Source organism: Balaenoptera acutorostrata, chromosome 5 (assembly GCF_949987535.1).
Source record: "Balaenoptera acutorostrata chromosome 5, mBalAcu1.1, whole genome shotgun sequence".
Classification (NCBI taxonomy): Eukaryota; Metazoa; Chordata; class Mammalia; order Artiodactyla; family Balaenopteridae; genus Balaenoptera; species Balaenoptera acutorostrata.
This window is the reverse complement of record NC_080068.1, coordinates 56,369,498-56,513,676: the sequence shown is the minus strand read 5'-3', so window position 1 is coordinate 56,513,676 and position 144,179 is coordinate 56,369,498. Positions and strand designations below refer to the sequence as shown.

The following is a 144,179-nucleotide window of genomic DNA, read 5'->3' as shown; positions in this document are numbered from 1 at the left end:
AAGCCTCCTTTCTCCTGATGCTAGGCTAGTACTGCAGAGCTGGAAGACTTCTTCCTGGGTCTTTGGTATGGAGATGCAGAAGGCCTGCTGCCCACATTCAGACTACAGGATTTAAGAATAGCTCATGCTCTATCTTGTAGGATTGTCTCCAGTAACAAGACAGTGGCCCGAATAAACCAACAAGGAAAAATGATAATACAAATAAAGAAACCCAGCAGCCCGAGAAAGGAAATAACAGATTAGGTGCTCATCAAAAGAGAACTTCTGGAGAACACAGCAACCTAACAACAATGGCAAAAAAGCACACATAAGAACATTCAGGTACATCAAAAAAAGACTATGTGGTACTAAAAAGCACAATTTTCAAGTTAAAAAATTTAGTGGGTCAATTAAAAAAGATGAGTGTCATTCTTGAGATCCAAATTTGTGACCTGTAAGGCCAAAAAGAATAAATACTTTAAATAGTAAAATTTAAAAAGAAGAAAACAATGAGGGAAGAGAAACAAAACACTTAGATCATGATTCCAGAAGTGGCTGTAAATAATAGGATCTTGAAGAGAGAAAGAGATAGAGGGAAAAAATAATAATAATAGTAAAATAAGTAGTAGGAGGAGGTGGTTCTGAATTAAATAAAGATCAAAATCTACAGATTCAAAGGGATAGACTGAGTTTCAGGCAGATTTGATGCATCAGGGGGAATATTTTCGAATTTTAGCTACAAACTTTAATACTGAAGTAAAAATATTTTGACAGAAGAAATAGAATCATTTCATATGTAACATTTGAAGGTGGAAGCTGGTGGAATAATATCCTCATACTCTGAGAGAAAAAGCTGACAATTTAACAATCCTATCCTCAGTCAAGATATAATTTCTCGTTAGAGTAAAATAAAGTTATTTATGGATATTCAAGAATTCAGTAATCTAGCATTCACATATCACAACTGAGGAGAATACATGACTAAGGATTCTAGGAAAGCAAGATATAAAATAATTGAGGTGTCAATAGAGGGGGAGGTGAAGAGGAGAGGGAACAAACGTTGAGCAATGAAACCTGAGGGGTGTGTGTACAATACAATGAATGTATAATGGAAATGCTTGCAGCAGAAGCAACAAACTTTAAGAAACAGCCTAACAATAGAACTTGAGGTGCTATTTCACCTATTAGGAATAGGAAAGGAGGGCAGGAGAGGGAGGGGAAACAAGTGCTAAAAAGCCTTATCAGGAGTGGGGAATGGGAATGTGAGGAGAGGATACAAATGAAAGTATGTTAAAGGCCTCCCGTTCTTGGGTTGGGGTTTAGGTAAGGAAAATAATGTTTTGATAGGGCTAATAATTTTTTTAATAAAGAAAAATATTCATCTAACTTTGAGTTTCAGGATGGATGTTAACTATTAACTAAGTACATTGAAATTTTCAAAAGGAAAAAAATAGAATGAAAAACAGTGAAAATCAGGAAGAATAAGGATAAGAAAGTAAAAAAATAAAATGTTATTTACTTAAAGCAAGATGGAGAAATAAAATCAAGTATATTACCTGCTACAATTAATGAGAATAGATAAAACTTTATCATTAAAGAATCTATGAAATTGCATTCAAAAACCAAAACCTAGTTATCTATTATTTAAAAGAATCGTACTTGTAAATAAAGGGATGAAAGACTGTTGACTATTTTGCTCCTGACTGCAGTGCGCATGTATTTTTCCCCCCTCTTCCATGTTTTCTAAACTTACACTAAAAGGATTCATCAAATCATCTTGTTCAGATAGCTCAGGATTGTTTTTCTTTTACTTACCCTGTGCTCTTGGGTTCTATGGTATTTCTGTAATTACGTAACAATGGTGTTGCACAGTAATCTATCATATAGAGCTATATGTATGGAAAATTTTGATCAGTTTTTTAAAGAAAATTATCCTGTTTGCAAAGGCACAATAAAGTTGCATCTTATAGACTATAGGCAATAAAGCTAACAATAAACTTTATTTAGCACAAACCATATTCACATTCCCTGTTCATTTGATCTTGAGAAAAGTATATCCAGTAGTTTCACGGATATCATTTTAACTTAAAAGTTTCTGATATATTTAATTTATAAATCTCAGACTGATATAGTTTTGGAAAACGATAAGAAATGCTTTGTTAATGTGTGTATTCTTATATAAAACCCATGGCTTCTCCTGTGTATATTTTTAAAAATTAAAGGAATGCACATTTGACAAAAAAAAAGACCGTTGATTATGAAGTTATGAGAAAGAAATGCTATACAATTAATGTGGAACACAATATAGAATCAAAAAATAGATCCTAGATTATACACGGACTTAGAATACAACAAGGATGGCATTTTATTTTATCTATTTTTCAAATTAACATTAAAATTTTATTTGGAAAAATGTAGTTTAGGGAAGATCTAGGCTTATTTCATGTATGAACATGTGTACTAACTGTTTAAGTACCATAGGTTTGAGTCCTAAAACACAGAAATTCTGATATATTTTAGTTTGTATGATTTCCATTATAAGAGAAAAAAATGTAATGGTATATTTATGATTTTACATACTGCCTTATCAAATATGTTCCTAGTACAAGGGAACTTCCATTTGACCATGTACTGAAATAATGTGTACTGATGGATGTTAACCAGACCTATTGTGGTCATTTCACAATATACATGTAGACGGAATCATTATGTTGTATACCTGGAACCAACACAATGTTGACAATGTTAATGTCAATTATACCTAAAAAAACAAAAACAAAAACTGAAGCCTTTAAAAAATTTTACATGTCTGATGACTGGATTCTAGCTCCTTAATACCAAGATTCATTTATCCCCCTCTACCACATACTTCCACTGTTGATGCTCATGATGCATTCATCATCATTCTAGGGCCCCAACCCTCTTCCTCATATAACAATGCTAATTTTCTTGTGAGATGCATAAGTTCTAGAAGCTATCTGTGCAGTAAAGAGTTAACTCAGTAGGCTTAGGGTGTTCAATCCCTGTACATTCCAAAGGAAGGAGTGACCCTTGACCAGCTTCTGAGGGATAACCTTTAAGCCCTTGGAATGTCCTGCCTGAGAAGAGTGTGTTTGTATACCTGGGGCTTTGGGGGCCCTGGGTCATGGTATAACAGTTTCACCTCTGGAGGGGCTGCAGACTAAGTAGTTAAGGACAGTCATGTGAATACTCCATGTTTATGTGACTGCCTCCCAGAAATTACCCTGGATGCCCTAATGCTTGGATGAGATTCACTGGTTGGCAATATTTCATATGTGTTGTCAAACCTTTTGTGAAGGGGGACAGTAATTATATGCTGCTTATGAGCTGTTATGATGATTAAGTGAGATAATATGTCATATGCTTAGAACAGTGACAGACACTGTTCTAATAAATAAAAGCTATCTAAGCGCTTGTTAAATAATTCTAAAGGGTGAGTACAGGAAAGCCAGAGTTTAGAATCGAAAACATAGATCAAGCAATAGATTTGGGATGATGAAGTTTGAGCAAGCAACCAAAGGGTCAAAAGGCAAAGAAACCTGGAGCAAAAAATAAATACACACATACACACACACACACACACACACACACACACACACACACACACAAAGTATGAAGTAGAGGGAGTACAGATAGAGAAGAGAGGAGAAGATAAAAGGAGGGAGAAAGATGGAGAAGGAAGGGAAACTCTGGACAATGCAGAGGGGACCACCTATATTTAGAGATCTACAGATGATAAGGAACCAGCAAAGGCAGCTGGGAAAAGCAGTTAGTGAAGAAGAAAATATGGAGAAGGAGGTATCTTGTAAACCAAAAAGAGAAAAGTTTCAGGAAGGAACATCAGTAATGGTGAGAAGTTCAAGTAAGAAGTGACCATCGGATTTGGCAACAGTGAGGTACTTGGTGACCTCTATAAGAGTAGTTGAATGGGTGGGGGAGAGAAAGAAATTCCAGTTAGATTGGGTTAAAGTGAGAACAGGTGACAAAGGAGGTGGAAACAACAAGCATATCTAACTTTTTCAACAAAACTTTACTGAGAAGGAGAGCAGGAAAATGATGCTGGAGGAGAACATAGAGTCAAGAGCAACATTTTTAGATGAGAGTGTGTGAGCTAGCTACTGATATCTCTGAAGAAAAGACCATGAAATACTGTACTGCACTCTAGAAGAGCAATAGTATTACAGTATCTTGTTTCCTGTGGAAGAGAAAATCCTATGAAAAGAGAGAAAAATATAGCTACTTATATGATCAGAATAATTCAACTGTTGTCAACTCTCTTAGGCTGCAGAAATTTTCTGCTGATCCGTAAATCTACCTTTTCCTCTTTAAACTGTTTCATCATTTTTCTTTCTCACTCCTTCCTAACTCCCTTCCCCCTGACTTTTTCTTCTCCTTTTTTTCATATATTATTTGAATATGAGGAGATGACTGGGGCAAGAGGTACAGGGAGCATACCTGTAGCTACAAAGAGAAGACACAGTAAGTGACAAAATTAGTACCATAGATTGTGTTTTCTGTAGGTATTCAGAGATGGGAGACAACATTTTGAGTTGGAGTGGTTAGATAATAGCATCCTAGAATTGATAGTAATAAATCCACAGATTCATGGAATTTAAATCTATAAGCCACCTTATAAATAATCTTAACCAGTCCTATTCTTCAGATAAGTAAACAGAATCTTGCACAAGCTACTTATGTAATTGAGTGATTACACCAGAAACACAAATAATATCACTTCCTATATTTTCCAGATGGCTAGCTGATTGGCCCAACACTATTGAATTTGAAATTGCATCTTTATCATAAACTAAAGGATTGTACTGGATTTATTATTAATTTGAACAGGATTGATATAATTAAAATAATGAGTCTTCTGTACAATTTATGTTAGTTTTATTCATGTATATCTTATAGTTTTTGTTGCTATTAAATGGAATTTAAAAATGTTTAAATTTTGTTATTTTTGCTGATTAAGAAAACTATTACTTTTTGTGTGTTGGTCTGGTATTTGGCCACCTTGCAAAACTCTGTTACTATTTCTAGTAATTTTTCAACTAAGTCTTTTGAATATTTTAAGTATCTAGTAATATTGTCAGTATATAATGACCTTTTCCCCTCATTATTTTCAATGTACACATATTACTTCCTTTTCTTTTTGTAATTGCATTGGTATAGACTTCCAGTAGAATGTTTGATTCAGTCCGTTAATTAATTTACAATATATTACTTCCTGTTGGAATAATTAATACCTTATGTTAATTAATTAGTTACCCACTATGACTTCCTTTCAACCTTTGGTTTCTCTGATCTTGTGTTTATTTGAAGCTTCTCTTGGGAAGACTCACTTTCTTGGAGGCTGGTATTTTACCTCAGGGCTCTGGAGTTTGTCAGCAACTGTGCTGCTGAGATTTTACTCTTAGTGGAGCTCTAGTTTTTATCTTCCAGGAACTCCTCACTCTTTTAGTCTTTTGGGTGGCAACATTTCCACCATTGTAAGACACATTGTGTTGTTTTTATTTGTCTTCTGTCATTTCAGTGAGATTTGAAGAGAGAGAGAGGGATAAATGCTTGCTTTTAATCAGCAATCTTTCTTTGGAAGTCAGGCTAGAATACTTTGAAGAAATAATTAATAAAATTTGGTGAATGGTTAGATAATGGAGATAATGGTTAGATAATGGAGAAGGAGGGGTCAAAATTGACTTTAAGATATGGTGACTAGGTGAGTGGGAGAATGGGAATATTATGAACCAAAACCAGGGAAAGAGACTAGACTGAAGACCAAAAATGATGCCTGCTAAATGATACTTGAAAAAAATAAACTTCAGAATGAACTCAGACACCCAGCTTTAGCATATAATATTTGTTTAATAAGGTGTGGATATATGGAAGATGTAGAACCATCCTTAGAGTGAACAGTAACTTCAGGCTTAGGGTGTTCCAAGAAGCTGTAAGGTGGATTTATAGAAGTTTCCACAGAAGCACTCATGCAACCCCTGTTTTTAAGAAGCTCGGTCTCTTGGTACACCCTGTAGGTAAAGGGTTGTTAGATATTTGACCTGAAACTAAGTGCCAAGTTTCAGAAACTCACTTAGAATTATGTTAGTGTTCATTATTACCATTCCCACCCTCCATAACCATGTCTGCAGACATCCTGTCCTGAGCATCTAATATTTATTTCTTCTCTCCTTATTTTCCAATTGTAGAAAACTAGTGCATCAGTAATTTTTGTAAGTTTTCTTCATACCATTTGAAATATGAATAATATCTTCATAATGTTGGTTGTGTTTTTTTGATAAACCTGGGATATTCTCAATTCCTTCATGGTTAAAAATTTAACACACAATGATTTTCATTTAATATGTCAGATCAGCATTTTTTCAATAGCCTATATTGGAGAGTACAGTATTCTTGAATTTAGTTTTATTATAAGTTTTGAAGGGCATGAAACTGAATGAACACTGGCATAATATTTACTCATATTAGATAGGACAGGAATCCTGCATAGTATCCTTCACTTTGTTACCTTTTAAAAATTACATACTTCTAATCCTGATGAATTCCATAGATAATGTGTCATTTGGTAGGCTGCACAGAGAGACATAAGTATAAAGGTGCATATGCCCGTACCAGGTTTAGGTTGGCTCAGCAGAAAATTTGTTATTTGATGAATACCCTGGTTATATAATGACCAAAGATGCCCCCTGCTCTTGGATACTCTGGTAAGTAGTTTGATGTATAAGCTTGGCTGACCTGTTTCTTATGGGTAATCTTAGATATCTTAAACATATCAGGTATTGTTTTGGTCATCTATAATCCACTGCATTTATATGTGAAAACCACATAGTATTTGGTTAAACATTTTGGAATATTTGACCTGTCATGTGAAAATTGATGTAATTGGAAATGTGCTTGAGATTTTATAATGTTTGCATGCTCATTAATTATAGGACAATAAATCATAAAGTAGAAGGAAGCATATTTGCATTATGACTTTGGGTAAATTAACCTTTTCATGCCTCAGTTTCCTCATATGGAAAATGGGGATATCAGGAGAATCAAATAAGTTAATATATAAAGTGCTTAGAACAGTACTGACAATTAGTAAAGCTAATTTTTGTTGTTAAGGTACTACCTCACTCCTAAATTTTAGAATTTATATTCACTGTAATTGGACATCATATCTGCTGGAGAGCTACAAAAAAAAAAAGAAATAACAGAGATTTCTTTTTGAGTTTCTCACTAGAAAACCATATATCTAAAACATGAAAATGTTCCCTATGAAGGCTTATTCTCTGTAGTGAAAAAAAAAACTATGATTCATAGTAAAGCAGCATCTCTCTTTATTTAATTCCTTTTCTCCTTTTAGAGTGAATCATCACAAGAATTATTTAATGGAAATCAGAAGAAAAACAGGCTGTGTGCATTATAATAATGACTAATAGGTAAGTTTGATGAATGATTCACAAGTCCATTTGGTACATGCTATCATCACCAGTGTTGTACTTTTGAATGTTGTGCATATGGTAATAATTATAATACAAGGAGCATTGAATTAAATGAAAATAGAAGGAAAGGCATGTAAAAGCAGGCATTCTGACCCATGTAAATGAAAACGTATGAGAAATATTTGGTGCTTGTTTTAATACAGGTGACTTACAAATTGGGAATGAGGACTGCCAAAGGAGCCTGAAGCAAGATGTCAGGATTGGTGGTTGATTGACCAAGATGATATGATAATAGATCAGACTGATAGTTTTGGAATATTCATTTGTGAAGTAAACATAGGTTAATTGGTTTGAACATGTTGATTTGAATTTATAGCAGAAAAGGTGAATTTCTTAGTGTGGCATATTTGGAGTTATTTTAAATTTACATACTAGCTTTCTTATATACTTAAAATTTATTAAGTCTATTGGCACTCATTTTAGGTAATTGTTTTAGACCATCCTTATTTTAAGGGTTTACAGAATAATAAGACTTCTGCTAAGATTATGACATATTTAACCTTATGCCATGCCAAGAACATTTCCATGGTATAGGTATTTGTCATCTCATTTTTAGTTGAAGAAACTGAGGTGTGGGACGATTAAATAACTTGTCTGAAGTCATACAGGTAGTAAATGGCTACACATAGAATTGAACAAGGACTCTGAGTTCAAAGTCTACTATTTATTAATCAGTGTGTTATACTGCTTCCTTGTCATTTCCTTCTTTATCATAAAGGTAAACTAAAAGTGGGAATTTTCTTTCTTCATTTTCTATATGCTAACTCTTAGTCTAATGGTAAAAGCACACCAAAACTTTTAAAGTCTTTAGATTTATTAGAAACTGGAGGTAGTGGAATGCTGTGGGAAAACTACAAGCTTTACTCAGAGACAGTTAGGTCTGAAAATGTCCTGTCAGGAATCTGCTCAGGGAAACGGGAGATGAATGATGACACCATTGCTCTTGGCAGAATTTGGTTTGATTGATAGAATTATTTGAGTTAGTTAGATTGGTATCTATGATAAAGGAAGCTTATGTCCAACGGGCAGTCAAGACTTTTCATTAGGTCTTTAGTCAAGTAAAGTTTAACTTATAACAAGCATATTCTTAAGTAGACATTTAAAAATTTTTACATACACTGAGGCTCAACAAGAAGATTTTTATTTTGGGCTGTATGTTCTCTTCTACACTGGCCATTTCTCTTCCTTGAAGGACTGTTTAAGTTAGGAGCAGAAACAGCATAGCCTTGGTCAGGTATCTTGGAGGTAGAGTAAGTTTTATTCATTTAATTTATTAATACGTTAGAAATATTCTTTGACTGTCTATCACATGTCAGGCATTTCTTAGATGTTTCAAAATGTGTCCCTCTTACATTTTTCCTCCCATACATGTATTCTAACTAACTTTCTGAAAAGGCTCACTATCCTCATCTAGAACTGAGGTAGTGGTAAGAAATAATATCAAATTATCAATCATTTCCAACTTGGAAGGTGAGTGCTAGGATTCTGGCATTTTAAGGAGCATAGCATTAAAAAAAAATGCTAAGAAAAGGATTTCATCTTACCAAAGATACTATCTTTTTAGTTAGGTCCATATATTCTTGTGAATATGGTTTTTTGAACTTGCTGTCATAGTCAATATTACTGACTTTAAAGCTCATGTGATAGTAAAAAGGTGTTTTTCCTGAGAAGGAGAAAAAAGAAAAAATAGTTCTGACTTTGCTTATTGTGTAACTGCTTTCATTCTTAAGGAATCATGTGAAATAGAATACTCTGATGAAATTTCAAGTAACTTAACATTTAAATAGTCTTAATTCCTAGCGATTGTGGAAATAACTTTGACATGCCTATTAAATTATAACCTTGCCCAAGAATGTAAACCATTTTGTAACATTCTGATAAAATTCTTCATGTGAGTGGCTGCAGTTAATTATTTAAAAAAATCTTTCCTGGGCTTCCCTGGTGGCGCAGTGGTTGAGAGTCTGCCTGCCGGTGCAGGGGACACGGGTTCAAGCCCTGGTCTGGGAGGATCCCACATGCCGTGGAGCAACTGGGCCCGTGAGCCACAACTACTGAGCCTGCGCGTCTGAAGCCTGTGCTCCGCAACAGGAGAGGCCGCGATAGTGAGAGACCCGCGCACCACGATGCGGAGTGGCCCCCGCTTGCCGCAGCTAGAGAGAGCCCTCGCACAGAAACGAAGACCCAATACAGCCAAAAATAAATATAAAATAAATAAATAAATTAATTAGTTAAAAAAAATCTTTCCTATACAGTCACAAATAATTTAAAAAAACAAACAAAAAAATGACATAGCATTTTTCTTGGATTGTATTGGCAAAGACGACAAAAATAATAATACTCAGACTGGAGTAGCTATACATATATCAGACAAAATAGACTTTAAGCTAAAAATAGTATTAAGAGACAAAGAAGTTCATTATATAATATTATATATACATTAAATAATATAATATGACTTATTATTATGCAATGATAAAGGGGTCAATTCATCAAGAACACATAACAATCATAAATATATATGCACCCAACATCAGAGCATCTAAATATATTAAGCAAATACTAACAGATCTGAAGGGAGAAATAGACAAGAATGCAGTAATTGTAGGGGACTTCAATATCTCATTTTCAATAATGGATAGATCATCCAGAGAGAAAGTCAACAAAGAAACGTTGAACTTGAATCATACTTTAGAGAAATTGACTTAACAGACTTATGTAGAACATTCTATCCAACAGCAGCAGAATACACATTTTCTCAAGTTTACACAGAATATTCTCCAGGATAGAGCATATGACAGGTCACAAAACAAGTCTTAGAAAATTTAAGAAGATTGAAATCAACTAACTATCTTTTCTTACCATAATGGTATGAAAGTAGAAATCAATAACAGAAATAAAGCTGGAAAATTCACAAATATGTGGGAATTAAACAACACACCCCTGGACAACCAATGGATCAAAGAAGAAATTGAAAAGGAAATTGAAAAATATCTTGAAACAAATTAAAATGGAAACACAACATACCAAAACCTATGGGTTGCTTCAAAATCAGTTCTAGGAGGGAATTTTACAGTGATAAACACTGACATGAAGACAAAAGAAAGGTCTCAAATAAAAACTCTAAATTTACACCTCAAGGAACTAGGAAAAGAAGAACTAAGCCCAAAGTTACCAGAAGGAAGGAAATAACCAAATCAGAGAAATAAATGAAACAGAGACCAGAAAAACAATAATGAAGATCAAGGTTTTTTGAAAAGATAAACAAGATTAACAAAACTTTAGCTAGACTGAGAAAAAAAGAGAGAAGACTCAAAATCAGAAATGAAAGAGGAGACTTTACAACTGATACCACAGGCATGCAAAGGATCATAAGAGATTACTATGAACAATTATACACCAAATAATTGAATAACCTAGAAGAAACGGATAAGTTCCTAGAAACATACAACCTGCCAAGACTAATTCATGAAGAAACAGGAAATCTGAACAGACCAACAATGAGTTAGGAGTCTGAACCAATAATCAAAAACCTCCCCAAACAGAAAAGCCCAGGACCAGATGGTTTGCCTGGTGAATTCTACCAAACACTTAAGGAATTAATGTTAATCCTTCTCAAAATCATCTAAAAAATAGAAGTGAAGGGAACACTTTTTTTAAAAAGAAAATTTTATTGGGGTATAGTTGATTTACAATGTTGTGTTAGTTTCAGGTGTAGAGCAAAGTGAATCTGTTATATATATATATATATATATATATATATATATATATATATATATATATATGTATCTCCACTCTTTTTTAGATTCTTTTCCCATATAAGCCATTACAGAGTATTGAGCAGAGTTCCCTGTGCTAAACAGTTGGTGCTTATTAGTTATCTATTCTATATATAGTAGTGTGTATGTGTCAATCCCAATCTTCCAATTTATCCCTCCCCCCGCCCTCACCCCCAGGTAACCATAAGTTTATCTTCTACATCTGTAACTTTATTTTTGTTTTGTAGATAAGTTCATTTGTAGCCTTTTTTAATATTCCACATATAAGAAATATCATATGATATTTGTCTTTCTCTGTCTGACTTACTTCGCTCAGTATGACAACCTCTAGGTCCATCTGTGTTGCTGCAAATGTCATTATTTTGTTCTTTTTTATGGCTGAGTAATATTCCATTGTATATATGTACCACATCTTCTTTATCCATTCCTCTGTTGATGGACATTTAGGTTGCTTCCATGTCTTGGCTATTGTAAATAGCGCTGCAATGAACATTGGAGTGCATGTATCTTTTCGAATTATGTTTTTTTCTGGATATATGTCCAGGAGTGGGATTGCTGGATCATATGGTTGCTCTATTTTTAGTTTTTTAAGGAACCTTGATACTGTTTTCCATAGTGGCTGTACCAATTCGCACTCCCACCAATAGTGTAGGAGGAGAAGGGAACACTCTAAACTCATTTTACAAGGCCAGTATTACCCTGACCAAAACCAGATAAGGACACTACAGTAAAACTAGAGATCAATATCCTTGATGAATATGGTACAAAAATCCTCAACAAAATGCTAGCAAACTGAATTTAACAACACATTAAAAGAATCATACAATCGAGATTTATCCCTGGAATTCAAGGATGGGTCAATATATACAAATCAATAAATTTGATATACCATTTTAATAGAATGACAGATAAAAATCATATGATCATCTCAATAGATCAGTAAAACTTTTGACAAAATACAAAACCTTTCATGTTGTAAAAACCCGTTGGGTCTAAAGGGAACAAACTTCAACATAATAAAGACCATATATGACAAACCCACAGCCAACATGATAATCAAGGGTGAAAGGTTGAAAGCTTTTCCTCCAAGGTCAGCAACAAGATAAGGGTGCCCACTCTCACCACTTCTACTCAATATAGTGCTGGAAATCCTAGCTGGAGCAAAGGCAAGAGAAAGAATTAAAAGACATCCAACCTAGGAAGAAAGAAGGAAAGTTGTTATTTGCACATGGATGACCTTATGTATAGAAAATCTTATAGACTCTGCCAAAAAACTGTTATAATTAACTGAGTCAGTAAAGCTGCTGGACACAGAATCAGTTGTGTTTCTATATACTAACAATGAAACATCTGAAATAATATATAAGCATAGTAGTGGGATTGCTGGGTCATATGGTAGTTCTATTTTTAGTTTTGTAAGGAACCTCCATACTGTTTTCCATAGTGGTTGTATCAATTTACATTCCCACCAACAATGCGGGAGGGTTCCCTTTTCACCACACTCTTTCCAGCATTTATTGTTTCTAGATTTTTTGATAATGACCATTCTGACCGGCGTGAGGTGATACCTCGAAAACCATAATTCAAAAAGAGACATGTACCACAATGTTCATTGCAGCACTATTTACAATAGCCAGGACATGAAACCGACCTAAATGTCCATTGACAGATGAATGGATAAAGAAGATGTGGCACATACATACAATGGCATATTACTCAGCCATAAAAAGAAATGAAATTGAGTTATTTGTAGTGAGGTGGATGGACCTAGAGTCTGTCATACAGAGTGAAGTAAGTCAGAAAGAGAAAAACAAATACTGTATGCTAATGCATGTATATGGAATCTAAAAAAAAAAAAAAAAGGTACTGATGAACCTAGTTGCAGGGCAGGAATAAAGAGGTAGACATAGAGAATGGACTTGAGGACATGGGGTGGGAGGGCAAAGCTGGGGCAAAGTAAGAGCAGCATAGACATATATACACTACCGAATGTAAAATAGTTGGCAGGTGGGAAGCAGCAGCATAGTACAGGGAGATCGGCTTGGTGTTTTGCAATGACCTAGAGGGGTGGGATAGGGAGGATGGGAGGGAGGTTCAAGAGGAAGGGGATATGGGGACATGTGTTTGCATATGGCTGATTCACTTTGTTGTGCAACAGAAACTAACACAGTATTGTGAAGCAATTATACTCCAAAAAAGATCTATTAAAAAAATATACACATAAGCATATTATGATAATCATTTTGTAATATACAAGTGTATGGTGGTAACAATTTTGCAATATATATCAAATCGACTCATTGTATATCTTCAACTTACACAATGTTATATGTTAATTATATCTCAATAAAGCTGGAAGAAGAAAATTCCAAAGGAACATAATATTTTTGTTATTATATATTTTTATTCATAAATACTATATGACCTTAATTTTCTATTAGGATATCAGGGTTGAAAATCTAGGGCATTAAGACAGTATTAGACTTTATTAACTTGTTGGACTACTAAACAAATTTTAAACACTAGAAAGGAAAGCCATTCCTTAGCTCTGTTATCCTGTTAGAGCACCGAGTCCTGAATTGGAAGGTGTAGTGATAAATTAGGTGCTACTGTTGGTATTCAGAGGAACTATCAGACTATTATACTAAAGGATTAGTTTCTCTCCTTCAAATGTAACCTGGACCTTGAGCAGAGAAAAGAAAAAAATATGATCTAGGATCTCTTCTGAGTGTTATTTTGATTGGTTTTTCCTCCCTAGAAGAGTCATGTTTTTCAAATAATCCAGGTCACATTCTGGGCTAGGGCTAAGAGCTCCAGGGAGGACTAGATCCTGACCAATTCTCTTTGTATCTTTATTTATTTATTTTTATTTGCTTTCCAAGTGGTTTTTACAATTGAGATACAATTGACATATAACATTATATTAGTTTCAGGTGTACAACATAATGATTCAATATATGTACATATTGCAAAATGATCACCACAATAAGTCTAGTTAACATCCATCCAAGATTTTTATGCACATTAAAGCTTGAGAAGCAAGGTTTACATAAGTGGCTCTCAGCCTGGGCTTTCAACAAAGATCACATGTGGATTTTTGCAAACTATCAAATCTTGGGTCCTCTCCCACAGATTCTGTTCATTGGTCTGGGTGGGAACATCAATGTTGCTTTAATTAAGTGCTCCAGGTGATTCTAAGTGAGGCCAGGGTTAAGTATGTGGGCTCCCAAGTATATTTATGAGAGTTGAGTCCAGGCTTTTGTCCAAGGGGAGGTAACAAGGTCTGTTCTACATGGGTTTGGTAGAGGCAGGGCGGTGGAGCCCACATTAGCTATTGTGTAGCAAAATTTAGGGGCATCTGTGGAAAGGCAGGGTCCTTGAAGACAAGAAAGGAGAAGCTCAAAGTCTGTTCTCCAGGTAGGAGCTCATTGTTCCTGAATCTCTCCTGAAACAAGGAAGGGTTGACTTTCCTGAGTTTCAAGGCCCTTCTGCCCACGGCCACATTGGTAGCAGGTAAAGGATCTGTGCCGAAGCCTTTAAAGGCATATTCTCAAGATGCTGATGTGATTTCTCCACATAATCTCACCTGAGGAAGAAACCTAGAGGAGGAAGTGGAAGAGGAAGAAATGGTAGGTTCTCAGGTAAATGTCCTGTCTTGCATCAGGGGCTATGTTCTCCTTACTTCTTGAAATGCCATGGTTTTAGAACATGCAAAATTTTACTTCTGTACTTCTGGTGTTTCTGCCTAACAAGTTTTTTTTCAACTACCTTTTTTTTCTTCTTTCTTGTGACAGTCAAGGTTAACTCTTAAGAACATTTCTCCCCTGTATCCCAGATCCTTCTTTGTTTTCTCCATTCAGATTTCTGATGTGCCTTGAGCACTTGCCACCATCAATTAATGACCTGCAACTACAGATAATGTTCTTGTGACAGATCACTTTGGAAAGTTATTGATAGCTAAGATTCATATGTAGGAAGAAGTGGGGACCTGGAATATCAGTGAAGAAGGGAAGTGTAGTGTTTAGTTCCCATATGGATGGTTCATCAGCTCTATGTAGACCAGGATTAAGAAAATGCACATCTAGGGCTTCCCTGGTGGCACAGTGGTTAAGAATCACCTGCCAATGCAGGGGACATGGGTTTGAGCCCTGGTCGGGGAAGATCCCACATGCCATGGAGGAGCTAAGCCACTGTGCCACAACTACTGAGCCTGCGTTCTAGAGCTTCTGAGCCACAACTACTAAAGCCCACGTGCCTAGAGTCCATGCTCCGCAACAAGAGAAGCCACCTCAATGAGAAGCCTGTGCACTGTAACGAAGAGTAGCCCCCACTTGCCGCAACTAGAGAAAGCCCGTGCACAGCAACAAAGACCCAAAACAGCCAAAAAATAAAAATAAAAAATAAAAAATAAATAAATAAATAAGAAAATGCACATCTAAACAGGATGGCATTTATGACCCAGAATAATGCAGAAATTTCTAGAAATATAAGAGTAATTAGGAGACACTGCCTCTCTATAATGCTAAAGAAAGATTGTTTAAATACACTACTGTATTAGAGATTGCAGAATATGGGCACTCTATGTGGCTTGACATTTGAATAAGACTGATGTTTTTCATGACTAGATTTAGATTATGATTTGCTTATTTTTCTGGCCAGTAAATATCACAGCAGTTATATGTCCTTCAGCAAACATTAGGCACCTGATATCAGTTTGTCCCATTACAGCTGATGTTAACTTCATTCACTTGGTTCATGTGGCAGATTCCCTCCCCTACTCTTTGTATCTTTTCAAAACTACTGAAAAGTAATCTAAAAATGATGTTCAAGGAAATGGATTTATGTTGAATTTTCTTTTACAGTACCACTTGTCCTGTGAGAATTCTTGCCCCATAGAATTCTTTCTGTGGTCAGGACCATACATATATTGTGGGCTTATAATTAACTGATAACAGTATCAGTACACTTGTCCCTAGATGTTTCCACACCTAGATCTTTCTCACACATGGTGACTTACTTGCTCAAAACTGCATTCTGGTGCTCTCATTTTTGTCTGCTATTATCTTAGAAGGTGAATCACCTTAAATACCCTCAGCTTGGTCCCTGGCTTCTGTTCTCAATATTTAAGACTTGTTGAAAGTAGTTCTCCAGGCCAGGATCTCCCAAATGTGCATCTAGAGAGTCAAAGAGATGCCTTTTACAAAATCTATTAGTTAACATTAAACTTGGCCCTAAAGAGACAGTCTAGAAAAAGTACCTCACATATTTATCATTTTGGCCTTTGGCTAAGAAGCAAGAAAAAAAAGAAAATAAATTTGAATTTGAGAAGAAATTATTTTTGCCTTGACTCTGATGCTTTCCCTTTCATTTCCTATTCCTTGAAAGTGAAGTTGCTATTTTGGGATTAACAATTTCCATTTACAGTTGGCACAGGAATATTTGAAATATCCTGAACTAGTGGTAGTGAGAAAATCAGCAAGATAGATTAGCTTTCTCCATGCATATCCAGAAACTCCCCTGGGAATCTCATCTGTTCATTTCCTCATCAATTACTCACAGCCTAACCTACTGCAAGAGAATTTTAACCTCCTGAGGATGAAATTATGTGCTACTTCTTGATATTCTTTCTTCTCTTTTCCTATAGTGATACAGTTTGTGATTTTTAACTGAGCAGATTCTATCCAAAACCAAAAACTATGTTTTCCTGTCTCTGTTTGTTCCATCTAGGAGTGATGGAGTACATTTAAGTTCTGACAAATGGAATGAAATGGAAAGTGGTATGTGCAATTTATGACATGTTTTCTTAATAGAAGCCATGCTCTTCTTCCTATTCTGCCTTCTGTCTGGCTGGAATGTGAACATGATGATCAGAACTGGCATAGTCACTTTGAATATTGAGATGATCTGGGCAATATAGGTCATGGTAGCATAGCAAGATTGAAGGAGGCTGGGTCTCTGACATCTTGAAGTGACATACTGAACCTGAGTCACTGACTTCTGAAAATATTTGTGTCTGAATCTTATAAATATGTGTATCTGTTTCCCCCTAGATCAGTGGTTCCCAAATCTTGGCTGAACATTAGAACCACCTGGGGAGCTTTTAAAGTTAAAATTTCCACTCCAGACAGCATCTTTGAGTGGGGCTTTTGTACTAGTATTTTTTGAAAAAAGCTTTCCAGGTGATTCTAAGGTGCAGTCAGGGTTAAATTTTATTAATCTAGATCAGGGATCAGCAAACTGTGTAATCTAGCTTGCTGCCTAGTTTCGTATGGCCTGTGCCTAAGAAGGTTTCTACATTTTTTAAAAGTTGAAAAAAAGTCCAAATAATAATATTCTGTGACGTGAAAATTACATGAAGTTCAAATTTCAGTGTCCATGAATAGAGTTTTATTGGAAATTAACTACATTCACTTATTTACATATTGGCTACTTTAGCATTACAACATTAGACTCAAGTTGTGATAGAGACTATTATGGCCCACAGAGAGGAAAATGTATACTGTCTGATCCTTTACAGGAAAAGTGTGCTGACCCTGCTCTAGATGCTGAGCACTCTAAGGCAAGAACTAGTGTGATGTTCTAGAAACTCTCCTTCATTACTCCATTACTTCCGTTATAGCACCTAGCCTACTAGGTGCCATTAAGTACACAGTAGTCACCCAATGAATGGCTTGTTGGGTCGAATCTGTATCCAGTTTCAGATAGAATGGGAGAAAGAGGAAGGCTATCTATCTATCTACTCTTAAAAAGTTAACCAAATAGATAACACAACATTATTATTACATAGACTCATGTGAAGTAGAAAAAGGTAGGTTTTGTGGAGTGAATATTTGTGCTGTGCTTTGGTTGTCCAGCTGTCTTTGTTTAACTAGTTATTGGCCCAAGTGAAAGAGTAGTTATTTTGAGGATATGGCTAGTAGCTTACAGGTTTGGTGTCTAGAATAGTGAACAAGAAAATCTTAAAATGGTAATGGGCAGAACGGAGCCCGCAGATCCGCAGAGCTGGAACTCCTGGCTCGGGGTCTCTTCCCTCCACCGTCACGGAATTGCCCCGGAGCCCGACAGGAGGGCGGCCTCACTGAGGCTGCCGTCTCTGGAGGGGCCCCGGCGGCCGAAGCCACGACAGTCATGGGGACAGCGGGCCAAGAGAAGATGGCGGAAGAGTAAGACACGGAGATCAACTTCCTCCCCACAGATACATCAGAAATACATCTACACGTGGAACTGCTCCTACAGAACACCTACTGAACGCTGGCAGAAGACGTCAGACCTCCCAAAAGGCAAGAAACTCCCCACGTACCTGGGTAGGGCAAAAGAAAAAAAGAAAAAACAGAGACAAAGAATAGGGACGGGACCTGCACCAGTGGGAGGGAGCTGTGAAGGAGGAAAGGTTTCCACACACTAGGAAGCCCCTTCGCGGGCGGAGAGTGCGGGTGGCAGAGGGGGAAAGCTTCGAAGCCGCGGAGGAGAGTGCAGCCACAGGGGTGTGGAGGGCAAAGCGGAGAGAGTCCCGCACAGAGGATCGGTGCCGACCAGCACTCACCAGCCTGAGAGGCTTGTCTGCTCAGCCTCTGGGGCGGGCGGGGGCTGGGAGCTTCGGCTTCGGCTTCAGAGGTCGGATCCCAGGGAGAGGACTGGGGTTGGCGGCGTGAACACAGCCTGAAGGGGCTAGTGCACCACATCTAGCTGAGAGGGAGTCTGGGGAAAGGTCTGGAGCTGCCGAAGAGGCAAGAGACTTTTTCTTGCCTCTTTGTTTCCTGGTGCGCGAGGAGAGGGGATTCAGAGCGCCGCTTAAAGGAGCTTCAGAGACGGGCGTGAGCTGCGGCTATCAGCGCGGACCCCAGAGACGGGCATGGGACGTTAAGGCTGCTGCTGCAGCCACCAAGAAGCCTGTGTGCAAGCACAGGTCACTATCTACACCTCCCCTCCCGGGAGCCTGTGCAGCCCACCACTGCCAGGGTCCCGTGATTCAGGGACAACTTCCCCGGGAGAACACATGGCGCGCCTCAGGCTGCTGCAATGTCGCGCAGGCCTCTGCCCTGCAGGCTCGCCCCGCATCCGTACCCCTCCCCCCACCCCCGGCCTGAGTGAGCCAGAGCCCCAGAAGCAGCTGCTCCTTTAATCAGGTACTGTCTGAGTGAAGAATAGATGCCCTCAGGGGACCTACATGCAGAGGCAGGGCCAAATCCAAAGCTGAACCCCAGGAGCTGTGGAAACAAAGAAGAGAAATGGAAATCTCTCCCAGCAGCCTCAGGAGCAGCGGATAAAATCTCCACAATCAACTTGATGTACCCTGCATCTGTGGAATACCTGAATAGACAACGAATCATCCCAAATTGAGGAGGTGGACTTTGGGACCAAGATAGATATTATTTTTTCCCCCTTTTTATCTTTTTGTGAGTGTGTATGTGTATCCTTCTGTGTGTGATTTTGTCTGTATAGCTTTGCTTTCACCATTTGTCCTAGGATTCTGTCCATCCGTTCTTTTTTCTTTTTTTTTTTTCCTTAAAAAATTTTTTTTATAATAATTATTTTTTATTTTTTATTTTAATAACTTTATTTTATTTTATCTTACTTTATTTGATTTGATTAGATTTTATCCTCTTTCTTTCTATTTTTTCTCCCTTTTATTCTAAGCCAAGTAGATGAAAGTCTCTTGGTGCTCCAACCAGGAGTCAGTGCTGTGCCTCTGACGTGGGAGAGCCAACTTTAGGACACTGGTCCACAAGAGACCTCCCATCTCCATGTAATATCAAATGGCAAAAATCTCCCAGAGACCTCCATCTCAACACCAAGACCCAGTTTCACTCAACGACCAGCAAGCTACAGTGCTGGACACCCTATGCCAAACAACTAGCAAGACAGGAACACAGCCTCATCCATTAGCAGACAGGCTGCCTAAAATCATAATAAGGACACAGACACCCCCAAACACACCACAAGATCTGGACCTGCCCACCAGAAAGACAAGATCCAGCCTCATCCAGGCACTAGTCCCCTCCAACAGGAAGCCTACACAACGCACTGAACCAACCTTAGCCACTGGGGACAGACACCAAAAACAATGGGAACTACGAACCTGCAGCCTGTGAAAAGGAGACCCCAAACACTGTATGATAGCAGAATGAGAAGACAGAAAAACACACAGCAGATGAAGGAGCAAGGTAAAAACACAGCAGACCTAACAAATGAAGAGGAAATAGGCAGTATACCTGAAAAAGAGTTCAGAATAATGATAGTAAAGGTGATCCAAAATCTTGTAAATAGAATAGACAAAATGCAAGAAACATTTAAAAAGGACCTAGAAGAAGTAAAGAGGAAACAAGCAATGATGAACAACACAATAAATGAAATTAAAAATACTCTATATGGAATCAATAGCAGAATAACTGAGGCAGAAGAAGGGATAAGTGACCTGGAAGATAAAATAGTGGAAATAACTACTGCAGAGAGGAAGAAAGAAAAAAGAATGAAAAGAACTGAGGACAGTCTCAGACACCTCTGGGACAACATTAAACGCACCAACATTTGAATTATAGGGGTCCAAGAAGAAGAAGAGAAAAAGAAAGGGACTGAGAAAATATTTGAAGAGATTATAGTTGAAAACTTCCCTAATATGGGAAAGGAAATAGTTAAGCAAGTCCAGGAAGCACAGAGAGTCCCATACAGGATAAATCCAAAGAGAAACACGCCAAGACACATATAAATCAAACTATCAAAAATTAAATATAAAGAAAACATATTAAAATCAGCAAGGGAAAAACAACAAATAACACACAAGGGAATCCCCATAAGGTTAACAGCTGATCCTTCAGCAAAAACTGTGCAAGCCAGAAGGGAGTGGCAGGACATATTTAAAATAATGAAGGAGAAAAAGCTACAACCAAGATTACTCTACCCAACAAGGATCTCATTCAGATTTGATGGAGAAATTAAAACCTTACAGACAAGCAAAAGCTGAGAGAGTTCAGCACCACCAAACCAGCTTTACAACAAATGCTAAAGGAACTTCTCTAGGCAGCAAACACAAGAAAAGGAAAAGACCTACAATAACAAACCCAAAACAATTAAGAAAATGGGAATAGGAACATACATATCGATAATTACCTTAAAGGTAAATGGATTAAATGCTCCCACCAAAAGACACAGACTGGCTGAATGGATACAAAAACAAGACCCATATATATGTTGTCTACAAGAGACCACTTCAGACCTAGGGACACATACAGACTGAAAGTGAGGGGATGGAAAAAGATATTCCATGCAAATGGAAATCAAAAGAAAGCTGGAGTAGCAATTCTCATATCAGATAAAATAGACTTTAAAATAAAGACTATTACAAGAGACAAAGAAGGACACCGCATAATGATCAAGGGATCAATCGAAGAAGAAGATATACAATTGTAAATATTTATGCACCCAACATAGGGGCACCTCAATACATAAGGCAAATGCTAACAGCCATAAAACATGAAATCAACAGTAACACAATCATAGTAAGGGACTTTAACACCCCACTTTCACCAATGGACAGATCATCCAAAATGCTAATAAATAAGGAAACACAAGCTTTAAATGATACATTAAACAAGATGGACTTAATTGATATTTATAGGACATTCCATCCAAAAACAAAAGAATACACATTTTTCTCAAATGCTCATGGAACATTCTCCAGCATAGATCATATCTTGGGTCACAAATCAAGCCTCGGTAAATTTAAGAGAATTGAAATCATATCAAGTATCTTTTCTGACCATAACACTATGAGACTAGATATCAATTACAGGAAAAGATCTGTAAAAAATACAAACATACGGAGGCTACACAATACACTACTTAATAACTAAGAGATCACTGAAGAAATCAGAGAGGAAATCAAAAAATACCTAGAAACAAATGACAATGAAAACACAACAACCCAAAACCTATGGGATGCAGCAAAAACAGTTCTAAGAGGGAAGTTTATAGCAATACAATCCTACCTTAAGACACAGGAAACATCTTAAATGAACAACCTAACCTTGCACCTAAAGCAATTAGAGAAAGAAGAACAAAAAAACCCCAAAGTTAGCAGAAGGAAAGAAATCATAAAGATCAGATCAGAAATAAATGAAAAAGAAATGAAGGAAATTATAGCAAAGATTAATAACAGTAAAAGCTAGTTGTTTGAGAAGATAAAGAAAATTGATAAACCATTAGCCAGACTCATCAAGAAAAAAAGGGAGAAGACTCAAATCATTAGACTTAGAAATGAAAAAGGAGAAGTAACAACTGACACTGCAGAAATACAAAGGATCATGAGAGATTACTCCAAGCAACTCTATGCCAATAAAATGGACAACCTGGAAGAAATGGACAAATTCTTAGAAATGCAAAACATGCCGAGACTGAACGAGGAAGAAATAGAAAATATGAACAGACCAATCACAAGCACTGAAACTGAAACTGTGATTAAAAATCTCCCAACAAACAAAAGCCCAGGACCAGATGGCTTCACAGGCGAATTCTATCAAACATTTAGAGAAGAGCTAACACCTATCCTTTCAAACTCTTCCAAAATATAGCAGAGGGAGCAACACTCCCAAACTCATTCTACGAGGCCACCATCACCCTGACACCAAAACCAGACAAAGATGTCACAAAGAAAGAAAACTACAGGCCAATATCACTGATGAACATAGATGCAAAAATCCTCAACAAAATACTAGCAAACAGAATCCAACAGCACATTAAAAGGATCATACACCATGATCAAGTGGTATTTATCCCAGGAATGCAAGGATTCTTCAATATACGCAAATCAAACAATGTGATACACCATATTAACAAATTGAAGGAGAAAAACCATATGATCATCTCAATAGATGCAGAGAAAGCTTTTGACAAAATTCAACACTCATTTATGATAAAAGCCCTGCAGAAAGTAGTCATAGAGTGAACTTTCCTCAACATAATAAAGGCCATATATGACAAACCCACAGCCTACATCATTCTCAATGGTGGAAAACTGAAACCATTTCCACTAAGATCAGGAACAAGATAAGGCTGCCCACTCTCACCACTATTATTCAACATAGTTTTGGAAGTTTTAGCCACAGCAATCAAAGAAGAAAAAGAAATAAAAGGAATCCAAACTGGAAAAGAAGAAGTAAAGCTGTCACTGTTTGCAGATGACATGATACTATACAGAGAGAGTCTTAAAGATGCTACCAGAAAACTACTAGAGCTAATCAAAGAATTTGTTAAAGTAGCAGGATACAAAATTAATGCACAGAAATCTCTGGCATTCTTATACACTAATGATGAAAAAACTAAAAGTGAAATTAAGAAAACACTCCCATTTACCATTGCAACAAAAAGAATAAAATATCTAGGAATAAACCTACCTAAGGAGACAAAAGACCTGTATGCAGAAAATTATAAGACACTGATGAAAGAACTTTAAGATGATAAAAATAGATGGTGAGATATATCATGTTCTTGGAATGGAAGAATCAACTTTGTGAAAATGACTCTAGTACCCAAAGCAATCTACAGATTCAATGCAATCCCTATCAAACTACCACTGGCATTTTTCACAGAACTAGAACAAAAAATTTCACAATTTGTATGGAAACACAAAAGACCCCGAATAGCCAAAGCAATCTTGAGAACGAAAAATGGAGCTGGAGGAATCAGGATCCCTGACTTCAGACTATACTACAAAGCTACAGTAATCAAGACAGTATGGTACTGGCACAAAAACAGAAATATAGATCAATGGAACAGGATAGAAAGCCCAGAGATAAACCCACGCACATATGGTCACCTTATCTTTGATAAAGGAGGCAAGAATATACAGTGGAGAAAAGACAGCCTCTTCAATAAGTGGTGCTGGGAAAACTGGACAGGTACATGTAAAAGAATGAAATTAGAACACTCCCTAACACCACACACAAAAATAAACTCAAAATGGATTAAAGACCTATATGTAAGGCCAGACACTATCAAACTCTTAGAGGAAAACAGGCAGAACACTCTATGACATAAATCACAGTAAGATACTTTTTGACCCAGCTCCTAGCGAAATGGAAATAAAAACAAAAATAAACAAATGGGACCTAATGAAACTTAAAAGCTTTTGCACAGCAAAGGAAACCATAAACAAGACCAAAAGACAACCCTCGGAATGGAAGAACATATTTGCAAATGAAGCAACTGACAAAGGATTAATCTCCAAAATTTACAAGCAGCTCATGCAGCTCAATATCAAAAAAAAAGAAACAACCCAATCCAAAAATGGGCAGAAGACCTAAATAGACATTTCTCCAAAGAGGATATACAGATTGCCAACAAACACATGAAAGAATGCTCAACATCATTAATCATTAGAAAAATGCAAATCAAAACTACAATGAGGGGCTTCCCTGGTGGCGCAGTGGTTGAGAATCTGCCTGCCAATGCAGGGGACACGGGTTCGAGCCCTGGTCTGGGAAGATCCCACATGCCACGGAGCGGCTGGGCTCGTGAGCCACAATTACTGAGCCTGCACATCTGGAGCCTGTGCTCCGCAACAAGAGAGGCCGCGATAGTGAGAGGCCCGCGCACCACGATGAAGAGTGGCCCCCACTTGCCGCAACTAGAGAAAGCCCTTGCACAGAAATGAAGACCCAACACAGACATAATTAATTAATTAATTAATTAAAAAAAAAACTACAATGAGATATCATCTCATACCGGTCAGAATGGCCATCATCAAAAAATCTAGAAACAATATATGCTGGAGAGGGTGTGGAGAAAAGGGAACACTCTTGCACTGTTGGTGGGAATGTAAATTGATACAGCCACTATGGAGAACAGTATGGAGCTTCCTTAAAAAACTAGAAATAGAATTATCATACGACCCAGCAATCCCACTACTGGGCATATACCCTGAGAAAACCATAATTCAAAAAGAGTCATGTACGAAAATATTCATTGCATCTCTATTTACAATAGCCAGGACATGGAAGCAACCTAAGTGTCCATCAACAGATGAATGGATAAAGAGGATGTGGCACATATACACAATGGAATATTACTCAGCCATAAAAAGAAACGAAATTGAGTTATTTGTAGTGAGGTGGATGGACATAGAGTCTGTCATACAGAGTGAAGTAAGTCAGAAAGAGAAAAACAAATACCATATGCTAACACATATATATGAAATCTAAGGGGAAAAAAAAAAGGTCATGAAGAACCTAGGGGTAAGGCGGGAATAAAGACACAGAACTACTAGAGAATGGACTTGAGGATATGGGGAGAGGGAAGGGTAAGCTGTGACAAAGTGAGAGAGTGGCATGGACATATATACACTACCAAACGTAAAATAGATAGCTAGTGGGAAGCAGCCGCATAGCACAGGGAGATCAGCTCGGTGTTCTGTGACCACCTAGAGGGGTGGGATAGGGATGGTGGGAGGGAGAGAGACGCAAGAACGAATAGATATGGTAACATATGTATATGTATAACTGATTCACTTTGTTATAAAGCAGAAACTAATACACCATTGTACAGCAATTATACTCCAATAAAGATGTTAAAAAAAAAAAGGTAATGGAAGCATTATTCAAGAGAGGCGCATTGTAAGGCTGCATTTATGTGATACGAAAACATCTGGATAAAAAGTATAAAATTTGTTTAATCAGATTGAGATTTTGTTTGTTTATTGACAAATACGTAGATTCTTAAAAGGATCTTTCTGATTTAATTTTTTAGTTCATACAAGATATTGTGGCATCAGGTAGGTGGCCTAAAGGTGAAAACCAATGACTTTTTTTTTTTTTTTAAGTTTTACTTGATTTTATTTATTTATTTATTTATTTTTGGCTGTGTTGGGTCTTCGGTTCGTGCGAGGGCTTTCTCCAGTTGCGGCAAGCGGGGGCCACTCTTCATCGCGGTGCGGGGACCGCTCTTCATCGCGGTGCGCGGGCCTTTCTCTATCGCGGCCCCTCCCGTCGCGGGGCACAGGCTCCAGACGCGCAGGCTCAGCAATTGTGGCTCACGGGCCCAGCTGCTCCGTGGCATGTGGGATCTTCCCAGACCAGGGCTCGAACCCGTGTCCCCTGCATTAGCAGGCAGATTCTCAACCACTGCGCCACCAGGGAAGCCCCCAATGACTTTTAAAAAGACAAGAATATAAAATCTAGGGTTTTGGAAACTCTATCAAAGTACTTCACCCAGTCTCATGAGATTCTATTCCTGTTTCTACACGTTTACTATGATTTGAGAAAACTTACATTATTAACAAAAATTACTTATTATTCTGATGCAGAAGTATTTAATTTTGGATTTTTCCCTTCATTTTAGAAGTTTCTATAAGCCATTAAAGTTTATAATTTCTGGGAAATAGGTATTACTATAACTAACTCCAAGAGTGTGTCTTCAATATATTAGAGCTCATATTCATTTCTCCCATGAGTAATTTCTTCTAGGCTCACTGAAAATATCTGTGTTTAGTTGCTTTAGAATAAACTACAAGTGGTGATTATGAAAATAATATGTATATTATAAATTTGTATATAATACATATGTATAATGTGTGGATTATATATACATTATATGCAATATAATGTATATATTTATATTATATACAAATATGTATAAAATGGTATTTCAAACAAGTATATTTTATAGAATATAACCAGAAAAATTTTGTTTTCTGTTCTTTAGTATTAAAAAGTCTTACAGTCACTATACGTCACAAAATATGGTCTCAGTTCAGAAATTAAAATATCCAGGTCTGTTGAATAATCAAAATTTGAACTTGATTTAAGGTTGAGATATTTCCCTTCCTAAGCTCTTTACCCACTTAGTCCAGCTAGTCCTCCTTTTCTACTTAATTAATAGGATTTGGACCCCTCTAGGTGCCTACATGAATGGTTGAGAATTTGGCATCTAGCTTTTGTGCTCTTGGAATTTAGTATATATTTAAAATTAACTTCTGTCTAGTTTTTTTCTGAACTTTGACATTCCTTTTCTACTCATTACTGGAGACGTCTCAACTATAGTTACCTTACATGAACTAATGTAATAATTCCAGCCTGAATTTACTCATTCCTCAGCATTTAGGCAGTGGGAGATATTTCCCATTCTTTAACTGAAGATATGAATTCCCCTCCAAGTGGCCCCTTGTACAGGACCTAACGTGATGGGGCTTTTTTTCTGGGTGGTCTATATCTGTTTCATAGGAAACATTTTATGTATTATTTGTCTCAAAGACTGGTTGTTCAAACTGCCCAAGGGCACTGCCCCTCTCCACTCTGCTGAAAAATCACCAAGTCTCTTGCCCTTTAGAGAGTCCATGTGTGAGTCAGCTTCAGTCCGCTGTCTTCTTGGATCTGCAAGTCTTCTTAGGGCTGTATTGGTGTCTTTCGAAGTCCATCTCTCAGCTTGATATAAAGGGGAAAACATCATCTATTCTTCACATATCAGGGTGGTTGTAGTTGTATGAGAAATTATAGCACACCTATCTGCAAAGATAAAATTTTCAAATATCCTTTTCTTATCTCCAGTTTCTGGCACTTTTACACCCCTGATAAAAGGCAGCAAATTTTGTGTCTGTCTCATGTGAGCACCTCTTACTCAAAGGTTTATGGGCATATGCTATGACTATGACTCTTGGATTGGTTGTGGTAGCAGCTGGCATTATAACCTATCTAATGATAGTGTTCACACAAATAGTTTGTCTCTGGAAGATGAAACAGATGGTAGTAAGCACTTAGTAGTAAGCAGTAAGTAGTAAAGCACTTAGTTCTTGGGGACATGGCCTTTTTATTCTACAATGTACAACTCTGTTTCTCTCGATCTAAATTCTTTCCCCTTATAAATTGAAATGGATGTTTATTTAGCCAGAAAGCTCTTTCCTAATTGTGAGAATTTTTTCAGAAAATACTACTATACCTTAAAGCAATAGTTCCCATCCTGTAAGACATGAATTATACAGGATAGGGAGGTGGCAGCAGAAGATGATTCTAGAGAATATTATTTATATACACACCAGGCATTGTTTTTTAGACTTAATAAACAATGATCCTTGTATGTATATGTATTACTGATTTTTAAACATACGTAGATGTAATTAAGTAAACAAAGGTTAACTTAAAAGCATTACTAAATTTACATTACTTATGCATTTATTTTTTATTCAAAAAGTAATTATTCTCTTGTGGAATGGAGGAAAAAAATTTTTCCTTATAAAAAGGTCCTCATTCTTAAAAAGTTTAGGAGAGAGTAGGTTAAAGATCTCCTGTCTTCTCCTTGGCTGCCTTGTGAATAAGCCCTGTCTTCACTGCAAACCTCAGATGTCTCAGTGTTTTGGCTTGCTGTGTTTCTGACAAAGGGAACCTGGCTCGGATAAATCGCCAATCAAAGAAAAATCCAAGACACCAGTCAGATTTTTACCACAGTTGTCTATGCTGTGTGGCTGACAGGACAGTGGGCCTCCAGTGGGGTGTCAGGCCTGAGCTTCCGAGGTGGAAGAGCTGAGTTCAGGACATTGGACCACCAGAGACCTCCTGGCCCCACATAATATCAATCGGCAACAGCTCTCCCAGAGATCTCCATCTCAATGTGAAGACATAGCTCCACTTAACGACCAGCAAGCTCCAGTGCTGGACACCCCATACCAAAAAACTAGCAAGACAGGAACACAACCCCACCCATTAGCAGAGAGGCTGCCTAAAATCATACTAAGTTCACAGACACCCCAAAACACACCACTGGACGTGGTCCTGCCCACCAGAAAGACAAGATCCAGCCTCATCCACCAGAACACAGGCACCAGTCCCCTCCACCAGGAAGCCAACAGAAGCCACTGAACCAACCTTACCCACTGGGGGAAGACATCAAAAACAACAGGAACTACGAACCTGCAGCCAGCGAAAAGGAGAACCCAGACACAGTAAGTTAAGTAAAATGGGAAGACACAGAAATATGCAGCAGATGAAGGAGCAAGGTAAAAACCCACCAGACCAACAAATGAAGAGGAAATAGGTAGTCTACCTGAAAAAAGAATTCAGAGTAATGATAGTAAAGATGATCCAAAATCTTGGAAATAGAATGGAGAAAATACAAGAAACGTTTAACAAGGACATAGAAGAACTAAAGAACAAACAAACGATGATGAACAACACAATAAATGAAATTTAAAATTCTCTACAAGGAATCAATAGCAGAATAACTGAGGCAGAATAACGGATAAGTGACCTGGAAGATAAAATAGTGGAAATAACTACCACAGAGCAAAAAGAATGAAAAGAATTGAGGACCATCTCAGAGACCTCTGGGACAACATTAAATGCACCAAGATCCAAATTATAGGGGTCCCAGAAGACGAAGAGAATAGGAAAGGGACTGAGAATATATCTTAAGAGATTATAGTTAAAATCTTCCCTAACATGGGAAAGGAAATAGTCAATCAAGTCCAGCAAGCTCAGGGAGTCCCATACAGGATAAATCCAAGAGGAAACATGCAAGACACATATTAATCAAACTATTAAAATTAAATACAAAGAAAAAAATATTAAAAGCAGCAAAGGAAAAGAAACAAATAACATACAAGGGAATCCCCATAATGTTAACAGCTGATCTTTCAGAAGAAACTCTGCAAGCCAGAAGGGAGTGAGAAGACATATTTAAAGTGATGAAAGGGAAAAACCTACAACCAAGATTACTCTACCCAGCAAGGATCTCATTCAGATTCGACGGAGAAATTAAAACCTTTACAGAGAAGCAAAAGCTAAGAGAATTCAGCACCACCAAACCAGCTTTACAACAAATGCTAAAGGAACTTCTCTAGGCAGGAAACATAAGAGAAGGAAAAAACCTACAAAAACAAACCCAGAACAATTAAGAAAATGGTAATAGGAACATACATATCGATAATTACCTTAAATGTAAATGGATTAAATGCTCCCACCAAAAGACACAGACTGGCTGAATGGATACAAAAACAAGACCCGTATATATGCTGTCTACAAGAGACCCACTTCAGACCTAGGGACACATACAGACTGAAAGTGAGGGGATGGAAGAAGATATTCCATGCAAATGGAAATCAAAAGAAAGCTGGAGTAGCAATACTCATATTAGATAAAATAGACTTTAAAATAAAGAATGTTACAAGAGACAAGGAAGGACACTACATAATGATCAAGGGATCGATCCAAGAAGAAGATATAACAACTGTAAATATTTATGCACCCAACATAGGGGCACCTCAACACATAAGGCAAATGCTAACAGCCATAAAAGGGGAAATCAACGGTAACAAAATAATAGTAGGGGACTTTAATACCCCACTTTCACCGATGGACAGATCATCCAAAAGGAAAATAAATAAGGAAACACAAGCTTTAAATGATACATTTAACAAGATGGACTTAATTGACATTTATAGGACATTCCATCCAAAAACAACAGAACACACTTTCTTCTCAAGTGCTCATGGAACATCCTCCAGGATAGATCATATCTTGGGTCACAAATCAAGCCTTGGTAAATTTAAGAAAAGTGAAATCATATCAAGTATCTTTTCCGACCACAACGGTATGAGACTAGATATCAATTACAGGAAAAAACTGTAAAAAATACAAACACATGGAGGCTAAACAGTGTGCTACTAAATAACCAAGAGATCACAGAAGAAATCAAAGAGGAAATCAAAAAATACCTAGAAACAAATGACAATAAAAACATGACAGCCCAACACCTATGGGATGCAGCAAAAGCAGTTCTAAGATGGAAGTGAATAGCAATACAATCCTACCTCTAAAACAAGAAAAATGTCAAATAAACAACCTAACCTTACACCTAAAGCAATTAGAGAAAGAGGAATAAAAAACCCCAAAGTTTGCAGAAGGAACGAAATCATAAAGATCAGATCAGAAATACATGAAAAAGAAATGAAGGAAACGATAGCAAAGATCAATAAAACAAAAAGCTGGTTCCTTGAGAAGATAAAGAAAATTGATAAACCATTAGCCAGACTCATCAAGAAAAAATGGAGAAGACTCAAATCAACAGAATTAGAAATGAAAAAGGAGAAGTAACAACTGACAATGCAAAAATACAAAGGATCATGAGAGATTACTACAAGCAACTATATGCCAATAAAATGGACAACCTGGAAGAAATGGACAAATTCTTAGAAAAGCACAACCTTCCGAGACTGAACCAGGAAGAAAAAGAAAATATAAACAGACCAATCACAAGTGCTGAAATTGAAACTCTGATTAAAAATCTTCCAACAAACAAAAGCCCAGGACCAGATGGATTCACAGGCGAATTCTGTCAAACATTTGGAGAAGAGTTAACACCTATTGTTCTCAAACTTTTCTAAAATATAGCAGAGGGAGGTACATTCCCAAACTTATTCTATGAGGCCACTGTCACCCTGAATCCAAAACCAGACAAACATGTTACAAAAAAAGAAAACTACAGGCCAATATCACTGATGAACACAGATGCAGAAATCCTTAAGAAAATACTAGCAGGCAGAATCCAGCAGCACATTAAATGGATCATACACCATGATCAAGTGGGGTTTATCTCAGGAATGCAAGGATTCTTTAATATATGCAAATCAATCAATGTGATAACACCATATTAAATTGAAGGATAAAAACCATATAATCATCTCAATAGGTGCAGAGAAAGCTTTCAACAAAATTCAACTCCGATTTATGATAAAAACCCTCCAGAAAGTGGGCATAGAGGGAACTTACCTCAACTTAATAAAGGCCATATATGACAAACCCACAGCCTACATCATTCTCAATGGTGAAAAACTGAAACCATTTCCACTAAGATCAGGAACAAGACAAGGTTGCCCACTCTCACCACTATTATCCAACATAGTTTTGGAAGTTTTAGCCACAGCAATCAAAGAATAAAAAGAAATAAAAGGAATCCAAATCAGAAAAGAAGTAAAACTGTCACTGTTTGCAGATGACCTGATACTATACATAGGGAATCCCATAGATGCTACCAGAAAACTACTAGAGCTAATCATGAATTTGTTAAAGTAGCAGGATACAAAATTAATGCACAGAAATCTTTTGCATTCATATACACTAATGCTGAAAAATCTGAAAGAGAAATTAAGGAAACACTCACACTCACCACTGCAACAAAAAGAATAAAATACCTAGGAATAAACCTACCTAAGGAAACAAAAGACCTATATGCAGAAAAGTATAAGATGCTGATGAAAGAAATTAAGGATGATACAAACAGACAGAGAGATATACCATGTTCTTGGATTGGAAGAATCAACATTGTGAAAATGACTATACCACCCAAAGCAATCTACAGATTCAGTGCCATCCCTATGAAACTACCAATGGCATTTTTCACAGAACTAGAACAAAAAATTTCACAATTTATATGGAAACACAAAAGACCCTGAATAGCCAAAGCAATATTGAGAAAGAAAAAGGGAGCTGGAGGAATTCAGCTGCCGGAGTTTAGACTATACTACAAAGCTACAGTAATCAAGACAGTCTGGTACTGGCACCAAATCAGAAAAATAGATCAATGGAGCAGGATAGAAAGCCCAGAGATAAACCCATGCACATATGGTCACCTTATCTTTGATAAAGGAGGCAAGAATATACAATGGAGAAAAGACAGCCTCTTCAATAAATGGTGCTGGGAAAACTGGATGGCTACATGTAAAAGAATGAAATTAGAACACTCCCTAACACCATACACAGAAATAAACTCAAAATGGATTAAAGACCTAAATGTAAGGCCAGAAACTATAAAACTCTTAGAGGAAAATATAGGCAGAACACTCTATGACATAAATCACAGTAAGATCCTTTTTTACCCACCTCCTAGAGAAATGGAAATAAAAACAAAAATAAACAAATGGGGTCTAATGAAACTTAAAAGCTTTTGTACAGCAAAGGAAACCATAAACAAGATGAAAAGACAACCCTCAGAATGGGAGAAAATATTTGCAAATGAAGCAACTGACAAAGGATTAATCTTCAAAATATACAAGCAGCTTATGCAGCTCAATATAAAAAAAAAACCAAACAACCCAATCCAAAAATGGGCAGAAGACTTAAATAGACATTTCTCCAAAGAAGACATACAGATGGCCAACAAACACATGAAAGGATGCTCAACATCACTAATCACTAGAGAAATGCAAATCAAAACTACAATGAGAAAAACAAACAAACAAACGAAACTACAATTAGGTATCACCTCACACCGGTCAGAATGGCCATCATCAAAAAATCTACAAACAATAAATGCTGGACAGGGTGTGGTGAAAAGGGAACCCTCTTGCTCTGTTGCTGGGAATGTAAATTGATACAGCCACTATGGAGAACAGTATGGCAGTTCCTTAAAAAACTAAAAATAGAAGTACCATATGACCCCGCAATCCCACTACTGGGCATATACCCTGAGAAAACCATAATTCGAAAAGTGTCATGTACCACAATGTTCATTGCAGCACTGTGTACAGTAGCCAGGACATACAAGCAACCTAAATGTCCATTGACAGATGAATGGATAAAGAAGATGTGGCACATACATACAATGGAATGTTACTCAGCCATTAAAAGAAACGAAATTGAGTTATTTGTAGTGAGGTGGATGGACCTAGAATCTGTCATACAGAGTGAAGTAAGTCAGAAAGAGAAAAACAAATACCATATGCTAACACATATATATGGAATCTAAAAAAAAAAAAATTGGTTTTGAAGAACCTAGGTTTAGGACAGGAATAAGATGCAGATGTAGAGAATGGACTTGAGGACATGGGGAAGGGTAAGTGTAAACTGAGACGAAGTGAGAGAGTGGCATGGACATATATACATTACCAAATGTAAAATAGATAGCTAGTGGGAAGCAGCAGCATAGCACAGGGAGATCAGCTCTGTGCTTTGTGCCCACCTGGAGGGGTGGGGATAAGGAGAGTGGGAGGGAGATGCAAGAGGGAGGGAATATGGGGATATATGTGTACATATAGCTGATTCACTTTGTTATACAGCAGCAACTAACACAACAATGTAAAGCAATTAGACCTCAATAAAGATTAAAAAAAAAAAAGATAGTAAGAAGAATAGGACAGAGAACTTGGCATATAGAGCTGTTTTTAAGAAAAATCAATCTTGAGAACCCCAGAATTTTTCTATTGTATGGAAAATATATATAAAAGTTTTTACTGACCTTTTAAATTTTATTCCTCAATAATAGGGAACACTCTACTTTTTAATAAGAATTTTATCAGAAGAAAACTTTGTATAGAGAAAAATTATAGGCTTTGGAAGAAGAAAGCTTAGAATACCATATTATAGACTTTTAATGTTTGTTTGTTAACTCATTGATTATCTCTTCAGAAAGTTATAAGTTTAGCTAAGGTAGGGAGAATGACTACTTGCTTCACTAATATTTTCCAAGAACCTAAATCTTCCCCAGGAATTTAAAAAAGAGTACACTAAATCTTTGGGTTTAGAGTGCCCTAAACCAAAGTTTGCTAAAGAACAATCTTGTTAAATGTTATTAACTGTAAGAAATTTTCTCTGCCTAATAATATTGTCTGACTGCTTCTCTTCCCTCATTCTCAAAATTCCTAATTTTCCCAATAATGGAACCAATATTTCTGTGTGATTAGAAAGACATATTGAGTACTCAGCATAAGTGACAAAATAAACAATGAGTCTGAAGACTACTATGGTGATGACCATCATTAAGATACACAGGGTAATCTTTCCACAACTTGTGATTTTCATTTTTGTGTTTGAACCTGTTCTTTTGAGCAGAAAGGACAGGGAAGCAAGTGTTAATATGAGCAAAATATAGGATACTCTCAGAAATACATATGGACTTGATGTTAAGTTTAAAAGTATATTTTGTTTTACATTAATTATGGACTCAGTGGACTGCTTAGCTTGTAGAACAACATGCAGAACTAGTGAATTAATATTTGACCTGCTTATTTTTCAGCATGTATGAATTATATAATACTAAAATCAAACTTCATTCATTCAGCAAATTTTTATAGATGACCTACTAGGCATAGTTGTAGGAATAAAAATCTCTTTCATTATGGAGATTACATTTTACTGAGGGGAGATAGACAACAAATGAAATATAATTAATAAATAAAATACATAACTGGTAAAAAGGTAATAAGTGCTGTAGGAAAGGTAGAGCTAGGTAAAGAAAATCAGGAATGTGGGGTGTGTGTGAGAGATGGTGGTGGTGGGGCAGGATGCGATATTAAACAGAGTGGTCAGATTAGACCTACTGAGAAGGTAAAATCTGAGCAGGCTTGAAACAGGCAATGGTGTTAGCCACAGAGGTATCTGGGATGTTCCAGGCAGACGGAATGACCGTACAAAGGCCCTGAAGGAGGAGCATATTAGGAGGGCGGTGTGAATGAGGAGTAATGTAGTAAGAGTACTTCTTGGCGTTATGAGGACCCAGATCATATAGGGATGTGTAGGTCATTGTAATAATTTTGGTTTTTTCCCTCTGAGTTAAATGTGAGCTTTGGAAGTCTTTGAGTGGAAGACTATGACGATTTGGTCTAATTTCTTAATGGGATCCCTATGACTGCTTTTTGGAAAGTAAATTATACAGTACAAGGGTGGAAGCAGAGTGACAAGATAAGAATTGATTCTAATCATTGAAGCACAAGGTGATGTTGGCTTGGACCAGAGTGGTGGAGGTGGAGGAAATGAAAAGTGTTTGAAGTTTGGATATATTTTGAATACAGAGTTGATAGGAGTTCCTGATGAATTGGTGGAATGTGAATGGAAAAGAGGTGTCAAAGATGGTTTCCAGTTCTTTAGCTTGAGGACTTGAGGGAGGGAGTTGTCTTCATCTGAGATGGGAAGGTTGCTGATATAGCAGGTTTTGAGGGGATGATTATTATTTCAGTTTTATGTTTTAGATGTTCACTAGTCATCCAAGTGAAGATGCAGGTTGGATATACAAGTCTGGAATTTTGGATAGAGGTCTGGGCTGGTGATGTACATTTGGCATTCTTCAACATAGAGATTATGCTCTGGGACTAGATGAGATTACCAAGGGAGTAAGTGTAGCTAGAGAAGAAGACCAAGAGATGATCACTGGGACACTCCCATATTAAGAGATCAGGGAGAAGAGGAAGACCAAGCAAAGGACACTGAGAGGAAGCAACCAGTGAGGGTAGGAGGAAAACCAAGAAAAAGTGGTGTCCTGGGAGCCCATAGAAGTGTACCAAGATTTGTGAAGGGGATCAACTGTGTCAGATGTTGCTGATGGCTCATAAACAAGATAAGCAAATGAGCACTGAAAATTGATCACTGGATTAGCATTATGGAGGTAATTGGTGACCTTGATGCAAGAAATTTTAGGAGTGGAAGGGGCATGAGAATGGTTAGAGATGGTTTGAAAGAGAATGGAAGTAGAGGAGCTACAGACAGTGACCACTGACCACTCTTTCAAAGATTTTGCTGAAAAGGGGCATAAAGAAATGGGAATATATACATGGTGAAGGAAATGGGATCAAGAGAAATTTTATTTTATTATGGAAAACTTTAAATATACATAAAAGTAGAGAAAATAGCTTAATAAACTTCTGTTTATCAATCACATAGATTTAAAAGTTGAACATTTTGCAAGATTTCATCTATTTTTCTGAAGCATTTAAAAATAGTTACAGGAAAATAATTGCCTTATGATATTCACAATGGAAAAATCATTTTAGATTTTTTCCATCTAAAAATAAGGGCATTTAAAAAATGATCATCTCTAATGAAATTAGCAATAATTCTTTAATATACTCTAATACCAAGTTCATATTCAAATATCTCTTTTTGTCCTTAAAATGTCCTCAAAATGTCTTTTACAATTTTTTTTGTTGTTATTGAACACAAATCAGATCAAAACCCTCACATTGCATTTGGTTATTATTTCTCTTATGTCTCTTTTAATCTAGAATACCTTTCATACTCTGCTTTTCTTTTTAAATTTTTTGTGACATTGACTTATTGAAAGTACTGGGTCAGTTGTGCTATAGAATGTTCTACTAAGAGAAGTTTGTATATTTTTCAAATATTTTAAATTAAAATGTTGTGGACTTCCCTGGTGGTGCAGTGGTTAAGAATCCACCTGCCAATGCAGGGGACACCGGTTCGATCCCTTGTGCGGGAAGATCCCACATGCCGTGGAGCAACTAAGCCTGTGTGCCACAACTACTGAGCCTGCGTGCCACAACTACTGAAGCCCGCGTGCCTAGAGCCCATGCTCTGCAACAAGAGAGGCCACTGCAATAAGCCCTCGCACTGCAACGAAGAGTAGCCCCTGCTTGCCGCACCTAGAGAAAGCCTGTGTGCAGCAGCGAAGATCCAACGCAGCCAAATATAAATAAATAAATTTTTAAAAAATTAACATTTTGTGACAATTAGACTCTCATGCAGTTGTAAGAAATAATACAGAGAGATCCCTCATATATTTTACCCAGTTTCCCCCAATGGTAACAAATTGCAAAACTATATATGATATCATAACCAGGATATTTACATTGATACAGCCAAGAAAACTAACCAAGAAACTAAGATACCAAGATTTCCATCACAAGGGTTCTTCATGTTGCCCTTTTTTATAGTCACACTCACTTGCCTCCAGTACCATTGCCCTCCTTAACCCTGGTAAACACTAATTTATTCCCCTTTTCTATAATCTCATTTCAAGAATGTTATATAAATGGAATATAAATATGAAACATTTTTGGATTTTGCTTTTTCACTCAGCAAAATTCTTTGTCAATTCATTCAGGTTGTTGCATGTATCAACAGTTCTTTTTTAAAACAGTTATATTAAGAAGTAAGTCATAGTATAGACGTACTATAGTTTGTTTAATCATTTACTCACTGAAGGACATCTGGACTATCTCCACTTTTTGGCTGTTAGGAATAAAGGTGCTATATACATAGATGTTTTTGCACAAACATGTCCTCATTTGTTTGGGATAAATGTCCAGAGGTGTAATTGCTGAGACATATGGTAGTTGTATGTTTAAATTTTTAAGAAACTGCGAAACTGTTTTCCAGAGTGGATGCAACCTTTTATATTTCCACCAGCAATATATAAGTGATCCAGTTCCTCTGCATCCATGTCAACATTTATCATGATTTTTAATTTTAACAATTTTGATAGGTATACAGAGGTACCCCGTAGTTTTAATTTGCATTGATTAATGGTGTTGAACATCTTTACATGTGTGCTAATTTGTTGTATGTCTATCCTCTGAAATGTCTGTTTATATCTTTTGTCTGTTTAATAATTGGATTGTTCTTTTTAACTGTTGAGTTTTGAGAATTCTTTATATATTCTAGATACTAGTCCTTTGTAGAATTTGTGTTTTGCAAATAATTTCCCCCCAGTTTGTAGCTTGTCTTTTCACCTTCCTAACAGTCTTTTCACAAAGCAAAAGTTTTAAATTTTGATGAAGGCCAATTTCTCAATTTTTTCTCTCATGGACCACACTTTTGGTGTCAAATCTAAGAACTCTGCCTTGACCTAGATTGTCTTATATTTTTTCATAAAAATTTTGTACATTTTATGCTATGATCCATTTAGAATTAATTTTTACATGAGGTAAGAAACTTAGGTTGAGGTTAATTTGTTCCTTTGGATTGCTAGTTGCTCCAGCCCCTTTTGCTGAAACGTCTATCTTTCCTCCATTGAATTGCTTTTGTATTCTTGTCAAAAAATCAGTTGGGCATATTTATATGGGTCTATTTCTGAGTTCTCTTCTGTTCCATTGATCTATGTGTCTTTTTTTCCTCCAATACCACACAATCTCCATTACTGTAGTTATATAGTAAGTCTTAAAATCAGGTAGAACTATTCCTCCCACACTATCTTCTTTGTGAAAATTTTTTTAGCTTTCTAGTTTCTTTGCTTTTCCACATAAACTTTAGATAATCTTGTGTATATCTAAATAAAAACCTTGCTTTGATTTTGATAGGCTTTGCTGTAAAACACTATATCAATTTTGGAGATAATTAACATCTTTACTATGCTGAGTCTTCTAATCCACATAGCATGTCTTTCCATTTAATTAGATCGTCTTTGATTTCTTTCGTCAGTGTTGTGCAGTTTTAAGCATACAAATCCTATAAATATTTTGTTAGATTTACACTTAAGTTCTTTCTCTTTTTTTTTTTTAGCAATTGTAAATAGTTTTATGTTTTGATTTAGAAATCCATTGTTCATTGCTATTATATAGAAATACAATTAATTTTTGCAGTTTATCTTGCATCCTGTGACTTGTTGGGCTCACTTTTTAGTTCTAGGAAGTTGCTTTTTATTTTTTTTCAGATTCCTTGGGATTTTCTATGTAGACAATCATGCCCTATTGGTCCTATTGGCAAATAGGTTCAGTTTTATTTCTTACTATCCAATCTGTAAGCTTTTTATTTTCTTTACTTATCTGATTGCTCTGACCAGAACTTCATCACTATGTTAAATAAGAGTCATGAGAGTGGACATTTTTGTCTTGTGCCTGATATTAGTGGGAAAGCATTTAGTCTTTCACCATTATTTTAAGATTTTTGTAGTTTTTTTTTCAAGTTGAGAGTTTCTCTCTATTCCTATTTTCCCTAGAGTTTTTGTCATGAAACAGTGTTGAATCGTGTCAAATACCTTTTTACATCCAATGATATGTAATGTTTCTACTTTAGTTTGTTAATATGGTGGATTATATTGTTTTTTAAAAAAATATTGAACCAGCCTTGCACCTCTGGCATAAACCTCACTGGATTTTTTTGTGTGTGTGTGGTTTTAAATTGCAATTTCAATTTCCTTAATAACTATGAGTCTATTCCAATGATTTATTTCATATTGTTTGAGTTGGGATAGTTTGTGTTTTTCAAAGAATTAGTCCATTTTGTCTAAATTGTCAAATTTATGTGTGTAGAGTTGTTGGTAGTATTCCCTTACCCTTTTGATATCTACATGTACCTATATCCCGTTTCATTCCTGATATTGGTAATTTGCGTTTTTTCTCTTTTTTTCCTTTGTCAGTTTTCCAGAGATTTGCTAATTTTATTGATTTTTTTCTAAGGACCATTGTTTTTTTTTCTTTTTCTTTTTTCATCTCATTAATTTTTGTGCTTATCTTTGTTATTTCCATCTTTCTGCTTGCTTTGGGTTTCCTTTACTCTTCTTTTTCTAAGTTCTTGCAGTGGGAGCTTAAATTATTATTAAAAATTTTATTTATTTTGTTTATTTTTGGCTGTGTTGGGTCTTCATTGCTGCACACGGGCTTTCTCTAGTTGGGGGGAGTGGGGGCTACTCTTAGTTGCAGTGCATGGGCTTCTCATTGCAGTGGCTTCTCTTGTGGAGCACGGGCTCTAGGCATGCAGGCTTCAGTAGCTGCAGCATGTGGGCTCAGTTGTGGTGCATGGGCTTAGTTGCTCCTTGGCATGTGCGATCTTCCTGGACAAGGGCTCAGACCCGTGTCCCCTGCACTGGCACGTGGATTGTTAAACAATGCATCACCAGGGAAGCTCCCTGGGAGCCTAAATTATTGATTTGAGACTTTTTCTCTTTTCTAATGCATGCTTTTAATGCTATAAATTTCCATCTCACCACTGTTTTAGCTGTGTCTTACAAATTTCATGTGTTTTATTTTCATTTTCATTCCATGTATTTTTAAGACACCCTTTGAGAATTTCTCTTTGAGTTCTGGATTACTTAGAAATGTGTTGTTGAGCTTCCAAGTGTTTTGAGATACTCCTTTTCCTTATTGACTTCTAGTTTAACTCCACTGTGGTTGAAAGACATGCTATATATGATTTTTTAATTCTTTTAAATTTGTTGAGGTTTGTTTTATGGCACTGAATATGATATATCTTGGCATATGTTCTATGGGTCCTTAAAAAGAATGTGTCCTGCTGTTGTTGGAGTTTTCTAAGAACGTTGACTAGGTCCTGTTGATGCTGGCATTGTTTATTCTATATCTTGTTTTTCTGCATAGATATTCAACAATTGAGAGAGAGGTGTTGAACTCTACAACTGTAATTTTGACTTTTGAATTTCTACTTTCAGTTTTTTTTCTTCACATATTTTGCTTCTCTGTTTGGTACATACACTTTTAGGGTTGGTATGTTGTCTTGGTTGATTGACTCTTATATCATTATACAATGTCCCATTCTGGTAATTTTCTTTGCTCTGAAGTCTACTTCTTTATCTGATATTAATTTAGCCACTCCTGCTTTCCTTTGAGTAATGTTTTAAATAATATTACATGATAGGCCTTTTTGCCATTCTTTTACAGTTCATCTGCCTATATTGTCATATTTGAAGTGAGTTTCTTATAGACAACATATGACTGGATTATGTTTTTCAATCCATTCTGTTAATATATGTCTTTTACTGGCATATTTAGGCTATTTAGCTTTAAAGTAACTATGAGTATTTTAGGACTCAAGTCTGCCTTTTTAATGCCTTAATCAAAACAGCCTTCAGAAGTCATCTGGAGGCTAGAAGTCTGAGATCAAGGTTTCAGCAGGTTTGGTTTCTTCTGAGGCCTCTCTCTTTGGCTTATAGATGAAATTTTCTCCTTGTGTCTACACATAGTCTTCTCTTTATACATATCTGTGTCCTAATTTCCTCTTCTTATAAAGACACCAGTCACATTGGATTAGGGCCCACCTAATTACCTCCTCATAACCTAAGGTCTCTTTGGAGATCCTATCTCCAAATACAATCACATTTTGAGGTATTAGGTCAGGACTTCAATATATGAATTTTGAGGGGACACAGTTCAGTCCATATTTTTGTATTTTATGTTTGGTTTATATATATTAATATAAATATTTCATATTTATATTACTAACAGAATATATATATTTTATTTATATTATATATTTTATATAGTATATACCCATACATACAATATTCCAGGTATGCTTGTATGTTTGTGTGTGTGAAAAATGTATCTGATATATATATCAACATTCATTGAAATGACTATGCTAAATGTTGATTGGTTTAAAAACACTTATGTTAGTTTGATTTTTATTTGCAAACAGAGTCAAATATATATCAGAAAATTTATTTTTTAGTTAACAGTCATTCCCTGAAAGGTAATATTCCCTGAAGAAATATTTACTAGATCCCCAGAGCAGATACATTTCCAAATCTTAAGCTTTTTAGAAATTTCCTTTTACTTAAAAAGAAAACTGACTTTGACTATTTAAATATTGTTTGTCAAAGTTATGTTTGCATCCTGCACATAAAAATTAATGTCTCAATATTTCCATGGAAGTATGATGTTCATGAACTCTTTTGATCTATAATAAAATAAAAAACCCTAAAGGACACCTCACTATGTAAAAGTTTAGAGGAAAACACTTTTCAATTGGACCAATTCACTTACTGAATCTAGAACAATGTATAATATAAAGTTTTTGGAAAAAGAAAAGACTAAATGATATGGTAAAACCCTCATAACTTAAATTCTTGTAGATTAGTATATTATACTAAAGCATCCTCTTCCATACCCAAAGGTATATGTCTGTATGTTTTCTTCAATACAGCTTGCCATGGAATAAGCTTCAATGAAAATGTGATAAATGGAGTGTGAAATTTGATGTGGCAAATACTTGGAGTATATTTTCTATTTATCTCAACTGTGTTTTTCTAACAGATTGAGCTATATAAAGATGCTGCTTTTGTAGATCAAAAAATTGAATATTGTCAATTTTACAACAGTTCAACCTATAGATTCAGATACATTTAATTTATTGTTTCTCCTTATTTGTCTATAAGGTGACAAAAAAGTGATTCTTGTAAACAAGAACTTGTTTACTAGGGAGATTGTTTGACTTCAAACTTCTCTTCAGTGTAAATTTCCTAAAATGAGGGATGCATGGCCTTTTGGAGATGGCAGGGATTTTGCAAATCACCCATTCTTGTTTCCTTATTTTAAAAAAGTGGAAATTGTAGTACAATATTTTCTCTTTAGAACCTTTCAAATCTAGGGAAGACAAACATTCTAGGTAGAGATTTCTCCTTTGGTTATCAGCAGCATATTTAGGTTAGGGTTTGAATTTGGATTAGGATTCTTTCCTGATCTCCTGAAGGAAAAGTAAATCATATAGGGCACTCTAACTTGCAACTCTCACTTATCTTACAGCCAAAATCTAAGATCACTACAGTGACTTAACTATCTTGATTCACAAATGCAAAATTATGGTTAGTGAATAAAAATTAATTCTAAAGGCAAATGAACTAAGTGTGTATTTCTGTCATTCTCACTTGAGTTTTCAAAGGTGCAGATGTTCTTTCTACTTACAAAGGATTTTATTGATTTGGAAAGTAGTTATCCTCTGTGTGAGTGTGGTGTGTGTGTGTGTGTGTGTGTGTGTGTGTGTGTCTTTAAATCCAAAAAAAAAATAAACTTTGTAAACATCCAGATTCTTTATTCTCTAAGAACAATGCGAGACATTTAAGTTCCACTTTCTCAAAGTGTTATTATGTGAACTGTCAGTTGAAAAATAGACTACTTATTCAACAGAAATTGGGTCTTAGGTGGGAGTTGACATGAGGAATAGAAAAACTTGTTTTGATTTCTGCAACATGCCTTAATTTTCCAAAGTTTTATTTATTCACCAAGTGTATCTTGAAGCCATTCAGGTGTGATAAAGGTAAGATGTAATAATGGTAAGGTGTAATAATGATTTAGCAGTTTTAGAAAGTGTGGCTTGCTGATGAGTTTTACATAAAAATTATTTCCTTGAAAGGATGAAATCAGGGTCTGTCTATACATTATTTCTCATATATCATTTATGAAGCCTAATGAACTGAGCAAGTTGACGTGGAAATAAAACACATTAATTAGAGACAAGGCCAAACATATTTTACTAGTTTTTGTTAATTAAATCATAAGGATTAACAGTCACCATTTAATGGAAAAGATTTCAGGGGTACTCTTATAGTTAAGTTAAATATTTATGTGAATGTATAAAGTGACTGATTATTGAATAAGTTATATTCTGCCCAATATTAAACTGTTCACCTAGAATCTAGACGTTGGCAACATCAAAACCAGAAAAGTTGTTTAAAAATTGTTAAAAACATGGGTCAGGCCCAATGGGTTTATCAAGGTGTGCATTTTGGAGTGACAGGAAGGACTGTAATTTGTACGTGAACATTTATCTTTGTGTGCTAATTTGATTAGCTTAAGAATCAAAAAATATTTGTCCATCTGTGTGCCATGGAACCAGTCAGCACATTTCTTTAACTTGCGGGACAGTTGCTATCTAAGCATGTGGCACTGCTAATGGAAAGAAATAAAATTTTTTTGTTCTTGTTTCCAACTGAAATATTAAATCACACCAGTAAAAATGTATAGCAGTGAAACAATGTGATGTTTCAATGATTAACATTAAGACCTAAACTTTTATCTACCACTTCCTATAGGTAAAATAGCATATTATAAACATAAATATTAATGTCTCTGTAGCAACACACATCAACAATAGATACATATAACTATGTTGTGTTCTTTCAATTTTCAAAGTGAAATTATCTTTTAAAAAGTAGAAAGCCCCAACTTTACTTCAGAAATTTCAGCAATTTATACATATACTTCTCATGAATGTTTTAATTGTGATGGAAATATTTCTCACAAAAACTAACAAGCAAAACAGACTCTAATGATTAAAATTTATCAATCATTCTTATTTTTCTTTTATTTAGAATATACATTGTTCCTTCTTCCATATAAAGTTCATTTTTGAGACTATAAAATACAAATGAAGCTACTTTAATGAATTTGGTCCCTTCATAAAATTTCCCTGAGGAGCAAAGGCAAGCCTCCTGCTGCCCAGCCTATTAAGCCCACCTGTCCTGTGGTGGTGTCCATGCCTGCTCTCTCCACAGAGGTTGTCCCTTTGCCATCATCTCCCCGAGTGCTGTGCAGTACAGTCATTCTCCACCCATTTAGCTTACAAGATACTGTGACTTTTATGTGTTTTATGATAATGGTGTAATGATAATACTTAGCACTCATACAACTTTTCATCTTCAAAGCACTTTCTGAGCATTTCCTATTTGTACATTAGTAAAACATGAGCTGTATATATGCTGTTCCATAAGTAATAATCATATGACCCAAGTTAAAACTCTCAGTTGTTGTGACTGAGGAAACAATAAGGTTATGTGGTTTGAGAAGGACAGTCAGCCTTTATTTAGTTTTGCATTTTGTGAATCTAAAGAGAGCAGCTGCCCTTCTTATTCCCTAGATTGTGGCAGTTTTTTATTGCTTTTTGGTGGAAGACCAATGGCTCTCCAAGTTCTCACCCTCCACCAGAACCTGAATGCTCTCCAACTCATAAGTCTTGTCTCCTTTGACTCATATCATCCTTTCTGAATTCCTCCCTGAAATTTTTACTGCTACCCTAATACTAGCACTCATTAAAGAATTTTTCATTCGCTGAAATCCAAAGGGTGTTGATTTTTTATTAAAAGTATACATGGGTTTAACGAGCAATTTTTCAAATTTTTAGACAGCATTCTTATTCTTAGCAGCAAATTTAGATAGTGTTGTGGAGACTAGATTTGACACATTCTAATGTTTAGCCACTTGGAAGAAAACGAATTTGCCAGAGGCCAGGGACCAGCAGTAAGGGAAAATCCAGTTATGCTGGGAGAGAAGGCTTCCTTGGGTAACAGTCTTTGTTAAAGAGATTCAAACTTATATGGTCGAGCAGAATCATTGTTCTAACCTGTGCTTCCCCTCTTTTTTTCCTCCCAAACATGTAAAGGTAAAGGTCATCAGAGTAATGATATTTGTATCAGAATGAAAAACCATAACGGTGGTTCTCGTATCAATTATTAATAGGACCTGAATCAGAAACATTTGCACTCTTTAACAATTTCTACTTTAATTGTATTTATTTGAGCATTCTAGGCTAGGCTTTTGCACTTTTCTTCAAAATACCTAGTATGCTCTTCTCACTCACTTGTCTATGTAAATCTATTCATCATTTAAGATTAGGTCAGTCCCTAGTTTTTCCATGTGAGCTTCTCAAAATATACTGCTTAATCATTTGAAGTTCATAAAGTCATGGGATCTTGCACCTTCCTGAGTTCTTTGTGACATCATGGTGTTTAAGTCCTTGAATAGAGAGACTTCACAGTGTTATTGAGGCAGTGAGATCCTGAGGTAGCCTTGCTGAGTGTGATGGTGACTGAGAAGAGTGAGGGATAATATGCTATTTATTCTATGCTTCTAAGCACTGTGTAGAAATGAACGTGTGAGAAAGCTGACTGACCTGTAGATTGTGCCAGTGAGGTGACAGTCTGGACAGATTATGACTGTAGATCAGCCCCCTCAACCCAGTGCTTTGATACTATGTAAGCTGGGTCGCCTGGAACTTAGAGAAGAGGGAGGAGTATGGTAACTCGCTTGAGAAAACCCCAGACTGCCTAAGAAAAGCCTGAATTGGCTAAATCTACCAAAAATAGAGTGTACAGCTGAAGTCATTAGGCAGAATGGGAGTTTGAAAGAGATATAATTAAGAAAATTACTTTTCTGGGGGGTATACTTGAGTTTATGGCAAGAAAATATCATACCAGCTAAAGAAGCACGTTTGAGTATGAGCTTTAAAAGGCAGATTTTAAGTTATACAAAAAGGGGTTTTCACACTAATTTGAAAAGATTCATGCACCCCAAAGTTCATAGCAGCATTATTTACAATTGTCAAGATATGGAAGCAACCTGTGTCCATCAACAGATGAATGGATAAAGAAGATGTGGTATGTATATAAAATGGAACGCTACTCAGCCATAAAAAAGAATGAAATTTTGCCATTTGCAGCAACATGGATGGACTTGGAGGGTATTATGCTAAGTGAAATAAGTCAGACAGGGAAAGATAAATACTGTATGATATTACCTACACGTGGAATATAAAAAATACAACAAACTAGTGGATATAACAAAAAAGAATTAGACTCACAGATTAGAGAACAAACTAGTGGTTACCAACGAGGAGAGGAAAGAGGGGAGGGGCAATTCAGGGGTAGGGGATTAAGAAGTACAAACTATTATGTGTAAAATAAGCTACAAGGATATATTGTACAACACAGAGAATACAGCCAATATTTTATAATAACTATAAATGGAGTATAACCTTTAAAAATTGTGAATATGTAAAGCAACCATACTCCAATAAAAATTAATTAAAAAATTGTGACTCACTATATTGTACACCTGTAACTTATATAATATTGTACAGCAACTATACTTCAATAAAAATTTTTTTAAAAAGCAAAAAACGGGGGTTTTCATAAAAGTATTAGTTTTTAAGCAATGAGCATCAAGGAAAAACATAGGGTCATAGCTTTAAAAAACTATATAGAAGAAAGATTCCATAGAAAGGGGCTATATGGAAGTTACAACTCTAAGTTTCTTTTTAAATGCCATAATTTTATGTGTTTGAAAGTGTTTTCTCTATATATCTAACATTTGTGATGATGAACACTAGAACACTTTCAAAAACTAAAGTATCTCTTTTTTTCTTATTATAAATCTAAGTGTCCACTTTAAAAGCTATCATTAAAAATCAATCAATCATTGGATTGAGATGAGAATTATTTAAAAATGAATTTTTAAGTAAATATTAATGGATGCATTGACATATAAAGTAAGTGAAAACCTAAAACCTTTTGATAATTATCATGAAACAGCATAAACTAATGTTAAAGATAAAATATAAAGTGAATAAGGCAGAATACAAAATTGTTCTGTATTGTTGGAGGAGGTCATGGAAAGGACATGACTGCCAGCTGACTCACAAGATGCACCTGGGCAACTGGAGGCTCCTTGCCCCTCTCCTGTCCCTGGGATGTATGTTCTGCCCACTATTCCCACAGTGGGAGCCATTTTCAAGGACGCAGCCTTGAGAGAGCAATCTGTTGCTGAGATCATCTGGACTGTATATGTGACTGAGCTCAGTTAAGGCCTCTAAATACTGTAAACTTTAAAGATTTTGGTGGACAGGTGTGGAGATCTGCTCTTCTTGTGGCCACCCAAGACAAGCCTTGAGTGTAAGTTCTCTTGTTTACTAAAATTGCCACCTACCAGTCTGAGTTGTTCTGCCTCTTTCTTCAGTCTGTCCTTTCCTTCTGTGTACAGAGGCCAGTTTGGGAACCAAAATTATGATTACAAACTAAGTAAAATTATACATATATTTGGATGAGAAGTGGAAGAGAATATGAGAAAGTGAAAATTGATATTATTAGCAGTCACTGATTTTTTTTAAAGCTTTTCATTCTTTTCCATTATTATAACGTTGTTTACACAATACATTCTTTTAAAGTGTATATTTTTAAAAATTATGACTTATTCACGTATAGCCAATTTTAACATTTCAGGTGAAATTTTAAAATGGATCTCTCTCTTTTTTTTAAAAAAACATCTTTATTGGAGTATAATTGCTTTACAATGGTGTGTTAGTTTCTGCTTTATAAAATGGATCTCTTTTAAAAATAAGTATAAAATATATGTTATGCACTTTTCTGTCTAGTTTTCAAATAGAAGACATTTAATGAAGGGAAAGTTTGAAAAATCACAAAGGATAAAACATAAAGGTATTTCAATCTTTAAAAAGTACTTGGGAAAGAATAAATTTTATTGGTTTTTAAATTTAATAGATAAGCCATTTCAAAGATACTGTTCTATGCAAAAATTTTTATTTAGAACACCTTAGATGAGGGCTAGTCTAAGAGGTAATCCTGGAATACATGCAATTCATGATTTGAAAAACAGTATTATGGATTTTCTTAACGAATATATATTGTGTATACTCACTGTTGATAATTCTTATTTTAACTAATTTTGTAAAAATTGTTTAACTCATAAAAACTAATTAGTCAAATTCTCTATTCTTATCTGAGAATACTTTCTTTGATCTTTTTGTTAATGTTCATATTATTGTGTTGCTATGAATATATATAATTCCTTTAAGTTCCATAATTGTATATGTTTGAAAGTATCTATGTCTCTGTGTCTGTATCTCTGTATGTACTTGTCTCATCCATTAGCTCTGTAACCTTTAGTAACTCAGGCTGCACACTTGGAAAATTTTTGACAGAATGTTTATTAAAATTTAGAACAAATGTATTCTAGATTTTTTTTTCGAAATGTACTTTGAGTTTGGAGGCCATAATAAAAAAAATGACTGCATGTAAGATAAAATTTTTTGTGGCTACAATCTCCATCCACTTTGAGAAAGAAAGTTAATTTTTCCTTCAATGCCATTGAATTTGAACTTTCATTCATTCATGTATACAAACATTCAATGAATGTCTGTTATCTGTTATGCATCACGATGGGATTTCTGAGATGAAAGGCAACTATGTCTTAATTTATTGAAAATTTAAATGCTGTAAGAATTTTGTGGAAAGTCTGTGTACATCTGCTGTGTGTGTAAATCTCATGAGAAACCTGTGACATAAACTGGTCATAAGGTTAATTGCTATATATTTTTGTTTCCTCAGTCCCAATGATTATATCATTCACTATTATTGAGTTCCATAAGAAACCTAACCTGTAAATATACATACACACATCTTGCTTTCTTAAATGTTAAAAACTTACTTGAACAATTAAAATCCAATATGTCAAAATGTAGGATCCTATTAAACTTTTCCATATGTATGTAAGTAATTTGAAATATATACTCACATATTAGTAAATATTTTCTTTTAAGTGTTGGATATCAAGTCTGCTTGAGGCAAATATTATCCTGGAGAATATTCTCATAGACTATAGGTCCTCTAGTTCTTATTCCTCCTTTTTCTTTGTCTCCTTTATGAGCCTGTTTATTTGGTCCAATTTTAAATTATTATTTAAAATTTTTCAATTTTAGTTTTAAAATCTAAGAACGTATTTTAGAGGAGTATAATAAAAAAAAAATCTTATTTTTGAGTCAGGGTAGAAGAATCCCTCTAATTAGAGGGGTCCTTCTCTGAAAGAGTTATTCTAACTTTCTTAATGTTTGCCTTGAGTTGAGTCCTACAATTATATCTCTAAGCTGGCATTTATCTAACAGATTACATGAATCTACAGAGAAATGAAAGTCACACTTACATCTGGGTATCTAGAAAGGAAGTCTTCATTTCAATCTCATGCCATTGCTACTGACCCTTTGGAGTCAGGCCCCAACAAGGGTCCTCCTGACCGATGTCTTACTCACCAATATAATGAGACCGAGTTTGGTTCAGAAGCAAAGGAAAGCGTTATTCTAAGATCCAAGAACGGAGAGTTTCGAGCTCCAGCTCTAGAGTCTACCACTCTCCCTGACAGGCCGGCATCAGGGCTGCTTTATAGGATTCTCACAGGCCGGCAGAGTTCTCTCAGGTGGACGCAGTTCTCGCGAGGTGGGCGCAGCTGTGCTGCTCACGCCCAGATCACAGTGCCGGGCGGGCGCAGCCTCTCTGCGCACGGACCTCCGCCGCCATCTTGGATTGGGGTGTTGTGTGCCGTGCTTCTGCGTGCAGCCGCCAAAGTGTCCGGCACAGTGTTTTTATGCTGGGAGTGCTAACCCAGCGTGTTAGGGGCAAAACTTCTGCACGCAGCTTCGATAGACAAGTGAAACTAGACTAAGCGCAAAAGAAGGTAGACCTTATCACCTAGGTTCCATCGAATTTTTCTCAGGGACCCCAGTGGGCTTTGCCGGCAACACCATGGGTAAGTGTTGCCCTAAAGTTAAGGGCATTTCATTTTGCAATTGATGTTTCCTGAGCCAGGTTTGGAAAAATAATGACGTTACAGTAGATTTATATAAGACATGCTTGACAAGTCTTCTATAGAGAAAAGTTTTAGAGAAGGGATTGTAAAAATCTTCAGAGTTTTAGAAGAAAAAAGTTTTTTTGTTCTGATAAGTGCTACAAACCAAATGGAGATTTCTTTTTTTTTTAACCAGGATAATATAATTATATAGACCTTAACATCTGTAGGATGATTTTAAAGTTTGTTTTGTTTTTTTAATTCGTCCAAGTATGTGGTATAAACATCTTTGTAGCTAGTGTTGATGAGGTCTTTATAATCCTGTTTTTATTGCGTATGATTTTGACAGTTCATTCAAATTTATGTCTTTCTCATAAAATTACTCTGTCAAAAGTAGAGAGAAGGTGATATATTTAAGGTTGAAAAGAAACAAGGTTGCATCCTAAGCCTGTTCAGGACGACAAAATGTCAGTGAAATTACCCTGTGAGGATGCATAAAATCATCACAAAAGGAGCAAAAGGCAGGGTTTTTTTTCAAGTGGCCCATACGAGTATGAGAGGTATTGAGTTAGGACAGCATTAGAACTAGAAAGGAAGTTTAAAAATTCAGAAAAAGCTACAGTAGTTTAAAAACTGTAACAGAACACTACTTCTGGCTGACTCACTTGAAACCCAGAAGATTTTACCAATACCTATTGTACCTTCCCTCTCAGCATCTGCTTTCATTGCATTGATATGTATGGAAGCTTTAGTTTTCTTTCCTTCCATCAAGGGAGTTTTATTGGAGGCAGTGGCTAGGGGGAGTTCAGAGGATGTATCAAGTCCCTGGGGTTGTCCACTCTTATAAGAGTTAAGGCCCAAAACGGAAGAACAATTTTATTATAATAAGGAGTTCAGTGAGATTTTAAGGAAGGGGTGTATTAGTACAAGCTGAATGAAATGTTCAAGAAATCTTCTGTTTACAAACAAACAAAACACACAACCTTTTACTAAACCATTTTTATTATTTCAAGTACAATTATTTAACCTGAATCATTTAACATGAATAATTTAACTCTGAATCATTTGATCTGGCCTCTTGTTACAAAATGGGATTTTATGTATCTTTTTATTTTACCCTCAAAAACTTATAGTTTAGGAAAATTAACTAATTGTGGAAGAAATAAAATCAGATATTTGAATAGTACCATGCACATTAGAAATGTTTAAGTATAGTAACAATGTTAACACTAATAGGTGATCCTGCTAGATGTTTAAAATTCAAATAAAAACAAGTTTTAAAAGATTAGTGTGGATCATGAACAGAAAGAAAATGCTTTTTTTCTGCTGTCTATCATGATATATACCTTAAAAAAAGAGTTTCATATATTTCCTTCAAAGATTCTTTCCTGAATGACCTGAGAATTATAGATTGCTTCCCCTCACCATGTTTGGAATGCCCACAGATGTTCTGCATCAGAGATGTGAGAAACAATACACATTTAGGAAAGCATGTAAAACATAAACGTACAACTTAATGGCTTGCTATAAAGCATATATCCACTGAAGTTTGCTAAGAAACCAGCCTTTCCCTTCGTGATTACAATTCTACCCTGCTCCTCTAAAGGTAAATATAGCCTTGTATTTTTTGGTAATAAATTACTTGCTTTTTTAAAAAAAAATAGCTTTTAATGAGTAAGAATGAATTCCTAAACAATGTAGACCTTTAAACAAATAGTATAGTATGCATTCTTTAGTGACTGGCTTCTTTTGTTTAACTTTGTGTTTTTTTAAAGTTCGGCCTTGTTGTTAGGTGTGACTCTAGTCCATTCATTTTTGTTGCTGTATTGTATTCCATTGTATGAATATAACAAGATTTATTTATCCATTTTAGTGTTGATGGACATTTGGTTGTTCCACTGTTTGGCTATGAAGAATAATGCTGCTTTGAATATTCCTGCACATGTGCACCCATTTCTAGAGTATTCACTTTGGAGTAGACTTGCTAGATCATAGGATATGCATATGATATCCTTTATTTGATAATGCCAATTTTTTTTCCAAGTTAAAGCAATTTACACTCCTCCATCCTTACCAATGCTTGATATCCTCAGACTTTCCATTTTTATCCATTGGTAAGTGAGTAGTTGTGATACATTACAGTGGCTTTATTTTACATTTCCTTATTTCTAATAAGCTTGAGCCCCTTGTCTTACATTTATTGGCCATTTAAATTTCCCTTTTGTTCTGATATGCCTGTTCCAATCATTTGTCCATTTTTCTATTGAGTTATCTTTTTCCTTTTGATCTGTAGTCATTCCCTACACATTCTAGATACAAGGTATTTGTTATGTGTATTGCAAATATCTTCTCACTCTGTCATTTTACCTTTTTATTCCTTAATAGTGTCTTTTGAATAGAAAGTTCTTAATTTTAATAAAATCAAATTTAACTTGCCTTTAAATCCCTTTTTGTTCTGATACTAAAATCACTCTTTCATCTTCTTTAGATATCAAAATATTTCTTGGTCATTAAGATATTTCCTTATATTTTCTAAAAGCTACATTTCCCACTCCCTCTTCTAGTCATCCAATATGGCTTTTGTCTCCTACTTCCCTGAAATTGTAAATGCCATCAGATAGATATTTCAGGTCTCAATCCCTCCCCTGAGCTACAGATGTGTGTTTATAGTTGTTTACCTCACCTTATTGCTTGCAAATTTCAAACGTAACAGATTCAGAAAGAAACTGTTATAGTTTCCCCACACCCCAAACTTGCTCCTCCCAAATTTCCTATCTCAGTGGTTCAGGCCCAAAATTTGAGTCAACCTAGATCTCTTCCTTTCCCTCAGTCCCTAAATCTAGTCTATTAGAAATTCCTATTGTTTCTCCCTACAAATATTTTCTGAATTCCACTGTTTGTCACCATCTTCACTGTTAGCTCCTTAATCCAAGTCAGTCCCATTTTTTCCCTGGATTACTGCATTAGTCTTCTGACTCATCTCCCTTCTTTTGTCCTCTTGTAGCTCTTTCTCTTTAGGGTAGCCAGTGTTACCAAACCAAGTTCATTTGCCTGATGCACAGCAAGTCAAATGTCGAGATTGCAGAGGGTTGCAGCAGAGAAAGGGTGTGTTTGTTGTTGAACTCAAGTTTGTGTGCCTGATGCACAGTGAGACCAAACAAGCTGACACATTGGAATTTGAGGCAGAGAAAGGTTTATTGCAAGGGCCAAGCAAGGAGTATGGGAGGCTCATGCTCAAAACACCCAAATTCCCCAATAGTCTTCTGGGAAGAATTTTTAAAGACAAATTCAGGGGGAGGGCTGCAGGATGCATGATTGGTTGGTGGTGAAGTAACAGGGTGGTGGTCCAGGAATCTCAGTCATCAGCCTTCTGGTTCTAACTGGTCTGGGGTCAATGTGCTTATGCTCAGCCTGAAGTTACCACCCTCCACCTGGGTGAGGGCTTTAGTTCCTGTCAAAGAACTCAAAGAAAAGTATCAGATTGTTGTGTATATACTTTGAGGAGGAACTAGTATTCTGCTTTATCACTGCACAGTTTACTCTTCACTGCTTTTCCTTTGTTTCTGTATTCCCTCACCTCCTAATTAGTAACTGTTTGAATCTGCTCTTTGGAAATCAGGGAAGGCCTGTGAGCAAGAAACAGAGGGGACATGGTAAGACTTTTGTGCCTAGGAGGACCCCATAGGGTCCTTCTCAGTGTCAATCCCCCATTTTCTTTGATACTTCTCAATCTTGAGGGGGAATAGGTATGGGGCAAAAAAGGGAACAAGTTTTGGATAGAGAGGTTAATCATAAACTCAGCAGAGGAACCCAGCTTTAGGGGGACTGTTTCATATTCATGAGACAGCCAAGTGAGGAGATGGGAGAACAAAATCTCAAATCGGCCTCCCCAAAGGAAGGAGGGAGAGGCTTGGGATATTTATGGGATAAAGAAGTAGGGTGGTCTGAGGTGTGGGGAGCATGGGGAAAGATGATTGGAAATAAGAAAAAGGTGAGGTAATCGTGGTGCTGCACAAGTGTAACTAAGCTACAGGCTTCTTCACAGAACTCATGGTCAGAAAATGGTGGTGTTGGCATGTTCTGAGGGTGCCAGAACACCTAGCCCTCTGACGTTAAAAGGTCACCAAGTGGTCATTCAGGCATGCGCAGTTGGAGGGTCAGTGGTCCCAACCAGTCTTAATTGGCTGGAGCTTGAACTGGACACAACTTGGGCAAACATCTTATTGTTTAGGTTACATGACACTTGGAGGGCATGCACGTTTTTGTAGTAACAATTAAAGGGAGCTTGATTAGTGAAGGCAGGTTACAGGTTTAACGGATCTAACTGATGATTAACCTTGGTTTCACCAGTTTTATCTTTAGAAAATAGAAAATTGATCATATAATTTCCCTTCAGAATTTTGCCTTCACATTTAGAATAAAATCAAAACTTCTTTAGATGGCCCCCACGCTTACTTCTTCAACCTCTTCTAACACTAGTCTCTCTTTTATTAGTTTTGCTCTAGCCACATTGACTTCGTACTGTTCCTCAAACCCACAAACTTGTAGTCACCTCAGGACTTTTACACTTGCTTCTTCCTCTGCCTTTCTTGTTCTTTCCTTGAAGTTGACTTGGCTAGCCTACAGTAGTGCCTGGCAAATTGTCAGTGCTCAAAAGCTATTGATAAACAAGTGAATGGGTAAAAAAATGAATGGTTAGATGGACGAATTTTGCAGGGAAAAACCCTTTATTAATACTATATCAACAGATTTTTATTGCATAAGTAATTTCAGTCTAAGTTGTATGATTGGAGGTAGGAAAATGCCTGAGCTCTGTCTGCTTTTTGAATTAATTTCTCATTTCATTCAGTTCTCTTTTTCTCCAGAATGGTTTTCTACTTAATTTGAATTCTGATCAGTTTGATTTCTTTGCTCTGGATGATTTGTGTCATGGTTGTGCACCAGATTAAACAAACAGATATCCTAATATGCTGAAATTCTTCTTTTTCTCAGATGTTATGCTCCCTCAAAACTATTTGCTTATCATGGGTAGAATCTTAGTCTGGAAATCACCATGGAAATAATCTGCTTTTAAGCCTGACCCATTGCAGAAACCTTCTAAAACATTTCTTCAGGTTATTATCCAGCTTCTGCTTAAATATCTCTCATGATAAGAAAACTGTTCCTTCAAAAGACAGCTGATTCTTACAGAAATGAATCACTAGAAATGTAGGGGAGTGGGGATGATCTGTTTTCCCCAAAGGAGATTAATTAAACTGATTAGAAGCAGAATGGACTGGATTTTGAGATTTGGATTATGTGGACATAAAAAGTATAAAAAATTGTATTTTGGATCTGTTTGAAGATTAATGTTTGGCAAATAGGAAAATAGGAATTGAATTGTATAAATTAGAGCTTGTGACATATTTAAATAAATAACCTGAGGAGTTCTTAGCTCCCGTCTCTCTAACCACACAGTAATTAGTATCGTTCATGGCAAATGGATGGTCTGGAAGACTCACTTTTGATATTATTATAAGATATTTTCCCTGAGTCTTCTAGAACTACCCCCCTTTTTTTGTTATCCTATAATAAATATCCTACTCTTTATCATTGCCTCCATTATATTATATTTCTGTTTGTCATACAATATATTGAGTGTCTTAAACACAGGGACTATGTCTTGTTTATCTTAGTTTCATTAGTGTATAGTAGAGAGTAGTATAGTAGAGAGCCTGAAATATATAGGGCTCAATAAATTTGCCAAATGAATGATCTACACTCTTTAATTAAGACTTCCCAGGAGTGAAATAGTCAATTGCTTGCTGTAAACTTTCTTGAATAATTCTTTTATTAGTTCTGTTGACTATTTTAAACTCAGGAGTATTCAGTTTGAACATCAAATATTCACTTTGTTTGCCATTTTTAAAAAATTGGTTCATCTGTGTGTTTTCTCTATGATGAAAAGGATTCTCCCTGGTATTAATAACTCTTCCTGGCGCTGAATTAAGGTTCTAGAATGTTTCTTCCAGAGTTTCCAGAATGATTTTTTAAGAACTGAAAAGATTTATGAATCACCACCCCTTCCATAAATATTCAAAATTGCTTTCATGGAGTTACTTAGCTATCAAGAAGATAGATCTCATCAGAACATTAAAAAAATCTCTTAAAATAGGTGTTCTTCTGGTGTTCAAATATCTTTTCATAAAACTATGAATATTTACTATTTTATTTTCAATAAATAATTGAATTTGCTCTATTTTCTGCTAAATAAGTACTTTCCTTTATATAGCTTTCAATGTGTAGAAATAAACTAGTATGTTTATGATTATGTGAAGGCACATGCACACACATACAAACACACCAACACACCGATGCACAAACACACTCCCCTGAGGCTTACTCTAAATGGCCAGTTTAATATTGTCCTCACAGGGTGCAGCCAGGGAGTTTCAAGCTGGACGCTTGCCTTAGTTACAGAGCTTGTTTATAAAGCAGCAGAAAGTGCCAAGCCTTCAGAATCTAGTTGGCCATTCTTTTGTTTGAGAACCAGTTAAATAAATTGTTTTGGATTTTCCTTCAAAAGTCATAACTTCCATAAATACTTAGAGAAATGATTTTAAAATAGTTTATTTGAAGTATTAGTTATTTGAAGGTATACCAATGATTTATTTGTACATTTCACAGAGTTGGTTAAATTTTCAACTTCTGTAAAGTAAGTGACTTCAGTGTAGGTCTCTTCACAGTTTTACGTGAGGAAATACAAGACGTTTTCATCACAATGCATGTAGTTGTTCTGATACCCAGGTGTCATAAGTTAGCTTTTAGAATGAGGAAGCTCTGACACATAGATGATCATGCATAAGCAAACTTTAGCTCTGCTAGAGTCCCGTAAAAATTCAGTAACAATCATAATTCAGACTGTATAAATTGCTGTGCCATTAAATGTTAATAAATTTTATTTGTGTTCTTTTGGTGTGTGTGTGCATGTGTGTGTGTGTGTTTAAGGGAGGGAGGGCAGGAGAGAGAGAGAGAAAGAGAAAGAAGGAGAGAGAGAGAAGTTTCTTCATTAAGATAATTTTATTGAAATTAAGCTATTTAACTTTTTGCTTTTGTTTTTGCAAACCAACTCTTCCCATTCCCCCTGCCCCACCCCCCCATGGAGGCGATAAATTCTCTCATTCACATAGATAAAGAATATTTTAAATAAAAGTTGTCATGAAAATTATAATTCTTTGGGTCTCTGGTGAGGAGTGAATATTCTAGCTTTGATCGTAAATGCCTGAAATTCATTGGTGAGTTCCTATGAGAGCATGTTCTTACAGGGTAATTAAGATTGCTGTAGGACTGTACAGTGACTTCGTACTTGTACTTTTAGGATGTAACACCTCCTTTAAAATATTAAGTAACCAGAAATTTTAAAAAATAGTATTTTTCATTTCTTTTTTTTTTTTACATCTTTATTGGAGTATAATTGCTTTTTACATTGTTGTGTTAGTTGCTGCTGTATAACAAAGTGAATCAGCTATATGTATACATATATCCCCATATCCCTTCCCTCTTGAGTCTCCCTCCCACCCTCTCTCTCCCACCCTTCTAGGTAGACACAAAGTAACGAGCTGATCTCCCTGTGCTTTGCGGCTGCTTCCCACTAGCTATCTATTTTACATTTGGTAGTGCATATATGTCCATGCCACTCTCTCACTTCGTCCCAGCCTACCCTTCACCCTCCCCGTGTCCTCAAGTCCATTCTCTACGTCTGCATCTTTATTCCTGTCCTGCCCCTAGGTTCTTCAGAACCATTTTTTTTTAGATTCCGTATATATATGTTAGCATACGGCATTTGTTTTTCTCTTTCTGACTTACTTCACTCTGTATGACAGACTCTAGATCCATTCACCTCACTACAAATAACTCAATTTCGTTTCTCAAAATATAGTATTTTTCTTGCCTCATACTGTTCTGTCTTAAATGTTATCTACAACTTCTTCCTTTGCAAGTTTGTATACTTTGCCCATTTATCAGCTTTGATGAGACTTCCACAGAGGAAACTCCTCTGACCTTGCAGACTTGTGCAGTTTCCTTTAGTTTCCACTCTCAGGGTATCTGTTTCTCTCACTACTAGCATTTATGTTATCACAAGTATAGTATAATTGTTACCTCTGTAACTAGTTTACAGTGTTTCCCCTGGCACAGTACTATGCAACATTCATATAATTTTCTTGAGAAAATATAAAACCCATAGTAACAGCTAAAAGTTAAATAGTATTTAATCTTTAGTATTTATGTGACAGAATGTTAAAATAGGACACTTTGTTTCTTTTTGCAGCTGAAAAGTTTTAGAATTTTAGACAGGCATATCTGCATTCAGACTCTGCAACAGAGATGTTATTTATTGCACTAGATCCCAGTGTGTTTTTTTATCCAGTCATGGTAGGCTGTCACTAGAGTATACACTCCTGGCTTATCTGGCAGACCACACTGATACCCCCAGCTTACTATCCCCACGAGGAACCAGAGCTGCCGTTCGTCTTCTTGTACTAGTGGGCCACCAGAGTCCCCCTGAAAGAAACAGAGTGATTGATTATTTAAGTGTGAAAACAATGAAATAGTATTGAGTTTACTTCTATGGCAGTAGAAGTCACATCCAGTATGACAATAAAGTTAGTCTGACATTTCCTGTTGAAATACTAAATACCAAGTCATGCGAAAATTAACAAAATCTTCCAAGTACACGTGTTGTTCCTTCAGCAACTGTGAGAAGATGAGAAGCATATTTTCCAGACTCCACCAGTCTGCTACCCATCCCAGGCTCACCTCCTTCAGGGGGCCATCCCTCACCTGCACCTTTCCTCCCCACTGTCACCACTTCCAGCTTTGGGCTAGATTAGTTTTTCATTGCCTGCATTCTCACATCCTGTGGGTACTTTCACAATAATGCTGCTTCATTATTTTGTACATGCACATTTGTGTGCCTGTTTGAACTTACTCCCACTGGATCAGCTCCCCTCGTAGCAGCTGCACATCTCTGCAACTCTCATTGCATTTATGATACTTGTTCAGTGTCTGTTTTTCAGGCTCTACTGTGAGGTCCATAAGGGAAAGGGGGGAGCATACATATTCTGGACACTGCTATATGCTAAGCTTCTAGACCAAAGGAAATGCTAAGAAAATGTCTGTTGAATGAATAAGTTTTTAGAAATCTCACTTATCTTCCTATTCATAGCACAATGCATGGTGTTGATATACAGTGTATCAAAAAGTATTCTTTTGGTGAATAATAGAAATTTATATGGCAATGAGTAAAACACTCCTTATGAAATATTTACCAGCAAATTATAATAGTAAGCCAACCAACTAAAGATTTGTGCATGTAATAATCTATTTGGGGAGAAAAATTAGGATATCTTACATGCTGTGTAATGGGTTAAGTCTGTGGGTTCTGGAGTTAGCCTAGGTTTGAATCCTCTACTTACTAGCTATATGATTTTCAGTAAGCTACTTGATAGCCCTTTGTACCTCAGCTTCCTCATCTGTAAATAATATTTTTGTGTTTAAATGAGTTTAACATGCGTAGCAATCTGAGTATAGCCTGGTAAATAGTACTAATAAAACTCAGCTGTTATTACCAAGTGTGCTTCTAGAATAGTTTGCTATTCATTTGACTGCTGTTAATAGTAGCTAGTTCTTCCATGCCTACTTAATTACTGGTTTAGATGGGGAGAAGGGTTAGTGTCTGAATTACCAGCTTGATGGCAAGCACTGCATGGAAGTGATTGGCATCTGCCTCCTTTAGATCTTGCACATGTGCTCCAGTTTACCAGTTCTCAGCACTCTCCCATCATTGTATTTTTCTTCTACTTCTTCTATAGTAAGAGATTTCTTTGCATAATGTCTTACCAAGAGTGGGCAAGCAAATATTAAACTAAGTGGGACATGTAATTTTTTCTGTATCTGGGCAGCTTCACTGCCTGATTGGGCAGATATCTGAGCCTGTGGTCTCTCTTCTAGACCATAGACTTGCTGAGTTCAGGTGATACTGTGTAAGCACAGAGTCTGGCACATAAAAAGTAAATAATGCAATTAAAAAAAATGAATAAACAAAAACAAATAGGATCTCATAAGCTCTTATGTAAAGTGCTATTTTTTTGAGGCATAAACTCTATGCATTATATATAGTATTTCAGCTGAAAATCAGTGAGGCCCAGGAGTGGAACACACAGGAAAGTTTCATGGTGAGTTATGGCCTGAACTGAGCTTGGAGGAAGAGCAGAATCTGTATATGCAGAAGGTAAAGTGTATCATGAGTAAAGCATGAATAAACACCCTTTTATATCTCATGTATATCCTTAAGTCAGTTCTAATTAATGCTCTTAGTAGATCTGAAATTATCGTGTAGAGGTTTGTTGCTTATATGATTGGTGAATTCTTTGTAAAACTACTATGAAAGTTGAGAATTTGTTGTTACAGGGCTAACAATAGAAAAGAAGAAAATGGGAAGGGGAACAAGAAGCATTCCCTACCATCAAGACATCTCCACTTAAAGTGAATAAAAACCAGTGGGTAATTAACAGTGTCTTGAAAATTGATAAACAATTCCCCTCCACCCCCACACAGCTTGTAGTTAAGAAAAATGTTTCATTTTGGGGAAAGTGCTCATGGATTGGGGTCTTTGCCAAAACTATGTAAGAACTACTACTTATCCTCTTTTTCAAGAATGTAAGCACTAAATATAAAAGTCAGCAATGTTTGAGGAAAGAATAGACCTCATTTTTCTGCTTATGATTCAGTCAGGAAAGCAGTAGCAGATTCATCAAGAAAACAGATTGATTTTTCTTAATTCCAAAAATGTAATTTTGGACACTAAGTAGTTGTTGCTTTTACTATATGGGGTTGGGTTTCAGACATAGGAATAAAATCTGTTAAAAAATATAACCACATCAGTTGTTTAGATAGTTTAATTACAAATTTAGTATTAAAATCTTATTCTAAGAGAAAAACAAATACCGTATGCTAACGCATATATATGGAATCTAAAAAAAAAAAAAAAAGGTACCGGTGAACCTAGTTGCAGGGCAGGAATAAAGAGGTAGGCATAGAGAATGGACTTGATGACATGGGGTGGGAGGGCGAAGCTGGGCCGAAGTGAGAGTAGCATCGACATATATATACTACCAGATGTAAAATAGTTGGCTGGTGGGAAGCAGCAGCATAGCACAAGGAGATCGGCTCGGTGCTTTGCGATGACCTAGAAGGGTGGAATAGGGAAGATGGGAGGGAGGCTCAAGAGGGAAGGGATATGGGGACACGTGTGTGCATATGGCTGATTTGCTTTGTTGTGCAACAGAAACTAACACGGTATTGTGAAGCAATTATACTACGGTAAAGATCTATGAAAAATAAATAGCAACATACCTTCCAAAAAAAAATCTTATTCTAATTACATTAGAGTAAGAATTCATATTTATTGTTAGTGTTTTTATATTTGGTTGAAAATTACAAAGTAGATCTAAATAGTTTTTTTTTTTTCCTTCATTAGTGCTGTTTTACAATTGTGGGAGCTATGGTGACTCAAGTAACTAAGATCTTTGTATAAATTTTTTATCTTCAAGGTGCTGATATTCAGGTGTTATTTATATTTTTAAAATCAATTATCTACAACTCTTAGATGAGTGATTTATTTAAGTCTTCATAGTAGAAGGTTGAGATGAAAGTTATTGATGTCAGTGATCATGGTCTAGGTTGACAACAACAGTAGAAATAGCTGAGATAGCTGAGATTTCTTTCTTGCTTAGTGCGCGCCTGACATATTTAATCTCCATCTAATCTTTAGTGGCACCTAAAAAGTTAGATACTATTCTTATCCCGATTTTATAGATAAAAGCATTGGTAATAGAGGTTAAGGAATTTAAACCCGGGTCTGTCTGGTTCTTGAGCTCGATAGTTAACCACTTTGCAACTTGGCTTCTCAGAATCAGTGTTTCATGATAGATCAACTTCATATAAGAATCTGTAAAATCTAGACAATACATTTTTAGAGGATCAGGGCTGTGTATTATAATGATACCTCTATGTCTATCACAATATGACATGTTAGTAAGTGCTTATAAACTTGGCTGATAACGTGGATAACATTGTCTTGAACTTACCTGGCATGCATCCGCTCCACCTTGAGATAGTCCAGCACATAGCATTCCAGGCAAGATGGCTCCATTATAACTAGATGGTGCATTACATACATTATTACTTATTATATTGACCCGTGCTTGTTGTAGATCTGAAACTGTGCTGCCTGTTAAGTATAAAAGCAGAATGAAAATGGACTTCAGGGTAGATAAATTAATGATTCTATGGTGAATATAGGAAGGAATCATTGTACTCCAAACATTATCTCTTATTCAGCAAAGAAGGCTATTGAAAATGTACTAGTAGCTTTTTCTCAGCAAAGATTTCCATAGTAGAGATGGATTACCCCTTTACATAGATCTGTGTTTTTCTTTTTTTGCTTTAGGTTTGTGATACAGTGCCCCTTACACCTTAAGAGGGGGAAAAAATCCGCTTACTTAAAATTGACTAGTAGATTTTGAAATATCCACTGATTAACTTTGAATTAGAAAATTACATATTGATTAACCTTTAATATAGTAACAAAAGAGAAACAAATCTTGTTTCATGGCTAAAGAATGAATTTATTTTATATTGATATTCCTTCAATATGGCACTGCCGTTTTTGTGATTGGCACAAATTTTATTTACTACATCAGATTACTTTGGGCCATGAAAACACAATGAAATATTTTCTAGGACAATTCAGCCTTTGTTTTGTTTCTTGGAGACATGATCTACAACATAGTTAGAAACCCATGGATATTGTTAATGCTATCCTTCCACTCTCTAGCTGATACTCATTTTCCCCTTGGCTATATTTGCTCTTTCATGTCACCCTTATTTCTTTTTCTCATTTTATTTGCTTCATAAATAAGTGTGAACAATACTTATGTACACACAGAGTTTCTTGGTCTGAAGGCAGGATTTCTTTCAGTTCAGAATACCTTAAAACCCTTAGAGAATACCTATCTAAATCTTCTTATAAAATTTTAAAATTTTCTTTATAGGGGAGCCATTCAAGTCTGTAGAGTCTCTGGATCATGGAAGAACTCATGTTTCTGTATAACTTGCTTTTACATTTTCCTACTACTGTGTGTGAGAATTCTGTATAGTTTCTAGGGACATTGCTTTGATTTGCTGAAGGAACTCTAGTTAGATCTTAGGATGACCAGACTGTAGGATGGTTCTGTCCATAGAACCTACCCTTCAGGTGTTCCTTAGTGGAAAAAAAAAAAAGCGTACTAGCAAGTACCAGGAGATATTGCTGCTGTTTTTGTTTTATTTTTCCTGAGATACTCACCGGTGTATTTTTGAGATCCCCATCCTGTTACATAAGCAGTGGAACCAGGTGGAATATACTGGCTAGCCTCTGGGAGGCACACCGTATGGATATTTCTGGAAAAGGTGACTTCTTTATCAAGTTGTAAAAGTGCAATATCATTTTCATGAGTTTCAGGTCTATAATTGTTATGGATTAAAATAGTCCTTACTCCTCTTCTCTCTTTAGGAAATGTTGTGGAGATACCAAAAGTGACAGTCCATTGACGAGTATCAGAGTGGCTAAAAATATGAAAACATGTTATTTGAATAGAGAACTTATGAGAATTTCAAATATTTGGTTTTTGTGTTTGTCCCCTCCACCCCCAATCTAGGAAGTATTTGACTAACATTTCTTTGTGATCTATTTCTGTAATTCTTTACTGGCACAATGAGTGATCATTTGTCTAAAGAACATAGAAATATTTTAGAAAACATATCTTGGGGTGATGAACGTCCTGGTGTTCCGTTATTCCAATAAGGATATACTGATACTTTGATGAACACTAGTATAACACAAAACTTTTCTTTGATTTCTCCCTTTTCTACATCCTTCCATTCAAGCAACTAAGGAGTCTGAAATAATGTTCACTTTAGTTTTAACTCTTTCCTTCCAACTGTTATTTTTTTCCTTTCCTTTAGCCAGAAGTTCCATTTAAATAGTAGTGATGGTAAGGGGCTCCTTGTCTTATTAATTGATGAATGATTTTTCTGTACTAAGTGTGATGCTTCTTGAAGATTTTGGGGTGTGTGTGTGTGTGTATGTATTCATACACACACACACAGAGAGAGAGAGAGAGAGAGAGCACGCATGAGAGGGGGAGAGGGAGAGAGAAAGAGAGTGCACTAATATAAAAAAATATAAGGCATTATCTTGCTGACCTAGGAATAGGGACTTTTTAGCCAAACTCCCAAGATACAAACCTTACAGTTAAGAATGGATGAATTTCATGAGATCAAAATTAAGTGTATCATATATAGAGAACAAACTAATGGTTACTAGGGGGAGAGAAAGGGGGTAAGGGCAAGATAGGTATAGGGAATTAAGAGGTACAAACTATTATATATAAAATAAATAAGCTACAAGGATATGGTACAATGCAGGGAATATAGCCAACATTTTATAATACATGCAGTATAACCTTTAAAAATTGTGAATTACTATACTGTACACCTATAATATATAATATTGTGTATCAACTATACTTCAATAAAAAGTATGTAGCATAAAAAAGAAAATCAATTAAAAGACATAAAAATCTGAAAACAAAATTAACTGTACCATAGACATATTTATCAGATGAATGAGAAAAGACTTGCAATGTTTAATATCTAAAATTTTTGTAGAATATACCGAAGTCTGTAAACCAGCAATAAATGGAGGGAAAAACCATTATACAATGAGCAAAAAATATTAATAGGCATTTCATGGGAGAAGCCCAAACAGCCAGTAGACATATGAAAAGATACTCAAACTCACTAATAAGCAGAGAAATGGAAATTATAACAATAATGAGCGTCTAATGTATATTCATAAGAATGACAAAAAATTGAAAAAGAATAGTATTGTGTTGGTGAGAAAGAAGTTCGAACTCTTTTGCATTACATGTGAAGATGTAAAATTCTGGAAAGCATTGTAGTGTATTTAACACACTGTATATATACTTCTGGGTATGTATGTCAGAGAAATTCTTGAAGGTTTATAGAGAGGCACATATGAAGGCATGAGAGAAAGTGTATATGTGCTGCTCTTTGTGGCAGTGGGAAGTTGGAGCAACCTAGCTGGATGAAGGGATATGGTGGATGCAGTGGTGGACCAGATTAAAATTCCCAGGATTGAGCAAAAACAGTAAGGAAATATGAGGCTTATACACAATGCTACTCATATAATTTAAACACACACACACACACACACCAAAGGTTTTGCAGGTAATTGCATATTTAAAGACATATGTCAAATATTTGTGTGAGGCCTATGGGGGGCAGGGAAGGTAGTAGAAGTGGAATACAGGTGTGACAGGAGAAAAATAAAAGGAGAGAAAGGTCTTGTACAAACTGATGAAAATAAGGATCTATGAATTGGAAGGTTGATTAATGCAACATGCTTTTAAGGTTGAATAAAAGCAAAATGTAACCAAATAATTTGAGGGTTTTGTGGAGTTTAGATAGTGGAGTTATACGGAAAATAGAAATTATATATCCAGGAGATACTTTCATGAGGTACAGTAGCTTGCAAGAGAGTAAATGCTAGTTAAAAATTCTAAAGAAAAAATATTTGACAACAAGAAAATGCATGAATTTTTTATATTAAACTTCTTTTGCCTCAGGGTCTTTATTGTGAAGATTTTAAAAGATACTCTTCTTTCTTTCTTCCCTGTCTGCCTCCCTCCCTCCCTCCCTTCCTTTCCTTTCTTTCAGCAAATGAATAAGAGCATGGTTTTGGAACCAGTTGAATTTAGATTTGAATCTTGGCTGTGTCGCATATTGGCAGTGTTATTCAGGGCAAGTTATTTAATATCGCTAATGATCAATTTTTTATGCATAAAATGTGATTGATTGATACCCTCTAACACAGATGTAAGTATTAATTGAGACAACTAAGGTATGCCAAGATGGGTAGGTAACTGTGGTCTTACCTTCTGAAGCAGTGAGCTGCTGTCAGGATCCACTTCTTACTGATCAAGACACCTCCGCAGTGGTGAACACCACTCCACTGTAAACTGACTTGCCATGGCCAGTCTCCTTCCTTAGCTTTAGTGCCTCCTATGATTCTCTCGGCAGACAATGTTATTAGGTCTGGACGGGCCCCACATTCTAATGGGAAAAGGGAATTAATGTGCTGAGAAGATCATGATTCTTACACTTGGCAGATGCTTTAAGAATTTCGTCATCATTTATGACTTTTATGTCTCTTATGTATTCTTTCCCAGGACATGCTAGGCTTTCCAAAAGCATGATCAATATGTTATATTTTTAGAGCACTTATGTGACTGTTGCCTATAGACTGCATTTTAGAGAACATTGCTGAACTTAATTGGCATGGAGGTTTCAAATTCCGGAGCAGCTTCAGAGTTCTCTGGAATTCCTCATGAGTGGGGGTTAAGATAGGTCAGTGCTGGAGGCACCAGTTCAGGCCACAGGTTCTCTGGGAAATTTCCATCTTCTCAGTAGCCTTGCTACTCAAAGTGTGGTCTGTGGATCTGCAGCACAGGCCTCCCCTAGGAACTTGTTAGAAATGTTGGCTCTGTGTAGAAACAACCTAAGTGTCTGTCAGTAGATAAGTGGATCAAGAAATAGTGGTATATATGTGCACATAAGCATGCACACAAGCATGGACACACACACAGGAATGTTATTCAGCCTTAAAAAAGAAGGAAATCCTGTCACTTGCAACAACATGGGTGAAACTGTAGGGTATTGTGCTAAGGGAATTGCCAGACAAAGACAAATACTGCATGGTATCACCTATATGTGGAAATTAAAGTTGAACTCCTAGAAACAGTAGAAAGTGGTGGCCAGCGGGTTGGAGAAATAGGGAGAGTTTGGTAAAAGGGTGTTATCTTTTTTTACAGCTGTAAGATGAATAAGGTCTGAGAATCTAATGTATAACATAGTGACTATAGTTGACAACAGTGTATTGTATAATAGAAATTTGCTGAGAGAGTAGCAAATTTGCTGAGTTCTCACTAAAAAGAAAAAAGGGAGGGAGGTGATAAATACATGAGGTGATGAATGTGTTAATTAGCTGGATGAGGGGAATCTTTTCATAATGTATACATGTATCAAATCATGACATTGTACACTTTAAATATCTTGTAATTTTATTTGTCAGTTGTCCCACAGTAAAGATGAACAACAATGACAAAAAAAAAATGTTGACTCTCAGACCCACATCAGGGAACAAATCAAAAGCTGCGTTTTTTTTCCCTCCAACTTTATTAAGGAATAATTGACAAATATTGATACAATGTATATATATTTAAAGTATATAGTGCGATGATTTGATATACATATACATTGTAAAATGATTACCAAGTTCAAGATAATTAACACATCTAACACCTCACATAGTTCTCTTTTTTGTGTGTGTGTGTGTAAGTGTGATGAGAATACTTAGGATCTACTCTCAGCAACTTTCAAGTGTACAATACCATATTACTAACTATAGTCACCAAGCTGGGCATTAGGTTCTCAGAACTTATTAGAAGCTGCATTTTAACAAGTGATTCATGTGCACAGTGAAGTTGGAGGGAAACTGCTCTCATCATGAAGACTCTATAGTGGTAATTCAGTTCATTGTGGACAGTTCAGTCCACATCCGTAACTGACTCTATCTTACCAAATGTGCCCTGGAAAAGGAGTTACTTTAGGTCCACAGAATATTCTCGAGGATAACTGAAGGTTTCTAAGTATCTAGATGAGGTTTATTTAAACATTTTAAGAGAGCCCATGACTCTCCAATGGTCAAAGCTGAAACGGGCTGGAGTGGGCTGGATCACTCAACTCCTCTTAACTCCCACTCCCATGGTTTATTTCCTCTTGTTTAGTCTATTACTGAGAAATTAGAGGTAAATCACCACCAACAGTTTCTATTGCTGGACCAGCTCTGAAGTAGTGACATTGCTTCAATAGGACACCATCCAAAGGCATTATTTCTAACAGATCTCCCAGATAGAGGAGGACTAGACTTCCATTAAGAATATACATGGAATATAGGTTCCTTTGCTACATTCTCCAACCAAATTCTCTAGTAAATTATTTAAGCACATTTTAATGAAAAAGAAGCATGAATTAAATATATAATGAAGTTGAAAAACACCCACAGAGGAAGCATTAACTTATAACATCACTTAAGTATGGGAGATAGGCCAGCCATCAAGATATATTGAACTAATTTCTAACTACCTTTTATTAGCCAGAGAAGTAAACTGCTGTTTTCTAGGGGCTATATTTCTGCTATCCTAGCCTGAGAGTATACATAAGGACATTGGAAAGCAGTGACTTTTCTAATATGTTATAGACATAAAACTGATATTGCTTTTTGTAATTTTTTAATTATACTTTATGATTAACTTAAATCCACAACAAAGCAAGCTCTTCTGGTGGTTAGGAGAAGGCATATAAATGATGCAACTAAACATAATTTACAAGTCTACTGAAATGCTGCCATGGAACCAGGGCAGGAAAAACTTCCCAAAGCTGCCAAGAAAACCTTAATGAGACCAAACTTTTACAGAGTGGTGGAATGGCATTGCTACTTCTTCCTTCTAAAAGGAGGGGAAAACTTAAACATCACTTCATAGGCCAACAGAATCAGCAATATCTTATCTCAACAACAACCCACATGAATGAACTAAGAATAAAGATACCATCTCAATAGACACTGCCTTGGCAAAGACTACAAATCACTTGAACATTTACTCTTTTTATTTTGGTAAACCACATTTACAAAGTAATTTAAAAGCTTACCTTGAGTTAAAATATGTTCTGTATCCATGTCACTTATTGCTGGTGTTAAAAAGAGAGAGAGAGTAAGATCAATACAAAAAGGACTGTATACCATTTGACCTTAATTTCTTAACGTGTAGTCCTCAGACAACCATAATCAGAATCATTTAGAGGACTGCTAAAATACAGAATCCTTGGCTACATCACAGACCTGCTGAAAGAATCTGAGTCATGGCCTTCAGAAAACTGTTTATAATATTCCCTCAATTTATTGTTTGCACACTAAAGTTTGTGCTTTAATTTCTCATCAAACGCTTAAAAGATACTTAAAATTTATTTAAAAGATATTTCTGCTCTCAAGTCACTCAGTTTACTTGGGAAAACAGAAACATAATCATGGAGATACAATGTAGTAAATGCTATAAGAGAAGTTAATTTTTCATTTTTTTCTAATATATATGTATGTACATATAACTATATCTGTATTACTTTACTGATACTATTTGTAGTACTGCAGGTATAACAAAATATAGGGGGTCTGCCATCACATAATTTATAGGTAGAAATTGATCAAGAAATCATTGAAATAAATTTAGGTGCGAAGTAGAGAGGATAAAGGAGAGAGTTACTAATGATTCTGGTTCAAAGATGTTATCATGATGAAAATAACATTTGAGTTGTACTTTGAATACCTAAAAGGAGTTTTTCAGGCAGGCAAGAAGTGAAAAGGCATTCCAGATGAGAAATATAGTGGGCACAAATGCATGGAGGTGTCAGATGTTTGTGGAACAATAAAGTCAGTAGAGCTAATACAAGTGTTGCATGTAGGGAAGTGGTGGGAGAGCACAGAAAGGAAAATATGTTGGTACCAGATAGTGACAGTTTGTATATTCCAGTTTAATGTCTGCTTATAGAACAGTTTTCTCTGCATGTCCTACAGCCATCTCAAACTCAATGTCACCAAATTTTACTCCAAATTTGCTACTTATATTTTCTCCTTTAGTAAATGACACCATTTCCACCAATAGCTAGAAATCTGAAATGGTCTCTGACTCCTCCTTTCTCATCATTTCCCACATCTTATTGCTTTCCAGATTTTGTACCTTCTAGCCTCTAACCATCCTTTGCATTAGCACCGTCTTCCCCCTCCCTTTGGCTACTACTTTAGTTCATGCTTTCATCATTTGACACCTATTCCCTGCCTCCACTTTTGCCCTTTTTAATGCATCCACCTCTACTTTACCAGACTGACATTTCTAAAAATGTAGATCATATCAGAGTATATTCTTCTCTGCTTGAAATCTTTTAATGAGAAATCAGCTTCTTATTTCCTATAAGATAAATCTAAACCTCTCAGACAGGTGTTCATGTTCTCTGAAGTCAACTTAAACAAACTTTTTTGCTGCCAGAAGTTTCACAGGGCTTGGACATCACACCTGCTTTGTAAATGTTAAAGGAGGCAAAACATCCTTTTGGAGAAAGGAAATAAAAAGAGCTGACCATTCCTTTTCATTCTTTGAGCAAAAAGACTTTATTTCAATACTGGCTCCCCTACATGCTGTCTGTATGCCCTGGGCAATTATCTATCTTTTCTGAGTGGGGACAATAGAAGGATCTATAACATGTGGTTGTTGTGAGGATTAAACAAACTGTAATGCATGAGCATCAGCCAGTCAGGAAGGACACAGCCACCTATGGAGCTGGATCAGTGTCTTGGAGGTCCTTGCTGTGCTAAGCATTAATGCTGTAGTTGCAAGGGGAGGAGCTGGGAGTCCAAGGTAGGGAAGGGAGAATTTGGAGGGGTTGGGGAGGCACCTTTGTAGGGCTGGTGCAGTGGTTATTTACCAACAGATAGGAAAGAATTTCAATATTTTAACAACTAGTAAAACTATAACAGGTATTTGCTGATTAACTACCAGTCCAATGTGGGAACCACCAAAATCCCTTAATTGTGAGCTTATTATGAGGGGAATCATGGTTTCTTAAGCTAGCAGTGCATGACAAAGTTGAAGGAGTGTCCTTAAATTCTATGCATATGTTAAGTAATTCGTTTTTTTTTTAAAGTCATGCAAAAATATTAATGGAGTACTTATTATGTGCTAGACACTGGGCAGTAGAAGGACAGTAGGATGAACAAAGCAGACTGGTCCTTGCCTTTAGAAAACTTACAGAGTAGGATGAAGACACAGAAATAATATTGTAGTTTCAATTGTGATAAACGCTGTAAAGGAAAATGAAGGCGTGTATGACAGAGGTAAATAATTTAGTACTGGAAGTTAGAAAAGACTTACATTAGAAAGAAATGATTCAGATGATACTTGACAGATGCAAGGGGGTGATATAACCTGTGTTATAAGAAACTGGAATAATGTATGCAAAGGCCCTGAGGCAAGAAGGAGAGAATTTTTGCAAACAGAGAAAGTGAAGGTGTGGCCAGATTGTGGTGAATGAGGAAGAGAATGGTATAATAAATGGCTAGAGGGGTAAGTATGAACCAGATCATACAGTGCTTTAGATGAGATCACCATATCATTTATTGTCCAAACCAGAAGACGTAAAGACTAATATTAATAATGGTTCTTGGACAATTGGCATGAACCCAGGACTGTCCTGGGTAAACCAGGAAATATGGTATTCTTCTTACATGTGGTGTTTATGTTTTGTTTTTATTTTTGTTTTGTTTTGTGGGAAGCCATGGGAGGCTTTTAAGCAAGATTGTATTTATATTTTAAAATATTTCCTTGATCAGTATGTGGACAACACATTGGAAAGGGCCAAGAAAGTATAGAAGCAGAGTAGCTTGGAGGCTAGTGCTGTAGTTCAAGTAAGAAATGATGTTGGCTTAGACCAGAGTGATAGCAATAGGGATGAAAAACAATGGAAATAGATTCCATTCTAGGCAGAAGTAGAGAGGATTTTCAGAAAGGAGGTAGGGATATTGTTAAATCTTCTAATTTCCTTCTTAATTCTACAAGTATTTACCAGACACCTTGCAATTGCATGCTCTTTTCTCAGGGAGATAGATCCTTAATTAAATTGTTCTCTGACCTTGAACAGCTATTTACCATTCTTATAACATACCTACAAATTGAACATCTGACAGCAACATCCCTTACAAGGAGGGTTGAGAGGGAAAAATAATAAAGAATTTTTAGCAAATAAAACTTACTACATGAATGCTAAATGATTCTTTAAAACTTTAGAATATTTTATATTGGAGAGCTATATATTATAGTTAGCTTCATAATACATTGTTTTCATAAAGTTTAATTCCAAGGGAAAAAAGTCAGTCTCTCATTAAATCGAAACATGAATTAGAACTGGTAGAGAGATATATTGAAATGAAATGGCTAAAAAAAATGATACTTGCGTGTTAACTCAGTTGAAGGGTTCATTGCCAAGCTTCCAGAGTTAATCAGCATTTGGCGTAAAACAGACTCAATTCTGCTTTTCACTGATGGTCCATTGTTATTCTTGGTGAATTTAAATTTCATGACAATATCTGCTATCACATCATTACCACTTTGCCTGAAAAACCATAAAGATATTTTTAAAAATGTATAATTATGATAATTTTCTGTCGTTCTCTTTATATACTCTTCTTGATTAAGCATTAAAAACATTACTTAAGAAATTTAACGTTAGAACAGATTCACATAACAGTGTTTCTGTATGTAATGATATATCACAATGCTATCCCACAAACACTAGATTTCAGTGCATAGTACACTGTACCCACCATTCAGGATAGCTTGTTTTAAAGTCAGAATGCCAGAGTTTGAACACCAGCTCTGCCATTTACTGTTGGACTTTAGGTAAGTTTTTTGTTTCTTAATCTTTCTGTACCTGTATCCTCACATTAAAATGGGTTATTATGAAGATTATATGAATTAACATATGTAAGACTTTTGGGAAGAGTACATAGCATACAGTAAGTACGCTGTAAGTATTAGCTATGGTTAGACTTCACAAATCTTCAGAAAACCCCACTCATCTCATTAAACAAACTTATAAAGGGATGAACTTCCAAGTTTATGTGACTTAAAAGCTCAAGTTAATTTTCTGGTACCTACACCCCCTTATCTGGCTACAAAAGCAAATTTTAACTTCTGTAGTCATACGTTAAGATTTTTATCTCTGTTTCGATGAACTGTTGATGCTTCTCACAAGAACCTTGATAATTTGGCTAAAGGTTATAATTCTCTAAAATCGAGATAATATCCATTTCCTCCCATGTAAATTACCATGTAAATCACTTCCTCCACCTAATTTTGGCACTCTCCTTTTCTGAAAATGAATGTGCATTAGGCACATTTGGTTTTGATGCTCTCATACTCACTCTAGGCTGCCTCCTCTCATCTCAATTGCTGATTTTGCCATAATATTCACCCCAGATATTAATTTAGTATTTACTAGGTAAATACTAAATAAGCATCTTTTTTGTGCTGGGCATTATTCTTAGTTTCAGAAATTAGCTATAACCAAGATTCACAGTTGCCATTCTCATGAATAGGGCACTTTAGATGAAGAAGCAGACACTGAATAAATAATTACATCTTACATTTCTAGCAACATGAAAACCTAAATAATTTTTAAATGCTTTTCATATAAAACAACCAGAAATGCTAGCTAAAATATAATAAATTCTATTTGAAATGCAAAGTTGGGCTCCTGTGAAAATAAGGGAAATCTTAGAAGACTAAAAATAAAGAAGAATATGAATATTACATGTTAAGCATTAGAATTCCAATAGTTTTGTGTTTCAGCATTAATAGATACTGGAGATGAGGTCTTGAGCTAGTACAAAATAGGGAGATGGACAGGAGGTTTCAGAATAAGGCTAGGTTTCTCAAAGAACTAGGCATTCAGTGAAAGCATAGATTAGAAAGAAGAACTACTCACATCATAAAAGAAAAAGAAGTTTAGTTGTCTCAGAGGTCCCGGTCTGGATGGAAAAAAGGTTCTCCTGAGAATTCATAATCATGAATCTGACTTCCTGAAAGTTTTGGATTTACATTAATACCACCTGCATGGTCCCAGACACTTTAAGAAATTAACCAAAAAATGGTCCATGTGATGCCAATCCTCCTAGAGTATCTGATAGAAGCAAATGCTTTGGAGGTATGTATGTTAAATCCAGACTGCATAGGATCCCAATTACAAAGTGGGATTAAAGATAAGTATACAACCTCAATGGTAAACAATACATCATGAGCTAAAATCAGAATAAGAAGAGCATCCTCAAAAAGTCCACATAATAAAATTAACAGATATTCAGGTAAGTAAATTTGAAATGACTAATGACATAAAAGGGGAATTATAAATATAAGAAAAGTATAGTACTTTTTCAAAACAGGTAAACATAGTCAAACATACTTTTTAATTGAAATGAAAACTTGATGGATGAATTACACAGAATAGTAGACAAAGCTGAAGAGAAACTGGTTAACTGAAAGAGATGAAGAAATCACACAGAATGTAACATAGATAAAGGTATGAAAAAGATCAAATAGAGACAGGAGACATCTCAAAGTTTACCTAGTGAAATGCTAAAGAGCACAGAAAAATAAAGGAGCAGCAGTATTACAAGAGATAATGAGAATTATCCAGAATTAATAAAGACACGAAGCCTCAGATCGAGATGAGTCTGAAGCATACTCAATAAAACAAAACACACACACAGATACATCATAATAAAACTCTGAACTCCAAAGGCAAATGGAAGATTTTCAAACAATAGAGAAAAAACTAGCTACCAAAGAAAGTTTTGACTGAAGGACAATTGCTTAATAGCGATAAAAGGCAGTATATAATTGTATCTTCAAAATGCTGAGAGAAAATTGCTATCAACTTGGAATTTTATATCCACACTAAAGTATTATTCAAGAATGAGGCTAAAATAAGGACCTTTCATGCATCACAACAAAAACAAAACTAAACAAATGTGTAGTTTATTGTTCCTGTACTCTTGTTAAAGAATTTATGAAGGAAGTACTTCAGTAAGAAGGAAATTGAACCCAGAAGAAGGGTGTTTGTTAGGTACAGGAAGACATAGGAAACAAAGGAAATGGTAAACTGGTAATCTAAAAAGACATTGATGGGGGCGGAGTCAAGATGGCGTACCAGGAGGACGTGGAATTCGCGTCTTGTACAACTGGGCATCTACCAGGCACTGGTGGGGGACTGTGGGCACCTAATGGGACAGTAGGAACCCCCAGGGACTGGGTAGGACGTGGGGCCTGGGAGGAGTGAAGGGGGAGGAGAAGTGGAGGCGGGATGGTACTGGCACTCCTGAGGGGTGGCTGGGGAAGGGGAAGGGATCCTACGCCTGAAGGGAGAAATTGGGGAACCATTGGGAGAGCAGAGGATCGAAAGGGAGCATGGCTAGGTTTCCCCTGCCCACTTGGGCCCCCAGGAACCTGCTGAGATCCCAAGCCTGATCCTCTGCCCACCGAGGCCCCCTTTAGCTATGTGGTCCTGAGGGAGTGGGAGGGAGGGAAGGGAGAGCAAAAGTAAAGGCCAGACCTATGGGACTGGAACCCCTGAGAGGTGGCTGGGGGAGGAGAGGAGTTCCTACACCCAGCGGGACCCACCCATGGTTAGGGGTCCAGCGGCGACGGGGGAGACCCTGGGGGAGATGGTAGGGGAGGGGTGTGAAGGAACAGAAGGGAACACAGCCAGTGCTTTCCCTGTCTGCTTAGCAGCTGGGGAGCCTGTTGGGCTTCTGGGCCTAATCCTCTGCCCTTGGAGCCTCCCTCCTGCTGCGCAGAGCCCAAGCCCTGCTCCTACACCCCCACCCAGGGCCCCACCTCTACACTCGGAGACCCCCTCTGAGACCCCCTCCAAACGCACTGGGCCTAAACCCCACCCACACACCCTCACCCAGGGGCCTACCTCTAAACTCCGGAACCCCACACTCTGGCGGCCCTCCTTTCCATGTGCTGCTTCTTCCCTTCCACACAGGTCCTAAGCAGAGACCCACTGTGCCCCCATGCTTGAATTTTGCCCTGCCTAGGCCCCGCCCCCAGGACTTTTTCCAGCTATGTGGGTCCTGAGCCTAGGCCCTGCCCCACACACAAACGTCACCCCCCCCCCCACCTGGGTCCTGCCCCACACTGAACCATGCCCCTGCCTAAGTTCCACCCCACCTAAACTCCGCCCCCATAGCCAAGGCTTTTTTCTGTTTTTTTTTTCTTTTTTCCTCTTTTAGATTGGGGTTCTGTTTTACCTTGTTGATTCATTGTTGTTGATTCTTTCATATTTTTATTTTTCCTAATAAATCTTTTATTTTTCAAATTTTATCTTATTCTTTATACTTTGTTATTGTTCTCTCCTTCTGGCTTGCTTCCCCCGCCCACTTTTTGTTTCCTTTTTTCTGTTGTGGTCTTATTTTACCTTGTTGCAGTTGTTTCCATTATAGTTTTATTTTTCCTAATATATTTTTTATCTTTCTAATTTTATTTTGTTTTTTATTCTTTGATATTGTACTGCTCCTTTTTCTCTTTTTTCTCACTCTTTTTTTTTTTTTTTTTTTTTTTTTTTTTACTGTGCCACAAAGCTTGTGGGAACTTGGTTCCCGGGCCAGAGGTCAGGCCCAAGCTCCTATGGTGGTAGCTCTGAGTCAAAACCGCTGGACTAACAGAGAACCTCAGACCACAGGGAATATTAATCGGAGTGAGATCTCCCAGAGTTCCTCATCTCAGCACCAAGACCCAGCTGTATCCAACTGCCTACAAACTCCAGTGCTGGAGGTCTGAGGCCAAACAACTAGAAAAACAGGAAAACAGCACCACCCATAAAAAAAAAAAAAAAAAGAAATGACAAAAAAATATGTTACAGATGAAAGAGCAAGGTAAAAACCTGTAGAACAAATAAATGAAGATGAAGTAGGCAACCTACCTGAAAAAGAATTCAGAGTAATGATAGTAAAGATGATCCAAAATCTTGGAAACAGAATGGAGAAAATACAAGAAACAATAAGGATCTAGAAGAACTAAGGGGCAAACAAGCAGTGATGAACAACACAATTTCTGAAATTAAAAATACTCTAGAAGGAATCAATAGCACAATAACTGAAGCAGAAGAATGGATAAGTGACCTGGAAGATAAAAGAGTGGAAATAACTGCTGCAGAGCAAAATAAAGAAAAAAAGAATAAAAAGAATTGAGGACAGTCTCAGAGACCTCTGGGACAACATTAAACACACTAACATTCAAATTATAGGAGTCGCAGAAGAAGAAGAAAAAAAGAAAGGGTCTGAGAAAATATTTGAAGAGGTTATAGACAAAAACTTCCCTAACATGGGAAAGGAAATAGTCAGTCAAGTCCAAGAAGTGCAGAGAGTCCCATACAGGATAAATCCAAGGAGAAACACCCTGAAACACATATTAATCAAACTTTCAAAAATTAAATACAAAGAAAAAATATTAAAAGCAGCAAGGGAAAAGCAACAAATAACATACAAGGGAATCCCCATAAGGTTAACAGCTGATCTTTCAGCAGAAACTCTGCAAGCCAAAAGGGAGTGGCGGGACATATTTAAAGTGATGAAAGGGAAAAACAACCAAGATTACTCTACCCAGAAAGGAATCATTCAGATCCGACAGAGAAATTAAAACCTTTACAGGCAAGCAAAAGCTAAGAGAATTCAGCACTACCAAACCAGCTTTACAACAAATGCTAAAGGAACTTCTCTAGGCAGGAAACACAAGAGAAGGAAAAGACCTTCAAAAACACACCCAAAACAATTAAGAAAATGGTAATAGGAACATACATATCGATAATTACCTTAAAAGCAAAAGGCTTAAATGCTCCGGCCAAAAGACGTAGACTGGCTGAATGGATACAAAAACAAGACCTGTATATATGCTGTCTACAAGAGACACACTTAACCTATGGACACATACACACTGAGTGTGAGGGGATGGAAAAAGATATTACATGCAAATGGAAATGAAAGGAAGCTGGAGTAGCAATTCTCATATCAGACAAAATACACTTTTTTTTTTTTTTTCAGGTTTAGAAAATACACTTTAAAATAAAGACTATTATAAGAGACAAAGAAGAACACTACATAATGATCAAGGGATCAATCCAAGAAGAAGATATAACAATTGTAAATATTTACGCACCTAACATAGGAGCACCTCAGTACATAAGGTAAATGATAACAGCCATAAAAGGGGAAATTGACAGTAATACAATCATGATAGGGGACTTTAACACCCAACTTTCACCAATGGAAAGATCATCCAAAATGAAAATAAATAAGGAAACACAAGCTTTAAATGATACATTAAACAAGATGGGCTTAATTGATGTTTAGAGGACATTCCATCCAAAAACAACAGAATACACATTTTTCTCAAGTGCTCATGGAACATTCTCCAGGATAGATCATATCTTGGGTCACAAATCAAGCCTTGGTCAATTTAAGAAAATTGAAATCGTATCAAGTATCTTTTCCGACCACAACGCTATGAGACTATGTATCAATTACAGGAAAAAAACTGTAAAAAAATGCAAACACATGGAGGCTAAACAATACGCTACTAAATAACCTAGAGATCACTGAAGAAATCAAAGAGGAAATCAAAAAATACCTAGAAACAAATGACAATGAAAACACGACTGCCCAAAACCTATGGGATGCAGCAAAGTAGTTCAAAGATAGAAGTTTATAGCAATACAGTCGTACCTCAAGAAACAAGAAACATCTCAAATAAACAACCTAACCTTACACCTAAAGCAATTAGAGAAAGAAGAACAAAAAACCCCCAAAGTTAGCAGAAGGAAAGAAATCATAAAGATCAAATCAGAAAAAAGTGAAAAAGAAATAAAGGAAACGATAGCAAAGATCAGTAAAACAAAAAGCTGGTTCTTTGAGAAGATAAAGACTATTGTTAAACCATTAGCCAGACTCATCAAGAAGAAAAGGGAGAAGACTCAAATCAACAGAATTAGAAATGAAAAAGGAGAAGTAACAACTGACACTGCAGAAATACAAAGGATCATGAGAGATTACTACAAGCAACTGTATGCTAATAAAATGGACAACCAGGAAGAAATGGACAAATTCTTAGAAAAGCACAACCTTCCAAGACTGAACCAGGTAGAAATAGAAAATATAAACAGACCAATCACAAGCACTGAAATTGAAACTCTGATTAAAAATCTTCCAACAAACAAAAGCCCAGGACCAGATGGCTTCACAGGCAAATTCTATGAAACATTTAGAGAAGAGCTAACACCTATCCTTCTCAAACTCTTCAAACTATAGCAGAGGTAGGAACACTCCCAAACTCATTCTACGAGGCCACCATCACCCTGATACCAAAACCAGAAAGATGTCACAAAAAAAGAAAATTCCAGGCCAGTATCTCTGATGAACATTATATGCAAAAATCCTCAACAAAATACTAGCAAACAGAATCCAACAGCACATTAAATGGATCATATACCATGATCAAGTGGGGTTTATCCCGGGAATGCAAGGGTTCTTCAATATATGCAAATCAATCAATGTGATATGCCATATTAACACATTGAAGGATATAAACCATATGATAATCTCAATAGATGCAGATAAAGCTTTTGGCAAAATTCAACACCTATTTATGATAAAAACTCTCCAGAAAGTGGGCATAGAGGGAACTTACCTCAACATAATAAAGGCCGTATATGACAACCCACAACCAACATCGTCCTCAATGGTGAAAAACTGCAACCATTTCCAGTAAGATCAGGAACAAGACAAGGTTGCCCACTCTCACCACTATTATTCAACATAGTTTTGGAAGTTTTAGCCACAGCAATCAGAGAAGAAAAAGAAAAGGAATCGAAATCAGAAAAGAAGTAAAATTGTCACTGTTTGCAGATGACGTGATACTATACATAGAGAATCCTAAAGATGCTACCAGAAAACTACTAGAGATATCAATGAATTTGGTAGAGTAGCAGGATACAAAAGTAATGCACAGAAATCTCTTGCATTCCTATACACTAATGATGAAATATCTGAAATAGAAATTAAGGAAACACTCCCATTTACCATTGCAACAAAAAGAATAAAATATCTAGGAATAAACCTACCCAAGGAGACAAACGATCTCTATGCAGAAAACTGTAAGACACTGATGAAAGAAGGATGATACAAACAGATGGAGAGATATACCATGTTCTTGGATTGGAAGTATCAACATTGTGAAAATGACTATACTACCCAAAGCAATCTACAGATTCAATGCAATTCCTATCAAACTACCAATGGCATTCTTCACAGAACAAGAACAAAAAAATTTCACAATTTGTATGGAAACACAAAAGACCCTGAATAGCCAAAGCAATCTTTAGAAAGAAAAATGGAGCTGGAGGAATGAGTCTCCTGGACTTCATACTATACTACAAAGCTACAGTAATCAATCATACAATACTACAGTATGGTACTGGAACAAAAACAGAAATATAGATGAGTGGAGCAGGATGGAAAGTCCAGAGATAAACCCATGCATATATGGTCACCTTATTTTGATAAAGGAGGCAAAAATATGCAATGGAGAAAAGACAGCCTCTTCAATAAGTTTTGCTGGGAAAACTGGACAGCTACATGTAAAGGAATGAAATTAGAACACTTCCTAACACCATACACAAAAATAAACTCAAAATGGATTAAAGACCTAAATGTAAGGCCAGACTCTATTAAACTCTTAGAGTAAAACATAGGCAGAACACTCTTTGACATAAATCACAGCAAGATCCTTTTTGACCCCCCCTCCTAGAGAAATGGAAATAAAAACAAAAGTAAAAAGTGGGATCTAATGAAACTTAAAAGCTTTTGCACAGCAAAGGAAACCATAAAGGAGATGAAAAGACAACCCTCAGAATGGGAGAAGATATTTGAAAATGAAGCAACTGACAAAGGATTAATCTCCAAAATATACAAGCAGCTTATGCAGCTCAATGTCAGAAAAACAGACAACCCAATCCAAAAATGGGCAGAAGACCTAAATAGACATTTCTCCAAAGAAGATACATAGATTACCAACAAAGACATGAAAAGATGCTCAACATCACTAATCATTAGATAAATGCAAATCAAAACTACAGTGAGGTATCACCTCACACTGGTCAGAATGGCATCATCAAAAAGTTTATAAACAATAAATGGTGGAGAGGGTGTGGAGAAAAGGGAACACTCTTGCTCTGTTGGTGGTAATGTAAATTGATACAGCCACTGTGGAGAACAGTATGGAAGTTCCTTAAAAAAGTAAAAATAGAACTACCATGTGACCCAGTAATCCCACTACTGGGCATATACCCTGAGAAAACCATAATTCAAAAAGAGTCATGTACCACAGTGTTCATTGCAACACTACTTACAATAGCCAGGACATGGAAGCAACCTAAGTGTCTATTGACAGATGAATGGATAAAGAAGATGTGGCACATATGTACAATGGAATATTACTCTGCCATAAAAAGAAACAAAATTGGGTTATTTGTAGTGAGGTGGATGGACCCAGTCTGTCATACAGAGTGAAGTAAGTCAGAAAGAGGAAAACAAATACCGTATGCTAACACATATATATGGAATCTAAAAAAAAAACCCACAAAGGTTCTGAAGAACCTACAGGCAGGACAGGAATAAAGACACAGACATACAGAATGGACTTGAGGACACGGGGAGGGGGAAGGGTAAGCTGGGACGAAGTGAGAGAGTAACATTGACCTATATACGCTACCAAATGTAAAATAGCTAGTGGGAAGCAGCTGCATAGCACAGGGAGATCAGCTTTGTGCTTTGTGACCATCTAGAGGGGTGGGATAGGGAGAGTGGGAGGGAGACGCAAGAAGGAGGAGATATGGGGATATATGTATGCCTATAGCTGATTCACTTTGTTATGCAGCAGAAACTAACACACCATTGTAAAGCAATTATACTGCAATAAAGATGTTAAAAAAAAAAAAACCACCCTAAATGTAATGTGGTATATTGGGTTGGATCCTGAAATGGAAAAAGAACATTAGTGGAAGAACTGGAGAAAACCAAGTAAATCAGAGTCTAATAATGTACCAATGTTAATCTCTTAGTTTTGACAAATGTACCATAGTTATGTAAGATGTTAACATTAGGGGAAGCTAGGTGAAGTGTATGTAGAAACGTTCTGTACTGTCTTTGGAACCTTTCTGTAAGCTTAAACTTATTCCAAAATAAAATGTTTACTTAAAAAAATAAATAAAATGACATTGACCGTATAATTACAGTGACTTATTTGCAGGTGTTACAAATAAGGTGGAACTAAAACATCAGTAATATGTGTATAACTGTTCCAAGTTTCCTGTATTATTTGGAAGAAGGGTAGTGGATTAAACCAACTCTCCTTGTTTGTAAGAATTTTTAAGAATAATCACTAAAATAAGATAAATGGAATGTAGAACTTGTAAATTAGTAAACGGAAAAAAGAAAATGAAAATACAATCATACAAGGGAAGGCAAGATAATAGGAAAAAGCATTAGAAAAACCAGGATGAAGAACATAAGATAATATGGAGGAAATAAATACAAATGTAACTGTCATCACAATAAATTGAAACTGACTAAACTCTCTAGTTAAAGGCAAAGATGGTCAGAATGCATTTGAAAATGTAATCTAGGTGTCTTCTTGTTTTAGGAGAAAAATCTAACCTGTAAGGATATATGAATGTTGAAAATGAAGATAAGGTATGTTGAAAAAAGAACCATAAGAAAGTCAGTGTAGCATAATAGTATCAGATATAAGAGATTTTAAGATCGAAAGACATTAATTAGTGATAAAAAGGATTAATACCTTGCTAAAAGAAATAGTTCATGAGGCAGATATAATAATTCTAAACATATAGGTGCTTGATAATATGTGCTCAAAATATATTGAACAAGGAGAAATAGGCAAATCCATAGTGGTAGGTTTTATTTGACAATTACTAAGCTTAATTGGAAGGAACAGAATTCCTATTATTAAGTCTAATAGGAATCCAGAAACAGACTCATAGACATATGTAAACAATATACTATAGAAGTGGTATCACAAATCTGAAGGAAAATAACTCATGTAAAAAATTAAAAATCTTCCTCATGTCACACACAAAGCACTTGAATAGGAACAGCAAAAATTTAAAATTTATAGTCAAATATGGGAGATTTTCTTTATATACAAGAGGAGAAAGGATTTCTTAAGTAAGACATTTTACAATTGATTTTCTACAACAAAAGATGCATATACAAAGTGTTAAGATAATGCTATAGACAGGGAGAATATATTTGCAACTCAAAGTAACAAATGTTTGGTACCTCCTATAGACAAAGAACTCCTACAAATCTATAAGGAAAAGACAAATCATAGAAAAAAACCAGAAAAGATGAATATGCAATTCAAAGAAGAGGTATCTTTAGTGAATGATAAACATGTAAATAGATACTCAAACAGGACGGTGTTTTATACTTCATTTATTTGATCTTTATAACAACTCTATCAAAGAGTCATGTACCTTCCTCTTGGGAACTGTGAGTAACAAACTCTCTTTTCAAAAGTCATCATCTCCTGATTTGTTGGCCTTACTGTACCTCAAATTTTCTATTGATGCAGTATATTTTAAAACAGAAGGGGAAGGGAAAAAAAGTGGTGTGTGTGTGTGGATGTGTATTTCAGACAGAGGGAATAGCTTATGTAAGAAGATCTTGAGGTTAGAGAGAGTGAAGAACTGAAAACAGTCTAGTGGGACTTGTGAGTAAAGAACAAAGTAGAGAGTAGTAAAAGACTACCCCAGCAATAGAGATGGTAGGAGAAAACCCTATATAGGAAGGTTTAGTAAACTTTGTTTTATATATATATATATATATATATATATATATATATGAAAGGAGACATATATATATATCAAGAATACATATATCTTTGATGCACATATATTATTCATGTTTATATATGATATTTGACATATCATAAGAGTAAGGAATGGCAGTTAGAAGAACTTTAAGCAAATACTATGTTTAGCTTTTCATTTCAAAAAATCTTTCTGGTTGCTATGTAGAATGTGGAGTGGAGCAAGACTGCAGGAAAGGAGACTCATTAGGAGGCTGTTTATAGATAAGGAGAGAGATGGTTGAGGGCAGTATGTTTGAAGTTATGGATCTTAAACATAATTAAGAAATAGAATTGTGAAGGTTGGATGTGTGGGTTGAGGGAGAGAGGAATTTAGAGATAACTCATAACTCTTTCTTGAGCATCTGGGTTGAAGGTGACACCATTGACAGAGCTAGGCAATACCAGAAGAGTAACATATTTGGTGGGGGAGAAATGATAGGTTCTGGTCTGGACTTATTAAAGTTGAGTTGTCCAAGATAGCCATATGATGATATCAAGTAGATGGCTGTGTATATTCACATCGCGAGATGAGAAGAGAGGACTGGCCCAGAGGTACAACTTTGATAATAATTAGCATATAGGGGCAATGAAGCCCCTAAAAGGAGCTTCAGTGTGAACTGAGAAGATGAGAGGCTTACAGCACAGTCTGACAACATTTGAGAAAAGGAAGGAATAAGAACTAACAAAGAAAATTGAGAAGGAATAACTTGAAAGATAAAAGGAAAATCAGGGGTGTATAGGGTCATAGAAACCAAGGGATGGTACTATTTCAAAAAGGATTGAAAACTCAACAGTGTTAAATACTGTTGAGAGGTCCAAGAAGAGGACTGATATAATTTCTTTGGAGTTTGTGATTCAGATGTCATTGCTGAACTTGGCAAGAGCAATTACTATTTTGTGGTGAGGTCACAAGCCAGACTGCAGTGAAATGAGAAGTAAGTGGGAAGTGAACAAAAGGAGAAAAAAAATGCAGATTCAGTCCTACAAGTATTGCAAGCTAGTGGCTGGTACAGAGAATTTCTCAAGAAAGTACTAAGGTGAATGTGCACTGAACTGACTGAAATGCATTTTGGAAAATGCTCTTCCTATGGATTCTTCTTACTTCTTGAACTCCTCAGCAAAACTTAACTGACCAGAGCTCTATGCTCCTGGGTACTTAACTAGGTGACTCTTCCGAGAATAAGAAAAATTAATTTTCTTGTGGTATTAGTATTTGAGAAAGAATTAGTATAATTTCTCTCCCTTCTGAAGAGCTTTTGTATATTATTTGAAGGATTGAGCAATATGGACATTTGAGACATTTATGGTAGGGTCAGTAAGGGTGGCTATTTTAGTTGGTAGGGATATCACATCACATCACAAGGATAAGTCCATATTCAACTAAGGTAAGAACGGCAAATAACTAGCTTGTGTGCTGCTACTTCTAGCATTATTCATATGAATTATTAATTCATAGCAGACACGTCTGTATTTGGCCACAGCATCCTTTATATTATAGCATTCCAGGCAGACAAAACCCAAAAAGCCACTTTTGGTGTTGGTTTAGTGTTCCAGTCGTGCCCAGGACCACAACATTGCACATCTCCACAAGGCATTGTTTGCTACATAGACTGTATCGTGAATAGTATCCCCTGGAGTTATATAATAGAATAACCCTGCTGCTGTACCTTCACCCAACTCTCTCTCTACCCTTTCCTCCTTTTCCCACCAAGAACTGAAGTAATATGGTTATTTACATTAGTAAGTAGACCGTATGTGACATGTTTTGTTTTTTGGCATTGGTTTTTAAACTGCCCATGATACTATTTTCATAATATTGCAACACATTGTGTGAATGTCTCATTCATTATCTATGCTGTGAACAAAATCAAATGCACCAAGTTGTATCTATGCTTATAGATATTTTTTGTTGTAGTTCCACTCACCTCAGTTTGACAACATGAGCTCTGATGAACTGTTTTCTTAAATTTGACTCTTTGAATGTTCTAGTAATCTGTAGAAAGAAAGGAAAAAACAACCTCTCTGTAATTACTGTTCTTTCTCTGCTTCCTCTTTCTGCCCAACCTTGCAACATGGTTGTTAATGGGGAGTTGACTATGTTAATGAAGAATAGAGAGTTCAGTTTAGTTCAGTTCCATCTCAGAACACATGGGAGCGATTTAGGCAGGTTAATAACCTTCTGATGCAGTGCCTGTTTCTTCATCTATTACACAAAGATGATAATGGACAGGATGCATCTTCACTAGAAGCCGTTCTAAACATAGCAGATGTCTTGCTCAGTGAGAGCCCACGTTATGTGATTTGGTGGCTGTTCCCAAAGAGGTGGGTGCATGAGCCAACCCAACACTAGGTGAGTCCACTGATACAATTTATAGTGTGTGATCCTGCAACAACGGTTCTTAAATGGGTAAAACCAGATTAAAATGAGTAGCAATGGAGAGCTTGATGAGAAAGAGGAAAAGAAGTAAAGGGCAGTCTTTTCCTTATTGTTTCTGATTAATGCCTAAGCAACATAAGTTATTTTTAGCATCAGTTGGTATTTCCTGACCTAACTTTAACTTTCCCCCTGAATCATTGCTCAATGCCAGCAAGGGTGGTCCTCTTGAGGTATAAGGTTTAGCTTTGCAGTAAACTAGTAGTGAGTGATTCTGTGACTGGAACAGTTCTGCCAAGATGCAGGGTGAGATGTACTGAGCTTTCATAATGGAGAGTGGATTCTGTTGGCTTGTACTGTGAGGTTGGACCAAGGTGGGGGTGAACATGAAAAGGTGAAGATGGGGAAATTAAGTAGCATGTTGAATATTATATTAAGCCAGGATTTGAAGCCAGTTCTTCTTGAGACTGTAAAGTTTATGCAATCTCTATTACACTGCATTATATCTTATTTTTTCAGTATCCATTCTTTAGGCTGATATCAGACCAACCAGTTGTGAGACAAAATAACTTTTTTTCTTTCTAGAGACCTTGAACATTTTTAAGAGTTATGAGGCTGTTAGTTTTTCAAAATAATTTCCTTTTTAAAAAATTCAAGAAGGACTAGTAAGTGTTAAGAAGAAAGCCAAAAGTCACTCAAAATTCTATGATCTAGAATTATAGAATGCAATCATTTGGTGAGTCATATTCTAGTTAACTATGTAGAAGGATAGATTTTAATGTGTTTATTAATATAGTATATTGTAGGAGGGAGTTTAATAAACTGAGTTATGTTTAATTTTACTTGACTTTAACAGAAGTGAAAGGAACTGACCTAAAACTGAAGGAATTGCTAAAATTTAGATCAGCATGGGCTACACTGGACCAAAATGTTAAAAATCTAATTTAATTATGACATTTTTATTATGTGGAAAATATTGATGTAATTTAGTGAGGACTAAGGTAATAAACAACATAAAGAAAGCAAGTTGATTAATTGGTTGATATCCATATACAAGGATAAAAGAAGAGGCCTATGGATAAGAATCCGTATTTCATAGAGTGGGTGAAAATTTTGTAGTCTCTTTCATTAGAACTTATCAAATACTTAGTAGAAAATCAGTGAGCAGATGCTTGAAGAGGAAGCCAATAGGAGAGTGGAAAGTGTGGTAGATAGGGGACACAGAGAAAAGTTAGCTTGCTATGAGAACTTGAACGAATCTTTTGAACTTTCTTCCTCTCAGTTTCTTCATCTGTAAAAGGAAAACAGTCCAAAGTGTGTTTAAAAAATTGTTCTGTACACAGTTGACTACTGCAACTCCCAGAGGCTATGCATCTACTTTCAGTGAGCTTTACATGTAACCTTTGGGCTTTTTCACTCCCTTCAAACTTATTATTGATACTTGTTTAATGGGTCGGATGAGTTTGCTTTCATACTTCTTTGATTTTGTAACCTGTATTATTGACCCTTTTATTACAATGGACAAAAAATCAAGTAAACAATGAAAAAGGAACTATTTTAAGTTTCCCTCCTGATTGAGGGTGACAATACTATCTTTGTGTTTTTTTTTTTTAATGTCTTTATTGGAGTATAATTGCTTTACAGTGTTGTGTTAGTTTCTTCTGTGAATCAGCTATACATATACGTATATACCTATATCTCCTCCCTCTTGCGTCTCCATCCCACCCTCCTTATCCCACCACTCTATGTGGTCACAAACACGGAGCTGATCTCCCTGTGTTGTGCAGCTGCTTCCCACTAGCTACCTATTTTACATTTGGTAGTGTATATATGTCCATGCCACTCTCTCAGTTTGTCCCAGCTTACCCTTCCCCCTCCCTGTGTCCTCAAGGCCATTCTCTACATCTGCGTCTTTATTCCTGTCCTGCTCCTAGGTTCTTCTGAACCATTTTTTTTTTTAGATTCCATATATATGTGTTAGCATACAGTAATTGTTTTTCTCTTTCTGACTTACTTCACTCTGTATAACAGACTCTGGGTCCATCCACCTCACTACAAATAACTCAATTTCGTTTCTTTTTATGGCTGAGTAATATTCCATTGTACATATGTGCCACATCTTCTTTATCCATTCATCTGTTGATGGACACTTAGGTTGCTTCCATGTCCTGGCTATTGTAAGTAGTGTTGCAATGAACATTGTGGTACATGACTCTTTTTGAATTATGGTTTTCTCAGAGTATATGCCCAGTAGTGGGATTGCTGGGTCGTATGGTAGTTCTATTTTTAGCTTTTGAAGGAACCTCCATACTGTTCTCCATAGTGGCTGTATCAATTTACATTCCCACCAACAGTGCAAGAGGGTTCCCTTTTCTCCACACCCTCTCCAGCATTTATTGTGTGTAGAGTTTTCGGTGATGGCCATTCTGACTGGTGTGAGGTGATACTTCATTGTAGTTTTGATTTGCATTTCTCTAATGATTAATGATGTTGAGCATCTTTTCATGTGTTTGTTGGCAATCTGTATATCTTCTTTGGAGAAATGTCTATTTAGGTCTTCTGCCCATTTTTGGATTGGGTTGTTTGTTTTTTTAATATTGAGATGCATGAGCTGCTTGTATATTTTGGAGATTAATCCTTTCTCAGCTGCTTTGTTTGCAAATATTTTCTCCCATTCTGAGGGTTGTCTTGTCATCTTCTATATGGGTTCCTTTGCTGTGCAAAAGCTTTTAAGTTTCACTAGGTCTTACTTGTTTATTTTTGTTTTTATTTCCATTTCTCTAGGAGGTGGGTCAAAAAGGATCTTGCTGTGATTTATGTCAAAGAGTGTTCTGCCTATGTTTTCCTCAAAGAGTTTAATAGAGTCTGGCCTTACATTTAGGTCTTTAATCCATTTTGAGTTTATTTTTGGGTATGGTGTTAGGAAGTGTTCTAATTTAATTATTTTATGTGTAGCTGTCCAGTTTTCCTAGCACCACTTATTGAAGAGACTGTCTTTTCTCCATTGTATATTCTTGCCTCTTTTCTCAAAGATAAGGTGACCATATGTGCCTGTGCATAGAGGTTCCCTCTATGCCTACTTTCTGGGGAGCTTTTATCATAAATAGGTGTTGAATTTTGTCGAAAGGTTTTTCTGCATCTATTGAGATTATCATATGGTTTATATCCTTTAATTTGTTAATGTGGCATATCACATTGATTGATTTGTGTATATTGAAGAATCCTTGCATTCCTGGGATAAACCCCACTTGATCATGGTGTATGATCCTTTTAATGTGCTGTTGGATTCTGTTTGCTAGTATTTTGTTGAGGATATTTGCATTTATGTTCATCAGAGATATTAGCCTGGAGTTTTCTTTTTCTGTGAAATCTTTGTCTGGTTTTGGTATCAGGGTGATGGTGGCCTCGTAGAATGAGTTTGGTAGTGTTCCTCCCTCTGCTGTATTTTGGAAGAGTTTGAGAAGTTTAGGTGTTAGCTCTTCTCTAAATGTTTGATAGAATTCACCTGTGAAGCCATCCGTTCCTGGGCTTTTGTTTGCTGGAAGATTTTTAATACAGTTTCATTTTCAGTGCTTGTGATTGGTTTGTTTATATTTTCTATTTCTTCCTAGTTCAGTCTTGGACGGTTGTGCTTTTCTAAGAATTTGTCCATTTCTTCCAGGTTGTCCATTTTATTGGCATATAGTTGCCTGTATTAATCTCTCATGATCCTTTGTATTTCTGCAGTGTCAGTTGTTACTTCTCCTTTTTCATTTCTAATTCTGTTGATCTGAGTCTACTGCCTTTTTTCTTGATGAGTCTGGCTAATGGTTTACCAATTTTGTTTAACTTCTCAAAGAACCAGCTTTTAGTTTTATTGATCTTTGCTATCGTTTCCTTCATTTCTTTTTTATTTATTTCTGATCTGATCTTTATGATTTCTTCCCTTCTGCTAATTTTGGGTTTTTTTGTTCTTCTTTCTCTAATTGCTTTAGGTGTAAGTTTAGGTTGTTTTTTTTTTTTTTGAGATTTTTCTTGTTTCTCGAGATAGGGTTGTATTGCTATAAACTTCCCTCTTAGAACTGCTTTTGCAGCATCCCATAGGTTTTGGGCCATTGCGTTTTCATTGTCATTTGTTTCTAGGTATTTTTTGATTTCCTCTCTGATTTCTTCAGTGATCTCTTGGTTATTAAGTAGTGTATTGTGTAGCCTCCGTATGTTTGTATTTTTTACAGATCTTTTCCTGTAATTGATATCTAGTCTCATAGTGTTATGGTCAGAAAAGATACTTGATATGATTTCAATTCTCTTAAATTTACCGAGGCTTGATTTGTGACCCAAGATATGATCTATGCTGGAGAATGTTCCATGAGCATTTGAGAAAAATGTGTATTCTTTTGTTTTTGGATGGAATGTCCTATAAATATCAATTAAGTCCATCTTGTTTAATGTATCATTTAAAGCTTGTGTTTCCTTATTTATTTTCATTTTGGATGATCTGTCTATTGGTGAAAGTGGGGTGTTGAAGTCCCCTACTATGATTGTGTTACTGTCGATTTCCCCTTTTATGGCTGTTAGCATTTGGCTTATGTATTGAGGTGCCCCTATGTTGGGTGCATAAATATTTACAATTGTTATATCTTCTTCTTGGATTGATCCCTTGATCATTATGTAGTGTCCTTCTCTGTCTCTTGTAATAGTCTTTATTTTAAAGTCTATTTTGTCTGATGTGAGAATTGCTGCTCCAGCTTTCTTTTGATTTCCATTTTCATGGAATATGTTTTTCCATCCCCTCACTTTCAGCCTGTATGTGTCCCTAGGTCTGAAGTGGGTCTCTTGTAGTCAGCATATATATGTGTCTTGTTTTTATATCCATTCAGCCAGTCTATGTCTTTTGGTGGGAGCATTTAATCCATTTGCATTTAAGGTAATTATCGATATGTATGTTCCTATTACCATTTTCTTAATTGTTTTGGGCTTGTTTTTTTTTTTTTTTTTTTTATTTATGGCTCTGTTGGGTCTTCGTTTCTGCGTGAGGGCTTTCTCTAGTTGTGGCAAGTGGGGGCCACTCTTCATCGCGGTGCGCGGGCCTCTCACTATCGCGGCCTCTCGTTGTGGAGCACAGGCTCCAGACGCGCAGGCTCAGCAATTGTGGCTCACGGGCCTAGTTGCTTCGCGGCATGTGGGATCTTCCCAGACCAGGGCTCGAACCCATGTCCCCTGCACTGGCAGGCAGATTCTCAACCACTGCGCCACCAGGGAAGCCCCTGGGCTTGTTTTTATAGGTCTTTTCCTTCTCTTGTGTTTCCTGCCTAGAGAAGTTCCTTCAGCATTTGTTGTAAAGCTGGTTTGGTGGTGCTGAATTCTCTTAGCTCTTGCTTCTCTGTAAAGGTTTTAATTTTTCCATTGAAACTGAATGTGATCCTTGCTGGAGAGAGTAATCTTGGTTGTAGGTTTTCCCCTTTCATCACTTTAAATATGTCCTGCCACTCCCTTCTGGCTTGCAGAGTTTCTGCTGAAAGATCAGCTGTTAACCTTATGGAGATTCCCTTTTATGTCATTTGTTGCTTTTCCCTTGCTGCTTTTAATATTTTTTCTTTGTATTTAATGTTTGAAAGTTTGATTAATATGTGTCTTGGTGTGTTTCTCCTTGGATTTATCCCGTATGGGACTCTCTGCACTTCTTGGACTTGACTGACTATTTCCTTTCCTATATTAGGGAAGTTTTCAACTTTAATCTCTTAAGATATTTTCTCAGTCCCTTTCTTTTTCTCTTCTTCCTTTGGGACCCTTATAATTCGAATGTTGGTGCATTTGATGTTGTCCCAGAGGTCTCTGAGACTATCCTCGATTCTTTTCACTCTTTTTACTTTATTCTTCTCTGCCGTAATTATTTCCACTATTTTATCTTCCGGGTCACTTATCCATTATTCTGCCTCATTTATTCTGCTATTGATTCCTTCCAGATAATTTTTAATATCCTTTTTTGTGTTGTTCATCACTTTTTGTTTGCTCTTTAGTTCTTCTAGGTCCTTGTTAAACTTTTCTTGTATTTTCTCCATTCTATTTCCAAGATTTTGGATCATCTTTACTATCATTATTCTGAATTCTTTTTCAGGTAGACTGCCTATTCCTCTTCATTCATTTGGTTAGGTCGGTTTTTACTTTGCTCCTTCATCTGCTGCATATTTCTCTGTCTTCTCATTTTGCTTAACTTACTGTGTTTGTGGTCTCCTTTTCGCAGCCTGCATGTTCGTAGTCCCTGTTGTTTTTGGTGTCTGCCCCCAGTGGGTAAGGTTGGTTCAGTTGGTTTTATAGGCTTCCTGGTGGAGGGGAGTGGTGCCTGTGTTCTGGTGGATGAGGCTGGATCTTGTCTTTCTGGTGGTCAGGACCTCGTCCAGTGGTGTGTTTTGGGTTTTCTGTGAACTTATTATGATTTTAGGCAGCCTCTCTGCTTATGGGTGGAGTTGTGTTCCTGTCTTGCTAGTTGTTTGGCATGGGGTGTCCAGCACTGGAGCTTGGTGGTTGTTGAGTGAAGCTGGGTCTTAGCAGTGAGGCAGAGATATCTGGGAGAGCTCTCGCCGGTTGATATTATATGGGGCCGGGAGGTCTCTGCTGGTCCAATGTCCTGAGCCTGGCTCTCCCACCTCAGAGCCTCAGGCCTGAAACCCAGCTGAAGCACCAAGATGCTGTCAGCCACGGGGCTCAGAAGATAAGGGAGGAAAAAAAGAAAGAAAGAAAAAAATAAAATAAAATTAAAAAGTTATGAAAATAAAAATTAAAAAAATTATTAAAGTAAAAAAAAAGTAATTTAAAAATAAAGAAGAGAGCAACCAAACCAATAAACAAATGCACCAATGATAACAGGTGCTAGAAACTATACTAAGATAAACATAAAAATCAGAAACTAATCAGTCTCATGCAGCAAACTCCAAGTTGACAGGTGCACCCAAAATCCACCACCTCAATTTTGGGATGATTTGTTGTCTATTCCAGTGTTCCACAGATGCAGGGTACATTGAGCTGATTGTGGAGATTTAATCTGCTGCTCCTGAGGCTGCACAGAGAAATTTCCCTTTCTCTTCTTTGTTTGCACAGCTCCTGGGGTTCAGGTTTGGATTTGGCCCTGCCTCTGCATGTAGGTTACCCTCTGGCATCTGTTCTTCGCCCAGATAGGAGCGGGTTAAAGAGCGGCTGATTAGAGGGCTCTGCCTCACTCAGGCTGGGGGGAGGGAGGGATACGGAATGCAGGGCGGGCCTGCAGCTGCAGAGGCCCGCATAACGTTGCAACAGCCTGAGGCCTGCTGTGTGTTCTCCCAGGGAAGTTGCCCCTGGATTACAGGACCCTGGCAGTGGCGAGGTGCACAGGCCCCCGGGAGGGGAGGTGTGGACTGTGCTTGCATGCAGGCTTCTTGGTAGTTGCAGCAGCAGCCTTAGCGTTTCATGCCCGTCTCTGGTGTCTGCGCTGATAGCTGCAGCTCGTGCCCGTCTCTGAAGCTCGTTTAGGCAGTGTTGTGAATCTCCTCTCCTCACATGACCCAAAGCAATGGTCTGTTGAGTCTTAGGCAGTTCCAGACTTTTTCCTGGACTCCCTCCCAGTTAGTTGTGTCACACTAGCCCCCTTCAGGCTATGTTCACGCATCCAACTCCCGTCCTCTCCCTGGGATCTCACCTCCGAAGCTTGAGCCTCAGCTCTCAGCCCTCACCCACCCCGGCGGGTGAGAAGACAAGCATCTCAGACTGGTGAGTGCTGGTTGACACCGATCCTCTGTGCGGGAATCTGTCCACTTTGCCCTCTGTACCCCTGTTGCTGCACTCTCCTCTGTAGCTCCAAAGCTTCCCCCACCACCCACCCCTCTTTTCCACCAGTGAAGGGGCTTCCTAGTGTGTGGAAACTTTTCCTCCTTCAAAGTTCCCTCCCAGAGGTGCAGGTTCCATCCCTATTCTTTTGTCTCTGTTTTTTCTTTCTTCTTTTGCCCTACCCAGGTACATGGGGAGTTTCTTGCCTTTTGGGAGGTCTGAGGTCTTCTGCCAGCGTTCAGTAGGTGTGCTGTAGGAGTTGTTCCACATGAACACGTATTTTTGATGTATTTGTGAGGAGGAAGGTGATCTCCATGTCTTACTCCTCTGCCATCTTGAAGGTCTCTTGACAATACTATCTTTGAATTCTAGAATGGCCTAGAATCCTCAAACCTCAATAATATTCATAATCGATAAGAATTGAAGTGAGACATGGATTATTTAGGTAAATTCTAACAAAGTAACCATCATTAAACCGGTTAATAGATGAGGTCATATGAAGGGTAAGACATTACACATAGAATGTCTATAATTGTCACATATTTTTCATCTTGAGGGGGAAAAGATCTTATTAGCTACCCCATGAAAGTAAATCACCTTCTTATTTTCAGTACCTTCTTACTTGGTAGGTATATTTTTTGTTTTGTCTTGTATTTTAGTATTTAATGATGAAATTACATGAACAACTGATGAGGTGGAAGCATCTCTCACATACCTACCTCATAACATTTCTCAATAGTTACAGTTTTGTTCATAATATTCATGAGCTGAATAATAGTAATAATGTTGTTTTTGTGATTTCAGTCACCCTTCAGTTACAAACTTTCTTTTCTGTTTAATCAGAAGATCTGGAAACTCAGTTTTCAAGAAAAAGATAAAATACATGGCAATATAATCTATCTATTACTACAATACTCTTCAAATATTTTTGATTATGCACTCTTATGGGTAATACATTTTGTGCATGTGTGGCCAAACCACGTTTATAAATTATACACATGTAATAATACTGTTCTACTAACAATATGAATTATAAAATATTGCCAAAGTTAAAAATTAAAAAGGCTGAGTTACAGAACAAACATTTAGGTATTTTATTCCATTTATTTTTTAATAGCAATATATTCAGCGTTAACAATATGACTGGATAGAATTTATAATTTTTGAAACACTGTGATAAAATGACCCAAAGGTATGATTCTAAGTTTAATCTAAACACTTGGTCTGAAGCACTGAAGAAGTTTCCCCATAATTATGTGGCTCCAGATGCATGAAGTTCATTAGCAGAACTTAATAAATCATGACACTAAGTTGTCAGTCCCACCAATCATGCAAGGGTTTTGTTGAAATTCAGCAAGTGACTTTCCATCTTCCCTGATTTAAATTGGCTACCCTTTCAAATCAAATCAAAGGAGTTTCATTATATTTATATACATATTTTAAGAAATGTGTTCAAAATCAACCAAACTTGGTAGGTAATTTTTGCCTCCCAAATTTTTATGTGTGCATGTCTAAGCCCTTAATTTTCAGTAAAACAAAACAACTGAACTCAATCACCTAATGCTGGACACATTGTTAAACATGTATTTCCAAAGTTTTCTCTTATTTATTTAAAAAGCAGTTAATTTCTCACGCTTATACCTTCAAGGGACAGGATGTGTGTGTGTGTGTGTGTGTGTGTGTGTGTGTGTGTGTGTGTTTAAACATCTTCTAAGAAGCATTGCTTAACCTGGCAGTATGGCTTTAGCCAGGAATAGAAGATTGTCAGTTCTTATGTTACTAACTGTTCATTTACTTATTCATTATTGTATATTGCATATTCATTACTGCATATGAGGGTTATCTTCAAATGGCAGGTTTTTAAATTTATTTGTGTTTTGCAGGATTCTTCTCAGTCCTCATATTAATTTTTGGGGAGGTTTAGTTTACTTTTAGAGGTAGATAATATAATTTTAAAATCCAGTGGAAGCTGTATATCATTTAAATCTACTGAGAGCCGGTAAAAGTGTGCTGATGCCCAGTCAGTTCTACTGTGTTACTGCCCACCCCATCCCTCAAGATATTTTCACACACATTGTGTGGAACTACTTGACATAAAACCAAACAAAGGTGCCAGTGTCAATCCATTTGTTAAATAGTAACAAAGCTAAGTTTGTTCATTTGTTCCTTCACTCCTTCTCTCCCTATTTTCTTTTTCTTCTTGTTTAAAAATTTTTTCGTAAAAGAGAAAAACACATGTAGAGTGACATTTAAGTATTTTCTTCCATGACTCCAATAAAATTATTGTGAATCCCTCCCTGGTATGACAACTCCATCTTGGAGACCATTGTGGGCTTCATCCTGACTGCAATGACATCTTTATTTTGTGTCCCTAGCACTTAGCACAGGAACCAACAGATAGAATGTATCATTTATTCATTCATTCAACGAATATTTGAATGCCAACTATGTACCAAATTCTCTTTTAGGCATTAGGCAACAATCAGTGCTTATTAAATGGCTGTACTAAAAGCCCTGATGGTAAAAGGGATGTGATATGATTAATTGCAAATTGATACTGCTGTCTTTCTCTTCCTGTGCCCTAGTTTTTTTCATGGTACAGTCCTTAGGTATATTTTGGGAAAAATGGCAATTGTTGTTTGCAGAATCTGTTGCAATACCACCCCTGATGCCAAAGGGGAGTTTCAATGGTTCAATTAATCCTAGGTATGAATCCTGATTGAAGTCCCTTGTTTTATTTGGAGAGGCCCATTCAATCAGAATGCACTCATAGTTTTGATACACATATTTTGCAAACAGATGCTCTCATTATTTCGAAATCACCTTGTTCATTTTTTCACTCATTCAACAGCTTTTGAGCACCTCTTATGCTTCACGCTTCCTCTATCAAGCACTGGGTTACACTGGTGGAGAAAATAGACAGTCCTTGCCATCATGGAGCTTACATCTAATGGGGGAGATAGGCACTAATCAGATTATCATCCACATTTAAGCAGAATTATAACTGTGATAAGTGCAGCAATATAGTAGAGGGATTTGATCCAGTCAGTGAGATTAGAGAGGCTTCTCAGAGGAATGCTTATGAAACTGAGATCTTCAGGAAGAATCAGAGTTAGCTGGTTGAAGAGAAAGGAAAAGCCTCACAGGTGGAGTGAATGGCACATACAAAGTCCTGAGGTAGGAACAAGCAGATTGTGTTTAAGGAATCAAAGGCCAGGACAGTTGTAGCCTAGAAAACAAGGAGGCTAGAGTTACATAGAAAGACCAGACCATGAAAGTCTTGTTAGTGTGTGAAGCATTTGGTCTTTATCATAATAATGGGAAGTCACTGAAGTGTTTTAAATGAGAGGATAATAAAATCAGATTTGCAATTTGAGAACAATCTCTCTGGTTGCATGTGGATAAACAATTTTAGGCGCAAAATAACATAAATTAGTTATGGTCCTATTTTGGCACTTCAGTGTAGAGGTGATGGCTTGGATGGTTATGGTGGTAGCAGAATATGGAGAGAAATGAATGGATCTGAGGGAAATACAGGGGATAAAACCTACAGGGGTTGGTAATAGATTGGATATTTGGAATGATAGAGAGCAGTATGTCAAGGATGAATCCTAGGTTTCTGGTTTGGAAAACTGAATAAATGGTATTATCATCAATGGGGTTAGGATTATGGGAAGAAGGCTAGAATGGCATGGAGGGATCATGAGTTTGATTTAGGGACATAATATATTTGAGATGTTTTTACAACAGACAAGTAGAGATATTAAGCTGGCAGTTGGGGGAAAAGGTCTGAAGTACAGAAGAAAAGTCTGGGCTGACGACAGCATGAGTCATTAGTATATAAGTGTTGGTAGAAGTAATGGTCATGGATGAGATCATCTAGAGATAGAAGATAATGTGAGAGGAGAGGAGTGCATAGGTCAAAGAGTTGGGGAATTTCAACATTTAATGTCAGTGTAGAGGAGGGTGAATCTATAAAAAGATACAGAGGAGAAGGAGTGGCCAGAGAAGCAGGATGAGAAAAACAGGTGACTGGGTGGCATGGATATCTTGTGTGAAAATCACATAATCATAGACTTTTTGAGGTAGAATGTACTATAAAAATCATCTAGATCAATGATTTTATTTTACTAATGAATAAACTGTGAACCAGAAAAGTGAATTGCTTAATATAATAGAAATTCTGGAATTATTCCACTGCTCATTAAGTATAACACTGCTGACTATGGAACAAGGATAATGATGGTACTCATGTTACCACTGGTAAGTGGTATGATTCTTGAACTTGAAACCAGGAGACCTTGGTTTGAATTTTTGTTCTGTCACTTTCCAGTTGAATGGCCTTTGTCATGTTTCTTAATCTCTCACAGTATTCACTTACCCATCTATAAAAATTACATGCCCTTTGTGAGTTGAAGGTTAGATGATATATGTAAAAGTGCTTTATGAACTATAAAGTACTATATTAGAGTATTATTCAAAGTGTTTCTACAGAAGTATGAATAAATGAGATTAACTGTAGAAATCATACATCAGACGAATTTCAAGGGGAATCTTTCTCTGCCAGATGTTTAATTAGAAAGCCACAGTAAATAGCTGGGTACTGGTACAGGCAAAGACTAATCAGTGAAAGAGAGGGGAGTACAGAAAAAAGAAAAAGAGGAATTTAGTGTATGATAAAGACAGCACAACAAATAAATCCTTTGCACTATTTAATATATTGTTTTGGTACCACCACCTAGCTCTTTTAGGGGAAAAAGCTGGATCTCTATCTTATTAAAAAATAAATTACAGGTGAATCAAAGATAAAATTGATAATTTTGGCTACCTAAAAAATTAAATCTATATGGCAGTAAAAAAAAAAACAACCCTAGATTATAAACAAGGTTGAAAGTCAAATCTCGTTAGAGAAATATATGAAAATGAATAACAGGCAAATTTTAATATTTTAACAAGGAAAGAATTTTTTCCCCCAGATTTATATAAAAACACAAAGTCTCCAGTAAGAAAATGGGCAAGGTCATGACCAGGCAATTCACAAATGAAATTATAAAAATGACCTATTACTATAGGGAGACAGATTAAATCTTACCAGTAATCAAAGAAATGCAAACCAAAATAATAGTGAGATATCACTTCTTACCTATTGAATTAGCAACAATTAATAAGATTTACCATGCATAGTGTTAATGCTGTGGGGGAAATAAGCATACCTATGCATACTTGTATACTGGTGGTAAGAATGTAAACTGGGGCACTTCTGGAGTGCAATCTAGAAATTAAAATAAATGTTAAAAATGCATAGATCACTATATTGATATAAACAAGTGGTTGAATTAGTACGTGGAGAAACTAGACAAACAGAAGAATTTCAAATATTCTTTAAATATTCAAAGCATAACTCGTTACTCCTCCACTTCTTATGTGTGGCCTGTACATAGTGTCTTTCTTCCAAAGAGTATAATATGGAAAAGGGAGGGAGTAACTTTACAGTGTAGAAATCTGGCCAACACTACTTCAGCCAGGTGATCAAGGTCAACAGTGGTAAGTCATGTTGATATTATGTACCCCACTTCATATGATGTAATGAAAATGACCCTTTTCCTCTATAGTCTTCCTCCTTAAAACCCCAAACCCCAGTCTAACCGTAAGAAAAAACATCAGAAGGCCTCCAATTGTGGGACATTTCTACAAAATACCTGACTAGTATTCCTCAAAACTGTCAAGGTTATCAAAAACAAGGAAAATCTGAGGAACTGTCATAGTCTACAAGAGCCTAAGGAGACATGGCAACTCTGTAATTTGCTATCCTGGATGGGATCAGGAAATGGAAAAGAACATTAAGTAAAAACAAAGGAAATCTGAATAAAATACAGAATTTGGTTAATAACAATGTATTAATATTGGATCATTAATTGCAATAAATATACTATTGTAATATAAAACGTTAATCATAGAGGAAACTGGGTATGATGTATATGAGAACTCTATATTATCTTCGCAACTTTTCTATAAATCTAAAATGCTTCTAAAATAAAATCTTTATTAAAATTGAAGAAGAAATTTAAAAATCTCTAGAGAGAAATAAAAAAATGCATACACCCTATATTCTGATAATTCTACTTCTGGGAATATGTCCCAAGAATATAATCACTCAGGTGTGCAAGGATGTATCAACAAGACTGGTCATCAGAATATTGGGTATAATAGTGAAAAACTGGAAACAATTTGAACATCTGTCAACAGAGGACTGGTTAAATAAAATATTGTACCTTTGTGCACTATAATGCTATTTAGTTATTTAAAATGGTGTATTTCTTCATTGATATTAAAATACCTCTATGACATATTTTTTGAAAAAAAAGTAGTATTAAACAAGCATGTATAGTCTTATTCCATTGACAGAAAATAGTATGTGTTTGTGCATGGACGATTATGCAGTTTTCATGAAAAGTACTTGGAACATCAAAATATTAATAGTGGATATATGAGTATTGAGATTTTGTGCATATTTCTTTCTCTTTATATTTCTTGAATACCCTGACTTTTCTACTTTTTTATATTATCTTTACAACAAAAGACAAAACTAAAATTATTTTCATTTTGATAACACTTTATACATTACAATTTATAGACCACTTTTGAGAGTAATTTAAGAATAACAAATTAGATTGTATAATTTTTTTGTCATTGGGATTGGGTTTTAAAGACTTACTGAATATCTTTCAAATGTGCTGGTAGTGCTTTTGAAAAGAAACTTAGTTTATGTTTTTTCACATTGCTGAATATGTACGTTGTGCTTTATGCCTTATGCCGTTTCTCTCCATATCAGTCTTTTGCAATTTTACATATGCTCTATGAAGGATGCGCTGACCTAACATATCTGATCTGTCTGGCAGGAACTGAGTGACCTCTTTAGGGCTGAGGATGTCTCTGGCATCTTGCTTTAATGACAAATAGCTGGGTTCTAATTCCCTATAATGAAGCTGGGATTCTCGATGTACACGCTTTCAGTTTGCTCCTTTTATTAGACTGGGTAAATAGCTGAAACATTACATGATGTCTTTGTGTCGATGTGAGGACTTCATTATGAATAACTGTCCTCAGACTGGCCTCCTGAGATGTTTGTCTCTAGTATCTTCTTCAAGAAATTTAAGAATGTCTCTTGCAGTGTTAATCACAAGAAAATCTGTTCAGATTTGCAGGTTGCCCTCTGCCTAAGACAAAGGTACTCACAGGCTCTTTGTATTCATCTGCGTAGTTTGCATTTGTGTGTGTATTTGTGGGGTCCAGCCTCAGAGTAGTATTACTAACCCAAGCACCGATTATTGCATAAATCAGCACCTTTCAACATCTAAACTGTGTGGGCAGTCAGTGATACTAATGACAAAGTACCAAAGTTTTTAAAAACTGGCATTTTTAAATAAATGTGAATAAATTTAAGGATATTCTTTAAATACTAAAAAAAAAAAAAAAGAGTCTCTTGGTTTGAAGTCTAAACAATGGGCTCTCATGATGCAAATGATATAACTAAATATTCCTATTGATTTTTTAAGAGCAGGTTGGGAAGAGAAAGTAGGAAGTTGGGGAGGTGGATTGCTTTGGTAAGCCTAAAATGGAAGTTTTATCTGCATTTCCACATTTTCTGGAATATGCCTTAATTCAAGTTTTAACCCCTTGGCTTTCTTCTGGACCACCGTAATGAGCTTCTAACTAGCCTTACTGTGTGCAGGCTCTTCTCTTTATAGTCTAATTTTTACATTCGGAACATGAATCTATCAGATCCTGTTTGCATCATTCTGCCTCTAGCTCAAGACTTTCTCTCTGCAAGATAAAACCCAAACTTTTTAGCTAAGCACATTCTCCTCTCTATGCCTTGGCTCATATTTTAGCTGTGGTGTGCCCTACTCATTCTAAAAGCCAACCTGAAAAGTCATCTTTTATAAGACACTGTCTCTGATCTCCATAACTGGATATCATTTATCCTCTTACCACAAACTTACATCTGCGTTGCTCTCATGTCACATACTCACTGCATACCTTATATTGTAAATATTTGTAAGCTTGTTTAATCTCCCATGTTAGACTAAGCTCCATGAGGGCAGATCCAATATCTACTCCACTTTTTGTATGTCCACAGCATTTGACAGGATTGATGTTTAATAAAAGTTTATTGAAGGAACAGGAGGCTCCCACTTCTGACATAATAAACTGGTGTTCCCCAATATTAACCCTACCTCTGCCTCCTGGCCTAGATTCTGTTCCCAGATTATTCTGATTCAGCTGTTTATTCTGATTAAACATTTAAATAATATACTAACTTCCCTTGCTCTAACTTAATGCTCACCAAGCACTTTTCTCAATACTTGGCTCCTAGTGTAGTTTGCCCCTAGGGGAAAAGGGTGTTAGACAAGCAGATGATTCAGTCCCCCAGCCATGATAATTCTCATTATAGATTAACTCAGTGGTTCCCAAAGTGTGGTCCCTGGACCATAGCATCAGCATCACCTGGGAACTTGTTAGAAATGCAAATTCTAACTACTGACTCAGAAACTCTGACACTGGGGCCTAGAACTCTATTTTTAATAAGCTTTCCAGGTGATTTTGCTAAAGTTTTAGAACCATTGGACTAATTTATAACCTTAGGAATCTTAGAAAACATACGGGTAAGTGAGCAACCCTGAGATTGTTCAGCTCTGACTCTGCAGGGCTGAAGGCCAAACCCTGGTCTGTGATGATAAACCAGTGCTAAGGGTCTGCTTATGAGGTTTCCCGGTAAGCAGCCTGGGGGCCTTTTCAAGTGAGAGCGCAGGCTTTCTTTGTATATTTTCTATGTCGATCATTGAACCAAAGTATGACGTTCTCCAAACTATGTTAATATGTATTTTAACACCTACTACCTGTATGTTTAGTTGGATAAGAAAAAAGGAAAGAAGGCAAAATGAAAAGGATTTAAAAAGACAATCTCAAGGGTAGGAAAAATGCTCAAATTGCATAAACAATAGACTTCCAATCTGAAGTCATAATCATAAAAAATATGTTTACTCATGACCTAAAACTTTCATGATGTAAGAAAATGTGAACAAGAACAAGTGTACAAGCAAATTGACTTGGAAAAAGCACAACGAAGCACATCTTTCACCATTCGGGGAGGAGAATATGCAGAGCATCTAGGAGTTGCAAATGTATCACAAAATATTAAGTTTATTATCATAATTGTTTTATGATATAATAAAGAGGAAATGCAAATATTAACTTACCATAGACTCAATATTTCCACTCAAATTCCTGTATTTCTGTGTAACTGATGAACTTAGCTCATCACTATATTGAACATTTAGGATTTGAATGCTGCTACGGTAAAAGTAATGTTTTTGACCTGTAAAACAAAGAAAAGGCAGAATCAATCTCACATTACTAAGTACTTTAATCTGTATATTATATAGGATTATGGGAGGCTATGTTATACAATTTAAAAAAATTTGATTCCCTTGAAAGAAAACTCTAAACTTAATATAATGTAACTATAATGAAATTATTTTTCTTTCAGTTTTTAAAAAGATTGGCAATGCTGGAACTGTTAAAAATGCATGAAAATCAGAGCAGCATTATTTGAGAAATTAAATTGTTCAGTAGTATCATAATTTTCATTCTTACTGTATTTTAGGGAGATTTGTGATTATAGAGTTATTCATTCAGGAAATATTAATGTCTATAATACACTATTATTCATTTATCATTAAGGAATAAAGTAATTCTGAATAGTTTTAAAAATTATTTCAAATACTATTCTTTTTAGAGGAATTAGTGACTTATTGGTTCTCTGGATTAAGCTAGAAAATAACTGTTCTGACAAGAAAGCTAATCTGGTTGTTCAATGTGAACTATTTCCATCAAAAAGGGTCTACCAATGGATATATTAAGCTATGTGAAGGAAATAAAAATTCCTAAAACATACTTGTCCTTACCTTAGAAACATTATGAACATGGACATAACCTAACCTGTCTTGGGAAAAAATTCCCTGCTTCCATTTGATCATTCATATACATAATTTATGCAGAGAAATACCTCAATCAGGGAAAGCATTTGAGATCCTGGGGATAGGGTTGTGTGGTCCTTTGTGGCAGAAGGACAAGTCTTTCTGGAGCCATAAGTGGTCACTGGTATACACTTTGAAGAGGACTTACTTAGGCTTCGCACTTTGTGTTTAAGTGTGACAATACAGTGCCGTTAAGAGCGAAAATTCATTAGTTTAATCTGAAACTTGATGTTTGTTTTTCCTTCTTCCGTAATTCACTTTGGACATATTTGTCTCTAGGTGATTTGATAGCAAAATGTAGTCAGAAGCAAAATTTAGCCACAACTTTATAATTAGATTGACTGAAAAGATTATTCCTAGTTACTGGAATAAATAAATTTGTTCTTGCTCAGTCTCCACACTCACACATACCCATGTGCCTTCACACTTTGCCCCGCCCTGCCCCAATGATTTAAATAATTTAACAGGATTATAGCAAAATTAAAAAAAAAAAACAAAGTCAAAGTGTTTTTTCAAGTGAAGAAAACAGATTATAACATATATTATGTAGTGAAATTTTACACATTTTATCTACATTAAAACATCTGAAAGAATATTCACTGAGATATTAAGTTGTTTGTGAATGAGCAGGGTATATGCATTCTTTATATTATTTCTTTGTTTCCTATTTTTATGACGCAATGAAAAATTAAAGAAACTAAGAGAAACAAAAAGGAACAGAATCCTTTTTAAAGTTTGTTTTTAACCTCTTTCTACTTCTTAACTTCAAATTCATCTCTTATCATAATTGTTCTGCCCCTAAGATTATTTTCAGGAGACAGGTCGTGAATTAACAAATATTTAGATACATCCAACTTTTAGATGTTGAAACTTAAGGTCCTTTGCAAATTTTAAATGAAGAAGGAAATCATGGTATTAATGAAAAAACAAAACAAGTGAACTCTAGCATCAGAAAAATATTGAGTTTTTTCCCTTGGCTAGAATAATTCTTGTCTGGGTTTAATGTTGTTTAGTATACTAAAAAAGGCCAAAAGAAAAAGAAGAGAAAAAATACTGAATTAGAGAAAATATAGACATGAACATATATTCAGGGGTATATGAATAAAATATATAATTATGTTGTATTAAGAAATAGAAGTGGCAATAAAAGTGAGAATGCCAAACTTTTAATCTGAAAGTATATCTAGTTAATTCATGTGAAGAGTGGTATTTCCAATCTTCTGGTACTTACCAAAAGCTAAAAAGTAGACAAGTAGAGCTGTGGTCACTGCCAGGATCACCACAACGGCGACGGTAACAAAACATACTATGTATGGATTCAGAGATCTTGAGGCCGATGGCGCCCGTGTTGGCCTTAGAACAAGGGAAAAGATCAAAGGCCACTCATTTCACTCAGAGAAGCAATCATTTCAGCTCTCATGATCATTTTCTGCCTTCCATGTGTAAGAAGTCTCTTAGTTTGCACATGGCTCTATTATAGAAAACTGATTGTCTCTTGATAGGAATATAGTTCTGGAAATGAAATCTAACTGAACAACACTCTCCTTAATGGTTTTTCTTTTAATTTTTTTTCAGCACTAAAATGTTGACATTTAGATAGTTTGATAGAAGAATAAGGAAATCTGACCTCTGGTTTGCAATTACTTTTCCTTCTTCTGCCAGTTGATGAAGTTCTCAAGAATAACAACTATTTCTGTTTTACTACAACTCCTTCTAAGACCCTATGTTGGACACTACTTTAGTAAGCTCCCTTACCTGGGCACCATCCTCAGGGATGTGCTGAAGAGAGATCATTTTAGGGGGAGAGGGGTGGAGGGAGTCAGAACAGTAGCATTTCTCACTGTAATATTCTCCGGGTTATTAAAATGGGGGTATGTCTAGAGGCTGAGAGCTGAGATCCAGGAGAGTAATAAGCACCTGTAATTAATTAGAACTGTACCAGCAGCAGAGGATTTGCGTAATTTTTTTCACCCATGAAATCATCAACAGCAGTGTAAGCCAATAGATTTGTACTAACAGTATCTGGTATTATATTAAGCATATAATCCAAGTACTTCCTCATGGCCTCTCTCCCTACCACACACACACTCACACTGGGGAGGTCACCAGAAGAGCTGAGTGTGAATTCCTGTTTTATCCCTTGTTTGCTTGGAGATCATATTGTCATTTATCTGAGATTTTCTTCATCTGAAAAAATGGGAATAATACTTGCCTCACAAGGCTAATTTGAAGATCAGTGAGGTTATGTTAAGTGTATAAAGTATATATTTCTATTAAATAGGTTATCCACTAGACTGTGAGAACCTTGAGGATAAAGATGGTATTCATGCATATGTTTCTGACAGTTTGTAGGGTACCTGGCATATATAGGTGGTCCATAGATTTATGATATTTATAAATATTTGTTGTATGTGTTAACTCCTGGGTGTGTTTTAGATTTAAAAGCCTTAACAGAACTGAAAAGCACTTACATTTAGCTAGAATATAGTCAGATTTCCATTTTTTCTATTTGTTTTGCTAACATTCTGGTATAAGTGGGAAGGGAATGCTCTGAGAGTCAGTGATTCCCAGACTTTAGTTTTCGCAGCAGGGTTGCCTGGTATTGTTTGGGCTCTACCCAACTCACATACTGATGAAAGGGCATCTCCTGGTATTTTACATTGTACCACCTGCACATTGTATGCTATGGCTATGGGACCAGTATCATTTCAGAAGATTTTTGGAGGTGGACATAGACTTGCCAACTTTCAATTTTGTTGAATAAACACATTAAACATTACAAAAATTGACCATGCTCAAATATTATTTTTTAATAAAAGGGCATTTAAATTGATAAAAGTAGGAAGGACATAATCTCATAGTAACAAATTAGATGAATAATTTAGCTCTAGATTAATGATGTCTTTTTACTACATTGTTCTTATTTGTTCATTTTGCTATGCTAATCAAAACTAACTTTCAGTGACACTGGTCCAGAGTCCAACATTTGGGAATGACTAACTGTAGTAATTTTCTAGTAGGATAAAATTGGCCCATTGACACTTGCTGACTTTTTGAGCCTCAGTTTACTCTTCTGTTTCCTACTGGGTTTGTTGTGCCAATGACATGTGGTCACAGTTGCACAGTGTTTGGCATTTGTAAGTTCAGTAAATATCAGTGGGTACTCAGCAGGGGAGAGTCAAAAGAAGAGCTGGAAGCAAGCCAACCCAAATAAGTTTCATACTGATTGACCCCCTACCTCAACAACAAGGGACTGTATCAATTTACATTCCCACCAACAGTGCAAGAGGGTTCCCTTTTCTCCACACCCTCTCCAGCATTTATTGTTTGTAGATTTTTTTTTTTATTTTATTCAAATCACATTTATTTTAAATTTATTTATTTATTTATTTATGGCTGTGTTGGGTCTTCGTTTCTGTGCGAGGGCTTTCTCCAGTTGCGGCAAGCGGGGGCCACTCTTCATCGCGATGCGCGGGCCTCTCACTATCGCAGCCTCTCTAGTTGCGGAGCACAGGCTCCAGACGCGCAGGCTCAGTAATTGTGGCTCACGGGCCTAGTTGCTCCGCGGCATGTGGGATCTTCCCAGACCAGGGCTCGAACCTGTGTCCCCTGCATTGGCAGGCAGATTCTCAACCACTGCGCCACCAGGGAAGCCCCGTTTGTAGATTTTTTGATGATGGCCATTCTGACCGGTGTGAGGTGATACCTCATTGTAGTTTTGATTTTCATTTCTCTAATGATTAGTGATACTGAGCATTCTTTCATGTGTTTGTTGGCTATCTGTATATCTTCTTTGGAGAAACGTCTATTTAGGTTTTCTGCCCATTTTTGGATTGGGTTGTTTTTTTTTTTGATATTGAGCTGCATGAGCTGCTTGTAAATTTTGGACATTAATCCTTTGTCACTTGCTTCATTTGCAAATATTTTCTCCCATTCTGAGGGTTGTCTTTTTGTCTTGTTTATGGTTTCCTTTGCTGTGCAAAAGCTGTTAAGTTTCATTAGGTCCCATTTGTTTATTTTTGTTTTTATTTCCATTTCTCTAGGAGGTGGTTCAAAAAGGATCTTGCTGTGATTTATGTCATAGAGTGTTCTTCCTATGTTTTCCTCTAAGAGTTTGATAGTGTCTGGTCTTACATTTAGACCTTTAATCCATTTTGAGTTTATTTTTGTGTATGGTGTTAGGGAGTGTGCTAATTTCATTCTTTTACATGTAGCTGTCCAGTTTTCCCAGCACCACTTATTGAAGAGGCTGTCTTTTCTCCACTGTATATTCTTGCCTTCTTTATCAAAAATAAGGTGACATAGTGAAGTAAGTCAGAAAGAGAAAAACAAATACCGTATGCTAACACATATATATGGAATCTAAAAAAAAAAATAAAAATAAAGTGGTTCTGAAGAACCTAAGGGCAGTACAGGAATAAAGACGCAGATGTAGAGAATGGACTTGAGGACATGGGGTGGGGGGAAGGGTAGTCTGGGATGAAGTGAGAGAGTGGCATGGACTAATATATACTACCAAATGTAAAATAGATAGCTAGTGGCAAGCAGCTGCATAGCACAGGGAGATCAGCTCGGTGCTTTGTGACTACCTAGAAGGATGGGAGAGGGAGGGTGAGAGGGAGACCCAAGAGGAAGGAGATATGGGGATATATGTATATGTATAGCTGATTCACTTTGTTATAAAACAGAAACTAACACACCATTGTAAAGCAATTATACTCCAATAAAGATGTTTAAAAAAAACCCCCAAAACAAAAAACTGACTGTATTTCCAGAGGTGAATAGAAGTATCAAGATTTATGAGTGTAGAATGAGAAGTTACTGAAAAACAAGGCTTAAGTTGGAAGCCAAAATACCAAAAAAGAAAAACCATAGGCTAGAGTCAGCATATGCTTTAGCTTGGATGAGCCTCCCATGGGAATGGCTTTAGAACCATCTTTGCTTCAGTTCATGGAAAACATATTAAACCCAATGGCTAAAAAGCACCATGAGACATGTGACTCAATAAACAAAGGGTGTGGAGCTCAAATGACCTTAATCTCACAAGCCATAATTAATTACATAAGAATAGGTTGTTCCATCTTGTAGAAACTGCTGAAGAAATACCTGCTCTCTTGTTAGCAGTGCAACTTGTCATTGAACCTCTGTATGTTGCTGATTATAAAGCTTATGCCAACACACACTAAATTGTGTACAATATTTGCTTTGAAAACTATTAGAGAAAATATATTTGCTAACACTGTCTGAATTTTGACTCATATTCAGTGGAAATCTTTAAGCAAATAGTTTGCTTTTAAAGCATGATCCTGATCAGTAAAATTTTTAGTGGTTGTGTTTAAACAGCAAAACAAATGTGCAGTTGTGACATGTTTAACCAGCTTCCGTCTCCTTCTTTCTCCCTCTCATTGACTTGGAAAATTACATGAATTTTAGAAAACTTATTCTATGCTTTTATTATGAGAACCGAAGTGTCAGACTTTATACATGCTTATTGCCAGTCTTCATAATAGTCTTGTAAGATGGGTATTATGATCCCTATTTGGAAGATAGGAAAACTGAGGTTCAGAGAGTAATAACTCAGGAGTGACAGAGCTTGAAATGGAAACCAGGGTGGTTAGAATAAAAAAACATGGACTTCCTCTGATGTAGACTTCCTCCCTCACACTATAAGAGATGGAAAAAATTTTGGGACTCCTATCCCTTGTGACATCACTTGGAGGAAGCAAAGGGAATCGACATCTATTGAATGCTTATTAAATTGAGTGCTAGGATTTTGTTCTTACACATAGTAAATGTGCAATAAAATAATTGTTGATCTAATTTTAATTTGAAAGTATACCTTACATTAATATATCAGATTTATGTAGGAATACTAGTTAACTTCTGCCATTGACACATAGTTAGAAGCAATATATGATTGTGGATTAATAGAGTCACTGGGCAATAACTTTCCATTATTTGTAAGAATAGAGGAAAACAACGACAGGGTAATTGCAAATTCAGATATACATAGTATGTCTGTAGAGGACTTTTAGACAATTCTGTGTCCATTTAAATAAGATTTCAGGTATGATAGTAACGATTTGGTCCGCGGTTATTTTCTCCTGATGTGTATTCTTCCTCAATGATCCCATCCTATGCCCTGGTTTCAGCAAGCATATAATAAGGTAATATTTTCTAAGATAGATCTTCAGCCCAGACTTCTGTCTTTGAGCTCCACATCATTATTTTCAATTATGCATTGGACATCTTATGGATGTTTTAGAACCTCCTTAAATATAACAGTTCAGTTAAGAACTGAACTTGCTATCTTTTTCTCCAGCCTGCACTCATGCCCCACTATTTCTAATATTGGTGAATGTCACTACCATCTATCTGGTACAGTTAAAGATCCAGGAATTAGCTGTACCTGCTCCCTCTTGGTAAGTTCCCACATTCGAGAGGTCATTGGTGCTTATACCTACTGCCTAAATCTTTCTCTCCATCACCTCTATCTCTTTCTTTATTCTGGCTGCTATTATTTTGTATTATGTGAAATACCTCTTAAATGTTCTCCCTTCTTCCATTATCAAGAGACATTTGGTGAGTGCCTGCAATGTTCTAGGCAAAATTTAATTTCTGGGAATACAATGAAAAGAAACAATCATAGCACTCCTAATAATGGGGGGAGAGAAATGAGTAAGATAAACAAATAAAATAAAGGAAAAAAAAGCAAAGGAGTAGGAAGAAGTGTAAGTACGGGGTGCTGAAAATTTAGAGAGAGTGACCAAGAAAGGCTTTGCTGAGGAGTTGACATTTGAGTAAAGATCAGAATGAGGTAAGTGAGCAAGCCATGAAGATACCAGGGGGAGAATTATCTAGGCGGATAAACAGCAATTTAAACGTCCTGAGCAAGGAGCTCATGTGGTAAATTTGAGGACGAGCAAGAGAGGCAGCTGAACTGGAGTGGAGTGAGAAAGTTAGGGGTGGCGGATACTGGAGGAAAATAAAGTCAGAATGATAATGATCAGGGAGTCAATGGTTTGGGGAAGATCACTTAAGGCTTTGAAAGTAAGGACTTTGGTCTTTATTCTCAGTGAGACAAAGTCTTTGAGGGTTTTGAGCAAAGACTGACCTCGGATCTATGTCTTCTGTAGGATCACTCTGGGTACTTTGCGGGGAATAGTGGGCCTGGATGGTGTGGGAGACCACTTAGGAGGTCATTAAATAATCGAAGTGAGAGACGATGGTAGTTTAGACAAGGGTGGTAGCAGTGGAGGTGGTAAGAAGTAGTCAGAATGTGGATATATTTTGAATTTAGACCCTAGAGGATTTGCTGATGATTCACTTATGAGATGTGGGAAAAAGAGAAATCCAGATCAAATTCAAGATTTTTGCCTCTTTCCAATGAATTCAAGATTTTTGCCTCTTTCCAATCAACACTTTAAAATCCTTCAAGGGATTTTTTAAAATGTAGATCTTAGGGTCTGACATCCTCCCCTTCCAATACCTCATTTGATATTTTTCTATAGCTCATCAAAATCCTCAGATGGCATTCAAATCTTCCATGGCATTTAAGGCCCATCATATCACCCCTGCAGCTTCATCGTCTGCCACATCCTCACCTGCCCACTTGACCCCAGCCAGATCAAATGTCACAGCCCCTTCTGTATGTGATGTCTTTTGTGTGGAAAATGTCATACCTGGTTAATTCTCATTTTATCCTTAAAATAATTTAAACGTCTTTCATTTCCCTCCAGGTAGTTACCTTTTTCTCCTCATCTGATCTCATAATGCTCAATGAATTTCTCTGTTACAGTCCCTTATCCCCTCATGAGCCTGCATCCATATCTAGGCTGTAACTCATGAAAGGTAGCGATGCATCTTGTCTGCCAGGATATGCCCCATTCCTACGTAATACCCATTACAGAGTCCACATCAGGCATTACTATGGAAAAATTTATGAATGACTCTGCAAAGAGGGTTTTAAAAACTAATTTTACTATAGTTTGGAGGGACTTTATGTAAGATTGTATGCTGTGCACTCTTATTTTAAATACTGACAAAAATATAGATCAGAGAATAATCTCTGCCATCTATTGAGTGCTTACCATGTACTGGCTGAACTTTTCTACATCATTTAATTTAATCCCTATTAAAAACCCTTGTTTACAGGTAAGAAACAGAAGCTTACTCAGCTAAGAGAGCTGGAATGCAAATACAGGTCTGTCAAGCTCAAACTACAAATGGCCACTTCAGATGGGAGGAAGTTTTCTGTTAATCATCACGTTGTTGTTATTAATTTCTGTCACACTTACTACCTTATTGTTCATACTAAGAAATGTAAAGTTCAAAAATATTTCTATAGCCCTTGTATTACAGGATATACAAACACATATATTTGAGTGTGTTTATTTACATTTTATGTTGGAGTTATGAAGAATATGAGAAATGGTTCCAAAGTAGAGGAACTTACTCTGTTTTAGTCCCTTTCATTAACTTTGGATGGTGTCATGAGGCAGGCAATAGAGACTATCCAATTCAATGATTTAATTTTTTAAGTTGAGAAATACTTTGTTCAAACAAGGTCTTGAAAGGCTTGGAAGCTTAATGATTAAAACAGATGAAAATGGAGTAGCTTCTCTGTTTGATTTTGAGTTGTGGGAAAAGGACCCCTTCCTATTTCCAGCAAATCACTGATCTAGTCCAACACTTTTATTTATTTATTTCTTAACTTTTTTTTTTTTTTTTTTTGGTTGTCCTTGATAACCTTAGGCGTGCTCCGAAAGAAAAGAGAGACACAGGATTATTCAGGATTGCACAACTGGATGATGGTAGAGTAAGTGCCATAGTTTTAAGACTTCTTGAATATGTTTGTTTTATTAAAACATGATGCATTCTGAAAACTCTGGGTTCATATGGAAGATAAGATTCCTATCCTTGAATCACAAGTCCACAACATTTTATGTGCATGTACCTTTGGAATGCACTACATTACTTTCTTTTAATTCAATGGTTTACCTTCCAACTTAACTTTATCTTGGGTAACATTTAAATAAGCTTATATTCCTTGAGGATATACAGCACTTTATACCAGTTGAGGATACAGAGACTGGGCAAGTGGTAAGGGACCTGAGCAAGCCTATACAATGCTTCTGTGAGAATTAGGAAAAGGCAACTTCTCTGGGAAACAGAGACAGTGGTGTTCCTTGGTCTGCATGCAGCTCTACTCTGGGGTAGACAGCTTGGCAGGGAGCGTAGGCACCATCTAGGCTTCCAGTCTCTCCCTGAACCAGCATTTCTGTGCATTGCACAAACTGCACAGCTGTGTACAACAGACATGAAATGATGTGTCAAAGCTTTGGAATCTGCTGCTAGTGGGAAAAGCCAATCTAGGATTCATTTTTTTCTCATAAAGTTTGCAAATTGATATGGACAAATGACTAATAGGTATTATGTAAGCATGTGCCTATGTTTGCATGTATGTAGTAGTTGAGTTGGGGGGTTGATGATGGTTCAGGAGAACCTGCTGCCAATGAAGCCAAGAGTGTGGGCTCAATAGCTGCACAGGCTAGTTAAGTTCTTCCTTTCTTAGGACTCAGGCTGTATCCTGGAACTCAGGCTCTTTTTAACAGATCCAGGCCACAGAATCAACCCCATGAGAGAGTGTGGCCATAATAAGACAAATCCATCCTTATTGCTGGGGGAAAAATTAATTCCTTCCTTATGATGCTCTATTCATACTTTGTCTAATTGGTTCTAAACTTGAAGGAATCATTTTCATATACTGGAAGTTCATGGACATTCTTTTTTTTTTGGAGCAAAAAAAGGTTTATTTCAGGGCCAAGCAAGGAAAATGGGCAGCTCATGTTCAAAAGCCCAGAAATCCCGTGGACATTCTTTCTCCAGTTTATTATTATTATATCATTGAAATATATTTTAAGATGTTTTACAGCAATTGTTACTTGATTAAAAAAATTCACTGAGTTCTAGTGTTTGAGGATAGATCTTGGGCTGCATTAAACAATTATTGGAGAAGGGAAAAATTATAGATTATACTTCAGCATAGTATATCAAGTTTTAATTTACTTGGACCCAGCTACATTGAAAAATAGTTCCAGTTTTGTAATACATTCTTTGTTAATAATGTTCACTTTACATTTCTGCAATAAGGAAGGAAATTAAAAATTATTTCTTCTTTTTGAGATTTCCTTCATTCTAATACCAGTCATGTTTTTGAAATGAAAGACCTGAGATATAAAAGATTCCTTTCATTGACTAAATTTCTGAGCATAGTGTTTAACTCCCGCATTGTAAAATACTTCTAAGGAGGTGTAGAAAGAGAACTGGAGTTAGGAGATGTGGATTCAGGTTCTCTCTCTGTCAAATCTAAGCTATGAGGTCTCATGTAAATCATAATTTTTTCAAACTCCAGCTGTCTTATTTTAAAAATTGATAAAACAATACCTTCCCTATCCAAAGAGAACAAAATAAAATGTATGTGACAATTATTTGTAAAATTCTAAAAAAGTTTTTCAGAATATAAGGCATTATTATAGGGACAACTGAAGTATACTAGAAAGATCTCAAGAACTGAAGATTGTTATTCCAGTAACTGTTGAGTGATCTTGAATGAGTCCTTCTAACATGGTGGAGTCTCAGTTGCCCCAGCTGTACCATGGTGATAACAATACCCACTGCACAGTATTTTGTTAGAATTAAAGCAGATAATATGCATGCTATATAAACTATAAAGTGCTAAAGAAGCACAAGGCACCTTTGGAGTAAGAAGAAATTGTTTTCATTAATCAATTTAATCTTATTTATTACCCTCTGTTCATATTTAATTTATACTATCAAGAGAAGAAAGTGTATTTCATTTAAAATATTCAATTTTACCTATTTACCTATTCTACTCTATCTCCACTTTTTTCAAGCTTACTTTATACACATTCTTTTTCAGAGATGACTTCTAATTTATATCTTTAGTTGTAATGTTTTTCATGAGCTCCAGTTTCTTCCAACTGACACCTGGGTGTTATCACATATATACCTTAGACCAAAGGAAAGGAACATGTCCACAGCTGCCTCTACTGAAGTCCTTTTTGTAGTAGAAGAAATTTAATATTAGTTTTCTACTGTTCTTATATAGTCATTAATTCCTTTATTCAGAAATATTTATTGGTTTTACATGCCTGTTGTTTTGCCAGACATGTAAAAATAAATAAAATTCCTTAAATAACTTTAGAGTGATAGGTAAAAAGTGGCACATAAGCACTCCAAATGCTATAGAAATTGAGAGGTCAGAGAAGTAACTTTTGGTTAAAGGAAAGATAAATTGTTTCCAGTCTTCATGGAAGATGTGGCATGTGAGCTATGCTTTGCAGGATGGGCAGGACTTCTGAGTAGATGAAGAAACAAGAACAAAAGAGATAGAAAGTGCAAAGTATGCTTGGGGAATAGTAATTGGCCCTGTATTGTACTTATAGTTTAGTAAATGGAAAATAATCTGGAAAACTAAGATCAGTCAAGATTATAGAAGACACTAAGTGTGATGGATTTGGAGTCTTTGCTTGCTTTAGGACATCACTGAGGTTTTTGAAATGAGTAGTTACAGAAAAACAGTAGTGTTGTAGAAAGGCTAATCTGGTGGCCTGATTGGGCCACAATGGGAGGGAGTTGGGAGGCAGGAGGTCTTACTGGGGAGACTAACTCATTAGTCTGTGAATGGGATAGGATGGGCCTAGGGCCTTGTAGAGACTGTGGGATGGAAAGGGAGGGATGGAGGGAAACATGGAAGATGGAAAACTAGGATCAGTCCCTGATAGAGAATTCAGTGCCAGAGGCAAGAGAAGCAGCACAAGATGAGAATGAAGGCTCAGCCTGAGTAACTTAGGAATTAGTTATACTAGTTATATGAATAGACAACTTGAGTTTTTTCAGGTATTTTAATAATATTTAATTTTAGTAACTAGCAGTACTTGTATGATATTTCCCAGCAGTTAGCTGGAAAGGTACGTCTAACCTAAGAAAAGATCTTGGGACTGGAGGTATCCTTTCTGAAGCCATTATCTGAGAGAGAGTAATTTAAAGCTCTGAAAAAGAGAGTGTGAAACCAACTCATTTCACTAAATTTGGATTAAAAAAAATACAATGTAAATGTCTAGGCAGATATGCAGACACACATGAATTTGATTTCATAAAGAACTTCCCATTATTACAGCCTTAGGTATCCAGTAATAAGTGAAAGCATTTGGCATTATGAAAATCAGTATGTGTATATAATTTAGGCAGCCATCAATTAATATTTACTAAACACATATAATTACACCATTGTCCAAAGTGAAATAATTTTTACATATGAGACTAAAAATACAATGAACCATGACCCAGGGAAAATGAACTTTTATTGTGGCTTACAAATAGAAAAGAAAGAAATACAAAATTTTGTCCGTACTTCTTTAACTAGCCTACACTTTATTTATTTAGATTTTTTTTTTTTGGCTGCGCCGCATGGCATATGGGATCTTAGTTCCCCAACCAGGGATCGAACCCGCACCGCCTGCAGTGGAAGCATGGAGTCTTAACCACTGGACTGCCAGGGAAGTCCTAGCTAGTCTACACTTTAAAGAGGCACGAATAGTCAAATGAATGAAACAACATAAATGACTACTCATGCTGGGTGCTTGGGTGTATGGTTATTTAAACAGTTGATTGATGGTTTAATGGAGTCGGAATTGTCCTTCAGTAGCTGATTATTTTGTGTACTTATGGCATGATATAATGAGACCAAGGTCAAAGGTTTCATCGCAGATAGATTTTCCCAGCCAGTTCAGAGCTATAGGCTGAGCTTTTGTTCTTATTTGCTATTTTGCTGGTGTGTTCCTTTTGTAGTACAGACCTGGCCCCCTCACCCAATAAAGAGTAAGGAATTGGAGCATCTAATTAAACAAAACGGTCTTGGCACAAGCTATACCACCAAGGTGGCACATTTATCACCCCAATAAGGGCTTCATGCTGAATGCTATGTGCTTTTCTTGTGTGGGCAACATTGTTTTTGTATATTTTAATACTTTCTTACATCTTCAAGATTAAGAATGCTGATGCTGAAATGTTTATCAGACATCCAAGATAACCCTGGATATTTATCTTGTAATATTTTGTCTCAATTTCTTGGTGCTGCATGGTGATGCTACTTCCATGTATTTCTAATGTGATTCCATGTTTCTTTATATTTTTGTCCTTATCTCTTACTTCTTTCTACCTCCGTATTGTGCTCCAAACATCCTGGCACTCTCTGTCTCAGGGATTTTGTGCTTGCTGTTCCCTCTCCTTGGAACACTTTTCTTAGGTTTCCCCAGGGCTTCCTCCCTCCCTTCCTTCCTTCAAGTCTTTGCTAAATTGACACCTTCTCAGTGAGGCTTCCCTACTTAAAATTGCTCCTCCTCCCCTAGTACTCTCTACCCTCTTTTCCTGCTTTATTATTTTGCAGAGCACTTAGAGCCTTCTGATATACCATATTACTTATTTAGTTAGTTGTCTGTCTCCCCTCATTGATTTAGAAGCTCCAGGCGGGTGGGGATTTTCCCTTCCTTCCCTCCTTCCCCCTTCCTTCTCATGAATAATGTATTTATTTTAAGAAGACTGGTCCCATTACTCTGGTTTCTCTATATTCAACATATTCAAGAACTGTTCCAAGAAAGGCATTTACTAGAAGCAGGAATTAATTCTGATATTGAAAAGACTGTAAAGGAATGTGACATATACCAAAAACAAGAGTCTTTGTTCATGAGTCAGGCTGATTTCATAGGCCTTTTCAGGGGAAGAAATTCTTGACTGTGGAAGACTTATCCAAAGAAAATCAAAGTTCTTCCTTTTCAAATCATAGCCCTAATACAGCCTTGCACCCATTGTTTTAAAGTAAGCATTTCCAGATACTTGTTTCTGATCTTTCTTTGATATTTATCTTATTTTAGACTAAGGCAGGAGATGGTATATCTGAATTGTCCCACTCATGCTCATTTTCCTCAAGCAGATGGTCTGGTTAAGAGAATGGAATGTACTGCTGAGGAGGGTTTGAGGAATGCTGCTGGACATAGATCAGTAAAGCTTGCCAGGTTTCATTTACTCAGTATATACCTCCAAATTCAATAAAAGTGTTAGCCTTGCATAATTATTAATAGAGGATATTTGAAGACTCCTAACTGACATAGAGTCAGTTAAAGACTTAAAGGCCTATTCTGGTTACTGCTCTGCTAAACTTAATATACACTTGCTTTTATAAGGAAGGCCAACTTTGCTGGAACTATACAGCTGCCTAAAAGTGGATTCTGATTCTGTAACTGAGATTATGGAGGCTTTTCCATGTGCAAATAGGCACAGTGGCACTATGGTACACGGTGGCACTGTCTGCAAAGGTGAACCTGTATAGGTGATCTGAAAACTACAGGACAGATGAAATACTTCTGGAACTTGACAATGCTGATATTTTAAGAATATTTCTCTAGGAATCACCAAGTCCACAAAGTCATGGGAGCAACGCTCTCTTGACTCTACCACTGTCAAAAAATGTGTGCCTGGTATTTCAATACCAACAACTGTAATAGAGAGAGTCCTGACAGAGGTTACCTATCTGCTTGCTGATTAATGTTAGGGAGAGCTTAGCATGTACTCTAGAACAGGGGTCCCCAAGCCCTCGGCTGTGGACCAGTACCGGTCTGAGGCCTGTTGGGAACTGGGCCACACAGCAGGAGGTGAGCAGTGGGCAAGCGAAGCTTCATCTGCCGCTCCCCATCGCTCCTCATTGCTTGCAGTACTGCCTGAACCTTCCCCTCCCCTCCACACTGTTGATGGAAAAATTGTCTTCCGCGAAACTGGTCCCTGGTGCAAAAAAGGTTGGGGACCGCTGTTCTAGAGGGCACTGCTCTTCTATGTTAGTTTTCCACCTGAGTTCTAGAAAGTGTAGCTAGCTATTGACAGAACCATTGAGGCCATACTAGTTTCAGAGCAAGAAATAACTATTTAGTTGCAGATTTGCTTCCTTGTCTGTTTTCCTCCAAATAGTATATTTTTCCTATATAGATTTAGTTTTCAAAAACTAAATTTTTTTGTTTAGTTTTTTTCAAAAACTAAAGAGATTTTCTTCCTCTTTTCCTTAAAAAAAATTTTTAAACTAAAGATGGTATTTAACCTTTATTGGCACCAACAATATTTTGCCATCTTTCTGCAAATTACAAAGACATATTCTTGACACGATAAGCATGTGAAAGTTTATTGTCAAAACGCTCTTTTAAAAATGTGTATTTGAAATTAATTTTTAAAATTAAATGTATCTATTGGGATGATGAAAATGTTCTGAAATTAGGTTTTGGTGATGTACGAATCTGTAAATATACTAGAAACCACTGAACTGTACACCTAAACAGGTGAACTTTATGACACATAGTTACATTTCAATAAAGCTGTTAAAATTGTTTATCTTTTAATGATTCTTAACTTATTGCAATAACAAAATTACCAAACTTTCAAAGAGTAATTGACAGTGAGGGTGGACTTAAACTCACAGAGACAGAAAAGGACTCAACCCATTCAGTTCAAGTTTCAGTGCCATTTCCTTGAAAGCAATTCTCATCTAGGTATTGGAATACAACGGTGTCTTATTGTTAGTAACAACAACAATAGCAAACAACTTGTTACAAATAATAGTTAAAGCATCAGAGTTTTGAAATGATTTACTTCTTACACAATTTAGAGCAGATAATTCTAGCATAACATTCCTCTCACTCATTTGTATTTTCTTTCTTCCTTTTTTTTTTTTTTTTGAGTGGAGTTACAAGGAGTGCATTAGGAATTGCTTATAAGTTTGGTTAGATCCAGCGTGGTATGTCACACATGTTACTGTTACTTGTCAGGGTGGAAAAAAAGAACTAAGAAGTCCTAGAGAAAAACTTATATTTAAATTTCAGCTGCTAAATGACAAAAAAGCCATTCATTTTCTGTGCATTCCGCAGTTCTCCTGGGGAATTCCCAATTCCCCAATTTCTTCCTTTCTTAAGCGGCCTGAACTGCCTAGATAGCAGTGTCTCCCAAACTTATTTGAGCTCAGAAACATTTATTTCCAAAATACCTAACATTTTGAGGAGCACAGTGTTCCTGGAACTCAGTTAGGAAAATGCTGCTCTGTGAGTTGTGACTTGCCCAAGGCACTAAAGTGTTTCTGCAGGAGAGGAATGGGAAATCTATTGCACACCCAGGTTGGAGGGCATGCTCGTTCATATTTAAACACTCAAAGATACTTCTTGCTGTACCTCTCTCTCCATTTTGAATACTTGGGAGACTACCTTGTAGCTGTTTAGTTTAGTTGAAGTTGTTTTGTTTAGTACTTCTTATATTTTAATGTATGTATCAATTGCCTATTATGTAAACTTAAACTTAGTGAATCTGGGGTTGGGCCCAAGATTCTGCATTTCCAACAAGCTGCCAGGTGATGCTGATACTATTGGTCCCAGTACCACACTTTGTGTAACAAGGGTTTTGGATACATTTAGATCAGAGTAGCTCCAAGACAGAACAGAGTGATTTCTACTGAAGACATCCTAGTTTCTTCTCTGTTTCCTAAAGTCCAAGTATGGAGACAATCTTCTTCTGCTATAAGGTCATTATGAAATGTCCAAAACCTTAACTTACTGCTTTGTCAAAATAAAACTAGACACATATTTGCTTTCTATAGAAAATAAATGGGTGAAGTATTTGGGGGCCCTTACTCCTAGCTCATTGTGATGTGATTTGTAATACTAAATTGAAAGTATCAGGATATTCCCTGTTTTATTGTTTCTACAAAGTGTGTCCCAATGAGGTGAGAAATTTGGTACATCACACTCTGGAGAAGCACAAGACAGCATTTTTTGCCCCAAATGTGTTCATCTTCTAATATTTGATCTGATTGTTATATATAGACCCAAATATTAAAAAATTCTAACAATTACCAAGGAGACAATCCTGTTTAATTTGTATAGAGAGATATATACCAGATTTTTAACATTGTTTACTTGGGGTGGGTGGGGCAGGGAGGCAAGAAAGGAGGTACAGTGAAAAATGGGGTTGAAGAAAGAAAAAAGAAATGTACAAGTTAAGTAAAAATGTATTAGTTAAGGGTCTAAAGCAAGAAAGACATTTCAGCACAAACTAGATGAAATAAGTTAGTAGGAATGATAGAATAGAGAATCTAGAAATTTACTGAACTATTCTCTCAGAGCTACTAGTTAAGGGTTATTACCAGTAACTTGGAATAAGTGGAGACTGAAACCAGAACCCCATATGTATTTATCATGGTTAGTTCTATTTAACTATATCCAGTAAATGATAATTGTTCTCATAGAAAAAAAGTAGCTTCTAATGAATCATGGACCAAACCCAAGATTAGTTGTTTCAAATGCTCTTGAGTAATATTTAGTTACATCAATATATTTTTAAAAACAACATCTTGTACTCAAACCCATCTGAGCTTAATCCTAGTGGCTTCTTGCCCAGATTTTCCAAAGAAGCAGGGGAAAGAATTGAGATTCTCAGTATCATTTTCCCAGGATGATTTTGTGTCATAATGAAATTAGTAGAGTTCCAAGATCTCTGACACTAGTATTTTTGAAGCCTACATAATAGAATATATTCCTCAGAACTTAGTAAAAATGCTGCAGATATATCTCTCACCTTGGGAAGCAGTATACATAGTGGGGTGAAAACACTGTTGAAGAGATCAGAAAAGCTACTTGACATTAGGCAAATCCCTTCTCTGGACTTCAGTTTTCTCCTTTGTCATTGAATGAAGAATCAGTGAGTTTCCTTATCACCTTCACAGTGTTCTTTCCTTTTCCCTGCTTCACATGGATGGTTCCTTCCCTCTCCATGACCACTCTATTAGGTAGATTCTCTCATGTCTACTACACACTTTCAACTTTTGCAAACACTTTATTCCCTTAAGAATGTCTGCTTACATGTTCCTTATCTACCTCCTCATCCCCACATCACCTCTCTCCCCTCCCCAGTAGACTAAGCTCTGTGAAAGAGGCTGCGGTTGAGAGCACAGATTCTAAAGTGGACTCCATGGGTTCAAGTTCCACTTTTGCCATCTACTTGCTGTGCGAACCTGGGAAGTTACCTTACTTCTCCTCATTTCCTTATCTGCAAAATAGATGTGACAATAGTACCTGCACCTCGAGGTTGCTGTGAGGATAAATAAGTTAAAAATTTGACATTTGACCCTATGTCAGTGTGTGGTCAATCAAATAAATGAGGGGAGGGACTGATTGTGATTAGTTCTCCATTGTATCTCCTGAAGTTTTTGATGGTCTGTGTGTTAAGCGTATCTGCACAGTGAGAGGGTGGATTAGGTGATGGAAGTGAGACCCTGTCTACTCTGTGAACATTGCCATGGCTTCTAACATGGGCATGAAGATCCATACGTATAAGAGATTCCTTTCTGTCTCATGAACAAATGTATCTATTTATTCAGGGTTTTTTTTTTTCTATTTTTGTATAAGTAATATAGAAAGATAATATAGTACAATAATGCCAATCACAAGTTTTGTATTCAGACAGACACAATGTGACCATATGCAAGCAACAAAAGCTGTAGTTTCCTCATTCATAAAATGGGGATAATCACATGCTTCAGAGGGTTGTGAGAATTAAATGGGGTCCTGTTTGTAAAGTATTTAGAACTCTGGCCTGTATTCAGTAAGTGGTAAATTTTACATTCCTCTTTTAGGTAGAACCCAGCTTTAGCTGCAAATAATATCATTTTTTTGTAATGGCATTTTGTAAGAGTAATAACATTCTTCAGGATCACAGAATGTTAGCAGTGGAAGGGAACTTCAGGAATATCCACTCCATCTTATCCATTATCCATATGAATCGACTGATCTAAAGAGAGATTAAGTGGTGGTACGAGATGCCTCTTCAATTTTTTAATCTGTGGTTTTTTTCTGAAGTCTTATTTATTTATTTTTCAACCCAGGACACGGTGGGCACTGTATTAACACAGTGTTTATTGAATGAGTGGTGGAAAAATCAATAGATATTGAGTACTTATTATGCCATTCTGCTAGACACTGGGGACTTTAAAACAATGGCCAGTTGTCCTTGCTTTAAGGCACTCATGACTTTCTGAGGGAAGATAAGATATAGCCTATTAGCAGGATTTCACACCCTTGACCATTCATTTTTATTGAAACACTCTCTTTCTATTAATTTCCATGATTCCACACTCTTTTTATCCTTTTGACTCTTCTTTTAAACGTCTTTTGCTGGTTGCTTCTCCTCTGTTCAACCCTAAGAGTCTAGTGTTGCTCCATGCTCTGTCTTTGGGTGTTCACTTTTCTCTCTAGTTGATCCCATTCAGTCAACTTCAATTACCATCTAAGCTAGCAGTTCTCAAGTTTTTGTGTGTGTAAAAATCAGTTGAGAAGTTTGTAAAAACCATGGAACTGGATGGAATCACACAGAAAGTAAGCAGAGCTACAGAAGAAAAGAAGTTATACCTCAAATTACTTAGAATTTGGACAACAGTAAAATGAGAAGTATCCAGTAACATAAACTCAGAAAGTTTGACCAGTGGGATAGGAGAAAAATCAAGAGAATGATGTTTTGGAAGTTTTGTGAAGACTGTGTTTCAAGGAGGGACTGATCTGTTGTGAAGCTGTTAAGTAAAATGAACTCTGAGATCTGACCACTGGATTTTGCATGATCACTGGAGAGCTAGACAAGAGCAATTTGAGAGCTGTGGAGATGAGAATCTGTTTGTAATGGGAAAAGAGAGAATAGGTTGAAGATAAACATGCATACACTTTATGGTCCAGAAAATTCATTTTCAAGAACATACCCAAGAGAAATGCTTGCACATTTGTACCATTGGACCCATTCAAGAATGTTCAGAGCTGTGTTATTTGTAATGGTAAAATCCCCAAACAGTGGATATGTAGGTTATATTATACTCCTACAATGGGATATCATATAGCTGTGAACACGAACAAGTTATTACTATACATCTTATAAAACCTAATTTTGAGCCCATGTAATGAATTTAAAATATAGGTAGAACTAAACAGTATGTTCTTTAGGGAGATATATATATACACACACACACACGTATATATATATACATATATACATATATATATGTATATGTATATATCATAAAGATAATCAAGGAAATTTAGATACCATGACAGATAACAGTTACAAGGGCAGTGTTGGGGGAGGGCAGTTAGTGAACAAGATGTAACTGGGGAGGGGCCCAGAGGGTCTTCTAAAGTACAGTGATACTATTTTTCTTAATAAATGCTGAGTACTCAGAGGTTCATTTTTAAATAAGTCTTTATGTGTGATATATTTCATAATAAAAAATTTTTTAAGTAAAAAAAGTGAATGGGAGAAGAAAACAGAAATGGAGGCAGTGGGTCTAAACAAACTTTTACAAGAGTTTTGCTGTTAAGGGGAGAAAATGAGAAATGAGGCAATAGCTAGAGAAGAGTTGTGGATCAGGGAGGAATTTTTTTTTTAAACTGAAGATAGCATGGTATGTCTTTATACTGATAGGAATATTCCAGCAGAGAAGGAAACTATATGTTTTAATTTGTTTAATTCAGAATAAAAGAATGTCTAGGTTAGAAAAATGTTCAATGGATCTATTTATCCACTGACTTGAAATTTGAGATCACATATCCTTTTATTAATCATTGATACACTTGTTTATACTTCTGGCACATGGATATTGAAAATATTGTATTGAATCTGCCCTTTCTTTCTGCTGAGTAATTCATCAGTGTAAACTTTTCCAAAGTCAGTTTTATTTTCAATGATCTTAGTTACCCAGTGAATGATTTTAGACTTGGGATGGTACTTTAATTTTATATATCATGAGCACATGCTAAATTTAGACTTAAAGAATACTCTGAAAAACTGAAATTATGGCAAGTTTTCTTTGCTCAGGAGAATGAGACCCTTCAAGTTGGAGCAATACCTTTTAAAGAATTGGATTGGGTATCTTTAGTTTCCCTTACAACAACAGATACTGATTCTTGTCCTCATGACTTATTTTAGGGGTGTCAACCGTAGCCACCCCTATGATGGCATGGAGTGGCATGAGTCAGATAAGTAACAAATTTCTGAGGAAGTAACTTGAGTTCCTTCTGGAGGACAAATTGGCAGTGGATATAAGAGAATTTGCTAGAAAATACATGATTCTAGGGGACTGATTGCAGTCACCATGTATTATAATGCCATCACCACTCCCCAGCCTGTACCAACATTAGAAAAACAGTCTGGCCAAATGGGCAACTGGTTTAGCATGTGGCTTGAGGCTTTTATGGGCAATACCTTGTACTTTAAATGTACCATTTTGGGCTCCATGACTGTAAAGGTAAGTTGGTATCCACTTGTCTAATTTCTATTAAGAAATATGTCCTTTGCCTACTGATTTACAATTTTAAGCATGGTTTTTGAAAATTAAAATAGCAATTCATAAACCAGAATTGAAACAACAGGAAGAATTTGGAATACATTTTTGACAGTTACAGCGTTTTTTTTTTCCGTGGCATTTGATTGGCTTTGGCATGTCTCTCTGGTCAGTTAATCATATCAAGAGCACAAACAAAAAGGAAGAAAATGGAAATAAGATTTGTTATGGTGGGAGGAGTCCTGCTAAGACGTGTCTGTTCCTGAGCTGAGATATGCTCATTTGCCTTAAATCTTTCCTTAAACTACATTCTGAATTCCAGCTTTTAATCTTCATCCTGTTTTCCAAACTTCATCTCATACTTTTTATGTAATCCAGTGCAAAAGACACTCTCTTAGAGGACCTAAGAACATCTGGAATACTTAAGGATTTGAAATGAATAATAATTATATCATGATAACAGAGCTGCCCAGGTTCCTGGGTCCTCTGATAGGATTTCCCTCTTCAGAGAGGGGTGAACAGATAGGTAAAGAAAGAAACACACCATCTTTGCAACCTTCAGGAGAAGACAACCTTAAAAAGGTCTGGAAGTTTAATTTATACATAAAAGTAATCAAACCATTCAAGAGACCCCATTCTCAACAAAAGGTATCACAGAATTACCTGAAGATTTACCTAAAATTACCTAAAAATGACGTAGAATTACCTAAAAACATATTACTTTAATTTCCCTTCCCCTACCCAATTTGGATACCCTGCTCCCTCAGAGCATATGGAGGAACTGGAAAATAGTGAAGTTTGACTTTTTTCTTTTAAATTGAAGATAGCGAGGTGTGTCTTTATGCTGATGGGAATATTCAAGTAGAGTAGGAAACTATGTTTTAATTCATTTCTTGCACTATTAAACTCAGGCATGTGTCCTGTCAAAATAAAAATTTGGGATTTCCCTGGCGGTCCAGTGGTTAAGACTCTGCGCTTCCAGGGCAGGGGGCGAGGCTTCGATCCCTGGTCAGAGAACTAAGATCCCACGTGCCTCGAGGCGCGGCCCAAAAAAAAAAAAAAAAAATTTGTCTATTTTAAAATTATGCAAGCCATTTGAGTATACTCTCCTCTTCCCACTAAAAATTCTACTCTTTACTCATGTTGACAGAAGGCATTGTTTTCTAGTCATGGGTCCTCAAATTGATGAACAAGGTCCATAAGTTATTTTCAAAATTTCACCAATTTGGCACAGTGACTCTGATTAACTTGTTCCGATAAAAATCAACCAACCGGGCTACCCTGGTGGCGCGGTGGTTGGGAATCTGCCTGCCAATGCAGGGCACACGGGTTCGAGCCCTGGTCTGGGAAGGTCCCACATGCCACGGAGCAACTAGGCTCGTGAGCCACAACTACTGAGCCTGCGCGTCTGGAGCCTGTGCTCCGCAACAAGAGAGGCCGCGACAGTGAGAGGCCCGCGCACCGCGATGAAGAGTGGCCCCCACTTGCCGCAACTAGAGATAGCCCTCGCACAGAAACGAAGACCCAACACAACCAAAAATAAATAAATAAATACAATAAAAAAACAAAAACAAAAACAAAAAAACAGGTTGTTCTTTAAAAAAAAAAAAAAATCAACCAACCAACCAACCAATGAACAAACCTAATTGTGAGCTATATATTTTTAGGTTAATAAAAAAGGAAAAACTGATTATATGTAGATGCAGCTTATTTTTAAGAGATAAAATATTTCAAAGTGTGATCCATAGAAACCAAGTTGCAAAGAAGAGTTATTTGTAATTTTAAAGTTTGGTTCTGATTGAGTGTAAGGATGGATCAATTTAGAAATTAGCTTGATTCAAGGCATTATGAAATTGTACATCACTTTCATTACTTCCATTATTTTCATGTTTCCCTTTATTTTCCTTTGAATGACATTTAGCTGTTTATGAGATTCAATTTCTTTAAAAAATCAGAGAAATTTCTTTGCAAAATTAAAAATGTTTCAGCAAAATACATTTCAAACTCTATTGTGTTTACCGAAACAATACCAGATTGTTATAGGAGGTTTAGGAATAATGGGGAAAATATAATTCATAAGCTCACCACTATAATACAACAAACATGATTAGTATTTTATATTTCTCGTAGACTTTTTCAAATGTATAGTTTTACAAAGTGTTAATCAATGAGTGAATACAATTTTGTGATTTATTTTCACATAAAATGAGAATACATAATATATAAATTATTTCATAGATTTTAACCTATTTTAATGGGTTATTAAACCTATCCCTTCTATGAATATGAAATAATTTATTTTTATTATTTTCTTATATTATTACTTGTTAATTATCATTTATTTTTGGAAAATTAGATTGCTATCCATTTTTTATTCTTTTATATATATATTCTAATGCACATAATTGTACATATATTTTATTAAAATTATTTGAATTTTGATTGAGTTTTCTAAAGTTCAGGAGATTTAAAATAAACACAACTACACTTAACATGGCCAACAGATTGTCCATATTTTATTTATTCCTCTTTTAAAATGACTTACCAGTATCATACTTTTCTTTTTCATGGGAAAACAAAATGAACAATATACTCATAGATGCAGACACAAACACATCAAATTATGTAATTTTGAGATTGTACCATCTAACTCTAGATTGTGCTACAATTTGTTTCTTTTTTTTATGTGAAAGTGTATGATCATAAGTAGCTATTAATTGAAAAGAAAACTAGGCAAATACTATTTTTTTCTTAAGTATCAACAAGAACTTACTTGAAATTAATGATATCATAGTATATAATAGGTAGACAAATATAGTCTTTGCTTTCTTAAAGAGGACTTCAGGATTCACTGCATATTTAATAGCTAGTAATAATATTGCGACAGGAGTGAAAATAGAGAATCCTTAGAAAACTTTGAACAACAGAGGAATTTTTTACTGATTACATTTTAAAAGCCACACATCAGTTTTTTGAAAAGTTAAATATGAGAAAACAAAAACACTTCCTTATTCAAACATGTTTTCATAACGCTAAGCCATCTTTTTAGGTTTATTCATTTTGTTAAAAATTCAGTCAAGCAGTCAAGCACCTTATTTAAACAATATCAAGCATGTTATCTAAACAATATCTAAGAGTTTCAATGAAGTTTTGAGAAAAGTAACTAAAAGATTGCTAGGCACAACCAAAATTTCTTAAGCTTCTGTACATTTTTCAAATGCTTTATGATATAGTCAAAATTTCAGAACTACAATGGCAAAAATAGGACTTACCTATACATTTTAATCCTGAGTAATAAAGAGGTCCTTTTTTCTGCCTGTCCAACTGCTCTGAAAATTCCACTCAAATGAATGACTCTTGTGTGTTATATGTGATCTATGAAAGAACTGAAGACAAAGGAGGAAATCCCACACAATTAAAACCTAACTTGTTAAACAAGTCTGAAGGAATCAACTTGAACCAATCATGTGACTTGTGGAATGGAATCAGAAATAGACAGGAAATTTTACAAATCAGTAAAAATTTTATTTATACTGGTAAATTGTGATTACACATGATAACAGGTGATAGGTATTTTGTGAAAGCTTGAAACTACTCCACAGGCTGTAGTGTCATAGTTTTTAATTTAAAAAGGATGTGACACTCGCCCATATTATCATGTTGTCATACAACTTATTCTTTGCCACAGCAAGCCAAAGACTATCAGAAAATACTTTCCAGATATTAATTGGTAGTACTACCTTTGAATTCTCCCTTCTCTGTGATAAAATTCTGTTTTTCTCATAGCACTTGAAACAGAGATTCAGAGAAGTAATTGATTACATATACAAACTTGTGGGATAAGCAAGCAGAACAGTTGGAACTAAAATTCACTTTGTCTTTTTCACTATGCCTTTTTAAAAAAATATTCTAACTCAATACTGCTAGTGGATGAGTGGACACCAGAGTATAGTACGAATATTCCATGTAGAATAACATGGAAGTGAGAAAGGACATTCCTGTTTATTGTGCTGGGAAGGACAGGAGATAAATTTGGAAGGTTATGCTGAGGTTACTTTGGGAGAAATAATGAATGCTAAATAATTGGAATGTGTAACAGAATTAGGAAATTTGAATTTTGGTCTCAACTTTTTCACCAACTAGTTGCAAAGCCTAAGCAAAAAATCACTTATTACTCTATGAGTCTCATTTACTTACTGAGAAAATGAGAAGCTGAAGCACTTGGTTTTAGAGGACATTTTTATCTCTAAAATTCTATGACTTTATCTTGTAAATCACTGATAGCTAATGTCTAATGAATTCACTCCAGGACTTCAACTCCAGAAGTGTTCAATTACTTATGCATTTTTTATATAATGTGCATACCATACAACAGGAACAGGAATGCATGGGCTCCTCCCTACCCTTCCCCCCTATATATTTTCATCAGATCCTATATCTCATGCCTGATATTCTGACCTTTTTTTTTTGTTTCGTTTTTAGTAAAAAGAATAAAACAATATATTAAAAACATTTGAACAAAGTTACCTAAACAAACCATTTTCATGTTATATGTTAACTTTTAAGTACTTTTCACATGTACAGCTCTTTTTCACAAGTTATATCATAGTATATAGCTTTGTATTGTGCTTTTTATTATGCTCAATGTTATTTCATAAGCATATTCTTGTGTTACTAATTTTTATTCCTAGTAGCTGTATATATTATTTCTGGTAGCTGTGTATCTGTCTAATGGCTGCATAGAAAGTATAACTTTTTATTTTGATATAATTTCAAACTTACAGAAAACTTGCAAATATAGTACCTAGATTCATCAATTATTAAGAATTTTAACAGCTGCATTTTAAAAGGTGAATCATATCACACTGAACAGATACGTCATAAAATACGGAAACCGTCTCCTAATGTGAAGTATTTTGACCACCTTCACGAACGTAGTCTTTTTTTTTTTTACCCTGCTGCTGAATTTTTCATTGAAATAAATGAAAAAGAAAAAATAGCATACTGGGGCAAATTATTTAAATATTTTAATGACCTTTAAAAATTTGCTTTTATTTTAATAATTTTTTTAAAGATGTGAAGTATATTGTCTTCTGGTTTTTGTTGACAGGACTTTCCCCCAACTATGTGTGCTCTTTCTTCTCCATCTTTGTATTTCCTGGAGCAATCAGCAAAGCCCTTTTTAATGAGAAGGTACTTAGTCAACACACATTGTTTGACTGTCCAGTAACTGAATGAATTAATGCAGATCCTGGTTTCGCAACACTGTTCACAACAGAACTTGGGAATGCGTCAGGGGAGAGGCATGGGGTAAACTGCATTCAGTCTGAAAGCAACTTCCTGCTTTCCTGTGATGAGCTCAACACAGGAAGAGAGGTGGGGCATGCAATTATGGTTTGTGAAAGCAGAAATAGAGTCACAGATGTAGAGAACAAACTTATGGTTACCAAAGGGGAAAGGGGGGCGGCTGGATGAATTGGGAGATTGGGATTGACATATATACACTACTATGTATAAAATAGGTAACTAAAGAGAACCTGCTGTGTAGCACAGGGAATCTACTTAATGCTCTCTGGTGACCTAGATGGGGAGGAAATCCAAAAAAGAAGGGATTTATGTATATATGTATAGCTGATTCACTTTTTTGCACAGCAGAAACTAACACAACATTGTAAAGCAACTATACTCCAATAAAAATTAATAAAAAATTAAAAAATTATGGTTTGTGAGGCAAAGGAATTGCTCTTAACACGGACTTATTCAAAAGATGTTGACTCTTAATTTTCAGATCCTCAGGGAGTGGCAGGATAGGCCTTGACCTTTTCTATTCTATAGGGGAAGCCATTGCAAGAATAAGGAATGTAGAATGACATTGTACAAAAAATATCAGAATCCTCTTCTTCCCTGCCATAGGCTTGATTTTATTCCTCCAGCTGTACATTCACAAAACCAAGACAATGTGACCTAAGTGACAGGAACAAGCTTCAGGGAAATATCAATAGAAGAGATCATTTGTTGTGATGGAGTATAAATCATGTAGTGTAAACACTATCAAGATTGGTTCTTTTGCCTGCCTAGGCTGAGGGGGGAGATGATGGTAAAGACAATATCTCCAAATACACGAATGTCTGAAAATAGACCTAGCTTTAAAAGAAGTATGAGTCATTCAGTGGAACCCGTCACAACAATATGAGCAGAAGAAAACAACCAAAAGGCAGATGATGTAAGAAGGCGTGGGCCAGAATGTTTTCTTTGAATTTGGAGATTGTTTAGTCATCATGTCCAGGGCAGCACTGTTGTATGGCTATGGCTGGTAATGAATTTGTCATGACCTCCTTCACAGAGTTATTATATAGATAGAAAAAGAAACATAATGGATGTGCCCACCATTTGAAAGTTGTAAAATGTTGTTTAAATAGAAATATTTACATTTAGTATAAGTGTAAATTTAAAAGTTGGGTAGTAATTGGATTTTCTAAGTGTGGCCAAGTCTATTTTATTTTATTTCTTACTATGTGCAGGTTCTTTTGTTTTTTTAATTAATTTTTATTGGAGTATAGTTGCTTTACAACGTTGTGTTAGTTTCTGCTGTGCAGAAAAGTGAATCAGCTATACATATATACATATATCCCCTCTTTTTTGGATTTCCTCCCCATTTAGGTCACCACAGAGCATTGAGTAGAGTTCCCTGTGCTATACAGTAGGTTCTCATTAGTTATCTATTTTATACATAGTACTGTATATATGTCAATCCCAATCTCCCAATTCATCCCATCCCTCTTTCCCCGCCTGGTATTCTCTATATCTGTGTCTCTATTTCTGTTTTGCAAATAAGTTTATCATTTTTCTAGATTCGACATATAAGCAATATTATATGATATTTGTTTTTCTCTTTCTGACTAACTTCACTCTGTATGACAGTCTCTAGTTCCATCCATGTCTCTGCAAATGGCACAGGTTCATTCCTTTTTATGGCTGAATCGTATTCTATTGCATATATGTACCACATTTTCTTTATCCATTCTTCTGTTGATGGACATTTAGGTTGCTTCCATGTCCTGGCTATTGTAAATAGTGCTGCAATGAACATTACAAGTGTCCTTTTGCATTATGGTTTTCCCAGGGTATATGCCCAGGAGTGGGATTGCTGGGTCATATGGTAGTTCTATTTTTAGTTTTTTAAGGAAGCTCTGTACTGTTCTCCATAGTGGCTGTATCAATTTACATTCCCACCAACAGTGCAAGAGGGTTCCCTTTTCTCCACACCCTCTACAGGATTTATTGTTTGTAGATTTTTTGATGATGGCCATTCTGACTGGTGTGAGGTGATACCTCATTGTAGTTGTGATTTGCATTTCTCTAATGGTTAGTGATGTTGAGCATTCTTTCATGTGTTTGTTGGCAATCTGCATGTCTTCTTTGGAGAAATGTCTATTTAGGTCTTCTGCCCATTTCTCGATTGGGTGGTTTGGTTTTTTGATATTGAGCTGCATGAGCTGTTTATATATTTTAGAGATTAATTACTTGTCAGTTGCATGATTTGCAAATATTTTCTTCCATTCTGAGGGTTGTCTTTTGATCTTGTTTATGGTTTCCTTTGCTGTGCAAAAGCTTTTAAGTTTCATTAGGTCCCATTTGTTTATTTTTGTTTTTCTTTCCATTTCTCTAGGAGGTGGGTCAAAAAGAATCTTGCTGTGATTTATATCATAGAGTGTTCTGCCTATGTTTTCCTCTAAGAGTTTGATAGTGTCTGGCCTTACATTTAGGTCTTTAACCCATTTTGAGTTTATTTTTGTGTATGGTGTTAGGGAGTGTTGTAATTTCATTCTTTTACCTGTAGCTGTCCAGTTTTCCCAGCACCACTTATTGAAGAGGCTGTCTTTTCTCCACTTATATTCTTGCCTCCTTTATCAAAGATAAGGTGACCATATGTGCATGGATTTATCTCTGGGCTTTCTATCCTGTTCCATTGATCTGTATTTCTATTTCTGTGCCAGTACCATACTGTCTTGATTACTGTAGCTTTGTAGTATAGTCTGAAGTCAGGGAGCCTGATTCCTCCAGCTCCGTTTTTCTTTCTCAAAATTGCTTTGGTTATTCGGGGTCTTCTCTGTTTGCATACAAATTGTGAAATTTTTTGTTCTAGTTCTGTGAAATATGCCATTGGTAATTAGATAGGGATTGCATTGAATCTGTAGATTGCTTTGGGTAGTAGAGTCATTTTCACAATGTTGATTCTTCCAATCCAGGAACATGGTATATCTCTCCATCTATTTGTATCATCTTTTATTTCTTTCATCAGTGTCTTATAATTTTCTGCATACAGGTCTTTTGTATCCTTAGGTAGGTTTATTCCTAGATATTTTATTCTTTTTGTTGCATTGGTAAATGGGAGTGTTTTCTTAATTTCACTTTCAGATTTTTCATCATTAGTGTATAGGAATGCAAGGGATTTCTGTGCATTAATTTTGTATCCTGCTACTTTACCAAATTCATTGATTAGCTCTAGTAGTTTTCTGGTAGCATCTTTAGGATTCTCTCTATATAGTATCATGTCATCTGCAAATAGTGACAGCTTTACTTCTTTTCCGATTTGGATTCCTTTTATTTCTTTGTCTTCTCTGATTGCTGTGGCTAACACTTCCAAAACTGTGTTGAATAATAGTGGTGAGAGTGGGCAACCTTGTCTTGTTCCTGATCTTAGTGGAAATGGTTTCAGTTTTTCACCATTGAGGACAATGTTGGCTGTGGGTTTGTCATATATGGCCTTTATTATGTTGAGGAAAGTTCCCTCTATGCCTACTTTCTGCAGGGCTTTTATCATAAATGGGTGTTGAATTTTGTCGAAAGCTTTCTCTGCATCTATTGAGATGATCATATGGTTTTTCTCTTTCAATTTGTTAATATGGTGTATCACATTGATTGATTTGCGTATATTGAAGAATCCTTGCATTCCTGGGATAAACCCCACTTGATCATGGTGTATGATCCTTTTAATGTGCTGTTGGATTCTGTTTGCTAGTATTTTGTTGAGGATTTTTGCATCTATGTTCATCAGTGATATTGGCCTGTAGTTTTCTTTCTTTGTGACATCTTTGTCTGGTTTTGGTATCAGGGTGATGGTGGCCTCGTAGAATGAGTTTGGGAGTGTTCCTCCCTCTGCAATATTTTGGAAGAGTTTGAGAAGGATAGGTGTTAGCTCTTCTCTAAATGTTTGATAGAATTCGCCTGTGAAGCCATCTGGTCCTGAGCTTTTGTTTGTTGGAAGATTTTTAATCACAGTTTTAATTTCAGTGCTTGTGATTGGTCTGTTCATATTTTCTATTTCTTCCTGGTTCAGTCTCGGCAGGTTGTGCATTTCTAAGAATTTGTCCATTTCTTCCAGGTTGTCCATTTTATTGGCATAGAGTTGCCTGTATTAATCTCTCGTGATCCTTTGTATTTCTGCAGTGTCATTTGTTACTTCTCCTTTTTCATTTCTAATTCTGTTGATTTGAGTCTTCTCCCTTGTTTTCTTGATGAGTCTGTCTAATGGTTTATCAATTTTGCTTATCATCTCAAAGAACCAGCTTTTAGTTTTAATCGTTGCTATTGTTTCCTTCATTTCTTTTTCATGTATTCCTGATCTGATCTTTATGATTTCTTTCCTTCTGCTAACTTTGGAGGTTTTTTGTTCTTTCTCTGCTTGCTTTAGGTGTAAGGTTATGTTGTTTATTTGAGATGTTTCTTGTTTCTTAAGGTAGGATTGTTTTGCCAGAAACTTCCCTCTTAGAACTTCTTTTGCTGCATCCCATAGGTTTTGAGTCGTCGTGTTTTCATTGTCATTTGTTTCTAGGTATTTTTAAATTTCTTCTTTGATTTCTTCAGTGATCTCTTGGTTATTAAGTAGTAGTGTATTGCTTAGCCTCCATGTGTTTGTATTTTTTACAGATGTTTTTCCTGTAACTGATATCTAGTCTCATAGCATTATGGTCGGAAAAGATACTTGATATGATTTCAATTTTCTTAAATTTACCAAGGCTTGATCTGTGATCCATGGTGTGATCTACCCTGGAGAATGTTCCATGCACACTTGAGAAGAAAGTGTATTCTGTTGGTTTTGGATGGAATGTCCTATAAATATCAATTAAGTCCATCTTGTTTAATGTATCATTTAAAGCTTGTGCTTTCTTATTTATTTTCATTTTGGATGATCTGTGCATTGGTGAAAGTGGGGTGTTAAAGTCCCCTACTATGATTCTGATACTGTCTGTTTCTGCTTTTAAGGCTGTTAGTATTTGCCTTTTGTATTGAGGTGCTCCTATGTTGGGTGCATAAATATTTACAATTGTTATATCTTCTTCTTAGATTGATTCCTTGATCATTATGTAGTGTCGTTCTTTGTCTCTTGTAATAGTCTTTGTTTTAAAGTCTATTTTGTCTGATATGAGAATTGCTACTCCAGCTTTCTTTTGATTTCCATTAGCATGGAATATCTTTTTCCATCCCCTCACTTTCAGTCTGTATGTGTCCCTAGGTCTGAAGTGGGTCTCTTGTAGACAGCATATATATGGATCGTGTTTTTGTATCCATTCAGCCAGTCTGTGTCTTTTGGCCGGAGCATTTAAGCCTTTTGCTTTTAAGGTAATTATCGATATGTATGTTCCTATTACCATTTTCTTAATTGTTTTGGGTTTGTTATTGTAGGTCTTTTCCTTCTCTTGTGTTTCCTGCCTAGAAAAGTTCCTTTAGCATTTGTTTTAAAGCTGGTTTTGTTGGTGCTGAATTCTCTGAGCTTTTGCTTGTCTGTAAAGGTTTTAATTTCTCCATCAAATCTGAATGAGATCCTTGCTGGGTAGAGTAATCTTGGTTGTAGGTTTTTCCCCTTCATCACTTTAAATATGTCCTGCCATCCCCTTCTGGCTTGCAGAGTGTCTGCTGAAAGATCAGCTGTTAACCTTATGGGGATTCTTTTGTGTGTTATTTGTTGTTTTTCCCTCGCTGCTTTTAATATTTTTTCTTTGTATTTAATTTTTGATAGTTTGATTAATATGTGTCTTGGCGTGTTTCTCCTTGGTTTTGTCCTGTATGGGACTCTCTGTGGTTCCTGGACTTGATTAACTATTTCCTTTCCCATGTTTGGGAAGTTTTCAATATAATCTCTTCAAATATTTTCTCAGTCCCTTTCTTTTTCTCTTCTTCTTCTGGGAGCCCTATAATTCAAATCTTGGTGTGTTTAATGTTGTCCCAGAGGTCTTTGAGACTGTCCTCAATTCTTTTCATTCTTTTTTCTTTATTCTGCTCTGCAGTAGTTATTTCCACTATTTTATCTTCCAGGTCACTTATCCGTTCTTCTGCCTCAGTTATTCTGCTATTGATCCCTTCTAGAGAACTTCTAATTTTATTTATTGTGTTGTTCATCACTGTTTGTTTGCTCTTTAGTTCTTCTAGGTCCTTGTTAAACATTTCTTTTATATTCTGCATTCTATTTCCAAGATTTTGGATCATCTTTACTATCATTATTCTGAATTCTTTTTCAGGTAGACTGCCTGTTTCCTCTTCATTTGTTAGGTCTGGTGGGTTTTTACGTTGCTCCTTCATCTGCTGTGTGTTTCTCTGTCTTCTCATTTTGCTTAACATACTGTGTTTGGGGTCTCCTTTTCGCAGGCTGCAAGTTCATAGTTCCCACTTTTTTTGGTGTCTGCCCCCAGCGGCTAAGGTTGATTCAGTGGGTTGTGTAGACTTCTGTATGGAGGGGACTAGTGCCTGTGTTCTGGTGGATGAGGCTGGATCTTGTCTTTCTAGTGGGCTGGTCCACATCTGGTGGTGTGTCTTGGGGTGTCTTTTGACTTATTATGATTTTAGGCAGCCTCTCTGCTAATGGGTGGGTTTGTGTTCCTGTCTTGCTAGTTGTTTGGCATAGGGTGTCCAGCACTGTAGCTTGCTGGTCGTTGAGTGGAGCTGGGTCTTGGCGTTGAGATGGAGATCTCTGGGAGATTTTCACCATTTGATATTACATGGAGCTGGGAGGTCTCTTGTGGACCAGTGTCCTGAACTTGGCTCTCCCACTTCAGAGGCACAGCCCTGACGCCTGGCTGGAGCACCAAGAGCCTGTCATCCACACAGCTCAGAATAAAAGGGAGAAAAAAAAAGAAACAAAAAAGATAAAATAAAATAAAATTAAAGTCATTAAAATAAAAAATAATTATTAAAAATTTTTTTAAAGTAATAGAAAAAGAAGAAAGAAAGAGAGAGCCACCAAAGCAGAAAACAAATCCACCAATGATAACAAGCGCTAAAAATCATACTATAAAAACCCCCAAAAACAAAAAAACAAAAACGGACAGACAGAACCCTAGGAGAAATGGTAAAAGCAAAGCTATACAGACAAAATCACACACAGAAGCATACACATACACACTCACAAAAAGAGAAAAAGGGAAAAAAATACATATATCATTGCTCCCAAAGTCTGCCTCCTCAGTTTGTGATGATTCATTGTTTATTCAGGTATTCCACAGATGCAGGTACATCAAATTGATTGTGGAGATTTAATCCGCTGCTCCTGAGGCTGCTGGGAGAGATTTCCCTTTCTCTTCTTTGTTCGCACAGCTCCCGGGGTTCAGCTTTGGATTTGGACCCGCCTCTGCGTGTAGGTCGCCTGAGGGCGTCTGTTCTTTGCTCAGAGAGAACGGGGTTAAAGGATCAGCTGCTTCTGGGGCTCTGGCTCACTCAGGCCAGGGGGAGGGAGGGGTACGGATGCGGGGCGAGCCTGCGGCGGCAGAGGCTGGCGTGTTGTTGCACCAGCCTGAGGCGGCCGTGTGTTCTCCCGGGGAAGTTGTCCCTGGATCACGGGACCCTGGCAGTGGCGGGCTGCACAGGCTCCCAGGAGGGGCGGTGTGGATAGTGACCTGTGCTTGCACACCGGCTTCTTGGTGGCGGCAGCAGCAGCCTTAGCGTCTCATGCCCGTCTCTGGGGTCCGCGCTGATCGCCGCGGCTCACGCCCGTCTCTGGAGCTACTTTACGCGGCGCTCTGAATCCCCTCTCCTCGCACACCAGGAAACAAAGAGGCAAGAAAAAGTCTCTTGCATCTGCGGCAGCTCCAGACTTTTTCCTGGACTCCCTCCCGGCTAGCTGTGGTGTACTAACCCCTTCAGGCTGTGTTCACGCCGCCAACCCCAGTCCTCTCCCTGCGTTCCGACCAAAGCCCGAGCCTCAGCTCCCAGCCCCCGCCCACCCCGGCAGGTGAGCAGACAAGCCTCTTGGGCTGGTGAGTGCTGGTCGGCACCGATCCTCTGTGCGGGAATCTCTCCGCTTTGCCCTCCGCACCCCTGTGGCTGCGCTGTCCTCCGTGGCTCCGAAGCTTCCCCCCTCCGCCACCCGCCGTCTCCGCCCGTGAAGGGGCTTCCTAGTGTGTGGAAACCTTTCCTCCTTCACGGCTCCCTCCCACTGGTGCAGGTCCCATCCCTATTCTTTTGTCTCTGTTTTTTTTTTTTTTTTTCTTTTGCCCTACCCAGGTATGTGGGGAGTTTCTTGCCTTTTGGGAGGTCTGAGGTCTTCTGCCAGCGTTCAGTAGGTGTTCTGTAGGAGCTGTTCTACATGTAGATGTATTTCTGATGTATTTGTGGGGAGGAAGGTGATCTCCACGTCTTACTCTTCCGCCATCTTGAATCTCCCCCTACATAGACCTTTCATAGAACTTGGGTTTTTCCTGCTTTGGCCCTGGGAATGGTCAAAGCAAATTTCTTGATTTTGTTTTGTTGGATTTGTTTTTGTTGTCATTTTGAATAGGTTAATTTTCCATTTCTTTTTCTGTTTGTTTACTGCTAACTTCAAGGCAATCTATTGATTTTCCCCTCAGCTTTATTGAGATATAATTGATATATAACATTGTGTAAGTTTAATGTATATAATGTGATGATTTGATACACATATACATTGCAAAATATTTACCACAGTTAGGTTAGTTAATACATGCTTCACCTTACATAATTACCATTTCATTGTTGTTGTTGTTGTTTTTGGGAACATTGAAGCTCTGCTCTCAGAGCAACTTTCAGGTGTATAATACAGTATTGACTATAATCACTATGCTGTGTATTAGATCCTGGAGGTTATTCATCTCATAGCTAAAAGTTTGTACCCTTTCACCCAACATCTCCCCATTTCCCCTGCCCCCAACTCCTGGCAACCTAATGTTTAGCATAGTGACTATGGTTAATTATGCTGTATTGTATACTTGAAATTTTCTGAGAGAGTAAATCTTAAGCATTTTCACTCAAAAAAGAAAAAAAGTAACCATGTTAGGTGATGGATGTGTTAATTAACTTAATGTGGTAATAATTTCACAATGTATATATACAATCAAGTTATTGTGTTGTATACTTTAAATACATACAGTTTTTTCAATTATATTTCAGTAAAGCTGGGAAAGTGTTAATATCACCCAAAACACCCTCATAGAAACATCCAGAATAACGTTTAACTATTGATACATATCTGGGCACTGTGGCCCAGTCAAGATGACATGTAAAACTAACCATCATAGAGCTCAAATAACACACCCATAGTCACTCAGCTGGTAGGCCAGGTTTAGTGTTGAACTCTGTCACCAATCTGTGAAATATGTGATTGTAGGGAGGTACGTGAACAGAGTTTGAGGTCATTTGGAACCATGAAAGTGCATGATGACATCATTTTGACACAAAGATAACAATTCTCACTTACTGTTCGAAGAGAAAGTACTTGAGTTGTTTTTTTAGTAATACTGGTGCATTTCCGTGATTTATCCTTATTTGTTTTCCAAGGCTTTTGAACAAGAACATTTAATACTATGATAGTTTTGAGGATTAGGAATAGTCTGTAGTCATGGAACAGGGAGAAGCTACCAGCTCACCTTGGAATTCAGTCTGTGTTTTTTTTTAATGTTTGCTTTATTTGTCTTGTGCTTGAGTCTGTTGATCTGATTATTTTTTCAGAGACATCTAAATGAGAAGGAAATAAGGAATGTGGATCAAATAGGAGATGGTGTAATTATCTCCTATTTGATGGTTAGGTTCTTAAAATGGCCCAATGAAAGGCAATGTGAGGGCTAGGCTGTATTTAGAGTGGTTTTCATGGAAAGCCAGAAGTAAAGTTTGTGCTTTTGCACCAAGAATACTGTCCATTGCCTCAGACACCATGAGAGAGAGGAAACAGAGCTGTGGTCAGCTGTGGCATGACTTCTGACCTAGAATGGTCTCCATCCTACTTCCCAGTTGTCCATCCAGGGAAAGCAGGAAGAGTGTTGGAGGCCTAGCTAAAGGTTTGTGCTGGACCACCATTGTGTAGTGTATCATGGAGCCAGATTATGTTACCACTTTTAGTACAGTTTCAAGAAGAGCACTGACAGGAACCCTGAATGTTCTCTCTATCCAGACATGATCCCAGCCAGAAAACTGATGACAGTTTTATAAGTGGGAATCTTCAAGGTTGGGCAAAAATATTTAAGGTCCCCCAGTGATTCATTTCATCCTTTTATGCCATGGTCACTTAAACAAAACAAAACAATAACAAAACTTTACATGGGAAGGAGGTTTGTCTGGAACCCCAGAGACAACTGTGTACTTTCTATAGACAATGACAGAAATTACTCCAGTCTCCTCCTCTAAACTCCCCCTACCTTCTGTCATTGAAATTGGACTTATCTTTGCTCAGGGACCAACATTATATATGATTCTCCAGGAAAGCATTCCCACAAAGGTAAAATACCTTATTTATTCAATATCAAGCACACTTTTAAGATTTAGAACTATCCCTTTGAGGGGGGCCAACATCATGTCTCTAGACTTTCATGGCTTGTTCTACCATGGTTACTGCCACTGTCCTTTTTGGTGAGTTGCTTTTGCTGAAGTAGATAAAGCAAACCTGCCAGATGGCTCCTCTAATCCTGGAAGCCAGGTTAACAGAGATTGGTAAGGGAAATTTTTCCTTGGGAAATCTTGAGAATTTTGAAGTCATCTAGTTCCCAGGTTCCAACTAAAGCACATGATCCCTTAAAGGATAGCAGGAGAATCATGTGGATAATAGTGCCTCACTGAATGGCATAACCTCCTGAGATGGCCCTGGGAGACGCAGGGTACATAGGTGGTCCACTCTATTAGGGCAGTGACCGCATAACTCAGTCAGAGACATGCTCAGCTTAGTGTTTTTTCTGTACCATGTTGTTACCACAGTTGATCATTGTAGCCCATACAGAGTATTCAACAGGTTATGCAGGAATTTTCAGGGGCCCTGTATATGACATAATATCATCTATATGCCTAAACCCATAACACCTATTTCAAGGCTAAACACAGTTTAGGGTAATCTGAGGAACTGCTGTTCATTTGTTTCTTTTCTTTTTTCTGACTCCTGAAAGCCTGCATTTTAATCTTTGATTTTCCCTCACTAACATTGAAGGTCTTCACTACCTTCATGAAGTTGTTAATCCCTATACTGAAGGTCTTCACTACCCTCATGAAGTTGTTAATCTCTGTACTGGACCTCTATCCTCACCATCACTATCAGTTTCCACAGAATTTTTAAATATAATTTTCAGCTATTCATTTAAGAAAGATATGTTGAGTTCCTCTTTTTTGCCTATACCGATTGATAAAAAGACTTTCAGCTTGGTAATTAGAAAACTCTCCTGTTGTATGTTTCCTGCAGACAACACAATTCAGCTACAGAAGAATTCCCTTATACTAACTCCCTGTGAGTCAGAACTCAATATTCCTTTATATTTTACCACATCCCCAAGGGCCTCTGAGGCTCTAGCAGCTTTTGTTAAAAAATAGAGAAACAGCGTTTATATTTAGAGAAATTTTAGGTTCACAGCAAAATTGAACAGAAAGTACAAAGAGCCCCCATATACCAACTACCCCCTGATGTGCACAGCTTCCCCACTATCAACATCCTGAACCAGAGTGGTACATTTTTTACAATCAATGGACCTACAGTGGCACGTCATTATCACCCAATATCCAAAGTTTATATTAACATTAACTCTTGGTTTTGATAATCTATGAGTTTTGACAACCATTAGAGTATTATACTGAATAGTTTTACTACCCTAAAAGTCCTCCATGCTCTACCTATTTATCCCTCCCTCCCCTCAATCCCTGGAAACCACTGATATTTTTACTGTTTCCATAGTTTTTCCTTTTTCAGAATGTCATCTAGTTGGAATCATACAGTGTGTAGCCTTTTCAGATTGGCTTCTTTCACTTAGTAACACACATTTAAGCTTCCTCCACGTCTTTTCATGGCTTGATAGCTCATTTCTTTTTATCACTGAGTAATGTTACACTGTCTGCTTGTAACACAGTTTATCTATTTACCTATTGAAGGTTGTCATGGTTACTTCCAAATTTTTGTAACTATGAATAAAGCTGCTATAAATATTCCTGTGCATGTTTTTGTATGGACATAGATTTTCAACTCATTTTGGTTAATACCAAGGAGCACAATTGCTGGATTGTATGTAAGAGTATGTTTAGTTTTGTAAGAAACTGCCAAACTTTCTTCCAAAATGGCCATACCATTTTGCATTCTCCTGGTAGCTTTTTAGCACTTGAGAAATGTACAGGCCATAAGGAAGTGACACCACCATAGTCTCCATGGTGTCAAGATCAGGTGCAAATGTTCTGGCATTTGTGTAGCATCTTTAGGGATGCAGAGTTTCTAAACTTAGGGAAGACTACTATGTAGAATATACTCTTTGATGTCCTTCTAGCCTGTGT

General features: G+C 36.5%; 1 protein-coding gene across 1 annotated transcript; it reads right to left on the bottom strand.

Annotated features, from left to right (window-relative positions):
- Window positions 1-59,441: 59,441 nt before the first annotated feature.
- Window positions 59,442-106,801, bottom strand: TMPRSS11D (transmembrane serine protease 11D). Its single transcript, XM_028161716.1, has 9 exons — window positions 106,763-106,801; window positions 106,239-106,389; window positions 104,228-104,346; window positions 86,740-86,807; window positions 73,285-73,442; window positions 67,103-67,280; window positions 64,450-64,709; window positions 63,191-63,333; window positions 59,442-59,603 (listed from the first exon to the last, which is right to left on the bottom strand). Exons 1-9 carry the CDS (start codon window positions 106,799-106,801, stop codon window positions 59,442-59,444), a joined length of 1,278 nt encoding a protein of 425 aa, XP_028017517.1.
- Window positions 106,802-144,179: the final 37,378 nt, after the last annotated feature.

Excerpts from the sequence above, each read along its gene's own strand:
- TMPRSS11D (XM_028161716.1), bottom strand. The coding sequence starts at position 106,801 with ATGATCTCTCTTCAGCACATCCCTGAGGATGGTGCCCAG. Across the intron at positions 67,281-73,284 it reads CCCTTCAACTGAGTTAACAC|AATGTGGGGCCCGTCCAGAC; the intron begins GCAAGTATCATT and ends TTTTCCCATTAG. Across the intron at positions 64,710-67,102 it reads GCAGCTCACTGCTTCAGAAG|CCACTCTGATACTCGTCAAT; the intron begins GTAAGACCACAG and ends TCATATTTTTAG.